The sequence below is a fragment of the Ochotona curzoniae genome, unplaced genomic scaffold, assembly GCF_017591425.1.
Source record: "Ochotona curzoniae isolate NIBS_2020 unplaced genomic scaffold, NIBS_Ocur_1.0 scaffold_2453, whole genome shotgun sequence".
Classification (NCBI taxonomy): domain Eukaryota; kingdom Metazoa; phylum Chordata; class Mammalia; order Lagomorpha; family Ochotonidae; genus Ochotona; species Ochotona curzoniae.
The window spans coordinates 837032-949306 of record NW_024467094.1 but is presented as its reverse complement, the minus strand read 5'-3'; the positions used below and the strand labels follow the sequence as shown (position 1 = coordinate 949306).

Sequence of the window (112275 nt, the reverse complement as noted above, 5' to 3'; positions counted from 1 at the left end):
ACAAATTAAGAACAATGAACAAAGAAACCGAATTGGCAACTTTTGAATTGAATTGAATCATTTCAAAAGCAAACTAACAGTCCTCCTCACCTCCTTTTCTGAAATTACACCCCTAGTAAAATCTTTCTGAGACATTGCTGAAGCCCCTGTTTTGGGGAAACTGGCCCTTTGCGCCAAAACACTTGATAGGGAACAGCTAAATGAACACGGAGCTCCTGCCTTCCTCTGCTCCACTCCTCGGCTTCAGATGCCTGTTCCTTGCCAGACACCTCACCAGAGTTTGGTCTGTAAGAACCCTTCCTTAAGAATTCCTCTGTCAGAACACATTCCCTGCAGGTGAGCAAGCAGCTCAGACCAGGCCAAATTATAGTACCCACATGTGGGTTGGGTCTGGGAGCAGGCCAGGCTGGGCCAGTACATAATACCTACCAGCAGATCTGAGAACCAGGATGGGGGGTGCAACACTAGCCAGTTCACAACAAAGCCAGGACTGGGGGAGATCTAGGTTGAGCTAGGCTGCATCACCCACCAGCATGAGCTGGAATTGGGGGCAGACCAGCTGACCCACCGGCAAACGCCAAGGTGGGACAGGCCATAGCAGACTGAGCCACAGCATCCACCAGCACGCATGAGACCTGGGGAGGGGTGAGGGGTTCCATGTTCACTGGTGGGAGCTGCAGCCCATCAGAAAGGTACCCACTTCCATCCCAGATCTTGCATTTTTCAAGGGACTCTGCAGTCTAGCTTGACAGGACTTGCCCCAATTTGCAGCAATCGCCAGCTGATGCACTTATTCTGGCTCATGCATACACCATTGAGTACAGTCACTTAGCCCAGCCTGGCTCTCATCCTAACCCAGCTCACATGCAGGTCAACAGGTGTGGTAGCCCTGCCTAGCCTGCCTCTCCCCAGACTCAGTTCTCATGCTCACTAGCAGGAGCAGTGGCCAGCAGGGAAGTCCTTGCTGATCCCTACCAGGACTTGGGGTGGACTTGGCTGGACAGGCAGTAACACCTGCCAGCATAAGTGTGGGCTAGATAGCGGGGTCGGTTGGGCTGAGCTAGGCTGCAGCACCCACTGGTGTGTACAGAAGCCGAACAGGATGTGGGACAGACCAGACAAGTCTGATGTACATAAAGCATATGCAGGAACCAGGGCTGTGGATGGATCTGACGGGAATTATTGGGGGTGTGGGGGGGCGGTCATTCCAACCAGGCTGCAATTTCCACTGGTGTACATGAGGGCCAAGTGTGTGGTGGGCGGGACTGGGCTGAGCCTCAGCCTCTATTGGATTGTGTAAAAGATGGGGTTGGAGACAGAACTGACCCAGCAACTGCAACAACCAGAGTGTGTAGGCCGATGTGGGTGATGGACTGAGCTGAACTTTGCATCGGTTAGCACACACAGGAATCAGGTCTGAGGTCACTTCGGACAAGGTTTGTTTTAGGGTCCCCCAACTGAGTCACTGGACTCAGAACGCCAAACATGGGGAGAATTGTAGGATCTTTGTGCATGTGTCAGAACTGGGTCTCCTCAGCTGCTAAAGATGGTATAGTGGACAGCATGCCCAGATGTACATGGGGGATATTACAGTCTATGGGGTCCTGCAGAGGACATCTAGTATCATGGCAGAGGACAGAGGGCAGAATAAATTAGACAAGTCTCTCAGCCAAGTGTTGACAGCAAGTATCTGGATGAGTGGAGACACAAGGTGGATTATATCAGGCAATGGACCTTGCAAGGATCTCCTCATCCTTGGATCAACAACATCTATGAACTATTAAAACCACTTGAGCAGAACTCTCAGAGCATGCTCCATATCAGGGACCCAGGGATGACATTGGGTGGCTGTCTTCCATCCCTGGGTGCAGGTGCGGTTAGAATCCTGGGTGGAGCTTCTCCCCTTCTTTTCTCCCACTATCCCAGATATGGAAGGAAGATAAAGAAAATTGGACACAATGGTCTCATTCACTTTCCTCTAGTCCTTAACCCTTCTCATCCTGATTGGTGGTCCACATGGGGGTGCACCCTTCTCAACTATGTAAACATCATCAACAATAAATCTTAGGGGGAAAAAAAAACCCTGTCTTAACATTTTTGGTTTAGGGGCTGGCTCTGTGGCGTAGCAGGTAAATCTGCAGCCAAGAAAGTTTTGAGTCCTGGCTGCTCCGCCTCCAATGCAGCTCCCGGTAATACACCTGGGAAAGCAGCAGGAGATGATCCAAGTGCTTGGGCCCATGTGGGAGACCCCGGTGAAGCTCCTGGCTCCTCTCTCAACTCTGTTCCTTGTGGCTATTTGGGGAATGAACCATTAGATGAGAAACCTCTCTCTCTCTCTCTCCTTCTCTCTCCCCCTCTCTTCTATGTAATTGTCTTTCAAATAAATAAATCTTAAAAAAAATTTTTTTTTTAGGGGCTGGTGCAGTGGCATAGCACACTAACCTGCCTGTTTCACTGGCATCTCACACAAGCATAGGTTTGTGTCCTGGCTTCTCCATTTTTGATCCAGCTCCCTGTCTGTGACCTGGGAAAGCAGCAGAGGATGGCCCAAGGCCTTGGGTCCCTGCACACACATGGTAAACCCAGGAGAAACTCCTGCTCCTAGCTTCAGACCAGCTCAACTCTGGCTGTTGTAGTTTTCTGGGGAGTAAACCAATGGATGGGAGATTTTCTTTTTGTCTCTCCTTCTCTTTCTGCAAGTCTGCCTTTTAAATTAAAAAAAAAAAAGTTGTTTTTTTTTTCAAAGTAGGCTAACAGTGCATGACAACCATTAATCATGGACTTCAAAACAGGTAGCGGAGTGGGATTTAAATCCCAATACTCACACACGAAAAAGATAAATGTTGATGAGATGGGTGTGTCAGATGCCCTGATCTGATCATCACATTTGATGTTGTGTATTAAAATGTCACACTGTACCCTGTAAGTATATACAATTACTAGGTGCAAACAACAAATAAATATATGAAGGGAAAGGATTGGTTGGAGGCTGCTGTTGTGGCCTCAGGGAAGGAGGGCTGATGAGAGGGGAGGACACAGAGACACGGACAGCCTTTGCCTTCGAGGGCCTGCTTCTACTGGCAGCTTGCTGCTTTCTGAAAAAGACATAGTTATTTATCTGAAAGAGTTGCGGACAGAGAGGGACACACACACACACACACACACACACACACAGCCGAAGCACTTGGGCAGTCTTCTGCTGCTTTGCCCAGGCCATTAGCAGAGAGTTGGATGGGATGCTGTTACCAAAGGCAGTGTCTTTATCTGCTATTTCACAATGCCAGCTCCTGGTAGTTTGGTTTTTAGGCGTAACTGGGAACCCTGAAACATAACCTGTATTTTATCTGCACTCTATTTTTTTTTTCATGATATCATTATGGACACGGTCCCAAATAAATATTCTCTTAGCAAAGCTCCCACTACCTCCAATATGCCTTCTCAATAATGAGCTTCAAGGTCATATCTCCTTATGTACAAGTGGCACAGGCTTGACCTGAGAACACAGGACAGGATACACGTCCACTCTAGGGAACTGCAGCTGGCTTCTTAAAAAACAGCTTTTGAGGGGGCCGGGGGAGACGAGTGGAGCTGTTGCACAGCCAGTAAGGCTATACCAATGTCAATGCTTGCATCCCATATGGGCTTGTTCCTGCTGCTCCACTTCTGATCTGGCTCCTTGCTAATATCCTGGGAGAAGCAGCGGGCATGGCCCAATTGCTTAGGCCTCTGCTATGCTCTGCTTAGCCCAGCCATGGCTACTGTAGCCCCTTAGGGAGTGAATCAGTGGATGGAAGACCTCTCTCTCTCTCTGTGTGTGCGCGTGTGTGTGTGTGTCTGACTTTCAAATAGGTGAATCTTTTTCCTTTTAAAGATTCATTTATTTTTATTGCAAAGTCAGATATATACAGAGAGGAGGAGAGACAGGAAGATCTTCCATCTGATGATTCACTCCCCAAGTGACTGTAACTGCCGCTGCTGCGTTCATCCGAAGCCAGGAGCCAGAAACTTCCTCCAGGTCTCCCACATGGGTGCAGGGTCCCAAGGCTTTGGGCCATCCTCCACTGCTTTCCCAGGCCACAAGCAGGGAGCTGGATGGGAAGTGGGGTCGCCGGGATTAAAACTGGCGCCTGTATGGGATCCTGGTGTGTTCAAGGCAGGGACTTTAGATGCTAGGCGACCACCCCAGAACCAAAATAGGTAAACCTTAAGGAAAAACAAAAACAAAAATAAAAACAGCTCAGGCGTGGGGTGTTTCCCTCAGCTTTGTTATGACACTTAAGTCTCTTATCAGGGTACTGGTGTTGATAGCTTCTGACTCCAACTTTTCACCAATCACACCTTTAACACAGGGGCCTCTGAGGACACGCAAAGGTCCAGACCACAGCAAGATGCTTGCAATGGTATGGGCACAGATGGGCATGCTGGGCCGGATAATGAAGGGTTCCCTTGTGCTCATCTGGACAGAGAGGGGAGCAGCAGCGGGGTCGGGGTGCGGCTCTCTCAGAGTTCTGAAGCCCAACAAGGGGCCTCAGTGCACAGCCCCCAAAGCCAGCAACACCAGCCGCTTCCAGGACACCGAGCACGGCTCCCTGGGCACCGGTAGGGACCGCTGCCAGCACTGCTCTTGGTCCGTTTTTTCCCTGCCCCATTGCCTCCCTGCCCTCCAACAATGTCCCACTCCCTGCTTCTGCAAGGCAAGGTTTCTAGGAAGTGAATTCTCCAAACATCTGTCAGATAAACTAGGCTCAGTGGGTCTAGTGTCTCCGGTCCTGAAGTTGAGAAAATTTGTTTCTATCCACCTGAAAATCACCTGTGGACTGGGTGGAAGGAGGGGTGCGGGGGGAGACACTGATCCAAGAAGACATTCCCTTAGAGTTTCGGGGCTCTGGGTTGGATGTGTCAGCCTTCAGGGACTCATCTGCCAGGTGGGTCAAGAGAGACCCGGAAGAACAAACACCTTTTAAAAAAGAAAAATGTTTACAAAGCTGAAGTACGGGGACTTGAATGTGCTACAACACTTGGATGGCATGTTTTCACAGGACTACATCTTGAGGGAAAATTGAATAACTTGAATACACAGGTAGAAAAGAAAGTTCTAGAACGCCTCAAACTAGCAGAATACAAGAAGTAGCAGCATGGACGCTGAGTCTGTGTATAAACAAGCAGCTCTCCGGGAAGAGGACCCTGAGGATGAAATCGGCTTCTCCCAGAGGAAAGGGAAACCCACAAAGCTGCTCCGCCATGCCTCAGGAAAAAAAAAAAAATCCCTCTCTCTTCAGGGACCTTGGACGAGAAGGGTCAGAAAAGAACAGAGGTCTGGCAGCCCCTCTGTGACCTCCGGCTTCTGGGGGCGTGGGAAAGGTTGGGCTCTGGGAGTTACTGCCTCGCCCTCCCGGGATCTTGGGGATCTGGGGCGGATGGGGGGGACGTCGATCTTGGGGAGATGTGACGGATGGGGGGACGTCGATCTTGGGGAGATGCCATCAGCGACACCCCAAGTCCCGTCCGCGAGCTGCAGTCCAACACTGGGGGAGACCCGCCTCAGGGCGTGGCCTGGCTCGGCTTCCCGGTCGGTAGCCCGGCGGTAAAGCAGCAGTGGCCACCGCAGTTCGTCTCACTCCATCTGGGTCTCAGGGGCGATATTCCGGGGGACCCCATCGGGAGCGCGACCGCGCCCTGAGGGGACACGCACTCCTTTTCTCGGCGGAGGCAGCGTGCTCGCCGGGGCTTGCTGCGTCCTACAAGACGTGCTGACGTCGCGGAGGGCCGGCAGTCGGCGCGGGAGCGGCCGGCGCGCGCACGCGTGTGTGTGTGTGTGTGTCTGTGTGTGGTGTGCGCGCGCGCTGGCTGCCGCTTGAGGCGGTGGGGCGCGGGCAGCCGGGCTGTGCCGGTCTTAGGGCGGCGACCGCCGCAGCAGCCGGACAGCCCCAGCGTCCGTCCCCGGGAGAAAAGGGCCTGGGCGGCCGAAACAAGCTAGGGACTATGGGGAACACCGGACTCCACACCTCTCCCGGCCGCGCGTCTAGCTCCAGGGGCGCACAGTGACGGCAGTGCCGAGGCCGCTTCAACCAGAGACCCCCGCGGCCGGCGTCGGGCCGGGCCAGGCCATGAGGAGGGGCCGGGCCAGGCCTCGCTGACACCAGCTCCGAGCGGCGGCCTCTCTCCTCCTGCCCCTCGTTTTTTCCGCCCCGGCCTCTCGGCATGAGCGTCCGACCGGGCCCGGGGCCGCTGCAGCCCCAGTCCCATCGCCCGCGGGCGCATCCCAGGTCCGCGGGTCCCCGGTGCTGACCACCACCACCACCACCAGTACCACCGCACCGTACCGCGCTGCTGCCAGCTCGCTGCATGCCCCCGGGGGGCGCGGCCATGGAGGTGGTGGGAGACTTCGAGTACAGCAAGAGGGACCTCGTGGGACACGGGGCCTTCGCCGTGGTCTTCCGGGGGCGGCATCGCCAGGTGAGCGCTTGCCTGCCCAAGCCGGCCGACCCCGGGGCGGCGAGGCCCAGGGCGCCTGGGCCCACAAGTCCGGACTGGGTGGTTTTTGAAACTCTGAGAAGCTACAGAGAAGGCTTGATCTCTTTTCCCTTACCCCACCCCGAACTTGGCCAGCGGCCCCGGGCCTGCCATTGTGCGCGCTGTCAGTGCCACGGGGTTTGTTTTGATGTTGGCGAGAGGGGATTGTTTTGAGGCCGGAGCCGCTAGGCAGCGCTCCACCTACCGACCGACCGGCCGGCCGCCGGCCCATTGATGTCCCCTGCTTGTCAAGGGTGCTGGGTAACCAGAGTGCGCTTGGGGTGGAGATGGGGGCTGGGAGTTCATCCAGTGTGGAAGTAATTCTGCACTCCAAATGACTGCATAGCTCCTTGCGCATCTCGAGGCTCAAGCGTGGCTGGAGCTTTTTTTTTTTTTCCCTCCTCCGCCCTGGGCTTCCAGAGGTTGTCGCCTGAGAGGTTGATCATTGCACGCCTAGTGGAGAACAGGGCCAGTGTCCCACTGGCCTCGGGCTGTTCCCAGCTAGAAGGAATCTCCCCAAAGTTGGTTGCCCTACAACCCCGACAAGTCCCAACCCCCACCCCCACCCCCACCCCCCACTCCCCCGCTGTTGGGTTGCGCGGGATCCCAGTGGAAAAAAGATGGTTAATTTTTCAGGCCAAGTAAACATGAACACATGTTCAAGCCTTTGAGAAAAAAAAAAAATACTCTTTTTGCTGTTTCGCAAGTAGGGTCAGCCGAGGTTTTAGAATCTAAAGAATTTTGAAAGGCTTGGCAGTGTTGATTGGTGCCAAGGGACGTGTTGAAAGGAGGCTGTCTTTGTTGTTTATTGGATGAGGTGGTAACTGCCTCTCGTTTACGATGGGAATAACTTGGAGAGATTAAGGGACACACAATCCTGCCAGGCTAACCAGCGCTTATTTCCAGTTACACATGTCACCTTCCAGGTTCACATCCGCATATTCCTGTACCTTTCAGGTGGTTTGTTAACTGTCTCTTCTGGTTTGCATTGAATGCTGGTCTCCCTGTGGTCTTAATGCCTATTATTTTTACTAGCTGTGTTGTGTGGAACATTGGCTAGCTACACTGTAATTTAGGAAATCATTGAGGTTCTGTTCCCCCCCACACACACCCCCAGTGCTGTATGTACATTTATTTGCTAAAACCATCTCTGTGCTTAGAGGATTTTTTTTGGGGGGGGGGGAGTCTTGTTTTTTGTTTTTCCCCCTGCTGACTTGTTTCTGTGAATTAACTTCCAGGAGTAACTCTGTTTTTCCCTTTCAGAAAACAGACTGGGAGGTAGCTATTAAAAGTATTAATAAAAAGAACTTGTCAAAATCACAGATACTGCTTGGGAAGGAAATTAAAATCTTAAAGGTAGGGTACCTTATGTAACATTTCGTGTTGGTTTAAACATTCTGCTAAGTTAAACCGCTGCATGATGATGACCTTTGCAATGTGACAGTTGGTTCCAAGTTGGAGAGATTGAGGCTGCTGTTCATTTTTTGGTGCTCAGTTCATCGAAACATTGAGTTCTCTGAAGCTGTAGTTAAGAATAAATATTTGGCTCTTGGGCCAGATGTTGGTTGGAGGGATTCTAAGAAGACTGTTTTTAAGTTTTGTTTTTTTTTTAAATTTTTTTTTCTTTCTCCTAGTCTTGTGTTAATGTTTGACAAGAGGCACACACACTTTGTTTAGCTTTTCTATTGATTCTAATTCAAAAAAAATTTGGGGAGGGGTGGGGAAGATGGAGGACTCGTATTCTTTTCTTTTTTTGTAATAAATTGAAGAAAGATACTTTTCTTGGGAGTGGTGCTTTTAAATCACTCACAGAATAATCCAAATAAGATGGTTTGAGGGGAAAAAACATTTCATGGTGACATAGATTTGAAAGATCCTTTTTTACTAAATACTTCTTGGACAGTCACAAAACATTTGACTCAAATGATCCCAGTCTTGGCGTTCCAGTATTTCCAAACTAATGTAATCGTAGAACCCTCATTTAACCTTTAGCCGACTTTCGTCAAAGCTCTATGGTGATCTCTTTGATAACAGTTATAGTTCTGAGTTAAGAATTACACTTTGTTTTCTTTTAGCCAGATAATGTGCTTTTTAAAAAGTTTGGTATTTTATATCTCTGTTGTTACTAGAAAGTGAATATTAAAGTTAGCAAGCTGTTAGGAAAATCAAAACCATGCTATCTATAGGGCATAATTGGTAAACCAAATTTGCTTAATTGGTCAGGAGTCTAAAAGCTGATGATGGTGCAAAACTCCCCAGGATCTAAGAAAAGTTAACCAGGCACCATGCTTCTTGTGCTTAATAGGTTGAATTGTTATAGCCTGGGTCTAGAGGTGTACTGTGCTGTAATTGTAGGTGTTTATTTTTTTGTATTTTAATTTGCATATTGAAATGTATTAAGACGATTAGACTACAAATATTTTTTCAATTTCCTTAACAGGAACTTCAGCATGAAAATATTGTAGCACTCTATGATGTTCAGGTACCTTATTTTGATTTTTTTTTAATTTAAAAACTTTGAAAAAAATTGTTATATAAAAACAAATGTATCTCAATAGAAATAAACGACCTTAGTTTTTTTGAGCAGATGTACAGCTTGATTTATGTATTTATTAATTACAACATTGTTTAAAATAGCACAGGACAGTAGGCTGAAATGATGGGTTGCGTGAGTAAACTTGCTAACAATTGCTAATGTAGGGGGATTGTTGTTGGAGGCTGTGTAGAGGAATATTGGTACTGGACCTTGTATTTCTGTGATAAAGAAGACTATTGTAGGCTCTTGAAAATTAAATAGAGCTTTTTTTCTTGTTATGAAAGCAATACTTACAAATTGTAGAAATGCTAGAAAAGAAAATGGATAAAAACAAGGACACTATACGTACTGGTCACCCCGCTGTTGAGTGGCATTCTTTTTCTGGAGGAAGAAGGTCTGGTTCTGAAGTCCTCTGCTATAATGTAGAATTTCTCTATTGTCCAAGTAACTCTTCTAAGTCGTCTCAGGAGCCCAACTTTGGACAAAATTGACCATTTCCTGGGTGGAGCACCGTTGTCAATTGTTTTCATTGTTTCATCGTTGTAAAATGAAGTAGGAGGTACATGGTTAGTGGCTGCAGTGTGTTGAGCAGTTCTCTGTCACATGCGAGAGTCAGCCTTGGCTAGGGTGGTGGTCACCATGTGAGACCCGCTCAGGGAACAGCGGATTCATTGCTTCCTTCCCAGAAAGCCGGGCATGCCAGGGGGCACAACTCTCATGACTTCTTTCCTCTGATCTGACTCATCTGAGCGATTGAATTCCAACAAAGGACCATCTTTTGTGATTCTTCTATATGTATTTCTAGCTGACCCCTTTGCTATATTCACTTGATCACTCAGTTATCCACTTTGCAAACTTTTGGGTCACTACTATGTGCCCAGGGATCGTTCTGAGTATAGGAAATGAAGCAGTAAATAAAACCAAGTATCTGATGTTAGTGGGGTGACACAAAATAGCCTAGTTTACATGACCATTTTAAAAATGTATTCAATTTCATGTGCTTTTATCATAACACAAATACTCAAGCTCATAAGGTGTTTAGGTTTGTCTCATAACAAACAGTATGTACTTTTTGGGCATATGCCTGCTTGCTTCAAGTTTAATTTCTAAAACTGGAATTAGCAAGTCAAATAGCATGCACAGCTTTAACATTTCTGACTGGAGAGTATGAAATTTTACAGAATATGCACGTGCTGTGGGGTATATTTTACTGCTTGTTCAAATAGGTGTGATTCCTTCCTGTGAGAACTATAGAAAAGTTTAGAAAGAAAGGTGAGTGAGTGTTTGGCTCACTGGGTTAAGACCATGGCATCCTGTATCCGAATTGCTGGGCTCCACCTCCCATTCCACTCTCTTACTAGTTCACACCTCGGAGGCCGCAGGTGATGGCTCCAGTACTCAGGGTGCTGCCAATCAGCCATGAGGAGACCTGCAACGAGTTGATTTAAATAGAAAAAGGAGAAGAACTTACATCAAAACGAATCTGCCTGGTAGTCTCTGGTTGAGGTGTTTGATCTTCTCAGAGCTGTTTATGTCATTTGTCTTAGTCTCTCTCTATATCAAGAGCATCAAATAGTGCAAGTCCGTTCCTCGTACACAATTGTGACATAGGATCAACTCTTCGTTTCCCCTTCTTGGGAATACAGAAAACTCTGACAAGACAGGGTAGATGTTGCTTTTAGGGCAGAAGATAGATCATTTCTATGTAATTGTAAAAATAACATAACCATGGTGAAAATAAACATTGTAAAAATGATAAATTAAAAGAGAAATGGTGGAGTCAGCAAGTTGCTGCCACTGGGGATGTCTGTGTTCCATGCCCGCGTGCCAGTTCAGTGCTGGCTCCTTGGCTTCTGCTCGCCTTGCCGCCAGTGCCAGTTCAGTCCTGGCTCCTTGGCTTCTGCTCGCCTTACCGCCAGTGCACTTGGAAGCAGCAAATGAAAGCTTGAGGGCTGGACTCCTGCCGCTCTTGTGGGAGGCTTGGCTGGAGTTCATGGCTCCCGTCTTTAGCCTGGCTGTTGGATGTTGTGATCATTTGGCAAGTGAACAGGTATGAAAGATTCTCTCTGTCGCCGTCTTGCTGTGTCTTTAAAAAGAAGTAATAGCAGTTCTGTAAGGTAATTGCTATTTGGTGTGTTTCTTTTAGAATTTTGTAAATTAATCTGTAGCCAAATACTTAATTTTTAAAAAAAAGCTTTTTAAAATTTTTATTGGAAAAGCAGATATACAGAGAGGAGGAGACAGAGAGGAAGATCTTCCATCCGATGGTTCATTCCCCAAATAGCCGCCACGGCTGGAGTTGAGCCAATCCGAAGCCCAGAGCCAGGAGTTCTTCTGGGTCTCCCACATGGGTGTAGGGTCCCAAGGCTTTGGGCCGTCCTCGACTGCTTTCCCAGGCCACAAGCAGGGAGCTGAATGGGAAGCGGGGCTACCGGGATTAGAACCAGGGTTCATGTGGGATCCCGGCACGTTTAAGGCAAGGACTTTAGCTGCTATGCTATCACGCCGGGCCCCCACATACTTAATTTTAAACTTCTAGTTGTTGTTAATAGTATGTGTATGGAACTGCAACTTGTTTTAATTAAGCTTAGTGTATCTTGGATATCCTTTACAATCAGTACATTAATATACAGTTAGATGATAATTCATATACTTAAAACCCAAGTATGGCCATTTGGATTCTTACTTTTTACTATTAGAAACAGTACTTCACAGAAAACTTGTGTATGAATCTTCCTGTTGTTGTTTAACCTGCTTTATTAGAGCTTCCACTCCTGGTTCTCAGCAGCTGGGGTTGGGCTAGGCCAGAGCCTGGAAGCTGGGACTCAATTTGGGTGTTTTAAATACAGCTACTTCCATTAGCACCTGTTGTCTCCCAGGATGTGCACTGGAAGTGGGAAGCTGGAATTTATAGGAAAACAATGTCAGGACTTAAATCCAGGCAATCCAATATGTCATTATCTCAGCCAACCTCTTCTTTGCTTTTGTTCCTTAAGATTGTATTTACATTTATTTGAAAGAGTGATGAAGAGTGGTGGGAAGAGAGATCGATTTTCCATTTGTTCATTCTCTGAATGGATGCAGTGGTTGGAGCTGGGCCTGGCTTGAGGATGGGAGCTAGCAGCTGCATCTGGGTCTCCCCTATGGGTGGCAGGGGCTTCTTCCGCTGCCCTTCAAGGTGCATCAGCATGGAGTTGAGTCGGACCCAGGACCTGAACTGGACTCTACTGTGGGCTCCCATGTTGTAGGTTAAGGCGTAGCATTGCCAGTCCTCAGCCAGCTTCAGTTGAATCACTGTCAAATGCTTGCCTCTTGTCTTGCTTACAGCTCCTGTAGAATAAAGTGCTTGAAGTGAAACTGCTCTGAGATACTACCATGTTGCCTTCTGAAAGGTTAAACCAGTTTATTTTGATAATTGCATAGGGGAAAAATCTGAAGGCTTTAACCTTTAGTTTTTTGAGTCAGTGCGTTGCATATCTTGTATTTTGCATTTTTGTACTTCTCCCATGACTTTGCTGTTGCCATTCTGTGGCACTTTTGCTGTATTAATATTTTCTACTAATGTTGGGATTAGTATTTCTTGAGCCAGTTAATACAATGGTTATAAACCAAAGATGATCTTGCCCTTGTGACACAGTATACTGGGGAAGACAGCGGTAAACAATGTTCTAAGTGGCGAAAGGAAGAGTAGTTGGAGAGGTTTGGAGGGCACTTGGGGCCTGGGAGCGGGGGAGTCCAGGGCAGGCTCCCTGAAGAAGTGATGTCTCAGTAGACTCGAGGCAGGACAGAAGAAGGCTTGGCTGGGGTTGGCAGGAGAAGAGCAAGTGGGCTTCCTGAGGTGATGAAGCCACAGGAGAGATGGCTCAGAGTGAGCACCTGGCAGAAGGTCCCTGTGCCGGGGGTCAGGGGTTAGAGAGCAGGTAGGGTGATGCTGTACAGTTGCACAGGCCTCACGGGGAGTTTCATTCTGAACACCGTACATGGCCATGGAAGAGGTCTGCAGTATCCTGACTATTTTTTTTTTTAAGATTTATTTATTTTTATTGGAGAGCCAGATAGTCAGAGAGGAGGAAACACAGAAAGGAAGTTCTACTATCCACTGGCTCACTACTCAAGTGGCCACAACGGCTGGAGCTGCTCAGATCCAAAGCCAGAAGCTTCTTCTGGGTATCCCACATGGGTGCAGAGTTCCAAGGCTTTGGGCTGTCCTCTGCTGGTTTCTCAGGCCACAAGCAGCGAGCTGGATGGGAAGTGGAGCTGCCGGGATTAGAACCAGCGCCCATATGGGATCCTGTTGCGTGCAAGGCGAGGACTTAACCGCTATGCTATTACCCAGGCCCCTGATTGTTTTTCAAAAGACAGGCTTTCCTTGCATGTTCTGGGCAGGAGGTAAATATTTGGTGGGTGAATATCCCCCCTCCTGGTAATTTTAGTACAGTATAAGCAAAATGATTTATTTAAATATGGTGCAGGCCAAACTGAGACATCTGAGAAAAAGTTGAAACCCTATTTTCATCATTTTCCAAAATAATTTCCAAATGAATGAAAGGTTTAAATACATCACATAAATAATAACCATTTTGTGTAATATTTAGATGACTGAATATAACTCAAAGTACATAGAGACATTTTAAATCAGAATAATAAACCCCAACACTACAAGATTAAGGACTTAGAAACATAAATTGTTTTATGTCACATGTAAAACCCTGAACATATTGCTATGCCCAAAAAGGCACAGTAGTATGTGTCGTGCTGTGTACGGGTCTCTTGATGTTCTGTTAGCAAGAGGCCAGTCTGTATTGCTTCTGTGTAGTTGAGGAAGAGCCGGAACTAGCTCCATGATAGGAATCGGGGGAGTGGCAGAGGGTGCCTCTGAGCAGCCGGGCTTGATCACAAGTGCAGGAAGGATCTTTCAGGGCAGTTGGAAATGTTACACACTTGGATTGGTGGAGTAGATGCGCTGCTCTATACCTTTGCTACAGCTCGCCACGGAGTTGTATGTTTAAATTAATGTTTATGCAAATTACATCCCAGTAGATGCAAAAAGGGGCAGTTGGCAAATAATAGTTTGAAAAATACTTGCAACAAATAATAGGCAGGGCCTGGCGGTGTGGCCTAGCGGCTTAAGTCCTCACCTTGAACGCACCAGGATCCCATATGGGTGCCAGTTCTAATCCCGGCAGCCCCACTTCCCATCCAACTCCCTGCCTGTGGCCTGGGAAAGCAGTTGAGGAAGGCCCAAAGCCTTGGGACCCTGCACTCATGTGGGATACCCAGAAGAAGTTCGTGGATCCTGGCTTCGGATCGGCATAACATCGGCTGTTGTGCTCACTTGGGGTGTGAATCATCGGATGGAAGATCTTTGTCTCTCCTCCTCTCTGTATATCTGACTTTCCAATAAATAAATAAATATTAAAAAAAACAAATAATAGGCAGATAGCGCTGAATCACTTAAATCCTCTGATAAATTGGTGAGGAAAAGGGAGTCAAAAAAGTAAGAAAAGCATGAGAATTGTCGGTTTTCAGAATAAACGTAAAAGTAGCTAATAAATGAACTAGTAGGAGAAGGTAAATTAGGATAACGATGACACTTTTTACTCATCTAATTGGTGAAGGTAGCATAGTGGATCAGGACACTGCTTGTGATGCTTCATTTCCTGTCCAGCGCTGGAAAAAGCAGCCAGGGATACCCAAGTCCTTAGACCCCTGCAACCCACGTGGGAGACCTGGACAAGACTCCTGCCTTTGTCTGACTTAGCCGGCCCCAGCTGTTGTAGCCATCTGGGAAGTAAACCTCTCTACCTTTCTCCTCCTCTTTCACTTTTCTTTTTTAAATAAAAGTACCAAGGTGTCAGCATTTGCTTAGTTGTCAAGATTCCAGGTAGGATGCCCCCATCCCATATCCTGTTGCCTGGGTTGAAGTACCATTTCCGCCCAATTCCAGCTTGAGGAGTGAAACAGCAGATGGGCACTCTCTCTGCCTCTCCGATAAACAGAGCAAAGTTTTAAATAAATGACTCCTCTGGTTTTTTAAGAACAGTAATATTTAATAGCGGAATTGGTTGGGATTCCCGTGAGTATTGTATTCTCCTGTGTCTGTCACTTGTAGAAATGTGAGTTGTTAAGCCACTTCTGGATTACTGTCTGGTAATTCCCTTTTCTGCCCTTTTGCTTTATTTTTCCGCAAAAAATATTTCCAACTTGCCTCAAGAGGGATCCTGTTGGGGCAGGCCAGCGTGTGCTGTCCCTCCTTCTGGAGCCTTGCAGTGTTCCTCAGCTCTGTCAGAGTAAAAGCCACAGTGCTGTTACTGCAGCCCAGCCGGTTCGGCAGGACTCCTCTGGCTGCTTCTGCTCAGACACCTGCCTCCCCATGGTTCCCAGGATACCCTGGAACCTGGCCCTGGGCCTTCTCCTCCTGGAGGTCCTTATCCATGTCCTGTGTTCTCAGGGAGGCCCTCTTGAGCCTCCACAACATTGCAGTCGCCTCTTCCCGCACTCGAGCATTCTTCCAGCATTCTCGAGCTTTCTTCCATACTTTACCCCAAAGCACTGAGCACCCTCTCACATGTTGTATCTACTTCTTTTGTTTGTTGTTAGAATTTAAGCTTCAGGAGAACAGGGCACTTAAATTTCATCATTTATTGCTAACAAATAGCTCGTACCTAACTAGGGTCTTGTAATGTACTCGGTAATTGAAAAATAGTTGAATAAAGAGGAATATCTGTTTCCATTGCAAATGGATATCCCTTTTACTGAGCAGCCATGAATTCCTGGCCTTGCATTTCATAGACATTAAAGTGTGGGACCTGTCCAGTAATTACTAATGCAGCATTACTTAATGTGTCTATAGAAACAAGTAAATGTCCCTTAGTAAATGAATAGTTGAATAAATAGTGGTATAGTCACATACAGAAATTGAGGAGATTAGCACATATGGTCTGGAAAAGTTGGGGAGATGTTTAAGAGAGAGAATTGATAGGACTTGGATACTCAGGCTGCAGGGGGTGGTGGAGGGAACTCAAAATGGATAATTCTTTACTGTATATCAGTATTTTTCTACTTTGGACTTTTTTTTAGTTGGTTTAATCTGATTTTAACCTCTTTTTTTTTTAATACATGGAAGTATATAGTAAAATGGCTTGTAGGTTTCTTGTCATTGAAGGATTTCTCCACCCCCACCCTGCAATTATAAAAATGTCCCCATGTTTGGTTTTGTTTTTTGTTTTTTGTTTTTTTGCTAGCACTTTTAGTTCAGTTTTTTTATTTACATGTTACTTTCCAGAACTTATGTGCAAAGGAATGATGTAAGGATTCAACTGTTTTCCAGGAAGCCTGGCAGGTTATCCAAGGCTCTTATTCTGATGATAACTATAGAAGAGCATTTCTTCTTTAGGACTGTTGAAATGAGTATTTAGGCAATTTGAAGAATTATGGGGAAATCAGGTTCAGATTAGGTGGGTACTTGAGATCAGTGTGGTACCTCTAGATGGTTTGGCAATCTTTGGTGTAATTAGTGCTCTTGACTGTGTATTAAGGAAGAGATTTTTCCACAAACTTTTGTTGTCTTATGTCAGATCAGTAAGCTAGAACTGACTTTCATAAGATTTTAAGAGCTTTATCTGTGATGATCTGTATGTTTATGTCTTCCCAGAATTGATGAGTTGACATTACTCCTCCTCAAGGAGATGGTACTGGGGGATGTGGTTTGGAGAGCAGAGCCCTCACTTGTTGAGTCAGTGCCTGTAGAGCCACCTCACCCCCCCCAGTCATCTGTGCGTGGCTGTTACTGGACAGCTCCCACCAGACACCCATTCTTGTCTGTGCCTTGATGGACTTTCAGCTTCTAGTTTTGTAAGAAAACAAATTCCTGTTACTGATTTACCTCTCTCAGTGGGTGAGAGATTATGGTCAGAATGAGCAAAGAAGTGACCTATGAAGAAGAGCTCTGGGTGGAAAGAAGGAAAGCTTCTTTGAAAGCAAAGAGTGCTTTGAAATGGACTAGACTTAGGATCTTGAGCAGGCCATTTCTTCTTCCATGTTAATAGCTCTCCTCACTAAAGTGGGGATATTCCCAGCTCTGCTTATTTATAGAATGCTCTGAGACTGTCTAGTGCCAGGTCACCCCAGGGGCAATAAACCTGAGGATTTGTTTTTTTTCTTGTTTGCCCTTATCTTTTCCTCTGAGATAACCTACAGAAGTTAGGTGAATTGGCGATGAACTAAGAAATATGGAAGTGAGATGTAAGGCAGTCGCTCTCAGGAACCAAGAAGTTTTCTTTAGAGTCTTTTCCTTGTTGCCTCTTTTCTTTTGCTATGTGTCGTACACTTGGTTTTTCCATTTCGGCTTCTAGGCATGTGAATTCTCAAAGAACCTGCTGGCTTGGTTCCATTGATTTTATTGTTTTTGAAATTATAGTAATAGGACCTTAATATAGTTTAGATGGTCTACCCATATACAAAGTAAAAAAGAGACGCCCCTTGACCCTTTTTTATTTCTTTTTCCCAGAATAAGCCATTGTTGTCTATCCTCTGGGTCTTTGTTTTCTTTTAAATCTCTATATTCATGCATCCATTGCTTTCAACATTTTTATAAATAAGTGCAGCATTAAAAAAAAAAATCGCCTGTTCCCGAGGGCATATTCCAAAGCAGTGCCTCCTAGCTATGTTATTTTTGCATCTGCTGTACTCCGGTGCCCCATAAGAGAATAGGCAGAAGGAATGAACATGTCTCATTGCTGTGGTTCCTCCTTTAAGCCTCTTTACTGTTCCTTTGTGTTGAATCAGATCTTGCATGGATTAACTCTAGGACAAGTTTCTGGATCATAGGATGTATGTAGGCCCAGCCCGTGAGTTGCCTACCAATAGTTGCTGTGCATTCCTTGGCAGCTCCACATCTTTGTTAGTACTTCAGAATTTTAGTTATTCTGGTGAGGAATATAATTGGGATTTTAATTAGTATTTTCCTGATAATTACTAATTTTAGTACATTTTGTGAATTAATTAGCCACTTAAGTGTTTTTTAATTGCCTTGTGAGTTTTTTGTTTTCCTGTTGATTAGCTTATTTATTTTTTTAATTATTTGAAAGGTATAGAGAGGGTAAGAGACAGATTTCCCAACCTTTGGCTTAACTGCAGATGCCCACACAGCTGGGCTGAAGGAAAGGCCTGCACTTCCATCCGGGTCTCCCACTCAGGTGAGAGGAACTTGGGTGCTTGAACCATCGCCTGCTGCCCCCCAAGGTGTGCAGTAGAAGAAGCTGGACTTAGGAACTGGAGTGAGGATCTGAACCTAGGTACCCTCAATACTGACACCCAGGATCACCCACAGGGACTTTTAAAAATAATTACTTGTTCTTGTATGTTGGTTACCTTTTGTTATTAATTTATTCTTTACATACGTGAGTTGTGGCCACAGTCCTTTGCAGATACATGTATTGAAAATGATTTATCCCACACGGTTACTTGCCTTTTCATTTCCTTAATGACTTATTTTGATGAACAGAGTTTCTTTAAAATAAAAAATTGATTATTATTTATTTCAAAGGCAGAATGACAAAAAAGGAGAGATCAGAAGACCTTCTGTCTGCTGGTTCACTTCCCAAATGGCTGTACCAGCCAAGTCTGGGTCAGGCTGCAGCCAGGAGTCTGGAACTCCATCTGAGTTTCCTGCATAATGCAGGTGCCCACGGATTTTAGTCTCTCTCAGTCACGTTAGAAAGGTGCTGGATTGGAAGCAGAACAGTGGATTTAAGCCCGAGTTCTGATACGGGATGCCAGTGTTTCAGGTGCTGCACCTTAACCTGTATACCACAATTCTGGCCCCTAAACAGATACTCCCGTTTTTCCCCTTAATACATTTATTTTTCATTTTAAAAGGTTTTATTTCCGTTTGAATAGCACACATGCGCAGAGAGGAGAGGCAGAGATCCATCCTCCACCTGCTGGTTCACTCCCCAGATGCCTGCAGTGGCCGGAGCTGAGTGAGTCTGAAGCCAGGAGCCTCCTCCAGGCCACATCACCTGAGCCATCCTCTGCTGCTTCACAGGCCACTAGCAGGACGCTGGGTTGCAAGTGGAGCAGCTGTGCCCTTATGGGATGCTGGTGACAGAGATCAGTCTACTACTACACCATGGTGCTAGCCCAGTGTTTTTTCTTTTTTCTTTTCTTTTTCTTTTTTAACATTTTATTCATTAATTTTGGAAATGTACAGAGAAACAGACAGGGACAACTCTCACATAGAGTTTCACTCCCCAGATGCCTGCAGCAGTTTGGACTGGGCTAGACCAAGGTTAGGAGTCTGGAGCTCAGACTGAGTCTTACAGAAGTGACAGGGACCATAGCACCTGAGCTGTTACCTGCTATCTCTCAGGGTGCACGTCAGCAGGAGGCTGGATCAGAATTAGTATAGGATGCTGGTGTGTCTCACTGCTGTACCAAATGCCCATCCTTTTCCTATTCCCCTCCCCCTCCCATTTTTTATTGTTTAAAAGCTTTTTGGTTTAACTTTTATACTTGTGCAGGTCATAATGTAATCTTTCAACACGTGCTTAATTGCAAACTGGTTAAACCAGGGTATTGGTGTCTCTACCTCCCTACCCTTTCCCCATGTTTGCAGCCTACCAGCTCCTCTTTGAGGTCTTTATGTAGTAAATAGTATGTTATTGTGAAACTCAGTTGCTTCACTGTGTGGAACACTGGAACCTGGCTTCCGGCTATGTTCTTGGTACCCTTGGATCTCCCCCCAGCTCTCTCCCCAACTTTTCCCAGTCTCTAGTAGCCAGTATTTTAAGTTCAGTTTAACTTTGTCTTTAATTTCCGCATGGGAGAGAGAATATGTAGACAGCTGACCCGTAGTTCTTGTGGTTCAGAGCAATCACCATTTTACTTTCTCCCTCTGAAAAATTAAAAAAATATATATATTTAAAACATATATGCACTACAGTATACTTTGGTTTTCACAAAACTTAAAATAGGAATTTGAGAGAATACAGAAAACTCATCAGATCAGTTTCTTGAAATCCTGGAACATGTCGGGATCATGTGAGGAAACATCTTCCTTTTGCCAGCAATCCTCTGTTCATGGGTTGACCGCAATAAATATAAACACTAGAAAAATAAAAACACCAGATGACCTGGGTCACGTGTTCCAGAAATCAGATTATGCATTTAGAGTGGATAGAGGGGATTAGAAGTCATTTTGTGACTGAGTCATAGACTTTTCAAAGTGAATGTGCTTGCCTGAGGACAAAAGAACCCTTCTCTTTGAACAAGTGGCAAATGTACCATGCTTTCAGTCTTAAATATTATTTTAGGTCAATTGTAAACAAGAGAGAGATTTCTCTCTAATTCTTTTCACACAGAATTGAACTTTTTCAGGACTTGTATTGGCGTTAGTCAGAATTTGGGTTGACTTTGAAAAGGAGTTGCTTTAAGCTTTGTGTTAGGAATATTAGTTTCACTTTTGAATGGATTTTGTGATTTCATCTTGCTAAGTTAATCACATACAAGTGTACTATTGTTTAAATACCATACTTTTTTGCTTACTTTTTTTCTAATCTAAGTGGCATGCATTTACTTTTCAGGAATTACCCAACTCTGTCTTTCTTGTGATGGAGGTATGTAGAATACAAGCTTTTGTTTCATTTTTTTTACATTGCCTTTGATTAATCTGCACTTTAAAATTGACAGATTATGATATGAAAATATGAGTTAATAAAATCAATTCAGGATCTGATTTTCATTTAAGGAATGTAAAATTAAAAATTTTTGATTTTATAATTATATTTTTAGACTAGACTTATGTTATATGCAAATAGATAATTAAAGTTAACTGAGAATGGACTGAGTTAATGTTGAGGCACTGACTGTAATAACTTTTTCTTTTTAATATCAGTATTGCAATGGTGGAGACCTGGCAGATTATTTACAAGGTAATTTTGTGTGTGTGTGTGTGTGCGTGTGTGTGTGTCTGTGTGTTCAATATAGGTCGTACTTCAGTCTGTTTAATCCACAAAAAGTACTTCTGAAATGTGCTGTCCTTGCTTCCTGCACTTTATATAGACATTCAACAACTATTTTTGTATTTGTTTAACATGTAGCCACTTTTTACTAACCAACAGTTTGTTGTGGTTTTGTTCTTAAATTTACTTGTTTGTAAATACTACCTTTTCTCTGTGTGTCTGACACTGCTTAAGAGATGAATCTGCTCCCCAAGAGGAAAGAAGCCAAATTTAATTTGTTTTGTTCTTCAAAAGACATAATTGAGTTGCCATTGGGGAACCTTTTATTTCTTCCAGACAGAAAAATCTTAGTGGAAGAATACATTTATGTGAACGTAGCTTGCAATTTAAAAAATCCAGCAACATCACAAGGAACTAAAGGTGGTACTGAAATTATTCCTGGCTCTGCAGTAGGATTTTAGTGCCAGAAGGTACTTGAAATTCTGAAGGCAAAATGTATACGTTGTAGTTTATGAAGCTTCAGATCAAACTGTGTCCCTCTAAAGAATTTTCTTTGATCATATTTTTAAAAAAATTGAGAGAGATTTACCACTTGCTGGCTCACTGTGGAGACAGCTGCAGTGTCTGAGTGTGTAGGGAGGAGAGAACTCGGTCCAGTCCTCCCACATGGATGGCAGGAGCCCATGACTGGAAGCTTCCTGCTAGCTCCAGAGGTTTGCATTAGCAGGAGCTGGAGCCTGGGTTCTAACCCAGCTCTGCAGTGTGTTATGTGGATATCTTAACTGGTGGCTTACCCTTTAGGCTAACCATTTCATCCTAATGTTTGAAAATGAAACAAATTATTTGTTTTCATTTTATTTGATCAGTTGAGAGAGTGAGTCTTCCATTCACTAGGTCATCCCCCAGGTGTCTGCGACAAGCCAGGGCATAGCCACGTTGAAGCCATGAGCCTGCAGTTCTGTGGTGTCACCTACGTGGATGGCAGGAGACTTAAGCCATTAACAGCCATGTCTCCAGGGTACGCATTAGCAGGAATCTGAACTGGAAACAGAGTAGCTGGAACTCAGACCAGGCTGTCCCACATAGGATGCAGGCATCTTAAGCAGAGACTTAGCTGCTGAGCAAGAAGCCCATCCCTGAAAATTTGTTCAGTCATGGAAATTTATTTTATTTGAAGATGATGAGGGCCCAATGTCATTTGATGTTATTATGAAGATTTTGAAATCATAACATTTTGGTTGTTCCAGATATTAATACTATTATTTTTATTTTTAATTACAAATGGAAAGATTATATAAAACACATTATAGTAATTGTATGGACAAAAATATGTTTGCAATATTGAATCAAAGATTAAATTTTTCATGTAGATGCAAGGAATTATGTTTGTGATATTTAGATCCATTTTAATATATAAATATATATAATATATACAGATCCATGCTTACTATATTTGTGTGATTCAGTTTCAGGCCTTTTTGTAAAGTTTTTGTTCCAAATGTGCTTTCTTGTTTAATCCTCGTAACACTCTGTCATGTCTCTTGCCAGCTTTAAGAGCTGAGAAATTGGACACGGGAGATTTATCTTCCAGGGTCATAAAGTGAGTGGAGGAGCTGCGATTTGAACAAGGGCTGCCTAATAAATAAAGCTGTGAAACATTCGCACTCCAACACGCACAGGAATACTGTAGTATTTACCGACCAGGGACTACGTTCAAACTGCCTATTTACAGCAGTGGAAGCATTTTCCCTTTAACGTGTTTTTAGTTGTGACAGATCCTATGCTGGGACAAGAGTTTGGGGGAAGCAGGAGAGATAAAAAGAGGATGAGCATTTGGCCTAGTGGTTTGAGAGGCACTTGGGACATCCATGGCCCTTGTATCAGAGTGCTTGGGTTCAAGTGTTTGTTCTGCCTTTGATTCCAGCTTCTTGTTGATACACATGCTGGGAAGCAACAGGTAGTGGCCTAAGTACTTGAATTCCTGTCATCCAAATGGGAAACTTGGGTTGGATTCCTTGGCTCTCAACTTGGGCCTGGCCAAGTCCTTGATTGTTGGAGCGTTTAGGGAGCAAATCAGTGGGTGAGAGTGCTTACTCTGTCTGTTTTCTAGTCTCCGTATCTCTGTCTCTCAAATAAACAAAACTCAAAAGAGAGGAAGATGTGGGAACTCAGATCCTAAGAGGTGCAAGCAGCGGTAGCATCAAGTGTCTCTCTATTCAAAGATTTTCCTGGTTTTTGCTTGTTTGTTTTTAGATTTATTTTATTTACTTGCAAGGCAGAACAATAGAGGCAGAGAGAGATATCTTTCATCTTCTGGTTCACCAGTCAAATGGCCTTGAAGGCTGATGCTGGGCCAGGCCAAAGCCAGGAGTTGGGACTCCATCCTGGTCTCTGATGTGGGTGGCAGGAGCCCAAGCACTTGGGTCCTCTTCTGCTTTCCCAGGTGCATCAGCAGAGAGCTGGATTGGAACTAGAGCAGCACTCTGATATGGGATGCTGGTGTCATGCTGGCTAAGATTTTGCTTGTTTTTAATTTGTGTTTATATAATTGTTGGAATTAAATATGATACTTGACTACTGAGAAAGGGCAGTGCATTTTTTTTTTTTACTTGTGAAAGAGATTCACATTTATTTTACTTAAAATGACAAGTAATGTGGGGACCTTCAGCAGTAAGAATGGAAAGGGCAAAGCCAAAACTACTGGTGAAAACAGAACGTGCAAATCAGTTCTTTTTGTAACAGATTGGTTACTTTTTTTTTTTTTTTGAGAAATCTAGCATTTCTTCCTAGACTTCACTTATTAAGTTAAAAAACGAATAAATGTGAGTCTGGGTTTCTTATTCTGTTCATGCTCTGTTTTACAAGTCAGCTCTGCACTTGATCGTAACCAAAACACCGAGAAGCAATAAGTCAGTTCTGTTGATGGAAAATGCAAAAGATACTTGATTTTATGTGCTTAAATATTTATGTGACTCCTTTCCCATCAGCTAAAGGAACGCTCAGTGAAGACACCATCAGAGTATTTCTTCATCAGATTGCAGCGGCCATGAGGATTCTGCATAGCAAAGGCATCATCCACAGGGATCTCAAACCACAGAACATTTTGCTGTCTTACGCCAACCGCAGAAAATCAAGTGTCAGTGGTATTCGCATCAAAATAGGTAAAGGAATATGCATTGTTCCATGAAAAGGACATTTTAGATAGACTGAGTGTTTCAGAGTTCGCTTTATGGATGCAGAGTTGAAATTTCTATTGTGTTCATGGAAGCCTGTTTAGACATGTGAGTCCTTTTTACATTATTGGCATCATACAAAGGCTCTTCAAAAAATTTATGAGGAATATATCCTATGAAACGCTCTATCCCAAAATAAAGTTTTAATTCCATCTTCTGTGAACTTTTTCAAGTACGTTTGTATACTAATCTCAGGGCCACACTCAAAATTCAAATCTGAATTCCAAATTCTGTTTCTGTTGGGCAGGAAGAGGAGGCTTCGACTGGGTACTAAAGGAAGCAGATATATACCCTGATCTTGACAGTTCAGGGACTTTGAAACAAGGATCTGAATCCAGGTCAGCCCTTGGCACTTGACTCATGATCTTGTTTCATCTTACAGTGTGGCGAAAGACAGTTCAGATTTTCCGTCTGGTATTGATACTTGTTGAGAAGTATCTTAGTAAACCATTTATTATTATAATTGACATTTTCATTTGCAGAAATTGGTACCCCTTGCTTACAAAACTGGCAGAGTAGTTACAGAGTTGATGGTTCCTATTTTCTTCTTATTTTGTTGAAATTAAGGTGGCTACTTTTTTGCTTTGATGGAGAGTCTTAGTCAATAAGCTGTTCATTTTCCACAATTTTTGTAAGGTTTATTTATTTGAAAGGCAGAGCAATAGAGAGAGGGAGAGAGAGAAGAAAAGATAGCCTGTCTGCTGGCTCTATTGGCTGAGACTGGGCCAAGCTAAAGCCAGGAAGCAGAACTATATCTGGATCTCCCATACTGGTGGCAGGGAACTGAGTTCATGAGCCACCATCTGCTGCTTTCCCAGGCACGTTATCAGGGAACTGGATCCAGGAGTGCCTTAGGACTTGAACTGACTCTCCCTATTTGGGATGCTGATGTTGCAAGCAGTGGCTCAACCTGCTCGGTTACAATGTTGACCTCTTTTTCATCATTCTTTTGTACTTGCTGTGGGTTATGTTAAGTGTGATCAAAAGTTTAATTTGCTTCTTGATTTTTCTTGTTTCTATGCAATAGCGGATTTTGGTTTTGCTCGTTACCTGCATAGTAATATGATGGCTGCAACACTCTGTGGATCTCCAATGTATATGGTGAGTGACTGTTTGCATCCTGTGGTATTGCAGCATGGCACCATAAGCATAGAATTAAAGTCCAGTGGTCCCTGCTATCTGCAGGTGATGTGTTCCAGAACTCACAGGGACTGCGCGGAACTGTGGATTGTTTGGAGCCCTATATATCCCAAGTTTTTCCTATGTGCCCTGCCAGCACTACCACATAGTATCCAAATTAAGCTGTCCTTTTAAGTTTATATCCTAGTGCCTCCTTTGTATTACTGGGTTTGCATTTTGGTCATTAGGATGTAAGAGGAGGATTTCTTGAACTTAAGCATTGTGATAAAACAGTTGATCTCATTGTTGATAAGGCTGCTAAGTTGCTTCGGCTTAGGTGGGTAGACTATGGTGGGTGGGTGGAGTAAGACGGCACAAGATTTCACTATGCTACTCAGAATGATACAGTTTAAAACTTTAAAAATGTTTCTGGAATTTTAATATTTTTGGATTATAGTTTATTGTGGACAACTGAAACTGCAGATAGGATGGAACTACTGTTTAATACTTGCTTCCAAGGATGCTATGATTTTTTTCTTTTTTTGTTATATTTTTGACAATCTTTACATAGTTAATTAGGGTAAAGAGGTACAAGGGCTATGGGAAAGTGGGTAAGACTAACCCCTTTATTATTTTTTAATATTCTTATTGTACTTTCTATCTGTAATATATAGAAACGTGTGTCTGTAACTTGTAACATAATGTTTTGTTTTTGATGTTTTTAAATAAATTCCAACCATGCAGTTCTAAGTCCACCCTGTCATTTGTTTATAGAAATAGCACAATATGTTGGGGTTTTATTTATGTATTTTTGAGCTGCGTATTAGTAAGATGTGCAGGGTAAGTCTGTCAATAACATGGTGTGTTCTTTGCCTAGGCTCCTGAGGTGATTATGTCCCAACATTATGATGCCAAGGCAGACCTGTGGAGCATAGGAACGGTGATATATCAGTGCCTGGTTGGAAAGCCACCTTTTCAGGTAGCCTTTTTCTCACACATTGATTTTTGGGATCTTCTTGCTTTACAGTTGCCATTTGCTCATTAAATGGGAAGTGCTTTGGGCTCCTTCATGAATTACTCTACTGTAGTGAGCTGGAACACCTGTTTGCTTTTTCTTTTCTTTTTTTTTTTTTCTACTTGCCTGTACTTTACAAGGAGTCTAGTATGACCCCTGTTGCAGGGTAATGAAGAAAACAAGTTGGGGTAAGGACTGACAGCTAGTGTGTGATAAGCAGGAGTGATGACTTCAGTGTTTCCTGCTTTACCTGTTTTTGGGGTCCTGGGATCCCTGTGAGGGCCGGGGTGGTCTGGAGAGCATGGGACACCATCTGAGTGTCTGTTTATGACACTGTTTGCGAGAAGAGAGTTGTTGAGGCTTCATGGAAGTTATTTTGTATTCCTTTCTTCCTCTCCCTTAGCATCTTTGGGAGAGGTGGAATATGATCATAATGATTTCTCTTCAGTGTTCATTGCTAGGTTATAATTTCTTAGTTACGAAATTGTTGAATCTGAAAACTGGAACAAAGTGGAATTATTTGTCCAAGGTGATCTAAAAAGCCATCAGTAACATGACCAGGTTAAACACTACTACTTTCCCAGTCTAGTTTGTGGATAGAAGCAGCTTCATTCACTCAGCAACTCTTGCTGCTCCGTATTGTGCTGCTGTGGAAGAACGGAACAGCAGCAGCTCGCTTAGTGCTTTTCCTTGAATCCCATAAAGATGCTGCAGTAGAATGCTCTGGACTGCACACGTGGCCTGGTCGTGTTGCCCACCAAGGTAGTCTTTGCTCACCTTTTCTGAAGAGTTTCAGGATCCTAGGATCAGTCTGACCTCAGAAAAGCTACATTCTAGTCACAGGCATAGAATGTGCACACGGTATCCGGGGTGTTGTAAGTTCCTAGTGCTCAACTCTGGCTCCTTCTGCGGCTGAAGGCTTTCAGACTCAGAATATGTTCTATAGCAAGAATGTGGTCCTGGTCATATTTGGAAATGTTGCCCCCTTTGTTTACAAAATTAAACCTTTTTTTCTTTTTAAACAGGCCAATAGTCCTCAAGACCTAAGGATGTTTTATGAAAAAAACAGAAACTTAATGCCCAGGTATGTGTTTAGATTGACTGAGTTTTACTATTTGGGGACACATTTTTTTTTTTAAATTTAACTCTGTGTTTTATCTATTTCTATTGTTGATGCTTTTTTCAATTGACAGAAATGTGAGTGCATTTGTTATAACAGGAAATTAGAAAATTGCCAGCCCATCATAGGTACTGTGCCATTATTCCTTCTTTTTTGAACTGCAAAGCAAATTTAGGAAAAAAAAAACCAATTAGAAAAGTTAGATGTGTGCCTTGAGGAGCAGGGAGAAGCTAGCAGGGTATGCACCACATAGGAAGGGAGTTCTCCCTTAGGCTCTGCAGTATCCATAAAGATAGTAAGAATTTGTTCTGCATCTTTCCAGATTTTTAAATGGAAGCTCTTTATGTATGTTTGAGCGTCCATGTGTTTATGCATACATATAATTTAAGACAAACTACATCCTGCCATCATGCCTTGTGAGTTGTTCTGCAACTGTTACTCAGAATCTTAGATATTCAATTGCAGTGTGTAGATAGTCACCACATGCCTTTAAGTGTCTATATGGAATTCCTTTATTAGATGTACCATGCTATATTTAATCAGATCCATGTTTTCTTTTTTGTTGTTGTTTTCTACAAACAGGCTATAGTGAAATATGTGTACACTTTTGTGCATTTGTGAAGTATTTCAGAGTGAATTACTAGAAATGATTGGACTGAACAGTATACACCACAGATAGGCTATCCCTATTAATATAGTAATGTATAGTTTATGAACTCAATTTTAAGGTTTTTTTTCCTTTTCTCCTGCAGTATTCCCAGGGAAACGTCACCTTACTTGGCTAATCTTCTTTTGGGTTTGCTTCAGAGAAATCAGAAAGATAGAATGGACTTTGGTGAGTAATGGTTTCAAACATTTTTATGAATTCTTCGTGTTTTTTTTTTAATTTTGAAAAGATTTTTTTAAAAGATACAGTTGTGGAAGTAGGCACTTAACCTAGTGGTTAAGACCTGCATCCTTTTTGGAGTGCTAGATTTGTGTCCTGCCTCTGATTCCTGACTCCGGCTTTACCCATTGCAGACCCAGGAAGGCAGCACCGTAACCCTAACCCTAATAGGATTCCTGTCACCCATCCAGGAGCTTTGGATTGCATGCCTCATTCTGCCAAAGCCCTGTCAGCGGGTGAGGCACATACAAAATCACAAACTAGAGTTGTATACCATATTAGAAGGTACTGGGCTCCGTGTGGAAGTATAAAGAAAGGAAGACAATGGAAGGATTGAAGTTTTAAGTAAGGTAGTGGAGACCTTTCAGAGCTTTTTGTGTAGACAGTGAATAATAGCTGAGAGCTGGGAGAATGTACATAAGCTCAAGGGACAGCCAGAAGGCCAAAGTCTTGAACGTTTCCACAAAGTGTAATGGGAACTGCCGAGGATCTTTGAACTGAGGTAGAGTGACCTCATGTTTTAAGAAAGCCTGGTTGCCTCTTATTTATTCATTTAAGAGACAGAGAGAGAGAGAGAAAGAGAGAGCACTCTTCTGTTTGCTCACTCTTCAAATGCCCATGACAGCTGGAACTGAACCTGGCTTACCCAGAGTCTTGGGACTCAGGCTAGTGCCCTTGGTGGGTGTTGAACTGTTGTTGCCCATGCTTCTCAAGGTGTGCATTAACAGGTAGGTGGAATCAGAAGTGAAACATCTGTGCAGGTGTGTGTGTGTGTGTGAGAGAGAGAGAGAGAGAGAGAGAGTAAGACAGAGAGAAAGAAAAGGAGGAGGAAGTTAGAAGCTGGAAGAGCAATTAGGAGAAATGAATGTGGCTTGTAGTGATAGTACCGGTGGAAGGGATGAGAAGTGGTTGGATTGTGAGTCTTTTGGAGGTAGGGCTGCAGCATCTACTGATGTGTGGGATGTGGGAAAGAAGACTCAAACATAACACCAAAGTTCTTCCTCTGAACAAATTAAATAATAGAGTTATCATTTATGGATATTGGAATGATCATGTGGATAGAGCAAATTATGGGGACAGGATGAGGGGTTCAGGCAGGGCATGGTAGATTTAGGGTAACCAATAGGCATCAAAATTCAGCTGTCAAAAGGACATTTGAATTTCATAGACGCTGTCTAGGCTGGGATTCTATTTGGCAGTTGTGAGCCTGTAGGTAATACTAAATAGATGATTTTATAGTATACTACTTAAATCCTTCACTGCTTTTTCTGTTTAAAAATGGAATTACTGCATTATTTTCTAAATGATTGCTCTAGGATTTACAATATGTGTCTTAACTTACACAAGCTACTTTGTGTAAGTGTTACTTAAGTCCAGGAAATTATAGAAACTTTTTCTCTAATATAGCTCTATTTCTTTCTGCCTTTGTGTTGTTATTATGATTTATGTTATGTCTCTGTTGTGGACTTGACAATGCACTGTTGCAGTCATTATTTGGTACATGCATATGTCCTCCAATAAAACTAGAGAAGAAAAGAAGTTATGCTTGTATTAACCGATGTGGTTACCATTTCTGGTACCGTTCGGTTCATGTGGACCAGTGTCCAGCTTAGTGTCATTGTGGAGTTCCAGTGTAGATGCCACTCCTTCCTGCCTCCTTTGTGTCATCATTGCCCCATATATTGACCTTTGTCTGTTGCAAACCTAGCAATACAATTTTGCAGTTAATACTTTATCACTTTGTGCAGTGTAAGTCAGTTAAAAGAAGAAAAAAACAATGTAGGATATATGATCTTCAACTTAAAATGGTTTAGTTTAAAATGTGTTGATTTTATAGTAGTGCAAAAATGTACCCATACAGCTATTCTCTGTTTTACTCTGTACAATATTTAACATTAAGGAGTATACTCAACACTTTATTATGAAGTAAGCTTTGTTACACGTTTTTGCTCAGTTGTAGGCGAATATATAAGTAAACGTTATTCTGTGTATAGTAGTTCAGTTTAAGCTGTGGTGTTGGTGGGTTAGGGTTATTTAGATGGTTTTTAGTCTCTGTTCTCTCTCTCACAGCGCGTATGTTGGGCCACTTGATGGAGTCCACGTTTCTCAGGCGCTGTTCACTTTTCTTTAATACGTTTTTTCTGTTTTTTAGATCTGCTCATTTTAATTTTTCTCTTATCTAGGTTTGCTAATTATTTTTCTTCTCATTGTTCAAGGCTGCCTTTAAATTTCTCTGGTGCATTTTTAAAATGTCAGTGATTGTATTTTAGATCTCTGAAGTTTCAGATTTTCCATCACTGTTGATAAAAACCATTTATAAACATGGAGTTTCCTTGACTTTCTTTATATTTTCTTCTAGTTCCTTAAACACCCTTTATTTGAAAATCCTTCTTGGGGCCAGCCTTAGGATCCCGCTGACTTGCGATGCCAGCATCCTCTATGGGCATACTGGTTTGAGGCCTAGTTACTGTTCGTCTCTCTCTGTATCTCCCTTTCCCACCGTCTTTCTCTTTCACCCCCTTCTCTTTGTCACTCTTTTTTCAGCATAAGTAAAACACCCTTATATTTATATATTTTTATTGCAAAGGCAGATTTACAGAGAGATGGAGATGCAGAGAGAAAGATCTCTTGTATGCTGGTTCACTTCCTAAGTGGCCTCAATGGCCAGAGCTGAGTTGATTTAAAGCCAGGAGCCAGGAGCTTCCTCGGGATTTCCCATGCTGGTGCAGGATCTCAAGGCCTTGGACCATCCTCCCCTGCTTCCTAGCCTACAAACAGGGAGCTGGCTTGGAAGTGGAGCAGCCAAGACCTGAACCAGTGTCCATATGGGAATCTGGCACATTCAGGGTGAGAATTTAGCCATTGAGCCATCACGCCAGCTCCCCAGCCCCCACCCCCACAAAAAAAGAAAAAAATCTTTTACAGAAATAGTCTTGGAGAAGTCTGTCTTTAAGTCTTTTACAGTTTCTCCACGGGTTGTATTTTCCTCTATTTGAAAGGCAGAGTTGGGCCTGGTGCGGTGGCCTAGGGGCTAAAGATCTTGCCTTGAACGCACCAGGATCCCATATGGGTGCCAGTTTTAATCCCAGCAGCCCCCTTCCTATTCACCTCCCTGCCTGTGGCCTGGGAAAGCAGTGGAGGATGGCCCAAAGCCTTGGGACCCTGCACCTGCGTGGGAGACCCACAAGAGGATCTGGGCTCCTGGCTTTGGATTTGTGCAGCACCGGCTGTTGCGGTCACTTGGGGAGTGATTCATTGGATGGAAGATATTTCTCTCTGTCTCTCCTCCTTTCTGTGTATATCTGCCTTTGCAATAAAAATAAATAGCTCTTTTTTAAGAAAAAAGAAAGGCAGAGTTACAGAGAGAGTCAGACAGACAAACAGACACACACACACACCCTACAGAGAGAAAACAAGAGAGAATCTTTTGTTGCTGGCTTACTCCTCAACTGGAAGCAACAGCCAGGGATGGGCCTGGCTAAAGCCAGAAACTTCCTCCATTTCTCCCGCACTGACTGAAGGTCCCAAGCACTTGGGTGGTTCTTCACTGCTTTCCTCGGCACACAGTGGGAAGTTGGGTCGTAAGTGGGGCAACCTGGAACTAATCGGTGCTCATATGCCAAACTGCTATTGAAGGCATTGGCTTAGCCTGCTATGCCACAATGCCACTCCTATATTCTCCTCTTTATTTGTAATGCCTCGTGATCTTGGTTGGAAATTGGACATCCAAACATAATACGGTAGTTAACAGAAATTGTATACTTGTGCTTTCCCAGGGTTTACTTTTTAATGTTGCTATTCTTGTTTTTTTTTTTTTAATTGTTATAGTCTGTTTCTGTGCCAAGAATCAGCCTGAGGGGTAGAATTAAAGTATCTGGAGGTCTTTTCTGAGCTTACACATTTCTCTGGGCATGCATAGCCACTTTTTGATTTTCCTCTGTATGTGCAGCTGCTTTTGAGTGTTTCAGTCTTGCCTGGTTCCTGTGAAGGAAAAAGCAAAGAAATGAAAGAGAGGGTGTTTGTTATACATTGGTTAAGATGCCTGTGCCTCGTATGGGAATGCCTGGGTTTGGACTGCTGAACTCATCTTCCTTCTATAGCAGAACCTGGGAGGAAGGAGCGCTGGCTCAAGTCATTGAATCCTTGCCACCCAGATGGGAGTCCTGGATTGAGCTCTCACTCCCCTGCAGCTTTGACCTGTTCGCAGGCATTTAGGGAATGAACCAGTGGGTGGGAGTGTATGCACTGTTAGTGTATGCACTGTTAGTGTATGCATCTCAAAAAAAAAAAAAAGTACAGTTGGACCTTTAAATTCCTGGAAGTCACTTTAGCTCTCGGAGGAGGGAAGGGAGCTTACAACACTGGCCACCTGCTTCTTTGCACCTTTGTCATTAGAAGTAGCAATTAACAGACCGCACGTTGAGTAACGAGGACAAGGTCCTTTGGCTCACCCCGACCTCTGCAAGTTGTGTGCAGGATTGCTTCAGGCACAGGTGTGCAGCTGCCTGCTGGAAAGCTGGATAGCTGGACAGCTGCCACTGTACTAAGTGCTGAAATTTACAGAAGTTAGCTACAGTTTGCTTTCCAAACTTTCCTTAGATGTTGTAAGCTTTTAGTAGACTCTGGAGTCCCCAACAATGACCATCTGACCGACTTGTGCCAATGCCGTCTTCTTGCCTGCTTTATTCTCTGCCATCTGGTCAGAATCCTCCTCATGGTCACTCCTTGTTTATAATATATTTCATCATTTTGATATGTTTCCTTTCCTTATTCCATTATATCTATAGATAAGTGGCCAGAAACAAAATACCTTTGTGACAATGGAAGATATTTCTTGAACCATTATGAAATGGGAAAGTCACTTTTCTTAGTGTTGGATCGATTTGTGTGAGACATTTGCTCTTTTGTTTTAAGATTTACTTCATTTGAAACACAGAATGACAGAGACAGGGGAGGGTGACAAAGATAGGGGAGTTGGGGGTTGAGAGCAAGAGTGTAATTCTGTCTGCTGATTCACTTCCCAGATGCCTGTGACAGCTGCGGCTGGCCCAGGTTGAAGCCAGGAGCCTTGAACTCCTACATGGGTAGCAGGGGCCCATGTACTTGGACCATCTCCTGCTTTCCTAGGTGTGTTAGTAGGGAGCTTGTTGGAAGTGTGGAGGGACCGAGATTTCACATTAGCATGTTGCTTCAGTGTGACATGCTGGGAACTGCAGGCAGCGACCTAACCTGTGCTGCAGTGACGGCCCCCATTTGCTCTTCTAGGATTTTAGAATTAGAAAGACTCAAATGTCTACACCAGTGCCAGGAACAATGCTGCCAGTGATCATGTAGAAGGTGACTTTTTAGCAAACTTTGGAGCAAGGACAAAGTGGGTAGTTTGCCCATGTCCAGATTCCTGATTGTCTTTTCAGGGAAAGTTCTCAGCTTCTCAAGTTGTCTTTGACTATTATAAATGTTTGGGAGGGAAGCAAAGAGAACACCCCAGAATCCTTCCAGGAAGGGGCAGCTCTCTGTGTGGTGACCCTTTATAAATATGTGCTCTGTGGCTGCCTGGCTGTCCCCAGGGCTTTGGGAGAGCAACTGTGGTTGCCTTGGCATGACCCATCAGCATGATGCACCTTTCTTAGATTTTTTGATTTTTAAAAATAGGCACTTTATTTTTTAAAATTAAGTTTAAAGCTGACAATTTTTCTGTAATAACATCGACTTATCACAATCTGTCTTCAAACATTTTTACTATTTTACATGTAATGAAATAACTTGGCATTTTTTTAAAATTGTTGATCACATTATATTATGTGATACAGTTTTATAGGCACTGGGATTCCCCCTACCCCTCCCACAACCCTACCCCCATGGTGGATTCCTCTACCTTGCTGCATATTCACAGTTGAAGTTCAATTGGGATTCATTCATTGCATGCATATACCTAGCATAGAGTTCAGCATCTTATTGTCCAGATAGATTCAGCGGTTTCTAGGGGAGACCTTCTCTGGTCTGAAGGTAGAGCTAACAGAGTAAAGTCCCTGTCGGTTAAAAGCCCCTACAAAACATCAGCAACAATTTACAATGTTATGAAATTGATTGACATAGTATTGAGTAAACAATATGTTAAAAGTAATGCAAGTTCAATTTTTTACAACACATGGATTGAGACAGTATCAATGACAGGTTCAAAAACAAATAAACCAACAAACAAATAAAATTACTGGTTAAATTAAGGCAAACATGTGGTATCTAACCTTTTGGGATTCGCTCATTTCCCTTAGCATTATAGTTTCCAGTTGGGCCCATTTAGCCACAAAGAACTGCAATTTGGTTTTTTTTTAATAGCTGAGTAGTATTTTGTTTCTAAGGTTTATCTGGTTCTTGATTCTGAAAAGCATTTACTCCTAAAATTGTTACAATCTCAATTCTTCTTTGAGGAAAAATTCATTGTCCTTGTCAATTTTATGTGGACAATGAAAGATGATTGTTTTAGGGGCTGGCGTTGTGGCGCAGTGCGTTAAGCTACTGCCTCAGAAGCTGTCGTGCCATGTGAGCACTGACCAGATGCAGGCTGTCACCTTTCAGATCCGGCTCTTTGCTCCTCCTGTTCCTGGGGGAGCAGCAGGGTGACCTGGGCAGAGTTCCAGGCTCTGGTTGTGTTCTCACCGAGGGAGTGAGGCAGCAGGTGAAACATCTCCCACTCTCTCCCTGTTTCTGTAACTCAGCCTTTCAAATAAGTTTCTTTTTTTTTTTTTAAGACTTCTACTCAATCCTATTCTCATTAATCTAAGGGATGGGTTGGTAAATACTTTCATTTTTCAAAAGGAGAAATTAAATTGATGGTTACTGTGAACTGTGAAAAGTGTGGGTAACAGCAAAGCAACATTTTCATGAATAACAGTTTTAAATGATAGATTTTGTGAAAAATTTGCATACTTTTAATGGCATAGTAATTGGCTTAGAAAGTGGTTTCATTGTCAATGCAATGACTAGTTTCTTTGTACGTATCTCATTTCTGTTATATCCAGTGTAAAAATCTTAAATGTCAAGTTGGAATTTTTGTTTGTGTAGATGTGTAAATTTTTGTTCTAAAGAATATCTAAGAATTTATCTTTCTCTTTGAAGCCTTTCAGACAGGCATTCTGTAGTAAGGCTTAACATTGTTATTTATTCTAAGGGGCTTTGAGTATTTATTTCAACAAAACTAATGAGATCCTTTAATTTAGAGTAAACAAAGTTAAGCTTATTCTTGGCCTTGCTTGATGCAAATCTCTCCATATTGGAACGATGCTTTTCTCCTTGCCTACTCTGATGATAGTCACATGCGCAGTTAGTATCATAAATGTTTGAGATGTTAAAATGAGATTATTATGTGATATTTAAAAGAATTATTTAAATGCTTTAAACACACAGGAAAGTGAAATAATGAATTTCTGTCTTTACCTGTTTATCTTTTCCTAGTTAGCAGGCTCACATTATGTAGGTTTTAACCTTGGTGGATATCTAAAGAAATGAAGTAACAGTTTTTCAAAAGTCAGGCCAGCTCTAGAAGTATGATGTTTGGACTGCAGGGGGTGTGCTTATGTACAAATGAGCTGCCTTGACTTCCGCTTAGGGCAGTAGGCAGTAGCCATGTCTCGTAGCTGCGTGTAGTCCGCAGGGGAAGGCGATGGCAGCTTTCCTGTGACCTGACCACTGGAGGGGCACACTCTTAAGGACATAGCTTCTAGAGTAGCCTCCAGGATACTGGGTTAGTAATGGATATTTTTGAGAATGAATACTCAATTTTTTAAACTAAGAATTGCAGTAATTTCTTATAATATAAAGCAATTCACTTTTACATTTAAAGAAAATGGAAGTTATGTAAAGAAGTTGATACTTACTCAGGCTCTAGAAAGACATGATGTTTACCATGACGAGAAGATTAGCCTGCCCATCAGTCAATGGCTGTTTAAAGTTGCATTCTGATTTTTTCATTACAGAGGCGTTTTTTAGCCATCCTTTTCTTGAGCAAGTTCCAGTAAAAAAATGTAAGTATTCATGTTTTGCATTTTTTTGAAATGAAAGCGGATTTACAAGAGAAATTAATATTTTGTGTTAGACAGTTTTTATTGTGCCCCTCAAGATTTCATTGAGGTTCTCTTAGATACCTATAATTATGTTTATTTAATAATGGTTCTCTTTTTCCCTTCATTACCAAGTTTAAAATTTCGGTAACTGCTGCATTTTTAGTTTGAATTGGGGAAGCTATAATAAGTGGATACGTACGAAGTTTTGGTCAACACAAAGGCGTAGTCGTTGTGCTGGATTTTCTATGAGCTGATGTAACTGCACTTTACAAAAGAGATGTAGCTGTTGAACTTTGCCTCCCCCCAGCTTGCCCAGTTCCAGTGCCTGTGTATGCTGGCTCCGTCTCTGGAAGCTCCTGTGGCAGCTCCCCGTCTTGTCGTTTTGCCTCTCCACCAGTAAGTTGCAGTCTTATTAAAGTACTTTTCAGCCTGGTGCTATTGCATCTGTTTACAGACAGACTTGTGATACATTGTGGAAAGTGGTAAGCATAAAGTGTTCCCTAGTGCAGCTGGGGTTTAGGAGAAAGCATTGTATTGTTAGGTCAGACGGACATAGGCGCAGACCCGACCCTGCCCTTACTGACTGGTATCTGCTTCAGGAAGAAGGAAACGTCACCTCTGCGGACAGTGAGTGCAGTGCTGCTACTTTTTCATGCCCCCTGGGCCCTGGGCAGGGGAGATACTTGGAAGGCCAGCACACCCATAAGAGGAAGATTGGCAGTGAGTAATTTCCCTGTAGCTGCCAGTGTCTGAGCCAGATTGCATGGGTGTGGGCTCATTGGTTGAAATTACTGTCCCTAAGGGTGTGCCCTTTCAGGCTTCTTCCTTCCCTAAAGGTTTTTTTTTTTTAAGGTTTATTTTATTTTTATTGGAAAGTCAGTTATGTAGAGAGGAGGAGAGACAGAGAGGAAAGATCTTCCATCCGCTGGTTCACTCCACAAGCCACCACAACAGCCAGAGCTTAACCAATCCAAAACGAGAAGCCAGGAGACTTCTCCGGGTCTCCCACGCAGGTGCAGGGTCCCAAGGCTTTGGGCCGTCCTTGACTGCTTTCCCAGGCCACAAGCAGAGAGCTGGATGGGAAGTGGGGCTACTGGGATAAGAACCGACGCCCATAGGGGATCCCGGCACTTGCCAGAACTTTAGCCACTAGGCTGCCACGCAAGGCCAGTTCCCTAAAGTTCTACACCATTTCCCTCATGGCTGTATTGCTTTCCAGTTCAGTTCTTCCTGAACTTGAGAGCTTCTGGTAACTTCGTCTTCTTACCCTACTCTCCCAGGGTCTTACACTGACCTTGTCTCTAGTCTGTTGCAGCCTTGTGACCTTAAAGCTCTTTCAGAGGCAGGTGCTGCTGGGCTCCTGTGTTGGGAGTTCTGTGTTCCCCTGTTGTGGCAGATGTGAGCTGTTGAAATGCTGTCCCTAAAGACTGGGAAGTCACAAGGGAGGCAGTTGTATGCTAACTATGGTTGAGGCAACTTAGAGTTACATAGAAGAGCACGGGCTTGGGAGGTTGCACTTCCCTTTCTAAGTGACAGTCTCAGCCCATTTCCTCATTTGTGACGTGTAGTATACCTACTTGATGGGGTTCTCTCAGAGTTAGTGAGCACAAGCACTTACGTAGTACCTGACACACTGTGAGTACTCCGACAAGAGCAACTCCTCTGATTCTCCAGAAAAACCTCATACTCACAGTCTAAGCAGATGTGGAAGCAACCCCCTGTAAGCAGACAGGTCTTAACAGCTGTCAGAAACTAACCAGAACCACAGCAGAAAACCTTTCTTGCACAGTCCTGCAAATTCGAACCAAATAGAAAAAAATTGGTGTGTTAAGAAGACTTAATGTTACATTCCTGTGAATTTGAAGGAAGGAGGTTTCCACCTTTGTAATTTTACTGTATGAGTCTGGAATACCCCTCTGGTTTTGGAGCTTGCTGGAGAGAGACGTTTCCAAGTTTGGGAGCCAGCCAACTGGTCTCAGTCCTGACCTACCTGCTTGGTAACTTGGAGGAAGCCACTTAGAGCCACGATCACAGTGTCCTCACCTGGAAGCTAGGCCTGATCATCTTAGCTCTCCGTGCACTGTAGCTGCTGTTATGAAGCTTCCGTCTTCTTGATATGTTGTGAAACATAACATGAAGAGCAAAGCTGTGCCTCAGAAAGGAACCACAGGGAGGGAAGTGATTGTGAGACAGCATGAGTAAAGGAGCCTGTGCGATGGTGGAGACCAAGGACGCCAAGCAGAGGGCAGCGGGGTGCACACTGAGTTGGAAATCTGCTTTGACTGACAGGGTATCATGAGCTTGTTATTGAGTGAGACAGCGCTGAAAGAGGAAAATGAAGCAAGAGTGAACAAGAGTAAGGCAGGGGTTGCCGGGAGAGCGGGATGGAGCGAGCAGGATCAGAGAGCAGAGGGACCGAAGGGAATGGGAAGGTGTATTTGAATGCTACAAACTTTGGTGGAAAACCATATTTAGGAGCTAAGGCCTTTATTAGAAAGTTATTGTTTGAAATGACAGTAAAAAGCAGAAACATTTATCTTTTCCAATTGTTAATACTAGTAAAAGGATGGTTAGAAAAAAAGATAGATGTTATAGTTGATAGAATCTGCTGAAAGTGAGAGGAGTTTTTCCAGGAATCCACTTCCTTCCTAGGGCCACTGTAGACTCATGTTAAGGGTTGACACAGACATGTAATATAATATTTTTATGTTCTCATACAGATTTTGAGTTTTTTATTTTATAAAAATTTATGGAAAATAAAAATATAACGAATAACAACAAAGCTCTAAAACTCCTTTAGTTTTGGTACTATGAATTAAATGATGTTTAGATGATGCAGATTGTAGAAAGTCTATTTCTTGTTCCCTAACATTTGTTGGATGCCTGCTTTGTGTCAGCTTTGGTTTATAGTAATGAATGACATGACCCGATCCCTGAATTAGCGTATTTTTAGTTAACCAGAGATGGTAACTCAATCACTATTAGCAGTGTCTGTCTTCAGGGATGAGTAAGGGGCACTAGACCAGGGACTCCGGGCGCTCAGAGAAGAGGATTGAGTTTTGAAGAAAAGAGTTAGCAAGGGAAAGTAGTAAAAATGTGGTATTGCAGGCAGAGAAAGCCCTGCACATGCAGTCACAGAAAAAACCACCCCCTGAAAGAACTCTCCTCGCCCCCTCGAGACATTTGCATTTACATTTGCCAGAATGTAGTTGTTTGGTCGCATGAACTGCATTGCAGGTGCTCAGCAGCTTGTGGCTGGTATATCAGACTGCTCAGATATAGAACATTTCTTTCATTACAAAAAGGACAGGGCTGCCTTAAGTAGTACAGTCTGGTGGATATAGAGAGCTTTGGTAATGTGAGAGAAAGATAAAGCCAAGATTTGACTGCTGAGCCAGAGGGTTTAAGCTGTATCCTTCATGTTGGGGCCAACCGTCCGGCCTGCTTTTAGACGGAGAAGTGATATGAATCTGTGTGTTTACGCTAGATTCTTCCAAAGCAGGGTGTCCGTCTACTGGAAGGACTGCATCTCTCCTGGAGGAAAGAACAACCTGAGGTGGCTGGGTTGGTGATGATGATTTTGATCATGAAGGGTTTAAACTAAGATAACAGTAAAAGATGAGAGAAGGGGCATGAGTCTTTTTGTTTGTTTATTTAAATTATTAGCTATTTTTATTTTTGATGATTTTTATATAGTTGATTAGGGTCAAGGGCTACAGAAGGTGAGTGAGATCACCATTTCCACATTTTCTTTTTTTCCTTCCTGTATCTGGAGAAAGTGGGGGAGACAAGGAGAGAAGCCACACCCAGCCTCCCAAATGACTCTGCACCCTGGGAATGGAGGATAGCCACCAGACACCACTACCCCAGGGCCCCTGATGTGGGGCATGCTCTGAGGGTCTGGTTCATCAGGTTTTGATAGTTCAACAGTTCTGAATTACTGTCAAGCTCACCACTCCAAGCCTAATGAAATCTCTCTAGAATCCACTGGTTGACATAGTCCACCTTAGAGTCTCCGTTTGCCCAGTTATTCACTGCCAACACTTGGCTGGGTTAGTTGATCAATTTGTTCTGTCTTCTGTCCTTTGTGTGGTACCAGGTGTCCTCTGCAGACTCCACGGTACTGCCATATTCTCCATGTGCATCTGGATATGCTGTCCACTGCTCAGTGTAAGCCACTGAGGAGGCCCAGCTCTGACACATGCACTCCAGGGTTAGACCATGGAACCTGCAATTCTCTCCATGGTTGGGGTTCTGAGTCCAGCAATTTGGTTGGGGAGGATCCCCATAGAATCCTCATCTGAGGTAATCCCAGACTTGATTCTTGTGTGTGCTTGCCAGCACAGGGTCCAGCACAGTCTGTTGCCCCAGTCCGCTTATACACATGCTGGTGGTTGCAATTGCTGGGTCAGTTTCGTCCCTAATCCTGTCTTTTACATAAACCAATGGGTATTGCAGCCCAGCCCAATCCTTCCCACCACACACTCAGCCTTCATGTACACTAGTAGAAGCTTGTAGCCTAGTCAGAGTGACCTGCAATAACCCCCACCAGGCCTGCTCCCTGCCCTGGTTCCAGTGCTTGCTGGTATGCATAGCTGACTGGTCCAGTCTGCCCCACATCCCATTCAGCTCTCATACATACATATCAGTGGGCATTTAAGCCTAGTTCAACCCAACCCCAGCCCACACACGTGCTGGTGGATGCCACTCTTTGTCTAGCCACGCCTGTCTCATTCCTGGTTCTCATGCTTACCAGGCGGAGTGGCAACCCATGAGGGAGGTGCCCGTTGTTTCCCTACTAGGCCTACTCCCACTCCCAGATCTTGTACTCTCCAGGTGGTTCTGCAGTTTCACTTGACAGAATTTGCTCCCCATGCCAGCATCTGCCAGCTGATGCTGCGTAAAAGCCCATCCGTCCCATATGCACTCTGACTTATGCATGCACCAGTAGGAATAGTCATCCCAGCCTGGCTTTCCCCTGATCCAGCTCACATGAGGCCAACAGGTATTGTATCCCTACCCAGCCTGGTCTACCCCAATTCCAACTTACATTCTCCAGTGGGAGTAGTGGTCCATCACGGGATCCCTCCACAGCCCCTTACCGGCTTTGCCCCCTCCCCACACCGGGTCTCACGTGTGCTGGTTGGGTGTTGCAGCCCAATCTAGCATGGCCTGCCCCACCTCGGCATTTGTCAGTGGGTGCTGTTGCCTGGCTGTGCCCAGCCCACCCCCAATTTTAGTTCATGCTGGTGAGGGCTATAGTCTAGTCCAGCCCATCTGGATCCCAGTCCTGGCCCTCATGTGAACTGGGTTGTGTTGCTACCAACCTGGCCAGACCCACACTCATTCTAGTGCTCGGATTCACCAACAGTTGATGTGAACTGGCCTAGCCTGGTTTGCCCCAGACCTGAGACAAAGGTAAGCCTATGGATGCTGTTCCCTGGCCCAATCCAGGTTGCTCCCTTATGTGGTTCATGTGCTCACCTGCAGGGACTGTGTCCCAACAGAGGAGTTGTCCAAGCTCCTCCATTAGAACCTCCCCCAATGCCAGATCTTACGCACACTGGTAGGTCCATGGGCTAGCCCTACTTAGTCCATCTCCTGTACTAGCAGGAACAATGGCCTTTCCTGACTGGCCCTCAACCCATTACAGTTCTTACTGTTTTGTGTTACACCCCAGTCAAGCATGGTTCATACCCAGACATAGCTCAAACATAGCTCAGCAGGGGCAGAGACCTAACCTAGCCCATTCTGTACCCACCCTGGTTCTCATGAACACCAATGGGTGCTGGAGTCTAGCCCAGGTGAGTGCACCCCAGACCCAGTCCACATTTGTGCTGAGGGACACTGCAGCCATGTCCAGACTAAGCAGCAGCCCCCGCTCTGGCTTTCACACTCACCAGTGGGAACCACGACCCTTAGCTCCCCATCCAGTCTTGTTCCCAGCCCTAGATCTTGTGTGTGCCAGCGGTTGCTCTGACCCAGCTTGGCATAGTCCCTCTCCATTCTTGGCCTTTGCATTTGGATGCTGTTGCCTAGCCTGACGTGGCCTGCCCCCAGTCCCAGCTTTCACTGGCGGATGCTGCCACCTGTCCCTACTCAGTCTGCTGCCATCCCTGGCTCATGTAAACTGGTAGGTGTGACAGCTTAGCCCAGTATGACCGGTGCTCCAGCCTGGTTTCTGTGCTTGCTGGTGAGCTAAGGTTTGCTCAACCCTGCCTGGTCTGCCCATTGCAAAACCAATCCATACATTTGCCATCAGTTGGAGCTACCTTGACCAGTCTGCCTGACTCCCAGTGCCAGTGGATGTTAGACCTTTGCCCAGCATAGCCTGCTCTTCCATCTTGGCCTAGTAGGAGCTGGTGGATGTTGTGGCCCTGCCTGCCCCACACCCTGTTTTAGTATGCACATGCAGGTGCTGCAGCTTGGACCTGCCTGGACTATTCTCGGTCTCTGTGTTGGCAGGTTCCATGATCCCACCTAGCTCAGTCCTTCACCACCCCAACTCAAGCTAATCAGGACTTGCATTTGGCCTACAAATCACCCACAGAATCTACCCCCAGAACTGGTTCTCTCTTGTGCTCGCTAGCGTCGTGGCTCTCCCTAACATGACCTGCCCCTGTTCAGACACTCAGTCAGGTACTGGGATATAGTCCTGCTAGATAGGCCCTCAGCCCTAGCTTTCATGTGGTGGTCAGTCATGTTCCATGCTAACAAGCCCAACTCCGGATTCCTGTGTGGGTAGTGCATGAATCTGACCCATACGAATCTTCCACTCTCCCCTCCAAGCCACCAGGTCTCAGTCTCCTTGTTTTCCTGCAGGTACAATGGCCCTGTCATTGAGTGTCCCTCAGGATTTATTCCTCACCTACTTGTATGGTGGCCTTTTCCATGGATGTCCCTAGGCAGTAATTCCAGATCCCCAAGATCCCAGAGCTTGCTGTAGGGCTGCCAGCAGGTGAAGCCCAGTTCCATGATCAGTCTGGCTGCCCACAAATCCATTATTTGCCCACCGTTTGGCAGTGGTGGATGGGGAGTCAGGATCCCCAGCAGGAAACCTTAACCCTTCACGGATTCTCCTAGCCACAGCCACAGACAACCGCGCCTCTGAGCAGACTTACCTGAACTCCCCATGAACTTAGTACTTGAGGAGGGGAGACCTTGTTGTCCGTGGGTTGGGTGACTGATTAAGTCACTCATCAAGAGAACATGGGAGCAAGGCTTTGCAGCATGAAAGTGCTGAGTTAGTGAGATTCAGGCATGGCATGTTGTCTGTACAAATGATCACTGGTTCTAGAGCTTGTCAAAGGGAAACTGAAGAGGATTGATTACTGAATCAAGTAGTAAAGATTAGGGAAGGTTAGAGGAAGGATATAGAATAGATTGCCCAGGATGGCATCCTGGAGAATTCAGTTTGTACCATCATCTCCTTCACTTTAAGGAGCAAATGAAAAATTTGTATCCACAAATGAGAATACAAATGAGTCTCAGGAAGAAGGATGAAAAACAAGAGTGGTGGCACTGGATGAAGGGAAAGATTGTCAAGAGAAAGAACAGCCCATGGTACAGATGTGGCAGACAATTGAAGCCCCCGTGGATGCAGAAAATGTCTGCTGGATGTGGAGATGGGAAGTTGTTTGTGAGTTCTTCTATTGGAGGGTGGAAGGTTGGAAGAGGACTGTGATGGGTTAAGGGGGCTACAGGAAGTGAGGAAGGAGTGAAGATTGTCAGTGTCAAAAAACAAACCAAAACAACAACATTGTATGAGGTAATGATCAGAGAGGACTGTAGGGATTTCAGATGTGAGAATTGTAACGTGCTTATGAGCAGATGGGGTGGTGGTGATCCAGGCCCTGAGGCTGGAGAGGAGGGACTGTGGAGTGCCTCACTCAGGTCAGAAAGGAAGACCAGGATGCAGATAGCTTTCTGGAGAGCAGGAAAGAAATTGAGAAAGCCATACTTCAACTAAAGACACTGTAGTTTAGGTATTTGGAATCACATTTCAGCTTGATTACTTTCTATTTTTATGACCCCTGGCCAATAACCTGCCCATCTGAGCTTCTTTTGTGCCTATATTTTTTAAAATTATTTTTATTATTTTATTTATTGGAAAGGCAGATATACAGAGAGGAGAGACAGAGAGCAAGATCTTCCGTCCGATGATTCACTCCCTAAGTGAGTGCAACGGCCGATGCTATGCCGATCCAAAGCCAGGAGACTCTTCTAGGTCTCCCACACGGGTGCAGGGTCCCAAAGCTTTGGGCCATCCTCGACTGCTTTCCCGGGCCACAGGCAGGGGGCTGGAAGGGAAGCGGGGCTGCCGGGATAGAACCGGCGCCCATATGGGATCCTGGGCGTGCAAGGTGAGGACCTTAACCACTGCGCCACCGCTCCGGGCCCTTGTGCCTATATTTCTTTGGTGCATAAAAATCTCCTGAAAAAGGTGATGCGATGATTTTGGAGCGAGTGTTGTAGCACTCGGGTTAAGCTGCTACTTGGGATGCCTGTATTCTATATCAGTCGTGGTTCAGGTCCGGCTTCTCCACCTCTGATCCAGTTTCCTCTAATGCTTCCTGGGAGGCAGCAGAAGGCTTTGGCCCTGCCGCCCATGTGGGGGACCTGGTGGAATTTCGGCCTCCTGAGTTGGTCTTAATCCAGCTTCATCTGTTGCAGACATTTAAAGAATGAATAGCAAGTGAAAAATCCCTCTCTCGGGAGCTCTCTCTCTCTCTCTCTCATGCTGTTTTTCAAATATGACAAGTGAAAAGTAAGTAAATACACATTTCAAAGAGTGGTTAGGAGATTTTAGGTTATGTGCGTGTGTGTGTGCCTCTCTCTCTCTCTCTCTCTCTCTCTCACACACACACACACACACACACACACACATATGTACATACGTAGTAAAGTGGTTTGAGATTGCTGTTGCACAGTAACAGCCAGGAATCAACAGCGGGGAGTAGGGTGTTGAAGACTTTAAAGAGCACTCTGTGGTGCTTGCCTTTTCGTAAACAGAGCCAGTGATTTCAACAGGGTTGGGAACTGAAGGCGTTGTTTCAGAAAATCATCGTCTACTCATTAGAGTGTCCACCAGAGCCCTCAAACTAGGCAGGTGCCACGAGACATGTAGCTGGCCTCTGCCTGTTCAGTGCTTTTCTTCGCTTCTTGTCCTGTCTCCCCCCCATGAGACAGCTCCTTCCTCTAACAAAGCAAAATCGAGAGGAAAATCCTCATACCTGTCAGAGTTTCCGGATCTTCCCATGAGTGTAAATAGCATTATAGTCTAAAGCTCAGGTAGCCTGAGTGATTTTTTGTCTACTCTTTACCATTAGGAGGCATTGGTTTTCTGTTTACGGTATTTTATTCGTTGTAGATTTAAAATAGTTCTCTGTGTGTGTAGGATGTTATTAAAGTTCCTGGATATTGTAGTTGTTTTCTTGATTGTGATCTGGAGAGGGGGGCCTGGGATGGTGAAAAAAACCACCTTGAAGAGAGGCAGAAATAAACATATGATAAGTGTTATGATGTCTTTTAATGTGTCATTTTGGAAAATATGTTAGAAGTATTTATATGAACATTTTCAAAAGGAATGACTTTCCACAAAGACTTTTTGAAATCTTAGGTGGAATTAACCTTTACCCCAGGTTCATGAAATAAAACATTGCTTAGTTTAGTGACTATCTAAACTTGAATTTATTAAGCCACTTTTAATTTTATGTTGTTGCTTTTAGTCCCTTCCAGATATGCAGCATATTCAGGAAGAAAACCTATCTTCCCCACCGCTGGGTCCTCCCAACTATCTACAGGTGTCCAAAGATTCTGCCAGCACCAGCAGCAAGAACTCTTCTGGGGACACGGACGACTTTGTCTTGGTCCCACATAACATCTCGTCAGACCACTCATGTGAGGATCTTTTCTACTTGCACACATTTTATTGTTAATTTACTAAACGAGTGCTTTTAAAATTGTCAGAATTTTAAACCTCTCTTTCTGAAATCTGCTCGATCGCATTTTATTATAAAACGGTGATTTTGGTTTCTGAAGTTACGTGAAAAACTTCATTGGGAGCGATCTCCAGTTGTGTCTGTAAGCAAGCCAAAAGGAGCAGAGGTGGCAGAAGAAAGCTTCAGTTCTGAGGGTGCCCAGGCTCAGGCCCAAGCACCCTGCTGTGGGGCGTGGACGCAACTTCCCTGCAGGTGCCTACCCCTCCGGTCACTGGCTGAGGCCCCTTACTCTCTTTTTAATTTCACCTTGACAAATCCCCAAAAATAATTTTGAGATTTAGTGGTAATTCTATTGATTCTGTAGACTTGGTCATCTTCAAAGATAGTCAAGATCTCTACAAAATTGTAATTGGTGTAACTTTTAATTTATTCTCCACCTGCGCTGTAGAACCCTCACCATTGATTCTTTTTGGGGTTCTGCAGTCTAGAGACCCTGTTCTGCTCTTGTTTCAAGTATTAACGTCTAATTCTTAAAAATCCTTTTCTTAATTCTGAGTAAACAGGCCTGTCTGCATGGAGTTGAGGAAAGAATATGAAATACTGTCTTGAAAAAAAATCTGTATTTTAAAGAATGAATCTTATTGTATATATTTGAATATACATTACAAAATACATATGTGTAGTAACATGCTAAGTGTATATGTTAATATGGCTTTTATGTCAGAACCAGTTCACATGTCCATTGTCATACATAACTATCCATTTTCCCCCATGTGGCATGGGCAACTGTAATCTCATTCAGTGAGAATTTTGAATACAGGTCCACAAGTGGGGGTGAGGGCTGTAATGGTGCAGCAGGTTAAGTCGCCACCTGAACACCCACATTCCTTATCAGAGTGTTGCTTGGAGTTCTGGTAACTCCGGTTCTAATCCAGCTTCCTGCTAATGCATCCTTGGAGGCAACAGAGGATGCTTCAAGAATCCGAGTTGCTACCACTGCCGTGGGAGGCCTGACTGAAGGGCTCCTGCTCTAGGCCTGACTCAGCCCTAACTGTTGGGAACACTGAGATGTGAACCAGCAGGTGGAAGACCATTGTTTCTGTTGCTCTAACTATTCAAGTCGATGAAAATAAATGAATGAACATGAAAGAACGAAAACTGGATTCTGTTTCCAAGTAGACTTGCAGATAATCAACTCAGAGAGTTTATGTGGAAGGATGGAGTTTCTAGTGTTGGATTAAACTAGATTTTGTTACATGGTTAGTTCTGTTATAGTACTATATATGTGCGCTGTGGGTAGGCTACAAGAAGTTCATGGAAGACATACTTTATAAAAACATTATTCGTGTATTCCAAAATGTTTTGTACCTAGAGAAGCTTCCATTTTAGTTCCATTTTTTTCCCATAAACTTTTTTTGAAGTATCTTTATATGCAAAATTGTCCATGGAAATCTGCAAAACTTATGGGCACAAAGAGATTGGGAGCAAAACACCCAAAACTTTGGGAGTGTCTGGCACAGTGGTTAAGCCATACTTGGGATGCCTGAATTTCAGGTCCTGGGAAGCAGTCCTGGCTCTGCTTCCAATCCAACTTCTGGCTAGCATGTACTCTAGGAGACAGTTGGGCGATGGCTCAAGAAATGTGGGTACCTGACATCCACATGGGAGACTTAGACTGAATTCCAGGTTTGACCTGGTTCAGCCTGGGCTATTGCAGGCATTTGGGAAGAGGACCAATGAATTGAACATCTCTCTTTTTCTTTATTTCTCTGTCTCTCTTTTACTGTGCCTTTCAAGTAAAATTGAAATTAAAAATTAGAGAAGTGGAATAATACAAGTAAGTTATACTAAAGAGCTGAAAAGTTACTTTTTGCCAATGAGAAATTTAAAATCTGATAAAAAAAAATGGTAGCACAGTTTCTTTTTTTAAGTTTTGATTTCATTTGAAAGGCAGTTACACAGAGAGAAGGAGAATGAGGAGAGAGGTCTTCCATTCACTTGCTCATTCCCCAAATGGCTGCAAAGGCCAGAGCATAGCTGAACCAAAGCCACGAACTTCCTCCTGGCCTCCTGTGTGGGGGACCCAGCACTGGAGCCGTCCTTTGCTGCTTTCCCAGGCTACCGACAGGGAGCTGGATGGGATGTGGAGCAGCTGGGACATGAAGCAGTGCCCACATGGGATGCCTGGTCCTCTGTGCCACCGTGCCAGCCCCAGCACAGCTGTGTCAGGGATGATGGAATGCGTCATCACTGCAGTAAGCATGGTACTTTACTTTGAAGGCTCCAATGTGTGTGTGTGTTGTTGTTTTTACAGAAGCGTTGGCCTTGGAAGAGTTGCCAGCCCTGTACTGAGTTGGATGCGCTCTCTGCATCCCTCTGTTCTTTCTCATGGATGAAATCACAACATAAACAAGTAGTACATGCGTGCTGTGCTCAGATTGTCTCCCGACAACTCAGAACAAGTCTGGGCTTTTGAAAGCAGGTGGTCTGACGGCACTGATCTGTTTGTTTCTCCTTTAGATGATATGCCGACAGGAGCTGCTGGGAGACGGGCTTCCAATGAGTTCTTGGTGTGTGCATGGTATGTGACTGTATTGTCTACTAAGCAGTTTTTTGTAGTTTACTCTTTTGAGTCAAGGTTACAGAACTTTGTATTCTCAGTATCTGTAGTTACGTAATTGCTTATCTTGCTTTTGAAAAATTAAAAAAAAATTTAAATCTACCTGTATTTTAAAAAAGCATCTTGTATTTATTTTTATATATTTGAGAGACGAGAGCAACAGACAAAGGGTGTGCTTGATCTCACCTGCTGGCTCGTTCTCCAGATGCCTGCTTGGGGCCAGGGCCACCGAGGCTGAAGCTGAATGCGAGGAGCAGGGTCCAGGTCTCCCATGTGAGCTGTAGGAGACCAACTGGCAGGACCATCCCTGCTGCCCTCCACGGCCTGCTGGACTTAAGAGCCAGAACTGGGGGTCAAACCCACACGCTCCAGCGTGAGACACGGGTGTCTCGATTGCCAGGCTCAATGCCTGCCCCTCCTCGATTTCTTTAGATATTTTGTGAACTTCTTTTGAAAATCCTGCATTTGGTGGAATAGCTGCCTCTTTGATTCTACGAACTAGCTTTGTGCAGGAAAAGGCTTAACATCTGTCACCTCCTTAAGGGTTCTGGGACCTTTCCGATCTTTTCTGGAGTGTGCCTTCTTTGGAAATGCATCTTTGCTTATATTTAGATATACACAGGTGCTTCTGAGTGTGTCAATTTCTTGTTCTCAGAAGTTCTCCCGGAATTCCTTTGTGCTTACTCTCTTGCTCCCCCTGGTGCCTGCTATCAGAAACGCAGCGTCTCTGTGCTGACATTGTGTTGAGGAATTCTCTGCTGTTTTCCTTGAGCTCCAGTCTGGTTTCCATTCCATTTTAGTCCAATTATGCCAGTCGAGTCCAGTCCAGTCTCTATTCCTGTTCCTGCGATGAGCCCAACAGTACAGAAAACAGTTCCGTGGGCAAACACTGCAAAAGCTAGAATGCTGGTACAGGTTCTGCTGGATTCCTTTGGTCCCAAGGAAAGAAGGAATTGGTGATATTCTTCTGACCCTGCCTTGCTGATAAACCTGATGGGAAGAGGGGCTGGGGGGAAAGGAACTCCTTTACTCCACTTGGTGCATTTCCTTGTGCCTGGGGTTACTTTCCCATGACTAGTTCCTGGGGTTCCTGGAAAGCTACTTTGGTGCGCAGCGTGCTGTCGAGCCCGTGTCTGCGTGGGCAGAGAAGGACCTGTGGCTTCCCTAGGCCTGCATCTTGCTTACATCATATGTTTCCATTCTTGTATACATGGCATGTGGGGCAGGGGTCGTGGTGCAGCAGGTGACCTGCTACTTGGGACACCCGTGTCCTATATCAGCGTGCTGGGACTCACATCCTGTCCCCGCTTCCCAGCCAGGCGATGCCTCAAATATGGGGCTTTAAGCTCCCCTGGTAGGGGCCCAGGTGGAGTCCCAGGCTCTCGGCTTCAGCCTGTCCCAACCCTGGCTGTTGCAGGGATTTGTGAATTGAACCAGTAAATGAAAGAGAAGCTCGCTCTCTTCCTGTTTCTCTCTCTTTGTTGTTCTGCTTTTCAAATTGAAACAAAAAAAAAAAATTAATGGGACGTTTGGAAGCAGTATAAAGACTAGATAATAGTTATTACCTGTATGCTCATTCTCTAAATTGTATTAAATCCTTGTAGTTTTGTCTTTTTTTAAAAAGGTTTGTTTCTTTTTATTGGAAAGTCAGATGTACAGAGAGAGAAGGAGAGACAGAGGGGAAGATCTTCCATCTGCTGATTCATGCCCTAAGTGGCTGCAACAGCTGGACCTGAGCGAGTCTGAAGCCAGGAACCAGGAGCTCCTTCCGAATCTCCCAGGCGGGTGCAGGGTCCCAAGGCTTTGGGCCGTCCTCTACTGCTTTCCCAGGCCTCAAGCAGGGAGCTGGTTGGGAATTGGGGTCCATATGGGATCGTGGTGCATGCAAGGCTAGGACTTTAGCCACTAGGCCCAGAATTTTTTTTAACTTTTTGTTTATTTGAAAAGCAAAGTCACAGAGAAGAGGAGAAAGAATGAGAGAGATTTTTCATTGCTGTTTCACTCCTCAAATGGTTGTAGGTCCTGGGATGGGCCAGGAAACTCCATCTGAATCTTTGATATGGGTTGACAGAGGGCCCAAGTACCTTGGCCATCTTGCACTGATTCTGTAGGCACATTGGCAGGGAGTTGGGTCAGTTGTGGAGAAGGCGGGACTTGATCTGGCACTCTCATGGGGTGCTGTTGTTCCGGTGGTGGTTTAACCCACCATGTCACAGTGCTGGCCCTCTTACACTTACTATAAGAAGCCAAATATAAGGTCACACATACATGTCTGTGCCTTTTGTAAGCAATCTGTACTATTTTCACTTATGTAAGTGACATAATATGTGCTTTATTTTTTAAAAAAATGTTTTTAGTTAACAAAGAAGCGTTGGGAAGTTAAGCTAAGGACTTAAATATCCTGGGCTGCAATGATGAGGTTAAGAGAGAACATCTAGACAGGAGAGATGTGACTGTGGTTAAGATAGAGGCCTCGCCCCCTTTCCCTTTTTAATCTTTTTATAGTTGGGGGAATCTTAGAGGTGATGTTACTTGGCTTTCTCAAATCAAATGCTATGGTGACAAGCATTTGCAGCATGTCAGTAGACTTAGAACAAGGGTTTGAGAACCGGAGCCACCGCCTGCTGCCTCCTGGGGCACACATGAGCAGGAAGCTGGACCAGAAGGGGAGGCAGGCTTGGTCCCAGGCAGTCTGGTACGGGATGTGGGGCTCTCAGACAGCAGCCTTACCTGCTGCTCCAGGTCATGTTTCTCAACACCTAGCCTCGTCCCTTGTATATTTCAAGAAAAGTTTTCTAAAATGAAATGAAAGTCATACCAGGAATGCTGATTCTGAAGTGATAAAAACTCAAGAAGGAAGCGTATTAAAGAAAGCCAAGTACAGACACTTGAGAGAGCACTCTGTGTGTTCACGTCTCTAAGTCACATTCCCTGGGGAACGCTGACTGCGTAAAGACCTCTGGAAGCATTCCACTCATCCTTGCTCTTGAACTTCCTGTTCTTTTACCTAGAATATTTTCCTAAAGACATTTTTGCCTCTCATGTAGAAATGAGTAGTAGAGTATGAGTGGATGAAACTATTTGTTTTGCTGTCGACTTTTTCTGTTGTTGTAGAGGAACTATTTATTTCAGGTTATTGTTGCAGCTCTTTTATTATTCATTGAGGTGTCACAACTATTAACTGTTTCTATGCTATGAATGTTAGGCTCTTTAGCTAACAAATATAATTTTTTTTTTGCTTTTATAAAGTTTCTTACCTTTTCTCTCATCCCTATTAATGGGCCAAACAAAAGAAAAATATTACTGATATTTCTCTTCTTTCTCACTAAATTATGGTTGCAGGCAGTGTCAGCCTACAGTATCACCTCATAGCGAAACAGCGCCAATTCCAGTTCCTACTCAGATAAGGAATTACCAGCGCATTGAGCAGAACCTTACATCCACTGCCAGCTCGGGTACAAATCCACACGGCTCTCCAAGGTAAGCTGGCATTTTTCCTTTCTTGTAAAATTTCTTTTGAGAATGTTGTTACTGAAAGATTTGTGACTTTTCATGGCCGACTTAGTCTCTAGCATACATGTGTATACTGGAAACATAAAAAACTGAATGATAAAGCAGACTTTGTAATTGATCCGTTTAAATTATGTTTGTGCTTAGCTGGATAAAATAATAGGGTACTTCCAAAAGTTTGTGGGAGGGCTCAGCGTGGTAGCCTAGTGGCTAAAAAGTCCTAAATTTTAACATGCTGGGGGCCCAGCAGCGTGGCCTAGTGGCTTAAGTCCTCGCCTTGAACGCGCCGGGATCCCATATGGGCACCGGTTCTAATCCTGGCAGCACCACTTCCCATCCAGCTCCCTGCTTGTGGCCTGGGAAAACAGTCGAGGACGGCCCAAAGCCTTGAGACCCTGCACCTGCATGGGAGACCCGGAAGAAGCTCCTGGATCCTGGCTTCAGATCGGCATAGCATCGGCCGTTGCGCTCACTTGGGGAGTGAATCAACAGATAGAAGACCTTCCTCCCTGTCTCTCCTCTTCTCTGTATATCTGACTTTCCAATAAATAAATAAATCTTTAAAAAAAAAATTTAACATGCCAGGATCCCATATGGACGCCAGTTCTGATCCCAGCAGCCCCATTTCCCATCCAGCTCCCTGCTTGTGGCCTGGGAAAGCAGTCGAGGACGGCCCAAAGCCTTGGGACCCTACACCCGCATGGGAGACCTGGAAGAAGTTCCTGGCTTTGGCTCCAGATTGGCTCAAATGCAGCCATTGAGGCTGCTTGGGTGTGAACCAGACAGTGAAAGGTCTTCCTCTCTGTCTCTCCCGCTCTCTGTATATCTGACTTTACAATAAAAATCAATAAATATATTTTTTTAAAAGTTTGTGGGAAATAGTGTTAAAAGATACAACAATTTTTTAAATTCCTGCATGAGTTTTACATAATATACATTTTTGAAGTATTCTTATGTGTATATATGTTTGTTCATATGTATACTTGTAAGAATTATATAAGAACTTGTTTTTTAAAAAATGAATTATTAATATTTATTTTCATTCTTGTCTTGAGACTGCAATAACATGTTAGTGGAGTAATAGCACTTGGTCTTGGTCAACAGTCCAAGACATGATAGGTTGCAGAGACCCTTCTAGACCCTTCTAGTGCATTCCTAGGCATACTTGGCAGGAGCTGGATGAGCAGAAGAGTGCTCAGGACTTGAACCGGCATCCATATGGGATACCAGCATCATAGGCAATAGCAGTAACTATTGCAATAGCTTGACCTTCTATGCCACAATCACAGCCCTGGTAAATAAACCTTTAAGAAATGAAATAATGATACTCTTTTTATTTATTTGAGAGGCAGAGACAGGATCTCTCATCTGCTGTTTCACTTTCCCCAAATGTCTGCAAAGCCAGGGCTAGGCCCAGCTGAAGCCAGGAGCCAGGAACTCAGAGAGACCCAAGTAGTTAAGCTGTCACCTGCTGCCTCCTAGAATCTGGGCGAGCCGGGACTTGACCCTGAGTACTCTGATGTGGGATATAGGCGTCCAGCCCCAGCGGCATTCTGTTGAATGGGATTTGGGGAAGATTTGGAATTAGGAAGATAGAATACAGTAGAGAAAGACATCACTCTTTATCATTTTATACTTATTTACATTTTACATGCATGTTTTATATTTGTTCCATATGACTGTGTTACATATTTTTAAAAGATCTGCTGCATGGGTTATTGTTAGGAAGTTTCCAAAAAAGACAAAAAATGAAGATCTCTAGGACCTTTCCGAGGGAATAATCCTTTGTTCCCTTTCCAGATCCGCAGTGGTCCGGAGGTCTAACACCAGCCCCATGGGCTTCCTGCGTGTGGGCTCCTGCTCCCCGGCGCCAGGGGACACAGTGCAGGCAGTTGGACGGAGACTCTCCACCGGGTCTTCCCGGCCGTACTCTCCCTCCCCTTTGGGTAAGAAGCATTCAAAGCAGCTGTTTCCAAGCTGTCTTTCACTGAAACAGATCTGACATGATGTACTCCGTGTAGGAGCAGTGGCTTTTGATGGCACCAGTTCTCAGCTGATGGAAGAGGCCTCAGTCATCTCTCCAGCCCTACCTCATTCTCAACAGATTTCTTAAGAATCTCTACGTAGGCCTGTTAGGATCACTGTGGGAAAGATATAGAATAAATGGACTTCGTGTCTAGAGATCAGAAACTTTTAATTTGAATTGCATGATACACCCACCCTCATCACTCAGGTTTATGGGGATTAAAGCGCAGTGGCTCCTGTCACACTCACCAGGAACCTTCCACCTGCAGCAGGAACATGGTGGCAGCTTTGTTACGGAGCCTCTCACTTCTCCAGAAAGTCATATGCAGTGACGAGCATAATGCTAAAACAAACTGCACAAGCCTAGCCAACAGAAAAAACAGACCACAAAGTATACGTTCCGTACAACTAAGAGGAAGAAGTATTTAAGCTTTAGGATATATGTAAGAAATGCTAAAGCCACTGGGATTACAGCTTTAATGATGGGAAGAACAGGTGATGCAGAGAGGGCCTGCTGGTGGCTGATGCCAAAACTTAAAAAGTGATTTCCAAAAGGAGAGGGACCTTCCTCTGTCAGAACTGCTTGGATAGAGCCAAGATGGCACAGGAAGACGTTTTGGAAGGAGATAGACTGGGGTTGCAGGTAGTCCCCAGGAGCCCTACTATTTGAAAAATCTAAGACCCGGAGGGGCAACTGAAAAAGTTTGAATTATACATCATTGTTGCAGTACTTTTGAAGATATTTTTAGCTGGAAAATGTTCAAACAATCTTGGCCTTCTCTCATTTTGCAGTGGCCCTAGAGGCGCTCTAAGATCTTCAAAGGCAAGGCCTAAACCTTACTGTTGCACATCGGAAAAGGCCCTTCCTTGGGATCTAGTCTCTGCGTGCCACCTAAGCCTTTAGGCATCATCCCCTAGGTATAGACCTAGGTCCCTTGTCTTTGTAAAATTCCGGAAGTCTTCCCCAGTGTCCCCTTTGTGTCAGTTTGAGTTCTGGAGAAGATAGATGCAAAAACTGTGTTGAATGTTTAAGAGCCTGATTACAGGAAACACTTGTGAAGGAGTGCATGGGTAGGAGGAGGCAAGGAGGACCCTCAAAGTGCTGGGAGAGAGGGAGGGAGGGAAAACTGGTTTTAGCCAAACTGAGGGAGTAGCTTCAACACTGAGTCTGTTGGAAGAATTCTCTGTGTGTCAGCACTCTGGATGCAGTGCTTGCTGGGAGCAGGGACTGAATCCATTGTGGTGGACCCAGAGCAACAGTAGCTGGAGTGGCAGTCAGCTGAGCCCACCAGATAACTTGTCACAAACTCTTGACTTCTACAAACTTACACATCCCTGCTGCAGGCATTAGCTTGCTCGTGAAACTTTATTTCTTGATGCTCTTGTTTCAAAGCAAGTTACATGGTACTTTCAGCCTTAGTGGGACCAGTGCCCGGTACGTTTGTTGTTTGATAAATGTTTGTTGGACTAAATCTTTGCTAATTAAAAGTCTGTTAGCTAAAATATTCTGAACAACCTACGTATGCATTACTGATTTGGAATTGTCTCTTCTTTTTCCCATCTCCGTCTTTATAGTCGGGACCATTCCTGAGCAGTTCAGTCAGTGCTGCTGTGGGCATCCTCAGGGCCACGAGTCCAGGAGCAGGAACTCCTCAGGTGGGAGGTTTATTTGGTAAATGAATGATTTGGCCTATGTGATGAGTGTACTGGCATTTAGTATTTCTAGTCCTGTTCAAAGAGCAAAGCTGATATGAAGTATTTCCTGTGCTATCCTGGTTTTAGAATATTGGTCTAATTTGTTTAAGCATATCATAGCAAATCTGCTACCCTCTTTTGCCTGTGAGATTTCATTGTGAAAGCAAGTATTAGGAATTAAATAACATAGCTAATTTTTGTTCATTGTCATATTACCAATCTAGACATTTTTTTATTTTGCCATTCATGATATTATTTGTGTATGTTTGCTTTGGTTATAGAATATCATCTTTGAAAAAATAGGATACAAATTATGTCAGAATAAATTCCATTGTCTGGGTATTTGAGGAGTTGGCCAGTTAAAGGAATCTTGTGTTATTTAGAAAAGCACTCTTTTCTAAGTTTATTTGTTCATATTTCATGTTTTCTTAAAACTCAGGTTTCCACAGATCATAATATTTTGCCTGTTTATTTATTTATATAAATGCTGAAACCTTTCTGAGAGTAAATATCAGGTTTGGAATGAGATTGGTTTAGTGGCTAATAGCAAAATTGCTGATGTTTTCTTGTTAGAAAGATGATGGTTTGGGCACTGAGAGTACCTGCATGCCCTTCACTTTACTGGTGACAGTTGAACTTGGAAGAAACTCTGAAGATTGTGTAACTGGAGCACAAGGCTTACTGCCAGTGATGTAGTTTTTGCAGGGATAGCAGACTGTATCTCCCTTAAGGATCGAGGACATGTGTTGACCAGTGTTTTGTTCACAGAAAATGTACATCAGCGGGTTTTAAATGTGTCACTAACGAGACTGACAAAATACAGAATATACTCTATGCCTTTTATTTTTGGATAGTAAAATTCTGGAAAAGTCTGTTGGCTTTGTGATTTTCCTTTTCACTTTTTTATTTGAAAGACGGCGTGACAGAGAAAAAGGGAGAGAAAGAGAACACTTGTGTTTGCTGATTCGCTCCCTACATGCCTGCAGTGGCTCACCAGGGCTGGTCAGGCCAAAGCCAGCAACCAGCAGCTGCATCTTAGTCTCCCACATGGGTGCAAGGGAAACAAATGCTTGTGCCATCCTCCACTGCCTTCCTTCCCAAACACGTTAGAAGGAAGCTAGAGTGTAAGTGGAGAAACTGGGAGTTGAAGTGGCATCCTGTATGGGATCCCCGCAGCACATTTGGTAATTTAACCCTCTGCTCCACAACTTTGGCCCCTCTTTTCTGCATTTTTATAGTTACCTTGTTTAGAAGCGAAAGAGAAGTAGGGGAGAGAGAAAAAAAGACAGATTTCCAAATCTTTGTCTGCTGGTACACACTCTCAACTGGCCACAACAACCAGGTTTGGGCCAGGCCGGACTAGGAGCCAGGGAATTAATATGGGGGGCCATCATCTGCTCCCTCCAGCGTACATCAAGAGGAAGTTGGATTGAAAGAAGAGGCGATCACTTGTAGCCAGACATTCCGTTTTGGGATGTCAGCATCCCAAGCAGTGGTTTCACTGCTACACCACAATGCTTTTCTCTACTTACTTGTTTTTAAAGATTTATTCTATTTTTGTTGGAAAGGCAGATTCACACACAGAAGGCACGACAGAAAGATCTTCCATCTACTGGTTCACTCCCCAAGTGACCACAATGGCTGGGGCTGAGCCAATCTAAAAACAGAAGCCAGGAGCTTCTTTTGGGTCTCCCATGTATGTGCAGTGTCCCAAGACCTGGGCCATCCTCGACTGCTTTCCCAAGCCATAGCAGGGAGCTGGATGGAAAGTGGGGCAGCCTGGACATAAACCAGCTTCCATATGGGATCCCAGCACATGGAAGACCAGGATTTAGCTGATGAGCCTCCTTGCTGGGCCACGTCCTTTTTCTTTGACATTTTATTTTTGATGATGTTTACATAGTTGAGAAGGATGCCTGCTCATATGGACCACTGATTATGATGGGAGGAGTTGAGGAACAGGGGAAAATGGATAACACAGTTTGTCCCCCCCCCCTTTTTTTTTTTTTTTTTACTTCTTGCTTTATCTAGAAGAGCAGGAGCTACACCTAGCATCTTATCACATCAGTACTTGGGGATGGGGGACAGCCACCTAGTGTCATCCTGGGGTCTCTGAGTGGAGCATGCTGTGAGAGTACTATTCAGATGGTTGCAATAATTCTGAAATGCTGTTGATTTTGTTGAGCTAAGGATGAGGAAATCCTTCCAAGGTCCAATGCTTGACATGGGGAGTTGTCCAATTTATTCTGCTGTCCTTCCTCTGCTATGACACTAGACGTCCTCTGCAGACCCCAGTGGACTGCCATATTCCCCATGTGCATCTGGGCATGCCATCCACTGCACTGTCTTCAGCAACTGATGAGGTCCAGTTCTGACACATGCACTCCATGGTCAGACCACAGATCCTGGGATTCGCCCCATGATTGGAGTTCTGAGTCCAGCAGTTCAGTTGGGATGGGTTTCCAAAGAAACCTCATCTCAGGTGAGCCCAAACCTGACTGCTGTGTGTGCTTGCCAGTACACAGTTCAGCTCAGTCCATCACCCACATCAACCTGTACACACTTTAGTTGTTGCAGTTGCTGGGTTAGTTCTGTCTCTACCCTCATCTCTTAAGCAGATCAGTGGATGCTGGGGCTCAGCCAAATCCTGCCCACCACACACTTGGCCCTTATGTATACCAGTGGAAACTGCAGCCCATTTGAGGCAACCCCCAATATCCCCACCAAGCCCACCCCAAGTCCTGGTTCCTATATATGCCAGTATGTGCAGCAAACTTGTCTGGTCTGTCCCACATCCCATTCAGCTTTTGTACACACCAGTGTGTGCTGCAGCCCATCAGAGTGGTGCCCACAGTATCCCTACTAGGCATACTCCCAGCCCCAGATCTTGTACTTTCCAGGTGGTTCTGCAGTCTAACTTGATAGGACTTGCCCCCTGCCCCATTCTCAGCACTTGCCAGCTGATGCTGGGGCAAAGCCCAATCAGCCTGCACTAACTCTGCCTCATGCAGTGGATACAGTCGCTTAGTTCAGCCTAGCTCTCGCCCTATACCAGCTCACATGCAGGCCAATGGGTATGGTGGCCCTGCCTACCATAGTCTGCTCTGGTCCCAGTTCTCATGCTTACCAGCTGGAGCAGTGACCCACTAAGAGAGTCCTCACTGCCCCCCTACTGGGCTTTATACCCCTGTCCCCAGGTCTTATATGTGTTGGTGGATGCTGTGGCCCAGTATGGCATGGCCCACCCTCCCTTGGCATTTACCAGCAGCAGATGCTCTAGCTTGGCCTGGCTTGGCCTGCCCCCAGTTCCAGTTCATGCTGGTGGGTGCTGCAGCCTAGCCCAGCCTGGCCTGCCTCCAGTCCTGGCCCTAATGTGAACTGGCTGGTGTTGTGGCCTGACCTCATTTGCCAGTGGGTGTTATGAACTGGACCAGCCTGACTTGTTCCCAGACTTGACCCATAGTATTATGGCAGGCACTGTAACCTGGCCTGGTCTGGGCTGTTCCCAGTCTTTATTCTTATGCTTACCTGCAGAGACTGTGTCCTGAGAGAGGAGTTCCCCAAGCTCCTCTGTCAGGTCACCTCCCAGTGGCAGATCTTGTGCATGCCAGTGGATCCTTGGCACAACCTGACTTGGCTTACTTCCTGTCCTGGCAGGTACATTGGTCTTGCCTGACTGACCCACCTCCATTCTGGCTTTTATAATTGGCTGCTACATTGCAGCCATGCCTGGCCCACCCCCACACCCAGCGCTTGCATGGTTCAGTGTGTTCAAGACCTAGCCCAGCCTGTCCTACAGTCATCCTGGCCCTTGCAAGCACCAATGGGTGCTAGAACCCAGTTAAGTCTAGCATACCTTAGACAAGTCCATACCCTGCCAACTATGCTGCAGCCATGTCCACCCCAGTTCACTGTCCCCACTCTAGCTCTCGTGCTCACCAAAGGAACCACAACCCAGCTGGCATCCCCCATCAGGCCTGCTCCCAGCCACAGATACTGTGTGTGCTGGTGGTTGCTCCATCCCAACCCGGCATAGCCCATTCCCCATCTTGGCCTTTGCCATCAGGTGCTGTAGCCTGGCCTGACCCAGCCCATGCCCAGTGTCAACTCTCGCTGGTGAGTGCTGCAGCCCGGCCCTGGCCAGTCTGCCCCATCCCTGGCTTTCATGCAAGCTGGTGGATGTGATAGCCTAGCCCAGAATGGCCTGTACTACATCCTGGCTCCTGCACATGTCAGTGTGCTAAGGTTTAGCTTGACTCTACCTGATCTGTCCCCTGTCCCCAGAACCTGCCTACACACTTTCTGACAAGTGGAACAACCTTGCCTATCCTGACCAACAGCCAGCACTGACTCACATGCTCACCAGTAGGAGCTACAGCCCACCAGGGGAGTTCCCCAAGTTCTCCCACCAGGCCCACTCCCAGACCAGATCTCACATGTGCCAGTGGGTGCTAGATTCTTACCCGACATAGTCTGCCCCCTCTGTGTGTGTGTGTGTGTGTGTGTGTGTGTGTGTGTGTGTGTGTGTGTGTGCACGCGCTGGTGAGTGTTGTGGTCTGGTCTGTCCCACATCCTGTTCCTGGGTGTGCCTACAGGTGCTGCAGCCCGGACCAACCCCGCCTGTTAACAACCCCAGTACCCATGAGTATCAGGAGGTTCCATGGTCATGCCTAGCTCAGCCCACCACCCACCTCAGCTCTTGAGCAAACCAGCAGATATTGTAGTTCTATAGGGGTGAGCCCACATATCCCCCCACAGAATTTGCCCCCAGATCTGGTTCTCTCTTGTGCTGGTTAGTGTCATGGCCCAGCCTAACACTACCTGTCTCCTGTTAACGACACTCACTGGCAGGTACTGTGATCTGGCCCTGCCGGGTAGGTCCCCAAACCTAACTTTGGTGTGTGCCAGTGGGTGGTGGTCATGATGGTCGATGCCAACTAACCCAGCTCAGGTCTCCCACATGGGCAGGTGCATCAGTCTGACCCAGAAGGGTCTTCCGACTTCCCTCCTCCAAACCCCTTGGCTCAGCCCTCTTGCTTACCTGCAAGTAGAGTAACCTTGTTGGCAAAAGTCCCCTAGGAGTCATTCCTCACTTGCAATATTCTTCAGCTGTCCTCTCCTACACATGCCATGCACCCTTCCCTGATCAATCCACAGTCCTGCCCCTGGGAGTGCATGTGTTCACCAGCCTGGTGGTGGCTGGATGGCATGCTGGCCTGGCACCTTGTCCACCCACCCAGGATCTCAGAGCCAGTCTTCCAACACATGTGCTGTCTTGAGACGCTACGACTCAAGCATGTCAGTGAGTCCAGAAGCCCTGTCCACTGGCACAGCATGCCAGCCTCAGGCTTTTACATCTCTCCCCCCGTACCCACGCGCTTAGGATGCTAACACACCTGGGAGTTCCCAGGCCCACTCTGCTCTCCTGGCCCCCAGCCTGAGCCCCCAACACCCCCACCCTCTTCCCAAGGATGCCTAGGCACCGCAGCAAAGCCTACCTCTTTTGTTAGTATATTAATTTTTATTTTGCATTATTGTGGATTAGTTTGACATTTTTCTTTTAGTTCTTAGGTAAGAAAAGAGAATAATTACACTGATATACTCAAGATACATTCTTGTAAAAAATACAGATCATCTCATTCAGTGCAGACCTTTGTTGTTCCATTCATGTAAACTATTGATTATCGTAGAGTTTCCTTTGGTACTAACTGACCTAGAATTAACCTGAGTTATTTGTCAGCTGTCAATGAAAGCAAACGTGGGGTGGACATTTGGCAGAGTGGGTTTGACACTTGTTACCCACAGCCTGTATTAGAAAGCTTAGCTCAAATCTTAGTTCCTGCACTTCTGACCCAGATTTCTACTAAAGCACACCCTGCAGGCAGCGGGTGATGGCTCAGTTCCTTTGGTCCTGTCACCCATGTGGGACACATGCACCAAGAACCTGGCTCCTGACTTTGGCCTGACCCAGCTCTGGCTGGCTGTCAGGGACATTTGCAGAGTAAACTAGTGGATGCTCTTCTCTCTACCTTGCAACTAAAATGTAAAATTTAATAAACAAAATATTTTAAAAAGCAGGTCATCTGCCCATCACTGAATTCTGTCTCCTAGGACAACTAGTCACATTGCTTTGCAAATGATGCAAGAAGATATAATGCCATCCAAACAATTTTTAGAATATCTCATGAAAAACAAGACATTCATCAAAATTCTCATCTAACAGTTGTCTTGTTAATTTTCAGCTTTGCCTTGTGTTTCTTCACACTGATTAATACTGCAGTACCATAATATTGTTGTATTTTCTTGGTAGGCTCTCCAGTGCCACCGGCCCAGTCTCCACAGCCTCTCTTCCTGGGTGCAAGACTGCAGAGCGCACCCACTCTTACCGACATCTATCAGAACAAACAGAAACTCAGAAAGCAGCACTCTGACCCGGTGTGCCCATCCCACTCCGGAGCTGGGTACAGCTACTCACCTCAGCCCAGTCGGCCTGGCAGCCTTGGAACCTCTCCCACCAAGCACATGGGATCATCCCCACGGAGTTCTGATTGGTTCTTTAAAACACCTTTGCCAACAATCATTGGCTCTCCTACTAAGGTGTGTTTATTAAACTCTTCTGCTCATTAACTGATAGAATATTTATGAGAGGGTTCATGACAAGAACAGCATAATTCAGGGAGCACTGCCTCTGTGCTAGGCTATGTCAGTACTTGCCAGATACTTTCTCTGTGTGATCCCATTTAATCCTCAGAAAAGGAAACGGACGCTTGGGGAGCTGAAATGAGCTCTCTGAGATCACACCGGTTGTAAATGGAAGAGCCGGTATTGGCATCCAGGTCTGAGTCCTGATTGCTGCGCACGCTGCATCATCATGTTAACCAGCCTGTCTGTTTCTTTAGACCACAGCTCCTTTCAAAATCCCTAAAACGCAAGCGTCTTCCAACTTGTTAGCCTTGGTGACTCGTCATGGGCCTACCGAAGGGCAGTCCAAAGAAGGGAGTGACCCACGGGAATGCTCCCACTGCCTTTTAGTGCAAGGAAGTGAGAGGCAGCGACCTGAACAGCAGAGCAAGGCTGTGTTTGGCAGGTAAAAGACTATTTTCTTCTCTCCTGCTTTAAACACGAGAACTATAATAGCAAAATAAATCAATTTTGTCATAAATAATACATAAATAAAACAGCTGTCATGTCACATTAGTTTAGTAGCTAGTTTATATTATATAATTATGAGTATGTATTGTATACATTAGTTCTTCCTGAACTTCTTGAATATTCTGTTTTTGTCTACTGTGTTGGCTGTGGAAGTTTGTGTCTTCCATAAATTATTTGGTATCTGAGTTTTTGTTTCCTTGTTCTAACTGCTCATTAACCCTTCTGTATTTTTAAAACGTGTACTTTTCCACTATTGATCATTCTTTCTAGATCTGTCAGCGCTGGGAAATTATCAGATCAACAAGGAAAGACACCGTTAGGCGGATATCAGAGCAGCACAGACAGTTTAAATACAGAACGACCAATGGATATAGGTAAGAAAATAAATCGAATTTCTTTTTAGGTAGATACTTCTTTTAGGCATTGCTTTCTTATTCTTGTGGTGTCAAATTACCATATACTTAGTAACTTATAATAGCTCAAATGTAGGGCTAATGTGTTATACAGTAGTTAATCCACGGCCCATCTGAGCTCCACTGCAAGTCCCAGCTGTTGCACTTTCCCTCCTCCTGCGTGGGAAAGCAGCACAGGACGGTCCAAGTCCCTGGACACCTATTTTACTTCACTGTTAATCTGCATATATTAGAATGATTCAGTTGAAAATTAGACATTTTACATAGTTCTAGATGTAAATCTCCCCTCACCCAAGCAGTTAAAAGATTTAAAAAATTTTTGTTTTGTCTTGGTGAACTATTTCAGTAAAGTTTTTTGGCATTTGCCATTCCTCAAGAAAATGAAACCGTGGTTACCTGGGTGGTCACCCTGGTGTGACAGTAGTTTCAGGGCAACTCTGAGTCTGTTCTTTGAAGCTGTCTGTCTCTGTTGGTATCACACCCAGCTCTTAGCCTCACTTCCTTGCCAGTTGGATGGTGTGTTGTGCAGTTTGCTTCAAGTTGAGCTAACTTGACCCCTTTGTAGGAGTGATCTCTGAGGACAGTCTCCAAGCCTGGCTTGGCCCACAGGAAGGTTCTTCCCGACTGTCTCTCTGATATACTTGCAGGTGGCATGTTGTTGACCTTGTTTCTGTCTTGGGTCTGCCAGCCTGCTTTTACTCACTTACTGCCAGCATCTTCATCATTTGGACAGCTCCCTTAGGTGTGAAGACTGGACACGTTTTTCAGATAGTTTCCTTGGGGGGACAACTTTAAAATTTTCTGTTTTCTGCCTTGCCCACTACCAAGGAAAAGCCTCTTCACACTGCTGTGGTGCTGGCAGTGCAGACAGAGAGGTCCTCTTCCTCCTGGAGAGACATCGTGGCTCAGGGCATAAGTCATTCTTTGATATACTTTGTCCCCCGAACTCACTGGGAGTTAGGACAGTGTTTGAAGATGGCATTCCTGGCTGACCATAACGTGTGTTTATTTTTAAACCTTGTGAAGCTGACTAGTTCTGCATGGGCGTTTAAGGCCGGGTGAGTGGATTGCAGCATTTAGGCATGAGAATGCATCCTTGATCCTTGGTCCTTTCTTCATTTTTGTCTTTCACGTGTTATTCGAATTTACAAATTTTGCTTTCTAATTATGGAGATGCAGTTTCTGGAAATTAAGAATGTTGTTAATGGGAAAAGCTTAAAATCTTAGGTTAAAAGAAGCTGGTGTCAGTATATCTTAAAATATTCCCTTAAACATACTTAAATAACTTCGTAATTGCTAAAATAAAATCTTGAATACATAACATAGAGATAATATTATTTTATATATCTTCTGTAGCAATAAATTCCTTTAATTATTTTTTTAAGTTTTTGTGCTCTCTAGAGAATTTTTAGGACTCCTTCATTGTTCATTTCAGTTGCACCAAGTTATTGATAAAACGAACAGAAAGATAATTTTTCAGTAGGTTTTTTTTTTTTTTACTATTTCCAGTAGTATCTATTCCTTTGTAGAAGTAGTTATTTTTAAAATTTATGGTTTGCTTTAGGTTGCCTCCTGCTTCCATTCTGTGGTTCTGGAAATGCAACGCTTCTCAGATGCCTGAGTGTGGAAAAGCTCTGAATAGGTCTCATTGATTTTGCTTGGTTCAGGGAATAGGAGATTCTTCACCTGCCTTTCCTGTAACCAAAGCTTAGCACACTGTCCAACACTTTGTCCCATTTCCCTTCTGTCCTGACAGATGGGGGGTGTGACTCTAAGGCCCGTGTGTCAGCGTCTTTCTACAGCTTTTATTCCCAGTTCTTAGTTTCTACTTTTCAAATTGTCCTCAATGTATATGACTTGCAGGTTAGATATTTTGAAAATATTCAAAAGTAACACAACTTTGTGATGAAGATTCATACAGCTGTGAAGAGATTACTCCAAAATGTCTGTAATGGAAATGTAATACTAGATTTTCTGATTTTGAGAGAGAAATGCTTTGTGTTAAAACAACAACCTCCTAGTGTACCTAGTGTAGTTTCCCTGCGCGGCCCTGCCCTCGGGGATGAGCACTCTCAAGGTGCTAACGGCGTGCTGTCCCTGTTTGATTGCAGCTCCCGCAGGAGCCTGTGGTGTTGTCCTGGCACCTCCCGCAGGAGTGGCAGCAAGTTCTAAGGCTGTGCTCTTCACTGTGGGGTCTCCTCCGCACAGTGCCACGGCCCCTGCTTGTACCCACATGGTCCTCCGAACAAGAACCACCTCAGGTGAGGCGCGTTGGTGCTGTGGGAACCTCTGTCTGGTGTGTGGAGTGCGGTGCTCAAAGAGTGGCTTGATGCCGTAGCAGACGTGTCATTTGGCTTCTCTGGGCTTCAGTTTCTGTAGAAATGGGGCTAACCTTAAAGACGTAAGAAGTAAATAAAAACCTTCATAAGGTACATGCTGTGCTATTTAAATAAAATAATATGCAGTGTAAATATGTGCTTATAAATTAAAAATAATATAAGTGTGATTTCTCCATAAAGAAGCAGCATACATAGCTATCATTTAGGTTATACATTGAGGGCTTATTTTTATAGGCCTAATAAATTATTTGAAAATGATAGGTTATTTGTTTTTGTTTTGTTTTTTAGAAATTCAGGGTTTCATTTTCTTATGTACATGTTAGATCTTTGGGACTTCAGTCTTTGAACTGCATATAGACAATCAGATAAAGCTGTTTCCAAGTTTATATTGTACTGAGTGCTTATAAATATGAAAAAATTAAGATAAATGCACTTAGATTGGACTTGAAATTAGCAGTTAGATATAATCTGTATATTGGACCTTATGTAAGTTCTTTTTCTCAGAATAAAGTACTAGTCACAACTAGAAGTAGATGAGAGAGGAAGAGTAAACTGAAGTATTATTTTTGAGATTACTAAAAATCTTCAATACTAAGTTATCATCTAAAGTTTCAACAGTTAACACTCCAACATTTTTTAAAGTATCATACTTGATGTTGAGGTGAGTGGGACCTGTGTGCTTACGTCTGTTTTACAAGTTAATGTAGCAGTTCCTGTATGTAGTTCCACTTGGGACTATTTCAATTTAAAAGAAGGAACACTGTATGTTTCACTGTACTGTCGTCTGTAGTGTGACAAAATCAGAAACACGTAAAGTGACTCCATTTATAAAGTCAGTGAACGGCTAAGCATCTGTTGAGCTTTCTAATTGTAAACAAGGGGAAATGTTTATGGTATATATTTGTGTAAAGCATAATAAACTAGCTATGATGATGTCTGTGAAATATACATCTAGACAAGGAATAAGAGTGAACATGGAGAACTAAAAGCTCAAACAGGATAGGGGCTGGGTGACATCTTTTAACATTTCCTCTCTTGCTTCAATAGGTTTTGTTGAGTTCGTAAGAGTAGCTGTGGGCGTGCCAGCCCTTTCTCTGGGACCTAACTCTGGGCGCGGGGCCTTGTGTCCTGTGCTTCCTTGCAGTGGGGTCCAGCAGCTCGGGAGGCTCCTTGTGCTCCGCAAGTGGCCGCGTGTGTGTGGGCTCCCCGCCTGGGCCCTTGGGCTCTTCCCCTCCGGGAGCAGAGGCAGCTCCCAGCCTGAGATACGTGCCTTACGGTGCTTCACCCCCTAGCCTAGAGGGGCTCGTCACCTTTGAAGCCCCTGAACTGCCGGAGGAGACCCTGATGGAGGTAGAGGAGAGGCTGCAGTGGCATGTGAATGCGATGTGTGAACGGTCTGATGATGACGTCTGACAGTCCGTGCAGTCGTCCTGAACTCATGCTCTTCTCTACCTGACTTTTTCTATTCTGTTTGGAAAACATGGGTGATATATCCTCAGAATCGTGTTGCCAGCGACACTCACCCATGACAAGGCTTACCGGAGGGACACATATAATTTGTGTGAATTTTGTTCACTTTTGTTTACTCCTTCGGATCTTAAAATAGTAGTATTTGTCCTATAATGATAGCATTACATTCTCAAAGTAGGTTTTTCTTCCCAGATTAAAAACAATTATATAACTTCAGTCTAGGCTTACAGAATTGATAAACTGATGCCGGCTCAGTGATTGAGACTGCTAGGTAACGCCTTCTAAGCTGATTGAAGGCTGGTGTTTGTAGATGAGCAGCAGCCCGCTGGAGACTGTTCTCCTGGGAGAGATACGTTGTGCTTCTGAGTGTGCTGGACACAAGTCCAGAACGGAAGTCTGTCTAAAGATTTCAAAGTATAGTGTGTAATTCTGTTTGAACTCAGAAACACCACTGAATGAAGAAAGCTCTCTCAGTGCGGAGTACACCACTAAGGTAGCCTGAGTTTAATTAAAATTGTCAGCTGAGTCAGTTGAGTAAAGAATACCTTTTCCAGACTGCTGCTGCTTTAATTTAAAATAAATAAGAATAAATATTTCACATCAAATTTGCAAAAATTACAAGAATAGTGGTTTTGTAATTTAGTAATAATCTAATGATCTAAAATTGTAAAACCAACAAACAAAAAGAACAGTTCTATTTTTCCCTCTCCATCAAACAAGATAAAAATTATTTTCTAATATGTGTTCTGGTGCATTGAAGGTACAGCCCATTGTACCGTCAGAGACAAAGACACTTGAGCCGGTGTTAACTTTAGCTGTGTCTAGGAAAGTGACTCTTCAGAACGAAAGGAGAGCAAGAAACGTTGAATCTTAGTTAAGATTTTAAAATACATTTGTGATTAAATCTCAACACAGTGTCAATTCCAAAATATGCTTATAATAGATCTCAAGGCAGTGTTATTTTCAGAAGCCTCAGGTTCCAGGAACACTCCTTCTGATACCATTATAGCTGCCTGTGCTTCTCTATTCATGCAAAAAAAAAAAAGCCACAAATTTAGAACTTTGCTATTACAAGACCCTGCTACTGAAAAGCCATCAGACATTGAGAAAGGCATTTTCTAAATGAAAAGAAACTAGTACAGTCCTCTGAATCATAAAGAAGTGTGATTTAGTATGTGAAGTATGCTTGCAGTCTTCACAACTGTTCTGTCCTGTTTTTGTGTTACCCATATTGGTGAGTGTGTTCAGTTTGTATTTTCTTCTGACGAAAGTGCAGTAACCTCCCTTTGGAGCTTACCCGTATGGGGGCTCTGATACACGCACACAAGGCCCTGCCCACAGCCACAGCTAGCTTCTTCTGTGTTTTCCTTACCAATTTTCTGAACTCTATAAAAATATCAGTCTCTTGTTCATTCTGATACTCATAAGTGTAGAAAAGCATTAACGGCAGCCCGGGTTTATGTACCTAAGTGAGTCTTGAGCTGTTCGTAACCTGAAGTTATCTGTGCCTCGTTGACTCTGCCGCAGCGGGAGCACACAGATACCTTACGCCATCTGAACACGATGCTGATGTTCACTGAGTGTGTGCTGGACCTGACGGCCCTGCGAGGGGACAATCCCGAGCTGTGCACATCTGCCGTGTCCTTGTACCAGATCCAGGAGAGCGTTGTCGTGGACCAGATCAGCCAGCTGAGCAAGGACTGGGGGTAGGTGCCCCTGCTGTGCGTTTCTAGGTCCTTGGTGCATTCTGTAAACTTTGGTCTCAGATACAGGCATTATCATCCACTGAAAATTGGGTCTTGGTACTAGAAACTCCAAGGGACTCTGAATTGCTCATGATACACAACCTCAGTGTGTGTGCCAACAGCTAAGGTTGTGCAGCTTTACCATTCCCCTTTCCTTGTAAATGATACAGTGGAAGGAGCTTGTTTTATTCGAGGGAATCCAGTGTGTTCAAAGTGTACACATATTTTTTTCATGCCAAGCCTTCTTTCAGGAATTATTTGCACTCAAGACAATCAAGGAGAGGGCAGATATTTGGCATAACAGTTAAGATACTCCTCCGAATGACCGCATCGCATGTCAGAATGCCTGGGTTTGAGTCCTGGCCCACTCCTGAGTCCGGCTTTCTGATATCGTGATGACTTGAGGTGATGCCTCAAGTACCTGGGTCCCTGCCATTCACACTGGAGATCCGACTTATTTCAGCCTGGGCTAGTCCTGTGAGCGTTTGGGGAGTAAACAACCAGATGATGTACCTCCCTCTCTTTTCTTCCTCCCCCTCTTCCGCTTCCATTCAACTAAAATCAGTCAGTCAAGCAGGAGGATATGCTTGAGAAAGACCTTTAAGTGGTGTGCTAATGTGTTGGTCACTGCATGTGGTCGGTGGTTCAAAGGTAACGCTCTGCTCCTGTCTCCTGAGTCCAGGCGCGTGGAGCAGTTGGTGTTATACATGAAAGCTGCACAGCTGCTTGCGGCTTCCCTGCATCTTGCCAAAGCCCAGATCAAGTCCGGTAAACTGAGCCCATCCACAGCTGTGAAACAAGGTATGGCAGCAGACTGCAGTGTGTGGCGCCTGGGCCTGAGTTGCCCTGTCCCAGATGGGACACCTTGTTCAGCATTCTTAACTGGGAAAGATGCTGTCATGGTTTTTGTTTGTTTGTTTGTTTGTTTTTACTTTAAGCCATGTAATCAATGTAAAGACAGAAGTGTTCTCAGTCTTTCCTACTGCAAGACAGTATAGGATGCCGTGGTCAGTCTCTTCTTTCCCCATAGGTCATTTAGTGTTATGTTCCTTATATCCTCAGGAAAGGTATACGTTACTGTGAGCTTGTCTTTGGAGAAAAATTAAAGCCAGTTCCATCTCTGCTTTTCTTCAGTTGTCAAGAATCTGAACGAGCGCTATAAATTCTGCATCACCATGTGTAAGAAGCTTACGGAAAAGCTGAATCGCTTCTTCTCGGACAAGCAGAGATTTATTGATGAGATCAACAGCGTGACCGCAGAGAAGCTCATCTATAACTGCGCTGTGGAGATGGTAACCCTCTTCAAGACTGGCTCCACCCTTAGACTACCGTGAAGTGTCTCTTCAAAAAGAGTTTATGCCCTGTCCCGCTTAAAGGCTAAGTGTTGTGATTTCTGAGGAGTATTAATCAACATTTTACTAATAGCGTAATTTATTACTCTGGTTACCACCTTTGGTAAAATCATTACTATGCCTTTTGTTATTAAACGTTGCTAACACTGGACAGAGCCTGATCATTTTATAGTTGGCATCTAAAAGTGTTGGCTGGATCTATTTTTTGTATTTTGTAATTTTCAAGAAAATATGATGTGATGAAACTGTTAGAAAAAATACCTCTTTATCAACCCAATCTACCAAAGTTCATATGAGGGCCCGGCACAGTGGCCTAGCGGCTAAAGTCCGGGATCCCATATGGGCATTGGTTCTAATCCCGGCAGCTTCACTTCCCATCCAGCTCCCTGCCTGTAACCTGGGAAAGCAGTTGAGGACAGCCCAAGGCTTTAGGACCCTGCACCCATGTGGGAGACCCGGAAGAGGCTCCTGGCTCATGGCTTTGGATCAGTGCAGAACTGACCATTGAGCTCACTTGGGGAGTGAATCATTGGAGGGAAGATCTTTCTCTCTATCTCTCCTTCTCTCTGTATATCTGACTTTGCAATAAAAATAAATAAATAAATAAAAACTTGTTTAAAAAAGAGTTCGTATGATCACTTCTCACTGATTTAGCACTTTGAATCATGCTGCTATTCTAGCCTTGGTTTGAAAACCGTTAGTCATATAAAACTGTGAAAAACAAACATCGAGACCAAAATACACCATGTTGTTCTATACTGTTGGCATAAATAATATGCATTAATCTATACTGAGTTAAGACTTCATATGATAATTTTTTTTTCAGTTTTGTGCCAGGAAAAATATCCTCTTAAAAGAAAATGCAATTCTTCTGTAATAAGCCTTTTCTGATAATACAAGCCATGTGATTTCATTAAGTTCCTCCTTTCACTGTGGCTGCTTAGCCAAGCTTAGAGGTGTCAGCCCTTTGGTTTATTCAGTTTCCCTTTTCTTTCAATAGCCTCGGTTTTCTGTACCCATTATATAGACTTTATGGTAAATGGCGCTAGCTTAGTTTTTCAGAGAGGAACAACGTCTTAACAAGTAAGCCAGAGAGCTGCATTCCTGAGAGTCCTGGAATTTAGTGATTCAAGAGAAAATGAGAATACAGAGCCCTGCGAACACCATGACTGTGCCCTCGATTCAGAAAGCCGCTACTTCCCTCCCTGCCGTCCAGCTCCCTCCTGCTCCTCTCATCACTAGCTCTACACGCGATCCAGGATGGGCTTTCCCCACCACCTGCTCCCATGATCTAGGGTAGAGGCGCCTCCTGCGTGCACTGTACCACCCTGGTCCTCCTGCAGTAGTACAGGTTCCGTGGAATTCCAGTGAAGTGTTTGCAGGTCCCTGTCTCCTTCCAGACAGTGAGCTATCTTTTGCAGGCCCAGTACCTGGCACTTCGTAGTGCTCAGTAAGCATCCAGAAAGGTCCGAAGAACTGCACTCCAAAATTCTTTGACTAGAAAAAGCTGATAAATGACTTTAACATCACCTAATCATGTTATTATAAGCAAAAGTCCACTTTAATGGATTGCCACATTACCCTAACGTAAAAGTGAATGTTAAATAAACTCTATATAGTGCAGTCACTGGGGAACCAATGGAACTAGTTCCAGTTCCCAACTGCATGTTACATAGTGTATACATTTATAGAAGTATTACGTATTACCCCATAAAAATGTAGTTTTTAGATGTCAGTATACATCTCTGAGTCCTGGAATCATGTAAATTTTATTTCTTTGTTTTAAAATGGTATAAGCTTTATGTAGTTGAGCAGATTGTTTCATCATGTGTGTTCATTTTAGATATATTTCACTTAGGGCTACACTGCCCAAGTGAATCTGTATTTTTGTGGAAAATCTGAGACTCTTTTTGTCTTTGCTGCCTCGTTCCAGGTTCAGTCTGCCGCGCTGGATGAGATGTTTCAGCAGACTGAAGATATTGTGTATCGCTATCACAAGGCAGCCCTTCTGTTGGAAGGCCTCACCAAGATTCTCCAGGATCCCGCAGATATTGAAAACGTACATAAATGTGAGTTGATGTTCGCTGGTAGGTTGAAGTTTGTCTGTCACCTTCAGGAGTGGTAGCTTGGAATGGAATCACACTGCCTTAGTTTGCATTTTGGATTTCCAGTCCTGGGCCAATCACTAAACTTTTCAGAGGTCTCAAATTCTGGTTGATGGAGCCGACAGTCCCTGTCTTACAGAGTGGTTAGGAAGGTTAGAGAAAATACAGGTTATTTCTACTATATAATTTTATTTAAGTACATATACATATCTCTAATATAGAAATAGAAATTAACTATTTTAACATACTCATATATTTACATTAATGTAAGTCAGAAATACTAGTATGTTATTTTACATTAAAATATTAAAGATACTTTAGAAAGTTGATGAAAAATGAAATTGGAAGTGTGAGTTTATTTTAGGGTAGATACTTTTTTGGAAATCTATGCTTAGTGTTTATAATATGCATTTAAAAAATTTTTTTGGAACAACATTTATTGCACTGAGCAAAATATTTATACCAGAATAAAATCATGCCTTTAATTCCATTTTTCAATGAACTTAAGCTATATATGTATATTAATGCATTTACTGTAATTAACATATGTAAATAGACATATTTAATAAGAAGAGGAACTTGGATGTTATACTTAAGCGCAGTTGAGATCAGCATTGTAGTGCAGCTTGGGAAGTCACTTCTTGGGGCAGCTGCATCCGACATCAGGGAGCCTCTGCCTCTGCTCCGGAGTCCTACTGATGCACGCCTGGAATGCAGCAGATGATGGAGCCCGCTGTCCAGGTGGGAAACAGAGTTCCCTGGCTCCTGGTTTTGGCCTGGCCCAGCCCTGTGTGGGCATTTACGTGTTTGACCCAGTGGATAGAAGATCTGTTTTCTATTATCTCAGACATACCTTTCAAATAAATAAAAATAAGATGAGCTTTTCAGTGATTGAAGATTCTGTGTGGTACAGATTTTAAGCACAGTGGGTATTGGGATGAGATAGTAACTTATTTTTAAAAAGTGCATTTATTTGAAAGGCAAAGTGAGAGACAAAAAGAGAGAGTGAGCTGGTGGTTCACTTCCCCCAAGTACCTGCAACAGCCAGATCTCGGCCAAGTTAGCAGCCAGGAGCTTCATCTGGGTTCCCCACAGTGGTATCAGGGGCCCAAGTACCTGGGCTGCCTCCTGCTGCCTTTCCAGGCACATTAGCAGAAAACCAGATAGGAAGTGGGATAGCCAGTGCTTGAACTGCCCACTCTAGTTTGGAACGTGGGCATCCCAAAAGGCAGCTTAACATAGCTGGACCGTGGTGCTAAGCTCCAAATGTTGTTAGTTACCAGATGTAAGCTCAGGCTGGTACTTTACCTAATTATTAAGACACTTGCATTCTTTATCTGAGTACCTGGTTTGAGTTCCAGCTCCCAATTCCAGCTTCCTATTAATAGACTTTGGAGGGTACATAGTTGTGCTACATTTTGAATGGCAGGTTTTTTTTTAAGGATTTATTTTTATTATTATTTTTTCATTGGAAAGGCGGATATACAGAGAGGAGAGACAGAGAGGAAGATCTTCCGTCCGATGATTCACTCCCCAAGTGAGCGCAACGGCCGATGCTATGCCGATCCAAAGCCAGGAGACTCTTCCGGGTCTCCCATGCAGGTGCAGGGTCCCAAGGCTTTGGGCCGTCCTCGACTGCTTTCCCGTGCCACAGGCAGGGAGCTGGAAGGGAAGCAGGGCTGCCGGGATAGAACCTGCGCCCATATGGGATCCCGGGCGTGCAAGGCGAGGACATTAACCACTTGCACCACTGCGCCGGGCCCTGAATGGCAGTTTTAAAATTATTTGCAGTTGTGGCAAGCTAACTCTTAAAAGCTGAATGTTCTTTGTATGATGCATTTATGTAAATTTCAGCAATCTGCTGTTCTAAGGTAGAAATTATATCAGATTGTTACAAGACAGACAAAAACATTCAGAACTGTTAACTTTGGGGCAAAGAACAGAAAACAGAGTAGAGTGATTGTGAGATTTTTTTTTTTCTTTTTTAAGATTTATTTATTTTTATTGGAAAGTCAGATATACAGAGAGGAAGAGAGATAGGAAGATCTTCCATCCGCTGGTTCACTCACCAAACAGCCGGAGCTGCACTGATCTCGAAGCCATGAGCCAAAAACCTCTTCTGGGTCTCCCACACGGGCAGGTGCAGGGTCCCAAGGCTTTGGGCCATCCTCGACTGCTTTCCCAGGCCACAAGCAGGGAGCTGGATGGGAAGTGTAGCTGCCGGGGTATGAACAGGTGCTCATATGGTGTCTCGACACATACAAGGCAAAGACTTTAACCACTGGGCCCCTTGGTTGGTTCTGAATTTTTTTTTCTTCTGAACTTCACTTTAAATATTTTATTTCCAGATAAATCTAGTATTGAAAGAAGATTGTCAGCACTCTGTTATAGTACCGCGACTGTGTGAACAGCAGCAGCCAATCTGAGAACCGACCGTGGGGACATGAAACGATCCGTTGGGAGTGAGGCATGTCCTGCCACCCCACACCCAGGAAGCTGTGGTTTCTGAACTGGTGACTACCAAAGAATGAGCAATGATTTCAAAAAGGAAAAGCAATCCAAAAACTACGTATTTGTAGAAAACCTGCCTTATCGGAGAAGTCACCCCTTCCCTTTTTCTTTGTAAAAGCAGAAGCAAGAATATTCCACTTGGCTCCCAGTTTGAACTTGGTAAATAAATGTACCGTAGAACTAGACCTACCAGTACAGTTATTCTTAAGGATAATTACAAATGAAACAGACTGAGTGACTCCCCACTCAGTTCATCAGAGCAGTGTGTGAAATTCCATGTGTTTGCTGAGGTACCAAGTAAATAATAATAATAATAGTAATAATAAAACTACATCCCATCTAGGCAGTTGGATATTTGGGAATAAGTTTCTCAAAATCTGAGCATGCATCCTCAGACAGCTCAGGAAGAAATAGCTTAAGAAGAAATGAAAGATGACTCTTGAGGAAATTCTGGAATCTTCCATTTGATCTTAAATGGACATGTTGATCTTCCAAAACTCTTTCATATTGCACTAATTTATTAAAACAATTGCGTATTGGGTTTTACAATTTAAGACTAACTGAGGCACAATGAACTTGTTTAAAATATTCTACTTGATTATACACATATACCCTTTCCAGGTTTCACATGTAATCGCTAGTGAACTCCTAAACGGTCAGAACTTGTGTTCATGGGAACCTTTGCGTTTTTTTAACCTCTCACCTACACACACAGATTCTCTCGGTGATGTTTTGAGTTCTGGTCATTTGTTTTTGGTTGCATGCAGAATGTGCATTGATGCCTGTGACCTTAGATCTCTGAAAGGCACTAGGTATATTTGGGCAGTATTAAAAAAAAAAAAAAGCGTATCATGAATCAAGTTTGGAGAATTTTAGTAGAGCCAAAACACAGTTGAAGATGTAAAGGCTTGTTAGTAATGTGGATTTTCTACATGAAGTTAGTGGAAAGTGAAGTTTGTTTTGTGTTAGGAAAACGGGCAGCTCTCTCCAGCCTAATGTGTATTTTTTCATGTTAATCCTGACAGTTCACCCAGTAGCTTGTCATGGAGAATGCAGGCAGTTAACACCTCCCCTCCACGATTGGCCCCTACTATATATTATTTTGTTTCTTTTACTTACTTGCTTGAATACTTGAATAAACTATTCACCAGTTGAAATCCTCTTATTTTAGTCTTTTTACATAAAATAATCTGAACTCTTTGACAGATTGTACAGATGCTCCTTGGCATTAACCTAATTTTAGTGTACTGATAAAATAAGCATAATTTTCCCTTAATTTTACAAAGTAATGTAATTTTTACCTTATTTATCTATATGAAATTCCAACTATTAATTTGAACATTTATTTATATGATATTTGTATTTTTAAGTCTTTAATACCGTGTTTCTACCTCTCATTTGTAACTGCATGCATTGTCCTTGAAACTAGGTAAAATTCACTGAATTGTGTAATAAATAGCCTTTTTATTATTGCCTGTACAAATGTATATTAAGGTAAAATAAAACTGACCAGTGTTTCTAGGTTACGGTTGGGTCCATATTAAGTGGCTTGTCAAGCCAGATACTTCCTTTTTGTGTTTGAAGATCTGGTTATAAAAATCCTTTGTTAGACTTTCTAACCCATTTTATTCATGTTTTCTTAGCTACCACCTGTGTTACTTCAAGTGGATAGATGTGTTCCATCCCCTCCCTTCTCTCCCTGCTGTTTTATTTTTAACACAGGATGAAGAGTGCTCCAAAGCTTCAGAGTGGGTAAGTCACTGGACTGAAATCAGGAACCGGGTCTGTGCTCACACCATGCTTTGTAACTTCCACGTTTGGCCTTTTCTTGCATAATAAAGGTCTTATGGTAGAAGTGTAGTCTCATAGCAGTCAAGGCTGACTGATTTAAGAGATTTTGCCTTGATTGTAGCAATAATAAACATACTTTGTTTCCATGAGTCTGTTTTTAGATTTCAAGGCTAGGCAGGATGGTTCAGTTCTCAGCCTTGCAACTGTTGGGATCTCATATGGGCACCAGTTTGTGTCCTGGTTGTTCTGCTGCCCATCCAGCTCCGTGCTTATGGCCTTGGAAACCAGTGGAGAATGGCTCAAAGCCTTAGGACCCACACCCTCACAGGAGATCCAGAAGAAGCTCCTGGATCTGGTTCCTGGCTTCAGATCAGCTCAGCTCCGGCCATTGTGGCCATTTGAAGAGTGAACCAGCAGATGAAAGATCTTTCTCTCTTTCTCTCTGTAAATCTACCTTTCCGATAAAAAAATAAATGAATCTTTTAAAAAATAGATTTCATATTGTGTGTCTCATAAAATGGAAATGGTTCAGTCCCACATTGGTGTATTGATACCTGTATTTGAACTGTGACCTGAAAAAGTATTGACCACACAAATGGAAAATAGAGGAATAATCAATGAATGGCTAGTTGGCTTTAATTGTTCCCTTTAGCAGATTAAAGGTCCATGCTCTAAGCCGTTTTTCCCCACAGTCCCATGCTCCCTTCTCTAATGGAAATGCCCAGAGCAGCGTGTTTTGTGCTTGGTAGAGTCAGGTACCGGAACTAGGGAGGAGATTGTTGTCAGGGCTGAGCTCCTTGGTCTCCAAGGACCATAAAGTCAGGATTGAGTTGGAGGCCGTGGACATGAGAGCATGAAGTCAGCACCCCAGATCTGTACATCTTTGTACATCTTTGTACATCTTTGTACATCTGGTCCCAGCACTCTGCAGCTGTCCCACAACCATGTCCTTCCACAGGGTGACCTACCTTCTTTCAGCTCACCCTTCTGCTGAGTCTTCCTTCTGTAATTCAACTAGATGTTCACAGCAGCTTTCTCCTGATGCTGATATGGGAATATCGCATCTAAGTATCATGTCACCCATTTTTAATTTTAGTGGAACATTCAGTCCCAGTCCCCATCAAGAGGAATTGTTCTGTCCTTTCCAGAGTTGTGTATTTGAGCTGAGGAGAAGGTTACTGTTAGGGCTGGGCCGTCTTGGTCTGCAAGAGTAACAAGGCACCAGTTGAGTCACTGGACGCGAGGACTTTGGCTCAGATATCTGAAAACCCTTTGTGATGATAGTAGTGATGTAAGCATTGCTTTGATGGAAGAACCATGCATTGTATTGATGTTCCCTCCGCCTTGTGATTTCTGTAGACTATTTTAAAAGCCAGCATATTTGAAAAGCAAAGTTCCAGAAAGAAAATCAGACAGAAATAACTTCCATCTTCTGGTTCATTTCCCAAATGGCCAAAAAGGCCAGGCCTGGGCCATCTGGCAGTGTTTTCCCAAGTTCATTAACAGGGGGTTGGATTGCCAACAGGACAGCCAATACTTAAAACAGATCCCATGTGGGATGCCAGCGGTGTATCAGGTGGTGGCTTTTCCTCTTGCTCCAACCCAGAAAGTGAAGTTGAGGCACATTTCTCCAGGATGACTTGACCGGGAGTAGTCACTGGCTTTGTTTTGCCATTCAGAGTCCCCACTCAGGAGCAGCTGCACTTCCTGGACCTGGCATCCAAAGCCAGCAAAGCTATTGGGTCCCTCCCCTGTTTCTTTCTTGTTTATCGAAGCCTTTGCAAGGGTCCCTTCTTTGGAGAGAAGTCGAAGTGTTGCTTTCCTCACCTGGAGCAGGAAGCAGCCTCAGGGCTGATGGACCTTAGGACTGGCAACAGGGATAACCAACCTGAAATCGTAGCGTTTGTGCAGGAGAAGCCAAACTGGTAAAGGACCATGAGAATTCTGTGATTATTCTAGTGCATGGGGATGGAGCAGAGGTGACTGAACACGGGGTCTAGGACGCCGCTCAGCTGTCCATCCAGCCCTGGGATCTAGGCTGTCCTGCAGGTGCAAGGTGCAGGGCGTACCTTTCCTGGACAGGCTGCCTGGGTGAGCCGACCTGGCACTGCTCTATGCTGTGTGCCCTCCTCTATGATAATGGTGCTGCCCTCATTTGTTTCCGTCCTCAGAAAGTATCAATTTGCTTTTTTTAGAGTTCTCTACCTCTTCAAGTTTTCCAATTAATCTCCAGTTGCAGTTGCATCCTGTACAATTACGTGTCTTTGGGCACGTTCCTTTACCTTTCCATATCCCTTGGATGGGAGAAGAGCATGTAGAGGTGGTGAAAATAAGTATGAACAGCACAGAATACACAGAATGCCAGGGAAGGAGAACGAGCTTGATTCCCTTTGGTGCCCACCTGTGTCCTGCTGGACCCGTCTTCTGCCTGGTGGAGGACGCAGAAGCCTGAGAAGCCCATGAGAGTAATGTGTGCAACCCTCGTGTGCCTGGAGCTTGAGCCTGCTGGCACGAGGCTCTGACAACCACCCAGAGCCTCCCAAGTGGGAAGGGCTTCTGTGACGTGAATGAACTCAACCACGGAATGACCTGCTGGGAACGTGTCCTGCTTGTTTGCCTCAGTGTGAGGTGGAAGGAACCTCCACAGTCACTGCCCCAACCTGAGACCAGTTCCTCCGCTGGTGCCAGTAGACAAAGCCCCCTTTTCTAGGAGTGCCCTGTGGGCTGGTGCTGTAAGTGGGCACACTCCTGTTCTCAATGCAGTGCTGGCCCCTGAGCTCAGGAGGAGGGAGGGAGACATGTACAACTAGCGAATCTTTCCTTCGTGGTTCAAGGCATGGTGTCTACTCAGTCTTTCTTCTACTCTACTGTTCCCGTGTCAGTCCTCTGCACTTGAGGGCTCTTTGGCCGCCAGTGCGGGTCTACTACAGTGTCTATTCAGGTGGGGACCCCCAACTTGCTGCTGCAAGGGCAGGCTAGCCGAGAAGGAAGTGGCCTGTGGCTGGCCACACCTGCAGAAGCCCTTTTCCAAGTCATTCTATGGGCGATTGAGTCCCTTCTGCTTGGCACGTTGACACTGTGGGAGCACAGCAACAGGAAGCCTGCAGCCACCTGAGCAGGGACCATTGCTCTGCTCCTCCCAGAGCATTTCAGAAAAGATTAAGGTGAACTGATTATGTACTCTGGGAATAAATTAGGAATTCCCATCAGGAGCAGAAACAGCAGGCAGCCAGTTGGATAGCCAATGCCTGACACGGAACTGGAAAGTAGACTGACAGTGTTTCTGGGAGTATTTTGCACATGGGTTTTGCTATTTCTGAGATCCCTTTTTCCATCCTGGGAGGAAACAACAGCCTTGTGTACCTGTCCTTGGGGGAGAACTTTTCTAAAATGCCATGAAAAAATGTCCGGGGGGAGGACAGTGAGGTCCCCTGACCTGGGTACAGTGTGGACTTCCTCTGCCTTCGCTCTCCAGCTGCAGAGAGAGATCAGCAGGGCTGAAAGAGCTGAAAATGGAGGGAAACCAAGAAGATCTCGGACATTGTGCGTAGGAGGCTGGGTCTGTGAGTCGGCGGGGCCTGGATTGCTATCAGCTCCAGCCGAAAAGAAGAAACACAGACACTGTCACTTGGTACCCTCTGCCAACAGCTCAAGAAGCTGTCCTTTCTATTTACTCAGACACATCACAAGCCTCTGCACAACATTTGATTGTTCTGTTTTCGACTTCATGGCCAAGCCAGCATGCACAGATGTTCAGTTAACTAATTTTTTACTTCATAGTCAACCAGGTGCTCTTAAAAAATAGTTTTGTAAGTTACTATAATCACTTCCTTCAAAGCAAGCCATCATTCAGTCTTCAGTAGTAGCCATTAGGTGACAGCCAGCACTCCAAAGACAAGGCACATGCGGTTACCTACTAATTAGTAATACATTCCCACTACATTTCTGTTTCTACAACTTATCTATCACTCAATGGGAGAAATACATTAAAAGGGAAAGAACAAAGATCCAAGACAAAAGTTTCAAATATTAAATTCCCCTACAACTACAGGCTGTAAAACCCCACAGTCAAACAATAATTAAAAGCATATCTCTATGATATTAATAAAAGCACCCCATAATTTCTCTAGCCAAAAAATTATAAAAGCAACTAAAACAGATATATTTTCTATGCTCCAAAGAGTTGCAAGGACAGGCTAACCTTTAGGGTCACAGTAACTATTTATTGCTATAGCAGTTTCAGCTCATACTCCCATCACTTCCATTAATTGTTAGGATTCTTATCAAGCCATTTCCCAGAAGGTGTGCTACATGTCTGGGCCAGATTCCAGGGCAATGGATAGGCACACAATAAAGTGTCCAGAAATGGCATGTGCTTAATTGCACTCATGTGTGTAAATTATTAAAGGCCCACTCACCAAGGCATTATCAGCAACATTAACTCCCAAGCTCACATCGGTTGCAAAACCCACCCCACAGGGGCAAACAACAATGCCTCAATGGATTTCAGAATTCCTAGTGGGGTGGTTGAGTGTCCACGCAAGAAGGGAGCGAAACTGCATAGAGGTGGTTGGAGAGACCTCCGCCAGACCCTGCCGTACAGCTGGAAGCTCCTCGCGGCTTTGCCAAGAGGGAAGTTGTTCTCTTCACACCTTTGTGTGGTCCACATCCACTGCACAGACCCCAGTACTATGGGGCTCCCCTCCAGGCTCCTCTGTTGCAGAGAGAAGCTTTTTTGAACCGTGTCTGCCTGTGCCACCATATGCTCGTGGGCATCTCCCAGCGCACTGTGGCTCCCCAGTGCCCTTGGCCAACCCACTCCCTCCCCGAACAGAAACACCTTTGCCTGTAAATCCCCTGAGATGACCTCATTGCCCAGAGTTCCCAGCTGCAGAGCCGCCTGACCTCCTGCAGCTCTCCTTCTGCCTTGCTGGGTGGGGCTCAGGGAGCTTTTGAGCAGATACTTCTCTCTCCTTGCTGGGATTCCTGCCCCTGCTTTGGTAGCTCACTGAGAACTGACAGGTTCATCTGCCAGGGTTTGCCCTGATGGACGCGGATGGTGCCTTTCTCTATGGGGGCTACTCTTTCCCTCATGCCCTCCCACCAACATCCAGGGGGTTGGTGGAAACAGAGGAGCTCACTGCAATGAAGAGGCTCCTCCACCCACTGTGCTCCTTAATCCAAGCTGCCTCCTGCTCTTTTTGGCTCCCTCCTCACATTTGTAAGAGTGGGTGACTGTTGGGGCTCAGCGCCGTGGCCTAGTGGCTAAAGTCTTCTCCTTGAAGGAGTCAGGATCCCATATGGGCGCCGGTTCTAATCCCAGCAGCCCCACTTCCCATCCAGCTTCCTGCGTGTGGCCTGGGAAAGCAGTTGAGGATGGCCCAAAGCTTTGGGACCCTGCACCTGCATGGAAGACCTAGAGGAGACTCCTGGCTTTGGATTGGCAGCATCAGCCGTTGCGGTCACTTGGGGAGTGAATCATCAGACGGAAGATCTTCCTCTCTGTCTCTCCTCCTCTCTGTATATGTCTGACTTTGCAATAAAAATAAATTTTAAAAGAGTGGGTGACTTTCAGCAAGAGGGTACAGTCTCCATGGTGCCCAAGCCCCTAACAGAATGACACACTTGCCTGTAATTAACAACACAATTCTCCTGTAGACAGCAAATCATTTCTATATGATGTATAAGGCCAAGCACACTGTACATGCCATGTAAATGGTGGTTGTGCTCAATGGTTAGAGAATGATAACCAAAAACTTGTGTATGTGTTTAGTATAATATTTTATATTCTGACCCAAGGTTGTTTGGATCCGTGGATGCTGAGCCGGTGATGCAGACAGCCAACTGCACTTTGACATTCATTGCAGGAACTTTTATGATACGAACAAGCAAATAGCTCAGGCTGCCTGAAAGCGAGAGATCAACACCAGGAGGGAAATGACATTGGTGCTGTGGTTCAGATGCCTCTTGATTTGCCTGTTTGGGTTTGAGTCCTGGCTGTGAGTCCTACTAATGCAGGCCTTGGGAGGGCTCAAGTGTTTGGGTCCCTGCCACCTGCAAGGGAATCCTGGATTGAACTCCCAGCTCCTGGCCTGACCAGTCACTATGGACAGTCGGGAGGTGAACCTGCCCATGGCAGCTCACTCTGTGTATCTATTCCTGTCTCTCTTTTCCTCTGCTTCTCAAATAAGTAAATTTTGAAAAATTTTGCAGTTGAAAAACCTGTTTAAGAAAGCAAGAAAAATAAGAGCACTAGATTCTCAAATTTGTCAGACACAGTAAAGGTCATATTTCAGGGGGAAAATTAGACTTAAATGGTGTCTGCATTAAGAAAGAACAAAATCAAAAGGACCTACAGGGTTTCAGTACCAGAAGGAACCTGGAAGAAGGAACTGGTAAGGATCAAAACAGCATACCTTCACACTCATGTTCGCATGGTGAAGGGCACAGGAATTGGTCTGCACCAAGACCCTGAGCTCATGACTTGTGCATCCCTCAGTCGAGGAGAAACGGAAGAGCAGACACAGATTCAGATTGGAAATGAGGCAGGAGCTGAGCTGCAGACTTAGGAGAGACTGGAAGAGTGCAACACCCCGACAAGTTTGAAGACTTGGAGGGGGTGGCTTCGGCAGACACATAGGCGCCCTACAAAGAGGACCTGGGCTCACATTCCCTGTCTGTGTGGTTCTATCACTTACCTGTTGTGTGGCCCTTGCAAAATTGCTTCGTTTCTCTGTGGATGAAGCAGAGATCAGAACAGTTCCTACCTCCTGGAAGGAGCACTGGCCAACACCTGACAGATATTAATAATGAAATCCAACAGCCAGGAGGGAGAATGGATTGAAACTGTCCAGCTGTCCTGGAGGGATTTCCTGGGGGGGGCAGGAAACACGGAAGGGCTGGTCTTGTGGTGTAGTGGGTTAAGCCACGGCCTAGATCACTGGCATCCCATATGAATGCTGGCTTGAGTCCTGGCTGCTCCACTTCCGATCCAGCTCTGCCTGGGAAAAGAGCAGAAGATGACCCAAGTATTTGGGCCACTGCACCCATGTGGGAGACCTGGTTAGAGTTCCAGGCTCCTGGCATTACTCTGGTCCAGACATTTGGCGTGGGTGGTGGTGGGGTAATCAACAGACAGGAGAAATCTTTTTCTATGTGCTTCTGTTAGTCTGCCTTTCACATAAAATTTCATGAAAAAGGAAATGTAGAAAAATGTAGTGGCAGTTTATAAGATGCTGTCTACTTCATATGATTGTATTATAGAAGCACTGAGAAAAACAGAAATTAACAGATCATGTCATAGAAGCTGGCATGCAAACAAAGTAAGCATGAACAAGACGGAGCTAAAACATGTTGATGCATCTGGTAAAGACAGGTTTGTGAAATCACATTTTTTTTTGTGATTGCTGTAAGAAAATAAAGTGTCTTCCCAATTTTAAAGAATGAACTTCATATTTCATGTGTGATAAGGGTGCATGTATTTTAAGGATTTAATTTTATTAGGCATAATTACAGAAAGGAGAGACACAAAGATCCTACATGGTGCAGGGTCCCAAGGCTTTGGGCTGTCCTCCTCTGCTTTCCCAGGCCACAAGCAGGGAGCTGGATGGGAAGTGGAGCAGCACCCATATAGGAGCCTAGCACCTCAAGGCAAGGTTCAAGTCCTGGCTGCTGCTTTTCCCATCCAGTTTGCTTTTAATGCTCCTGGAAAATCAGTGGAAGATGACCCAAGTACTTGGACCCCTGGGCCTAAAGGGAAGACCTGGAAGAAGCTCCAGGCTCCTATCATGGGACTGCCTGGGACTGTCCCAGCCCTGGTTGTTACGGCCATTTGGGAGCGATCCAGTAGATGAAAGATATATTTTTCTCTTTCTCTTTCTTTTTCTCACTCTAACTCTAGCTTTGAAGTAAGTAAATACATCTTTTTGAAAACTACACCGTGGTCATTTCTCAGTCATTACTATTGCTTTCTCAGGCTCGTTAGCACAGAGCTTGATTGGAAGAGAAACAGTTGGGATTGGAACTGGTACTGCAGTAAGGAATGCGGTGCTTCAAGAAGTGGTTTAACTTGTACCAGAAGGCTGACAGAGAACTTGAATCCTTAACAGATGCCCTAACGGTCACTTGTCCCATCTAGGACACTTGCTCCCATTTCATCCTCCAGCGTCAACGAAGCCAAAGCTCAGGGGCCACGCTTGCCCCGCTTCTCCTTTCGCCATTTCCTTCACCAGTCAAGCTGTTCAACCATCATGACATTGTGTCCTACACTGCATTTCACCATTGCTTGCTTGGTCTGAACACAACCGAACATTTTCCAAATCTCGGCCGTCCTTTTTCCCGTCTTTGCTTCTCATTGGTTGCAGCTCTATTTCATCATCCAATCGGAATGAGTTTCCGGGGACACATTGCGACTATATAAACAGGCCACCGTGGGTTTCCCTCCCCAGCCTCGCATCCTTCCACCATCTTGTCTTTTGGGCCTCACATCTCTGCTTATCTCCCTGCCTGTGCTGTTATCTGAGGAGCTCCAGGCCCAAGTGCTTGGAGTAGGTGGCCAGCCTGGCAGGCAGGGAAAGGCCTGTGTCCCAGGCGAAGGCAGGGCGGCCCCGTGGGGGTATCCGAGGTGAGTGAGGGGCAGGGCGGCCCCGTGGGGGTGTCTGAGGTGAGGGGCAGGGCCTGCAGGCGGTGTCCTGGTGTCCTGGTGTCCCAGGTGAGGGGCAGGGCCTCCCCGTGAGGACCTTCCCGCCCGCGCCCCGCCGTCCTCAGGCTGAGGAGTGACCACGGGCGGGGACCCGGGGCGCCAGGCCGAGGGCCGAGGCCGCACGGGCAGAGCGCGGTCTGCCCACGTCCCTGCGTGTCTTCTCGGACCAGCCCGGGCCTGCAGGACCTGCTGCAGACGCCGCCTGCGGCCTTGGCCGCTGTGCAAGGGGAGGCCCAGCAGCCCTGCCCCTGGCTCCCCGGGCTCGGGATCTGCCCCCGGGGGTCCTGATGGGGATCTGCTCCTGCGCATTGGGGTCGCCCGACCTCAGAGCGGTCAGGTGGATTCCAGGAGGAAGGGCCCTGCCAGGCAGTAGCTGGGGGAGCAGCTGGTGGGTCTGGGTCTGTAGAGTGGGGTTCCGGTGCCCGCGCTGTGCTGTGGATCCTCCCGCAGCCCACATTTCTCCTCTGGGTGTGTCTGGTGGGGCTTCCAGGTTTTGTGGTGGCACTTCATACCAATGTTCTGTTCTGCATAACCGGTCAGAGCCATCCTACTCCCTGTGTGGAGCAGGGCACATTTCAATACCCTGGAGCAAGTTCGGAAAAACAGATAGTTCTGAGCCCTAGGGATACTATTTTTTTTTTTAAAGATTTATTTATTTTTATTGCAAGGGCAGGTATACAAAGAGGAGGAGAGACAGAGAGAAAGAATCTCTGTCTGCTGATTCACTCCCCAAGTGGCTGTAACGGCCAGAGCTGCACCGATCTGAAGCCAGGAGCTTCTTCTGGGTCTCCCACGTAGACACAGGGTCCAAGGCTTTGGGCCATCCTCGACTGCTTTCTCAGTCCACAAACAGGGAGCTGGATGGGAAACAGGGCTGCAGGGACACAAACCACTGCCCATATGGGATCCCGGCGCATGCAAGGCGAGGACTTTAGCCAGTAGGCTACTGTGTCAGGCCCGTGATGTACTTTTAATACACATAGTCACATATCATTAAGTTAAAGTCCTAAGTTACGCACAGGATGCGTCAGGTGTTTGGATGAGAGGTTAAGATGCTGACCAAGCGGCCCCTGTCCTGTGTTGGGGTACCTGAGGTTGACCCCTCTGCTGGCTCTTGACTCTTGATTTCCTATGTATGCCCATCCTGGGAAACAGCAGGTAATGAATCAACAATTGAATTTTTTGGCTCCAGATATGGGGGTAGTGAACCAGCAGATGGGAGGTGTCTGTTCCTCAAATTAAATAAATGAGGCATGCAAGAGGTTAAAAGCGATGATCTCCTTACAATACTGATGGCGTTTATAACTGATCAAGTGAAGGTAATTGACATTGTCAGAGAGGAAGGAGATTATTTACTTTTATTTTTATTGCAATACTAAAATCAATGGATCGGTTTTCTCCTTTTTAACTTAAGAAAACCATGTGATTGTATTTGGGAACATGAGTTAGCAATTCCTCCCTATTTCCTTCGTGAATAAAGAGACTTGGATTTCTGTTGTTAGATTCAAAAGCTAAGGATTTCTTTAAACCCCAGATGATCTGAGGATGGGGTGATAACGGGGAACAAGGCGATACAGCAGGAGTTATTTCCTTGTATGAACGGAGTGCTATTATTGATACGACAGTTAAGTTTTCCTTGGCGTGTTGTGTTAGTAGGTAGACAATTTATAGCATTCATTAACAGGTTAATCTCTGTTAGGATGGTAGCAGTATGGACCATGAGAGTGATAACATCATATGAATTAATGGTTGTGGGTAAGACCGAGTTAAGCTTGCTGGTGTTCATCATGTGACTGGCGCAGGTGAAATTGCGTGCGGTCCTTGGGCAAGTAGGGAGCTTTGCTTGTGAATTTGCTTGTAGTTTAAATTTGCAAGACAGGGTAGTACTGATGTCGGGCCGTGGGCCAGGATTAGGGCTGTAGCACCTGTAATCTTGGGGGCTTGCTAAGGACAGTCACAGTGTTAATGTGGCTCGCGGATGAATACGTGCTTAGTGATTTTAGATGTGCTTGGAGAGACAGATGGAGCTGGTTAGGGTTATTCCCTGTCGGGGTAGTGTGACAGATGGACAGCCACCATAGGTTTTTTTGGAGAGATTTAAGATGGCGATGATTCATGTTGGGCCATAGCCTCCTAGCGTTGATAGTGTGGCTGCAAGGACTGTCATGGCAGGGAGGTCCCTTTGTGGGCTTCTGGTCCTTGTGGGTGCCAATTTTCTTTTCTACTCTGTCTCTCCTTTCTCCTCTGTTTTCCAGACAAATCAAATAAAGATGCAGTTGTGGATGTGGGAGTCCATGTAGTGTGAGCAGCAGAACATGGCCCAGGCTTCGGGAAGCCAGTTCATTGATGAACTCCTGGTATGTGAGTTTATGTGTCTAAGCTCAGCGTTTTATTTTGTGAGCTACCCAGTCTGTAGTGCGTGCGCGTGTACAGCTTTAATAGCTCAGGAACTGGATTCTGGATTTTAGATGGATGATATATTTTTCACCTGTATATTAATTTTTTTAAATCAGCAAAGAAAATTCAAAGAGTATGTTTGCTTTGTGAGTTTATTTCCAGAATAGTGCATTTCAGGACGACACGGTCAAATCAGTTCTGCCTTTGCTAAGCGTGTTTTCCTACGATATGTTTTATTGGATAGAAAACATGTGAAAATCAGCTGGTAGTGGGTGATGATAATTTAATGTGAAAGCTAGCAGAGGCCTGGTGAGGGGCGTGGCTGCTCTTGCGTCTCCTCCTGTGTGGTCCAAGCTTCCGATGGCCTGGGAAGCTCCAGCTCCTCCAGGTTCAAGGACTCCACATTGCAGGTGTCAGAGGAGCTAAGGTCGTCTGTAGGAAAGGCACAGGAGCAGGGGTCAGCGGGAAGGACAGCGGGGAATGGATGGGTGTGCATGACTGAAAGGCTCCCGTGGCCTGGAAGGTGATCCAGAGTCCTGCTCTCCATGGCAGTCAAGGCGGGGGGTCACAGGGGCCCAATGTCTGGTGACACCTAATTCCTACAGAGTGAATCCCCCTGGGCATTCACCTGAGCTCCTTCAAGGATCTGGTCCCATAGGCAGTGGACCTGATGCATCTTGGCCACTGGGAGGAGCAGGAGGTCTGATGACAACACAGGGCAGGAGGGACACTCCTGTCCCGTCCCCTACCGCCAGGAAGAGGCCTGTGAGCTGCACGGTCATCACAGGCAACCTCCAGGAGTTCTGGGGTTTTCTCCCTAACGCTGTAGCACTTTCTAACCTCTTAACCTCTTGATAGGATTTGTCTCAAGGATAATATTGTAAAATAATTATTTTGTGGCACGGAACCCAATCATTATTGCTTTAGTACCTTTCATCAACCTTTAAAAGGGTCATGAAATTGATGTGAACGTGTAATTTAAATGTAAGATGAGGACACAAGCGAAGAGTACTGGGGGGGTGGGGCTCGTAGCCTTCACTCCTCACACTGCTTAGAGTGAGCTTTTCTCTGAATTGCTGTCACGTGTTTATGTTTGAATTTGACAGATGCACTAAGAATTTTATACTCACAAAAATGGAGCAATTTAAACAAAAGCACCTTTGTGCTCAGCCGCTGTGACAGGGGTCTGAGGATGCCCTAACCTTGGACAAATCCCCACACAGCTCTTGTGTTCTCTGCGAGTGATGTCAGGATGGGTTGAGTGCCCACAGGCATGCAAAGGTCAGTACAGTGAGCTGTCCTCCTGGACTAGAAGCCCCAAGGGGCCTCTCTCTGTCTCACTGTAATCGGCCTGAGATGGACGGGTCAGGGACAACCCCCAGTGTCTTGCCATGCCTGTTGAGTTTCCTTGTTGATTTCCAGGTTGGGCAGCAGGAACACGTGCATAGGGAGGTGTTAGCAGCTCGGATGGGCTCTCCCCAGAACAACACAACTAATGGTCTGCTCTGAAGGCACTTCAATGCCAGTCCTACCAGCACCCACAGCCTCCCTTCCAGATGAAAGCAGCTGTGGGACCACTCAGCCTGGCAGCCCTAACAGCTGCCAGGGAAATGGGATGGGTTCCGTGGGACCACCTCAGGGTGCACCTTCACTTGCCCGTGTGGATCCTGCACAGCCATTCATCTCCACTCTCCAGGTCAGGCTCAGCAGTGGCCCCTCCTCTTCCGGGCTCCACTCTGGTGGCTTCCCTGAGGGGAAACAAGAATGTGAAACAGTGGATCCACGGGCACTTCCCTTACCCTCACCGACCCTCACTCACATCCCCTGCTCTTCGTTGAAGTCCTCCAAGTCCCGAATGCTCCCTGGGTAATTCACCTCAAGGGACCACGTGGACAGCTGCAGGGAAGACACCAGCGTGAGTTTCCCAAACAGCCATTGCAGGAGAAGCTCTGCTTGGGGTGGGGTGCACCAAGGCCACAGTCAGATTTCACTGGGTCCTCCCTCCCACTGGGATTAGGACCTGGCTCCGGCCCAGCTCCCGGGGGCGGGGGGCGGACAGTCGGGTCGCCCAGCACCATCTCATAGTGCAGTCTGGGGTCAGGAATGAGGGCAAGGCTGGCCAAGTGGGAGAGGAGGGCTGCGCAGAGGTTGGACGAGCGTCCACAGTGCGAGTGTACCCGCTGCCTGGGTGACACCAGGTCCTAGAGCTTGAGCCTCATCAACCATGGGAAAGAGGACGTGGGGGAGAAGCAGGAACAGGAGCTTGTGAGCCAGAAAGCAAGAGGACCGAGAGACGGAGGAGGAAATCAGTTACCCCCAGGTGGCTGCGCATGTTGCCTTCCGTGTTCACAGGAGCAGGGCCGGGGAGGAGGTTGCCAGGGGAAGGAAAAGGGAGAGTTAGACTGGAGGTGAGGACTCGGGCGGGCTGGATGACCTAGGCCAGCCTTGGGATGCTGTGGGGGCCTGTCTCCCCTGTGCTGCCCCAGGGCCTGGTTGGCTTCACCTCTGTAATGAGCAAGAGCCGCTGTGGTCCTGCACCTCTTCTTCCAGCCCTCGGCTCCCGTAGTTGTGGCCAGGAAGTGACGCTTGTGTCATCTTGCTCCCTGACCCCCGCCCAGGTGACCACAGTCCCTTTTTTGATCTGTGTAACATGCTGTTTTCCATCTCTCTTATTTCCCCTGCTCTGTTCTGTGTCCTAATATTGCCCATTTCCTTTGTCTTTGTCAGTCTCCACCAATCACATTGTTTTCTGCTGTTGGAGCTTTGCAGGCCCAGTTAGAGCTACACTGACCCCTGGCTAAGGCGTGGTGGTGCAGCAGGCTAGATTACCACCTGTGAGTGCCTCCATAGGATCACAGGGTGGTGTCCCCTGCTCCTCACTTCCTCTTTCCTGCTCGTGAGCCTGGGAAAGCAGCGAGAGATGGCTGAAGTGCTTGGGCCCCAGGAAAATGGACTAATAGCCGGTACAAAACTCAAGAACCTCTTGTGCTCCATTCCCAGGCTGTGCTATCCCAGCATAATGCAGTAAGTTTTGTCTCAATGACAAAGCCTTGGGAGATAAGCATTAGAAAAATGAAAAGGTTGAAGTAAAAAAAAAAATGCCATTATAAATGCAACTTGCTGCAATCCCATGGACATCAACACCGCTTGCCATCCCTCTGCCCAACACCTCTTCCCACAGCAGAAAAAGAACAAGTCAGACTTCTGAACACACTGCCCTTTGCCCCTCCGGATTTCGGTGTCCTCTCAGCAGTCCAATGCAGCAGGTGCCATCCAGGGGTTCCCCTAGTTCTGACCCTGAGTTCTTCGGGGTGTTGCTCCCTACCTGAAAAAGCTTCATCCTCACTGTTGAACTCAGAAACGTTCTGCAGCACCCAATCTAGAGAGACACAAACAGACACTCAGCGTTCCCGTGAGACGCGCCCAGGCCACCCCTCAGCCCGGAGCACAGCCTGGATTGCCAACACGACCCTGCTCCTTGCTGGGCTCTGTGGACCACAGCCTCCGTGCTTCCGGTGAGGAGAGCAGCTAAAGGCATCACCTCCCCGCCTAATGGCACCGAGTGGACATGGCTGTAGCCTCCTTCTGAAAGCCCCAGCTCCTAACTGTGGAGTGCATGCTCTGAGTGGAGTGAGCTGGAGAATGGGCCCTCTGCCAGGCTGGGAGAGAGAGAGAGACAGACAGAGACTGGAGCTGAGTGGGGGAAGAACTCTTTCTCAGAAGCTCGTGCTCACTCCCGCCTGACTTGGGTTTGAGGGTGGGCAGGCACTTGGCCCATGTGTGTTCCCACAGACGGCACGTGGTGCGGAGTGACCCTCTCCTGCCCCGTGCAAGTTCTGTGACCACAGATATTTTCCTCATGTGCCCACGGGACCGCAGGAGGGCATCCGGAGTGCCGGCTATAGGATGGCATGATCATCTGAGACAGACAAACCAGCCCTGGCCAGGCTTCCTGTGCACAGCACTGGGAGGATGTGGATGGATGTGGACTGTGGGTCCTTTGCAGTGCAGCCAGAACACACATGCCTTTGGGCCATACAAAGGGGCAGCACGTGGAGTCTGGGAGCAAGCCCGCCACTGCCCTGAGCTTGCCTGTGCTGGAGCCCAGGCCCTCCATACCTGCCCCGTTACCGCAGTGTGCTGCAGCCATGCTGGGTGGGCCCTCCAGTTTCCCCGTGTCTTTGCCCTGACACCGCTTAGAAAACTGCCACAGGAGGATAGTCCGAGGCCCCAAAGGATCAGACCTGAGATCCCCGCTGCAACTCGCCTGAACCTGGAGTCCATCTCTGCTGGGGCACGTGCTGCCACTCTGGTCCGGGAAGTGGAGACCTGCCTCTCTTCCTCACCCAGCTCTCCTGGTGTCCTTGCCACCGTGAAACAGGAGGGTGGAGGACAGGTGGCATTGCAAGGACCTCCTCTCCCCAGGCAACCTGGGAGATGGCCAGACAGTGCTCAGCCAGGCTCCGCGGGTGTGTGCTATTCACTTTCTCCCAGGGAACCTTTCTCCTTCCATTCGCTGTGGAACTGATTCAGCAGGTCATACATCCTGGGCTTGATTCCCTGCCCCTCCTGGCCACGGGCTGCGTCCCCTGTGTCTTCCTTCTGCTTCTAAACCTGCTCCCTGCTAGGGACCAGCCACTGCCGTGCCCTGCTGCTCGCTGGGAAGCTGCCCCTGGGGCAGCGCAGGCCAGTGTGGGCCACAGTGAGCCCTTCTTTTAGCCCTCCCAGCAGTGGGACCCTTCAGAGGCACAGGGACACAGTGGGCTAGAGATGAAGCGTTTAAGGAAATGTCAGAGTAACTGACGTGTGGAGACATCATGTCATTGTCAGAGGAGCAATCACAGTGCTTTGTTTTGTGGAAACATTTAGTTCGATGGAAATGTGTCCCCCAGGATGCGTACACTCCAGAATCCACAGTGCCTACAGGACCACAGGCGGGCCTCCCCACAACCCACAGTGCCTACAGGACCACAGGCGGGCCTCCCCGCAACCCACAGTGCCTACAGGACCACAGGCGGGCCTCCCCACAACCCACAGTGCCTACAGGACCACAGGCGGGCCTCCCCACAACCCACAGTGCCTACAGGACCACAGGCGGGCCTCCCCACAACCCACAGTGCCTACAGGACCACAGGCGGGCCTCCCCACAACCCACAGTGCCTACAGGACCACAGGCGGGCCTCCCCACAACCCACAGTGCCTACAGGACCACAGGCGGGCCTCCCCACAACCCACAGTGCCTACAGGACCACAGGCGGGCCTCCCCACAACCCACAGTGCCTACAGGACCACAGGCGGGCCTCCCCACAACCCACAGTGCCTATAGGACCACAGGCGGGCCTGCACAACCCACAGTGCCTATAGGACCACAGGCGGGCCTGCACAACCCACAGTGCCTACAGGACCACAGGCGGGCCTCCCCACAACCCACAGTGCCTACAGGACCACAGGCGGGCCTCCCCACAACCCACAGTGCCTATAGGACCACAGGCGGGCCTCCCCACAACCCACAGTGCCTATAGGACCACAGGCGGGCCTCCCCACAACCCACAGTGCCTACAGGACCACAGGCGGGCCTGCACAACCCACAGTGCCTATAGGACCACAGGCGGGCCTCCCCACAACCCACAGTGCCTACAGGACCACAGGCGGGCCTCCCCACAACCCACAGTGCCTATAGGACCACAGGCGGGCCTGCACAACCCACAGTGCCTATAGGACCACAGGCGAGCCTGCACAACCCACAGTGCCTACAGGACCACAGGCGGGCCTCCCCACAACCCACAGTGCCTACAGGACCACAGGCGGGCCTGCACAACCCACAGTGCCTACAGGACCACAGGCGGGCCTCCCCACAACCCACAGTGCCTATAGGACCACAGGCGGGCCTCCCCACAACCCACAGTGCCTACAGGACCACAGGCGGGCCTGCACAACCCACAGTGCCTACAGGACCACAGGCGGGCCTCCCCACAACCCACAGTGCCTATAGGACCACAGGCGGGCCTCCCCACAACCCACAGTGCCTATAGGACCACAGGCGGGCCTCCCCACAACCCACAGTGCCTACAGGACCACAGGCGGGCCTCCCCACAACCCACAGTGCCTACAGGACCACAGGCGGGCCTCCCCACAACCCACAGTGCCTACAGGACCACAGGCGGGCCTCCCCACAACCCACAGTGCCTACAGGACCACAGGCGGGCCTGCACAACCCACAGTGCCTACAGGACCACAGGCGGGCCTCCCCACAACCCACAGTGCCTATAGGACCACAGGCGGGCCTCCCCACAACCCACAGTGCCTACAGGACCACAGGCGGGCCTGCACAACCCACAGTGCCTACAGGACCACAGGCGGGCCTGCACTTCCTCTTGTGTTCATGTGGACTCACACAATGATCCTGGGATTGTTTCCTTGGAAACTCCAGAAGAAATCAAGAAACTATTTCAACTGGGAGGTCAGCAGGAATGTTGTGGGCCCTCCAGGCCCATGACTGAGTTGGCATTTTCCCACCTGGCAGTGCACAACGCCCATGGATCCTCCTAAAAAGAGCCAGGCGTCCCCTCCGGCACTCAAATCTCACCCCAAACTCATTGCTCTCTGCGTTTGGCAGTGCTGCTTGCCTTGCACAAGGGTGTCCCGGCTAGGCTAATGGATGGGATCTTAGCAGCGTGATGTGAAGACCAGTATTACACTTCAGTGTACTGTGTTCTAGAAAAATCCTCCCAGTGTGTCTGAAGACCGCTTTCCCGGTTTGCAACCAGAGCTGGCTGTTGTTTCTGTGCCAGGGCTCACTGCTAAGAAAGGAGCCCTTCCCAGCGTCCATGCTCCCAATGGCGAGATTAACTCGGTTATTTCCCCAGAGAAAACTTGTGAAGACCAACTCAGTGACACGAGGAAGGAGGCAAACTGAGGGTCGGGAGTCATTATTGCCTCCAGTTGCCTCCAGTTGCCTCCAGCTGCCTCCAGTTGCCGCTGAGCCGTTCACTGGGATTCTGAAGCACCATTTTGTCCTTTGGCACTCCCTGGTGACCATTGTCCCAGGTAAACCAAGGTAAGTGGTCCAGGTCTGTTAGGTGTGTGTGTGTGTGTGTGTGTGTGTGTGTAACCATATGGCAATACCTATGCAATTGCTTTCTTACTGACATATTGGCAGTAGGTTTTGAGAGACAGAAGAGCTAGAGTAACACACACAGACTACCAGACTCATATTCAGACTCACACTGAACGGATACACACATAGACACACTCCACACCTATGCACATAAAACATTGTCTTCCAGGGACCCAAGAAAATGAACAGGACCCTTCATTGGGAAATTCATTTCCTACCACCACACCCCAAGTCCTCTGTCCACAGCAAGGGAGTGATTTTAGAATACGTACCATCTTCTCTTTCGATTGATATCACCTGCAATTGGAGAGAAAATGGCAGCATGAGGACCGGCTCATTCTGTGTGTCCTTCACACAGCTCTTTCATTCACTTGGTAACACGGGGAATTCAAGTATTTAAAATGGTCACGTGGCCAGAACCCAAAGCCAAGACCAGAGTTACCATATTCCACGATAAGAGACACAAGCTATTCGCGGAGGATGTGTCTCTCCAGTTCTCTTTGGTTGGAAGTTATGAAATGATTTTGCAAGGAAGGGCAAATGCAGTCCAGCCTGGACGGTCATTTCTCTCACTGTGTCCCGAGTCAGCTGTCGGTTTGTGTACTTGCCCTCGCTGTTGCCCTCACCAAACACAGGGTAGAAGCCGTGGACCCGTTCCACGTGCAAACATTCATGCTCTTTGTCCAAGTGGGAACAAGAGCAGCAAGTGAGGGAGCGTTCCTATTTTTATAAGTCAGATGACCTTACCTCAGTATACTCTGGGGAGCCTTTGTCTGTCGCATCACCAGGAAGCTCCTCCCATGCATCCTCAAGGGACACTGAAATTACACAGGGGGGACTGTCAGGACGTCGGAGGGGCTGCCCATCAGTGCATCGGGGCTCATGGATGGACATGGCGTGGATGAGGATTAAGGCAAGGAGGACAGGAAGGAAGAGAGAAGCCGAGCCTTTGGCTTTGTAGCTCAAGACAGCTTCATTCACGGGAAATATCTGGGGTCAGTTCCGCCGTGGTCAAGTCGGGGCTGCTCAGGCTCAGAGTTAGTGAGTTGACAGTGATGTCTGTGCAGCATGCTGATGACGCCAACCCTGCAGTTTGATGTGCCTGTTGATACTCGGGTCATGTGATCACAGAACTCAGCTTGTATTTATGTACAGCATCTGGGGTCTCTTGGCACATCACGATGGAATTCCTTTGCCTGGTTGTGCTAGTTAGCCCGTGGCTGGGAGTTCACTGCAGATCGGTGGCCGACAGGATCAACAGTGAGACTCAGGCCACGGTCACTATTTGCCTTTCACTTGGACATCAGGGTCCTGCTTGTGTCTGTGTTATGTGCCTCTAGGCTGTGGAAATGTAACTTACCTTTCAGACACTGTGAGGGGGAGGGTTGAATGAATTTATTTACGTATAAGGTGTAGAGCGTGATCAGATTCTTTTTCGAGAACTGAAACTTGAGCTGCACGTGGGAATGCATTTTCTGGGGGAAATACAAGCACTTTCAAGCACATTATGATCATTCAAAAGCCTTACGACGCAGGTGCAACAAATCTACACCATATAAATGACATAGCTACTCCAGGCTCTGCCTCCTAGGCCTGCAGCTGTGTATATCTGTTCCTCTCTCCACATCCCCAATCGTTTTATCCACCAGGAATCCGGAACGAGGTTGGATCTCCAGAAGAGAGAGGAAGTCCCACTCTCGCATCCCTTCGGCTGTTCCTCAGCAACCCGGGGATCCCAGAATACGTACAGATTTCGCTGAATCTTGAGTCTGTCTGTGATAGAGAAAAGAGGTTAGTAGAGGTCAGGTCCTGTCTGCGCAGGTCTCTTTTTCCCTTGTTGGTATTGGGAAATCTGATGGGACAACAGTGCATCAGGCAGTCGCCTCTCCCACCCCCAAATACAGCATGACACTTGTGTGGGGGACATGACCTTTCACAGATGATGGCCCATGTGCAGTCTGGTTGGCAGACACAAGATTCTGTTTTAAGAATGAAAAACTGCTACTAAGGAAACGTGCGTTACACATAGCTTGTGAATGACGTCGTCATAGGCATGCACCTGACTTATCCCACCAAGGAACCGTGGAAGCATCTGCAGTGCGTGTGATCAGATTTTCATATTTTACAAAAAGATAATGCAAACAAAGAAATGTTTCTGTCTCCAAAACAAAGGCAGCCATACCTTGGCAAGCGATCTGACCTCCTCATCTGCCCTGTCCTTGTGAAGTTCCTCCACCAGGTCTTCCAGGGCAGCTAGAACACAGAGTAACTGCCAGTTAATTGGAGTTGGGGACGAGTAAGGCAGGGAGACCTGCTTACTGGAGACGTGGGACTGGGCTATGTGGGGGTGGTTGATTTGGGGGTGGTTGATGTGGGATGGTTGATGCTGGGTGGTTGATGTAGGGTTGGTTAATGTGAGGTGGTTGATTTGGGGGTGGTTGATGAGAGGTGGTTGATGTGGGGGTGGGGGATGGTTGATGTGGGGTGGTTGATGCTGGGTGGTTGATGTAGGGTTGGTTAATGTGAGGTGGTTGATTTGGGGTGGTTGATGGTGGGTGGTTGATGTGGGGATGGTTGATATGGGGGTAGTTGATGTGGGGTGGTTGATGTGGGGTGGTTGATGTGGGGTGGTTGATGCTGGGTGGTTGATGTGGGGTGGTTGATGTGGGGTGGTTGATGCTGGGTGGTTGATGGTGGGTGGTTGATGCTGGGTGGTTGATGCTGGGTGGGGTGGTTAATGAGCAGTGAACAACTCAGTGATAGCAAGAGACAGAAAAGCCAGCCCTGTGTGCACAGTTGCAGAGAGGCCACCTGAGGTGCGCTCTGAGCTGTACAGGGGCCACTTTGGGGCCATCCCCCTCGCTAGCTGAAAAAAAAGGCCAAGGAGAGGCCCAGGAAGCAAATGAGAAATGGAGTCTTGATTTCTTTCCCAAAGCAACCAAGTCATTTCAAAGTCATCCATTTAGCAGCAGCTGAATCGCACAGTGCAGTGATTGCTTTACAAGGTCTCATGGCTGCTTCTGCCCTTTTTGCAGGCCACAGAAATCTTCACTTTTTTTTTTTCTTGAAGTGTTCCAAGATCATTTACCTCCATGGATCTATGTAAGCGGATACTTCATGAGCTTTCTATTCTACTGGATATTTGTATTTCCCTATTTTATTTATTTGTAAAGCACAGTAGTGAGGGAGTAAGGGAAGGAAGGAGGGAGAGAATCTCCCACCTGCTGGTTCGCTCCCTAGATGCAGTGGCGGGGCTAAGCCAGGGCAAAGCCGGGAGCCTGGAGCTCCATCTGGCCTCACATGGAGGTGACTGAGGCCCGACATTTGGACCATCCTCCACTTCCTTCCTAGGGTCCCTAGCGGGGAGCTGGATCAGCAGCGGCGGGAGTTGTGAGCTCATCTCACGCCCTGCAGTGCTGGGCCCTCTGTTGCATATGTTTAATTGTTGTGGGGGAAGCAGTCATATACTTACTGTCTTAATTAACTCTGATTGGACATTTCAGTGGCATGAATGACTTGACAGTGCTGTGCACGCATCACCCCTATGTGTCACAACTGTTGTCATCATATCTACTGTAAACTTCAGTGATTAAGGAAGGAATCTACCTTCCCCTCTCAGCCCGCCCCTGGCTTATCTGCATGTTGAATTCCTTTTAATCTGCCTATTCCTCACATGTCTCTGCGGTGGGAACATGTGGCGCTTGCCTTAATTCAATCAGCATCATGTTTAGCCTCGATGTTACCGTTGTGAACCCAAGCTTAAGTTGTTCACATATTTTTCCTCCGTGGTGCTCACCCTGCTGGCTGATTTGACCAGTTTGGGGGAACGAGCATGGAATGACAAATAAATGGTCCAGGGGTTTTACAGTTTAGCCATCCCTGGGATCCCTGGGGAAGGTGGGATGTCCCCTTCTGGACGAGCTCAGGGTCGGCTTTGCACAGTACCTTGGACTGACTGCACGGGATGCATCCTGTTCTTTGACATGACGCGACTTTCTCTACCTGCCGCTGCGGGCCGAGCAGTAGATGCTTTTGACCTCCGAGCCACTTTTCTTCTTAAACTCTTGAAGCAAGACCCTGTGGGAGTGTGACAAGACAGACCGCTGTTGCTGTCCCGCTGGCAGGAGACCGCAGGGAGGAGCGTGATCATTTGTTTGCAGTTTTAGCTGTGATCCCGGTTTTCACCTTTGGGTTTACAGAGCCGCGCCCTGAGTCAGAGCTGGATGCCAGGCAGGTGTGGCAGTGTGTGAGCACTTCCTGCCCCAGAGGGTGACAGGGACACGAGATGAGACAGACAGACATCGGGAAACAGTGAGTGGGAGCACGGGGGCTGCAGCTGGAAGGTCTGTGTGCAGCCCCTGGGGGGAGCGGCGTGTCCCTGGAGAGCTGCACAGACCCCCGCCCCCGCCGCCTCCAGGGCCTGGGTGACGTGTCTGTGTGCGGGATTTTCAGGCTGAAGTGATTAACCACATGTGAAACTGTATCAAGTTGGCGCTTCGTAATGGAATGGGTTCCCCCTTCAAGTGCCAGGGTGACAAGCCCATCACGGGGACACAGGGAGGATCCTTGGGTGACTTCTGTGCTGGAGAGGGGGGAAGTTCCTGGTCCTCCTTCACACGCACAGAGAGCTTTGCGCATCGCGGAGACTCTGCGGAAGTCCCCGTCCTCCCCGCAGCAGCCCCGGCTGTGGGCAGCTCAGGGGCTCCGGGCAACGTGCAGTCGAGCCCATTCACGTGTGGCAATGGCCGGTGGACTTGTCCAGTGTCCTGGCACTGACACGTGGTGGATCTGGGGCGAAGTCACTGTGGTGTTGCTGGGGGCAGGTGGCCCTGTGCCTACTTCCTAGACACTGCTAGACCCCTGAACCAAGAGCTGCTTTCTTTCCCAAATCCTCCAGCACCAGGATTTCCTCAGGAACATGATGTTCTGGGGAAAGTGCCAGAGCTGAGAGAACTTTGGACCTGCGGGTGCAACGTCACGAGGTGGAGGTGCACCCTCGGAGCTGGGACAGCCTCTGCCCTTGCTCAGATGGACGTGGGGCTGTTTAGCTACTTTCTGAGAACAATTGCTGTTCCTAATCCTCTGTGACATTAAGGGCCATCTCCAGGAGCTCCTCAGTCCGCTGTGGCTGCCCTGCAGGAACAGGAGCACAATTCTTTCTTCCATTCCTCATCATGGCTGCGCCCTCCCAATGCAGGGTCCCACTGAAGCCCACCAGGCACGCCCTCTTCCTTCTCCCTTTCCATGTCCACCTCGCTGGCCCGAGGGGGCTGTCACTCCTTCCACAGCCTTGAAGCCCCCCCCCGAACAGCACATGGTCCGTGTGCTCATCCACCCCCTCCCCTGGGACTCCCCTCACTGAAATCCCTGTTTCTTTCCCTCGTATTCAGACTGTATTCAGTCTGCTATCTCTCTGTATTCAGTCTGCTATCCCAGACTTGGTCTCAGATGGTGACCTCGACATTCAGGGGATGCTGCCTTGAAATTCTCCCTCTGTGTGTAAGATGTCTGTGCTGTGTTTGGTTTAGTTTCTCGTGACTTCATGAAAGCACTGCGGATTTCTTCACTCTTGCCTATGCTTTGCAGAGGTGTGAGCAAACTTGATATTAAGAAAAAACTTTTTACAAAGATTCATTTATTTTTATCGGAAAGTCAGAAATACAGAGAGGAAGAGAGATAGAGAAGATCCTATCAGCTGATTCATTTTCCAAGTGGCCGCAATGGCCAGAGCTAAGCCAATCTGAACCCAGGAGCCAGGAGCTTCTTCCAGGTCTCCCACACGGGTGCAGGGTCCCAAGGCTTTGGGCCGTCCTCCACTGCTTTCCCAGGCCACAAGCAGGGAGCTGGATGGGAAGTGGGGCTGCCAGGATTAGAACTGGTGCCCATATGGAATCCCAACACATGCAAGGTGAGGACTTTAGCCACTACGTTACTGTGCTGGACCTAAAAAAAGCGTTTTGAATTTAGGAAATGCTTATACAAATGCTTTTGGAGTTTTTCTGTGTTGATTTTATCAGCTACAACAATGCTCAGGATGGCTAACCATCAGGAAAATACAAATAAAAACCACAATAAGGCTTTCCCTCACCCCAGTTAGAATGGTCATAACCAAAAGTCAAGCAATAACAACTACTAATGAGAATGTGGGAAGTGGGTGCGCTGACGCACTGTTGTAATGTGAACTGTCGCAGGCCTTGCGGAAGACAGTCTGGGGAGTCCTCGGACACCCGCGGAACAGCTCTGCCAGGTCACCCGGCCATGTCATCTCCGGGAACTGACACAAAGGAAGAGAAATCAACTGCTAAAGAACTACCTGTACCCAGATGACATCAACGTGTGACCGTTAAAAAGAAAATGTTCCGGGCCCTGCGGCGTGGCCTAGTGGCTAAAGTCCTCACCTTGAACGCGCCAGGATCCCATATGGGCGCTGGTTCTAATCCCGCCAGCTCCACTTCCCATCCAGTTCCCTGCTTGTGGCCTGGGAAAGCAGTCGAGGACGGCCCAAAGCTTTGGGACCCTGTACCCACATGGGAGACCCGGAAGAAGTTCCTGGCTTCGGATCGGCATAGCATTGGCCTTTGCGCTCACTTGGGGAGTGAATCATCGGACAGAAGATCTTCCTCTCTGTCTCTCCTCCTCTCTGTGTATCTGACTTTCCACTAAATAAATAAATCTCTAAAAAAAAAAACTGCCACTAAAAAAACTGAAATTCTTTTACAACAAAATGGATGCATGTGTATCCTATTACACTTAGCAAAATAGTCTAGACCCCAAGAGACAAACATGTTTTCTCTGATGGGTTGTAGCTAATATACAGAAAGCACAAAAACCTTTGTGTAAATCAAGCTGAACATATGTTAGGGTGTGATGGCTGTCTGTAACTCCTGACTTTACCCTTGTGCAACAGTGATCTATAACACGTTACTTATAGATCTCTCTGGTTAAAGGAGCTTTGAGCCTGGGATTACGAAGTACATTTAAAGTATTTTACGCTAAAATTAAAAGAGGAGTGAAGAAAGGAAGGAGGAAGGGATGACAATATTTTATTTAGAATTTTATCTATGAAATTAATGAAATCTGTTCTCTATAAATTAATAGATAAAATCACCATAAAAACTTAAAAAGGAAATATGTAAGTAATAAGCCTAAACTTGAAAGTGGACACTGAGTAACAGATCCCACCAGGTTTATGTATCTGTAGACACAGTGGGATGGGGGTATTTAAGTTCCCTGAGGAAAGCGTCTCCGGCAGAAGTTACGTGGCCAGTGGGAGAATCAGCCTTCAGAAGGTCAGCACGCCTACCTGCTGGACAGCAGCTGAGATTGCCCATCTCGGTCCGCTCAGCTATGACCGCACTCCGGCTCCCACTGCACTCAGATCCCAGCCTCTCGGCTCGCACAGTGACAGTTGGAATGGCGGGATGATGTCACCCCCTTCCCGTGAGGACTGGATGCCACGGAATTTTCAGAGCCCGTGCCACACTGGAGGGGACGCTGTGCTGCTGTCTGCACAAGTGTCCTTTTCCGTGTCCGAGTGTGTCATTTGAGGATCTGAGATTTTTTCCTTAAACTGACCCCAGACACACATCTTAGCATTTTCTGCTGGTGACAATAAATGACTGAATTGATCTGTTTTCAGTTAGGTTGAATGTGACCTTCACAGAGTGAGGTATAACATGGTAAGCATGCTAGAAATAGAAAGGTTTCCATTCTTGTTTCATGATGCGGTTCCACAGGCTCAGGGGTTTCCCCTTCCACCTGCCCCATCTCCCCTCCTCCCCACTGATCTCCCCTATATTATTACAGTGGTGGAGTCCTTCAGCCACAGTCACACGTCCATCATTCTGCTCTTCAAGTGTGTCATGACCTTGTAGGTGCAGATAACGGTAGAAAGTCCAGCGTCCTATTGTTAGGATATATTTAATAGTTTCTTTTGGAGTTCATCTTTTATTTGGGAGTAGAGACGCATACTGCAATGTATCTTCACTTCTTGGTATGCTGGTCTCCATTCTATAGCTCCTCTAAATGAATATATATATATATATATATATATATATCTTGTATATTCGAATCTTGATCTTGTATTTTGCATGAAGGTTGCCTTATATCAGAGTATGTATTTGTCATTTTGGGATTGGCTTATTTCACTGCACAGAATGGTCTCTAGTTGGGACCGTTTTGTTGCAAATGGTAGAATTTCAATCTTTTTCGTGACTGAGTAGTATTCAGTGGAACAGATGTACCAAGTTTCCTTATGCATTCCTCCCTCCATGCGCATCTTGGATATTTCCAGCATGGAGAGTGTTAAGACAACTGAAACTTGATCTACTGTGTGACCCAGCTGTCCCACTTCTGGGAAAACATCCAAAGGAAATGAAATCTGCATGTGAGAAAGTGATCCCCTCTATGATTGGCCTGATTCTTGAAAGAAATGTAACTTGTTTTTACATTTTTGAATTATTATTTTTATGTTGTTGATAGATGACAATAAGGTAATTGGTGCAGAGTCTATGGATTGTATGTGAATGTGTAATTTCAGTATTGCTACAATGGCTGTATGGGTTATCATAATTTTTAGTTGATTCTTGGATAATGATCCTTTGTAGTAGAAATCCTATGAAGGGGCCCAGCACAGTAACCTAGTGTCAACATCCTCACCTTGCATGTGCCAGGATCCCATATGGCCACCAGTTCTAATCCTGGCAGCTCCACTTCTCTTCCAGCTCCCTGCTTGTGGCCTGGGAAAGCAGTCGAGGACGGCCCAAAGCCTTGGGACCCTGCACCCATGTGGGAGACCCGGAAGAAGCTCCTGGCTCCTGGCTCCTGACTTCGGATCAATTCTGCTCCATTCATTGTGGCTACTTGGGGAGTGAAACAACGGGCAGAAGCTCTTCCTTTCTGTCCCTCCTCCTCTCTGTATATCTGACACTCCACTAAAAATAAAATAAATCTAAGAAGAAGGAAAGAAAGAAAAGCAATCCTATGCAGGGCACTGCGCTCCTCTGGTCATAGCGTCACAGCGGCTGATGGTCAGTGCGGCTCAGTGAAACGCTCCCTCGTTTTATTTTACTTGTGGATTTTGTTTGAACTTCATGTGGTCAAGGTTATCCGTCACGTCCTGCCTCATTTAAGCCTGAAATGCCTTCTGCGGTCCACAGTGACGGGCCCGAGATGTCCCCCAGCCCTGGCTCCGTAGCTCACGCCTCCTGCCCGCACAGGGTTTTTGGTCCAGGGCGCCGTGTGGCCCTGGGCTCCCGGGACATCTCCCACCGCCCAGACCTGGGTGTGGGTCCACGCGTCTGAAGTCGCGTCGGAGATGTCCCCTTGGGGGAGCCGGCCCTCGTGCTGCCAGGGACGGCTTTGCAGGCGGGCGGACTTGCCGGAACGACGTGGGATGCCCTCGCCCTGCCAGGGGAGCTGGGCCTGGAAGGGGCTGGGCAGGCAGGGCAGCCGTGCGCCCTGGTGCTGCGCGCGTTCCAAGCGGTCGTCGGGCGCCCCCGTCAGTCCAACGAGGGCGAGCGCTGGGGGTCCGGAGGGGAAGGGCGTGGGGTGGGGGCTAACGGTCACTCAGACTGTTACAGTTGAGGCCGTTTGGTAGGAATTAGCACTTGAGTGGGGGATAAAGGTAAGAGGCTTGAGGTGATAAAATAATGCTTACTGTAACTCAGCTTATATTGGAGTTATAACTTTCAATGTTATATTAATGTGTTGTCACGGATCCAGGATGTGTTCAACACATGTAGCATACATGTATATAAATATCATGGTTATTTGTAATGATTGTAATTGTTACAAATGTTAAACACCCACAGAGGCAGAATTTGCAACCATGGCAAGCAGGCTGTTTAAAAGCTGTGGCCCGCACTGAGCAGGTAAGCTTAACTCATTCCATCCATCACAAACACCATTTGATTCTGAGTGTTTGATGGAAACCGTGTGGGAAATAAGGCCACCTGGGACCACGTGCCCACTCAAGGATGGACTCGGGAGCATGAAACAAGCAGAATGCGAGCCGTTCACTGGCCCCTGGCCTGGAGGCTGTGACCGGCAGGTGGACCAGGCAGCATCCTCAGACCCGCCCCGCCTTCCATCCCTACCACGCAGAGGTCCCTGCCCTGCTCCTCAGTGATGGGAAAACTTGGGAGGCGTGACCTAAGCGTGCGTGTGCCCAAGGCCGGGTGGGTGGTGATGGACAAGAGCTGCTGGGCAGACGGGACGGGGAGAGCAAGGTCACGGGAATTGAGCAGCCGAGCACTTTATAAAGAGCACGTGGAGATGACAGTGGATGAAGGCTGCCAAGCTGACGCGTGGTGCGAGGTGACCGCACAGTGCTGGGTGCTGCTGAGGCCTCGGGTCCCAGCTGCTCTCGGGCTGAGGGACGCCTCATGGGGAGCATGCGGTGGGCGTTTCTGACGGCAGTGGGGTGACTCGTGCTCCCACTGGGAGACCTGCAGCTCCTGCTCCTTGCCTCCCTGCAGGGCCGGGCTGTCCACCCCGGGCTGAGCTGCTTCCTTGGGGCACAGGAGGCACGAGATCCAATGCACACCATCACAATGAAGAGATGCATTTTCCTGCTGCCTGGTAAGGTCCCTTGTGAGTGAAATTTTGTGTACTTTTAGGTGTCTCTGAAATAAAAGGATTTATGGAGTCTTAACTGTATTTAATAAACATATTAATTTGCAGGGAGTTAGCCACATCCCCTTCCTAGCCCCTGAGGCATTCATACACCCGTCAGTGGGTAACGGGTAAGGATGTGTCCAAATGGTCACTTCTCACTACGGCCGGCACGCAGGCTCTCACTGATGAACCTGGAACCCGCACTGGGCTGCGGCCAGAGTCCCGCGGCTGACCGTCGCCCTGGACGTGTGTGCAGCTCCTGGCGTGTGCACAGGAAGTCACCTCCTGACCCTGTCCGGCATCTGGGAATGTCCTGCTTGCCCAGCAGTGGAGGGCTCCTCATTAGACACCCTCCTGCATCCAGGCGGGCTGGCCACACTCAGGCTCTGAGCCGGGGAGGGGCTTCTCACACGCTGGGCTGTCCAGAAGGGCTGGGGAGCACTTCCCCCCCCCCCCCCCTGAGTGCAGACCGCCTTCCGGGCTGTGACAGGAGGGGCCTCTGGTGTTTAGGGTTTGTCCTGCACACCAAGGAGGAGAGCATCCAGGTAGTAACCGCGTCCAGCAGGACGAGGGCGTGTCAGCCTGACTCAGCTCCCTGGCCCGGGGTGACACACAGGCTCAGGGGCGTTTCCCTGTCCCCGGGCAGCTCCCCACACCCTCCCCGTGGTCCCGGCATTGCAGGGCTGCCTGGCTGCCTGCAGCTGTCTCCCCTCTTTCCTGTGTGCTTTGCTTCCGGGGCAACCTCAGGGCTCAGACCGTGGGGTGGTCCCAGGGCCCGGCCCCGCCCAGCCTCCCTGTGGGCACTGGGGCTCTGAGTATGGCTTTTCCTTCTGTTGGATGTTTCTGGAAAGAATGGCCAGCTACCCACCGAAAGAGAGGTCCTTGTTGCTGCAGCTGGGTCACTGAGGTGGCCTTGGACAAGGGCCAGCGGCCCCTGGACCTGGAGGCAGAGGAGGCCCTGATGTCTCTGACCCCTCCCTGGCCGTGGGGGAGGGGCAGGCCCAGTGCACAGTGGGGGAGGGGCAGGCCCAGTGCACAGTGATGTCTGCGTGGTGGGTTGTGGGTATCTCTCCCTGTGTGTGAACACGACACACTTTATTGCACTTGCACGCTTTCCTCTCAGAAGCTGGCGGATGTGGGAGTCACGGGTTGGTGTGTATATTGTCTTGTGATGTGTATGTTTCAGCGTAAGTGGACATACTCACGGACATGTGTGTAAACAGACATTTTGGGGCGTGACGACAGTCGCCGTTCCTCCCTCTTAGCCGGCGGCTTCCCAGACGGAGCACACGGACACAGGCGACCTGGTCACGGCTCACTTCCATCCCTGAGTATCTGTGTGGTTACGAGCCTGTCCTAGGGGCTCAGTCAGTGCTGGCTGACACTCCCCAGGTGGATGTCAGCAGGTGCTTGTCCGAGAGTGTTATTTTTGCTCTGGACTCCCTAGCCCCACCGAGGGACCATGCTGGCCTGAGGGAGTGGAGGCTGGTGGCTGACGGCCCCTTGCCCGGCCCGTCCACGGATGGACAGGTAGTCTGTGCATAGGTAGTTTGCAGCCACAGCTTTCCCCCGTGGTGGAGACACACCTCCGTCCACGTGTGGAGAGCCTGCATAAGCCACACCTCCTGCACGCCTGTGGGGAGCTCGGCACTCGGCCGTGACCTGGTGATGTGTGTTGCATGCCGTGTTTCCCAGGAGGCCTGGAATTCCAGGTGCACACACAGGAATTTGGGGTTACCCCACAGAAACCAGGGGGGGGCAGTGATGTTTTCATACCCGGTTACAGATCGTGCAAGTTGCCTAGCTTTGGGGGACTTTTCTTTGGCATATTTTTACTAGATACTAACCGTTTCTGTGCGGCCTGGTGATTTGGGAACAGGTCAGTACCCACAGTGCTTTGCTGGTGTGGAGCACATCCGCACACGTGACCCTAACAGTGTCCTTGCCGCTTCTGTTCTCCACCCCCTGTCAGGCACACGGGAGACGCCGCGCCCCAGGATGTCAGGTGCCAAGTCTGCTCGGCAATGGGCAGCCAGGCGTCCAGCGTCCAGCAGGAGGCAGCAGGCACGATGTCAGCATTGAGGGCGTCCTGCACAGTGGGCAAGCGGCCTGGAGGTGGTGGCCCAAAGCCCCCGGCTGCCCGGCTGCTGACGCACACGCACGGGTTTGCAGCCTCCTTCCACTGCACCTGCAGGGCGACAGGAAGCCACATCCATGGCGGTGAAAGGCTCCTGACTGCGGCCCTGACGCCCGAGGAAGGACCTGGCCACACAGATGCTCTTCTTTTCCGGCATGTTCCCAGGTGGGTGATTGCTCATTTCCTCTCTCTGTGTTTTAGCCATCCTTGAGGAGTGTAACAGGTGGACGTCAGCTCATGCAGTGCTGTTGTTACGGATCCAGAGTTGTGTCAGGGAGGAATCCTGCCGGACTCGGAGAGGGCAGGCGCAGCAGCAGAACGCCCAGAGCCCGCCGGACCTGCAGTCCTGAGCTGGGGACAGGCCACCACTCTCAGAGCCCCGAGTGCCTCTCTGATTTAGGGGTAAACGGTTTGTTTGCCAGCTCGTTGAAGTAGCTGTGGACAGCACCCTAGCAGGGCCTCTCTGTGCACTGTGGCTTCCCACCGATGCACCGAGCACTCTTCCTGTCTGCTGGCCACGTCCACGCTGACACACAGGTTTCCGTCTTCTGTTGCTACAGATTCCACACGGAAGGCACCTAGTACAGGCAGCCGAGCCCGTGGCCCAGCGCAGCTCCTGCAGGGCCCCGCGGGGTGTTCTGCATGTCTCCCGAGGCCACCACCACTGCTACACCCCCTGCTGTCATCCCATGTGGACCTGCTGCTCCCAGACTGTGCCCACGACGCTCGGGTCACCAGGAGACCAGGGCAGTGTCTCCACCGCACGCCCTGTCTGCGTTCCTGGCGTCTCAGGTACTCAGCCCGCCGTGGTGAGTCCTGCCACCTTTGCTGGATGGTTCTGGGACAGGCCGGCGGCCCGAGGCCTGGGGGCTCGTGTGCCCCTGCTCTTGCTGAGCAGCGATGCCAGGAGGATGCTGGAGATGCAGCCGTGACCCCAGTTGCTCAGCTGTCCACCAGGGGGCGTCCCCGCCCTGTGAGCAGCAGGGTTCCCCAAAGGGCGTCAGTGCAACCCTGCAAATGTTCAAAGAAAACATTTTTTTCACATTTGCGAGAAGTAGTAAGCTAGGAAAACAACCAGAGGAAATCCGAGGCACAAATGAGGTTCCTGGAGGGAGTTGGGGGGCAGGGGCAGAGTGCAGAAACAAAGGCAATCTCTAAAGTAAGAATTCTGGGTTTTTTTCTGTCAAAGAAAATATACTTTGCATTCCTTTCTACAGAGAATCTGGGCGCCTAGGATAGAAGCAGCAGCCAAGGGTGTGTGTCGGCAGGGAGCTGCACTGGCAGCAGAGGAGGTTAGACTCAAACCCCGTCTGCGGGTGGTCTTGGACCAGGACTGTCCCAGGTTCTTCTCTCCACACATGAGCAATTTCAGTGTGGCGGCAAAAAGATGCAGAGGAAAGCAGGATTTCTTGGATGCACACGAGAAAGTGCACGTTGACGAGCTTAGGGCAGCTCGAGAGGGCATGACCGAAAAGACAAAACGGGAAAAAAGACGTTGGCATTGAGAAAAACCCCTCAAGGCTCAGCCCCCCTTTTCTGCTAATGTTAGGTGTGGGGCGTGGTCTGGGGTGAAACTGGAGTGTGGAAATGTCAGGTTATCTCAGCGTCAGTTGTGTCACGCAGATGGCAGTGCTGGCCACGGGCAACGTGATGCGATGGCTTTCTCGTCCTGCAGGCACATCCTGCAGCCATATTGGATATTTCCAGCTAGTACTGCTTCTACATTCGCTACGTGGTGGAACCTGTAGGGTTTTTGTTTTGTTTTGTTTTGTTTTGTTTTGTTTGCTACCTGGAAGCTTGTGGGACCAGTAGTACCTGGAAGGCAGGTGTGGGTGCTGCCCAGAAAGGGAGTTCCGGGGTCCCCAGCAGGCAGTCAGGTGGGCTGGTCAGGTGGGTCACCCATGGGTCAGCAGCAGCAGCCATCACCCAGGAAGTCCACGCCTGGGGCTGTCCCCTGATGCGCTGGGCCAGAGCTGTCACGGAGTGGCCGGCACTGCTCTGTGTGCTGGCTGGAGCTGCCCATGGTGACCCGCGATGCTGTGCGGGTTGACCGGGCCTGTCAAGCCCTCAGCTCGTCCCCCTCGTTGTCTCTTCCCACATCAGGACGGGCACTGGGAAGTGGGTGGGCCTCCCCGGGGCTGGCTTACCTGCCCCATCCGGCTCCTACTAACACTGAGTTTTGGCTGGTGGAGAGACTGCCCACCGGGGTGACTGCCTTACGATTCTTTAGGTTGTACCTGGGCTCAGAGGGCCTTCCCTTCAATTGTTTTATTCAACAAGCAAAAGCAACTGGTACCAGGTGACTGTCGTTTAGTGTAAAAGACCCCCATATTACACATGAAACAGACTCAGCTATGTAATAAGGCTGTGAATAGCTGTAGCTTAGGGCTCGATCTGTGTAATTGCCACGCTAGGCGACAGGGAGGACTGTATTTTGGGGGGGAGGACTGGTGAGGAGTGGGGGAGGCTGCCGTGTGTCTCCTCCTGTGCTGCCCAAGCTGCCGGTGGCTCGGGACGCCCCGTCTGCTCTGGGTTCTAGGATTTCACGTGGATGACTTCCAAGAAGGAAGAGCGAGGGTTCTGGGACAGGCACAGGAACAGAATCTCGGGCAGAGCTGAGGGGGAGCAGGAGGAACTCGCCGAGAAAGGGGTGTGCTGGGGGACCCCTTGTGGCCCTGGGGGGGACAAGTGGGGGTCCCGTCTTTCCCGGCAGCTCAGGTCCACAGTCACCAGCAGAATGAACAAGTGTCCTTCCCCAGGTCGCCCACCGAGGCGCTCACCTGGCAGTGACTAAGACACACAGGAAAGAGCAGCCTGCAGGTCCCTGGGAGAGCCGAGGTGCGCTCCCCTGGGCCGTGCCAGGAGTAGGTCTGATGACACATTGCAGGCCCCCTGCGCCAGCCTGCTTCGTGCTTAACCCCGTGGCATCCCGGCACGGGAGACATCCACCAACCCTGGGAACTCCTCGGAGCTCTTTGCCTCCGGAAACCATTTCTGTGCACCCCCCAGAGCTCACCGCAGTCCTGTGTAGGGAGAACTTGTTTTTCCGGATTTCCATATTTCCACGTGTTTCAGCACAGACAGACACTCTCGTAAAAGAGTGACAAAGCCAGTGGCATTGCTGTTGTTTCAGTATAAGATTGAAAAACGAAGAAACTAATCCATGTTCCCACTCCTGTATTAGTATTAATCCTTGTCCAGTGTTAGGAGTGAATTTGACAGAGAAATAAACCTTAGTCCCACAAAAAGTAAAAAAGAAAACTTTAGAGACTCAAAAAGTCCTTGATCTTCAACTTGAAGATGCCACAAGGCAAGCCCAGACCCTCCCAGGGATGCACAGGGGCTGGGGGCGCCCAGGTCCTAGGCAGTCCCACTGGGTCCTGTGTTCTGTCATGTCCCCCGTGGCATGCCGGGCCCTACTCGGTGCCCACAGGGCTGCAGACTGCGGCCCCACAGGCAGTCCCGTGAGTGTGACACAGTGCTGGAGGGCCTCTCCGGGCCCCATGCTCTTCCCAAGCGGAAGTCAGGGACGTCCTGCCACGTCACACAAGCTGTAATGATGACCAGGCGCAGGTCACGCTGATTCAGGGGGTGGGCAGGGGGCGTCAGCTGCAGACTGGGACCCTGGAGAAGCCCACCTGCATCCCCCTCCCCCACAGCTCGGGGAAGGCCCCCCCCTCACTGTCAGACAATTGCAGATGCAACCCTGACCTTCAGACCCTTCTAACTAAAGCAGCTACTGGAGCCTCAGCCCAGCAGCCTTAGGGGTGCCCAAACGGGATTCTTCCCTGGGGCCGTGTCAGAGCACAAGCCTGCCTCGCCTGCCCAGGTCCTGTACAACCACTCATCTATGCTTTTTTTTTCCCCTGTCCTTTTTATTGTCAAATCTTTTTTTTTTTAATTATTATTTTGACCATCTTTACATAGTTAGGGTAAAAAGGTTCAAGGGCTACAGGAAAGTGGGTAAGACTATTGTTTTTTCCATATTGTTTCCTTCATGTTTAAAGAGGGTTATAATGCTTGCCCGTTTGATGAAAAAAACCACTGTTCTGGTTATAGGTTCCTTGATGTGCCAAAAAAGCAAGTGAAGCAGTGGCGTCCCCGTAGCGTTCCCCCACCACCCTACCTGCCTGCTTCCTACTTAACATTCCTTTCTCCTCTGGGCAGGGCCACCTGTGTCCCTCATGCTTCA

General features: G+C 46.7%; 1 protein-coding gene across 1 annotated transcript; it reads left to right on the top strand.

Moving 5' to 3' along the window:
- The first annotated feature begins 5820 nt into the window (after positions 1-5820).
- On the top strand, positions 5821-75508 carry ULK2 (unc-51 like autophagy activating kinase 2). Its single transcript, XM_041000213.1, has 27 exons — positions 5821-6456; positions 7777-7869; positions 8954-8995; positions 20635-20667; positions 20946-20982; positions 24000-24173; positions 25273-25346; positions 26242-26343; positions 27405-27463; positions 28252-28334; positions 36359-36406; positions 36753-36841; positions 46174-46345; positions 48907-48967; positions 52349-52486; positions 54317-54462; positions 56117-56197; positions 62547-62833; positions 63136-63323; positions 63659-63762; positions 65913-66062; positions 67285-67490; positions 69138-69316; positions 70038-70156; positions 70490-70647; positions 72641-72776; positions 75161-75508. The coding sequence occupies exons 1-27, from the start codon at positions 6346-6348 to the stop codon at positions 75217-75219; spliced, it is 3129 nt and encodes a 1042-aa protein (XP_040856147.1). The 5' UTR covers positions 5821-6345; the 3' UTR covers positions 75220-75508.
- The last annotated feature ends 36767 nt before the right edge of the window (positions 75509-112275 follow it).

Coding starts and splice junctions, on each gene's coding strand:
- ULK2 (XM_041000213.1), top strand. CDS start 6,346: ATGCCCCCGGGGGGCGCGGCCATGGAGGTGGTGGGAGACTTCGAGTAC. Junction 63,324..63,658: donor AGCAAGGCTGTGTTTGGCAG/GTAAAAGACTAT, acceptor CATTCTTTCTAG/ATCTGTCAGCGCTGGGAAAT. Junction 67,491..69,137: donor CGGAGGAGACCCTGATGGAG/GTAGAGGAGAGG, acceptor ACTCTGCCGCAG/CGGGAGCACACAGATACCTT.